General features: G+C 47.3%; 3 protein-coding genes across 6 annotated transcripts; 2 read left to right on the top strand and 1 right to left on the bottom strand.

Moving 5' to 3' along the window:
- The first annotated feature begins 5,727 nt into the window (after positions 1 to 5,727).
- On the top strand, positions 5,728 to 22,559 carry LOC117004321 (DEP domain-containing mTOR-interacting protein-like). Of its 3 annotated transcripts, XM_033075040.1 has the most exons (9): positions 5,728 to 6,141; positions 12,110 to 12,288; positions 16,375 to 16,498; positions 17,677 to 17,855; positions 18,439 to 18,624; positions 18,978 to 19,118; positions 19,398 to 19,468; positions 21,095 to 21,199; positions 22,283 to 22,559. In XM_033075040.1, the coding sequence occupies exons 1-9, from the start codon at positions 6,056 to 6,058 to the stop codon at positions 22,406 to 22,408; spliced, it is 1,197 nt and encodes a 398-aa protein (XP_032930931.1). In that variant the 5' UTR covers positions 5,728 to 6,055; the 3' UTR covers positions 22,409 to 22,559. The 3 variants fall into 3 exon arrangements, 2 of the variants coding, with proteins under 2 accessions (XP_032930931.1, XP_032930930.1); XR_004419610.2 differs by lacking the exon at positions 22,283 to 22,559 and having other exon boundaries at positions 5,958 to 6,141; positions 18,467 to 18,624; positions 18,978 to 19,468; positions 21,095 to 21,122; XM_033075039.2 differs by lacking the exons at positions 21,095 to 21,199; positions 22,283 to 22,559 and having other exon boundaries at positions 5,958 to 6,141; positions 18,467 to 18,624; positions 18,978 to 19,487.
- A 2,917-nt stretch (positions 22,560 to 25,476) lies between these two features.
- On the top strand, positions 25,477 to 77,602 carry COL20A1 (collagen type XX alpha 1 chain). Its single transcript, XM_033074955.1, has 40 exons — positions 25,477 to 25,555; positions 29,890 to 29,974; positions 32,258 to 32,368; positions 33,884 to 34,027; positions 34,262 to 34,411; positions 35,286 to 35,474; positions 36,667 to 36,822; positions 37,782 to 37,901; positions 38,053 to 38,217; positions 39,435 to 39,599; positions 40,538 to 40,710; positions 41,316 to 41,445; positions 41,964 to 42,109; positions 43,778 to 43,901; positions 44,351 to 44,490; positions 45,014 to 45,143; positions 45,654 to 45,796; positions 46,841 to 46,973; positions 51,792 to 51,934; positions 52,501 to 52,630; positions 53,755 to 53,811; positions 56,704 to 56,742; positions 58,500 to 58,638; positions 61,022 to 61,164; positions 61,492 to 61,601; positions 62,276 to 62,434; positions 64,923 to 65,000; positions 65,616 to 65,702; positions 67,826 to 67,879; positions 68,683 to 68,778; positions 69,294 to 69,347; positions 69,667 to 69,720; positions 70,030 to 70,083; positions 71,384 to 71,455; positions 72,120 to 72,155; positions 73,413 to 73,479; positions 74,303 to 74,491; positions 75,756 to 75,833; positions 76,666 to 76,821; positions 77,269 to 77,602. The coding sequence occupies exons 1-40, from the start codon at positions 25,526 to 25,528 to the stop codon at positions 77,280 to 77,282; spliced, it is 4,443 nt and encodes a 1,480-aa protein (XP_032930846.1). The 5' UTR covers positions 25,477 to 25,525; the 3' UTR covers positions 77,283 to 77,602.
- Positions 77,603 to 83,563: 5,961 nt separating this feature from the next.
- Positions 83,564 to 104,529, bottom strand: CHRNA4 (cholinergic receptor nicotinic alpha 4 subunit). 2 transcript variants are annotated; one of them, XM_033075175.2, is made up of 6 exons: positions 103,942 to 104,527; positions 102,661 to 102,812; positions 99,164 to 99,208; positions 98,962 to 99,071; positions 89,220 to 90,600; positions 83,564 to 84,155 (listed from the first exon to the last, which is right to left on the bottom strand). In XM_033075175.2, the coding sequence occupies exons 1-6, from the start codon at positions 104,000 to 104,002 to the stop codon at positions 84,030 to 84,032; spliced, it is 1,875 nt and encodes a 624-aa protein (XP_032931066.1). In that variant the 5' UTR covers positions 104,003 to 104,527; the 3' UTR covers positions 83,564 to 84,029. The 2 variants fall into 2 exon arrangements, with proteins under 2 accessions (XP_032931066.1, XP_042635741.1); XM_042779807.1 differs by lacking the exon at positions 83,564 to 84,155 and adding an exon at positions 87,382 to 87,686 and having other exon boundaries at positions 103,942 to 104,529.
- Positions 104,530 to 140,991: the final 36,462 nt, after the last annotated feature.

Here is a 140,991-nt window from a genome sequence, read left to right on the forward strand (position 1 = left end):
CTATTAAATGTTATTGTAAAAACCCCTGAGGTTGTGACATTCAGAGTATTGAGCTGATGGAGAACAGTTCTTCCAGGCCTGGATCCTTGCTCTGTGGGGACCAGTAGCAGAAATCAGGGGAAAAGGAGAAGCAATTGTGAGTGAACTCTCCACTAATGTATTCTTGCAGATTCCATCACTGAAAACAGGAGGAATCATCTGGATTTCCATGTTCAGTACCAAGAACTGTCCTGCATTAATCTACCTAATTCCTTTTAAAAATTACAGTAATTTCACGATTATAAGCTGCACCATTTGGACTAAAATTTTGGTCCAAACCCAAAGTGCGGCTTATAATCAGGTGCGGCTTATATATGGACAAAGAAGGAAAAGTTGCTGTTTTAGTTTGGAGGACAGGTGTCTGCTGAGAAAGGCAGGAACTTCTCTTTGAAATGGAGAATGTAAACCCCCTCCCTCCAAATTATTATAATTAACTCCTCTTCCCCTTTTGCTTCACACAGATCTCCTCCCTGTGGAGGCTGAGAAACATCACCCCAGCAGGGCAGGGGAAGCATGAAATCACTCCCACATCTCTCTTCTCTTTCTTTCACAGATTTTTGGGGGGGGTCTCACCCAGCTTTTGGGGTCTCACGGGGTTTTTTGGGGCCTCACTGAATTTTGGGGCCCCTTCAGGGGTCTCATTGAGTTTTTTGGGGCCCCCTTGGGGGGGTCTCCCCCTGCCCAGCTGTCGGTCAAGAACCGCTTCATCCGCGGCTCCGTGGTTCGCTATGTGCAGCTCCTGGCTGACCCCTCCCGAAATTCCAGGAGCCCCCTCCCCAAATTGGGATTTCCCCTCCCCCCTGAAGCCCCTCCCCACCCTGAGGGCCCGCTGGGCACCGTGGCTGCAGCCGTGGGCGATGGTCTGGGGGTCAGCCATGCTCAGGAAGCCCTTGAGGTGCCCCCTGCCCCCCACGGGCACCGTGGACACCGTGAAGTTCTGGGGAGGGGGTGTGTGGGGGGGTCAGGACCCCCAGAAACCCTCCTGGAACTGCTGCAGACACCCAAGAAACCCCTCCCCAAAAAAACCCCAAAAAACCAAAAAAAGACTCCCTTACAAAGCCTCCCCAAAATTTTCCCCAAAGCCCCCCCAGATTTCCCCAACCCCCCCCCAGGGCTCTGAACCCCAAAATTTCTTTGGGGTCTGAACCACCCAGAGCTCTTTCAAAGGCCCCTAAAACCCTCCAAATTCCCCAAGATTTCCCCACAAAGCCCCTCAAATTCCCTCAAGATCCCCCCAGATTTCCCCCAAACCCCCCAGAGCTTTGAACCCCAAAATTTCTGGGGGGTTTGAACCACCCAGAGCCCCCCAAATTGCCCCTAAATTCCCCCCAAAATTCTCCAAAGCCCCCTGAATTTCCCCCAAGATCCCCCCAAACCCTCTGCAGGTCTGAACCCCCAAATTCCCTCCGAAATTCCCACCAAACCCCACCCAGAGCCCCCAACCCCCCCAGGGGATCTGAGCCCCCCCAAATCCCCTGGGGGTCTCACCCTGAAGGCGTCAGCCACGGCCTCAGCCCCTCGCAGGTTAATCCAGGGCGAGATTTCCACAAAGAATTCCTGGCCTGGGGAGGGCAGGGGGCGGTTGGGACCCCCTGGAGGGTCAGGGGGGTTCCCGGGGGTCCCAGACCCACCGGTGAACAGAACACCGGTGTCCAGCGCTGGTCCAGCGCAGCCTCCTCGTCCGTCACCGACAGCGCCCAAGCTGGAGCTGCTCCAGCACCTCCCGGAGCCCCCCGAGCTCGGGGGGGGCAGGGGGTGACGGGGGGGGGTCAGGGTGGGACATGGGGGGGTCACGGGGGGGGGGGACAGCGGGCACGACCCCCCAGAACCCACAGGGACCCCTGAACACACAGATCCTCCAGAGCCCCCCGAGCTGGGGGGGGATGGGGAGGTCACGGAGGGAGGACACCAGGTTAGAGCCCCACCAAACCCACAGAGCCCTCCCCGGATCCACAGAGACGCCCCAGAGCCCCCCAAAAGGACCCTCCCCCAAGTCCAACCCCACCTGGTGTTTCCCCGGTAATCCCATCCCCCCAAACCCCCTCCCCTCGCCCCCCTGGTGATCCCCCCATCTCCCCGATAATGCCACCGCCCAAACGCCCCCCAAGCCCCCTCCCCATTTTGCCCAGTACCTCCTCGCCGCGGGGGGGTCTCCCGGCAAGGTCAGCAGTGCCGTCCCCCCGCTGATCCCACCCCCCAAGCCCCCTCCCGATTCGCCCCGGTGGGGGGGCAGCGCCCGCACCAGGGCGTGCGTAAAGTGCCCGGGGGGCTCGGACAAGGCCGGGACCCCTCCCCAAAAATGGGGACTTCTCCCAAAAAACGGGACCTTCCAAGAACGGGACCCCTCCCCACACGAGGACCCCCTGGGCCGGGCGGGCAGTTTTGGGGAAAAACGCTGCGGTTTTGGGGCTGCCCTAGGAGAGTCTCACTGGGAGAGGAGAAGGAGGAGGAGCGGGAGGGGAGGGGGGGGAAGAAGAAGAAAGGGCAGAGCCTTCGACCTCAGCGCCGTGGGGGGAGGACCGGGGGGCGGGACAGCGTCGCTGATTAACGTGGGCTCATTAGCGATAATTATTGGCGTGGGGTAACCCTTCGAAACCTCCCCCGTGCACAAAACTGCACAAAATTTGGGTGGGGACGCCCCCAGAGCACCCCCGAAAATTCACCCTCCCAGAAAACCACGGTCCCAATCCCATAATGCATTGCAGCCCCGCCTACCCATAATGCATTGCGGCAGCCCCTACCCATAATGCATTGCGGCCCCCGCCTACCCATAATGCATTGCGGCGGCCCACTACCCATAATGCATTGCGGCCCCCGCCTACCCATAATGCATTGTGGCGGCCCCCTACCCATAATGCATTGCGGCCCTGCCTACCCATAATGCATTGCGGCGGCCCCCTACCCATAATGCATTGTGGGCCCCGCCTACCCATAATGCATTGCAGCCCCCGCCTACCCATAATGCATTGCGGCAGCCCCCTACCCATAATGCATTATATATAACCATTATTATAATTTTGAAGTCAAGGGATGTTCAGGCAAAAATATGGGAATTAGGAATAACAGTTCTTTACTAGGGAAATTAAAATAGAAATACAGCACTACAAAGAAGCAAACCCCAAACCCTGACACAGTCAGAGTACAACCTGACACCCGTCAGGCAGGGTGTTGGCAGCAGTCCCATTCCATGGTGGCTGCATCCTCCTGCAGTGACAGATGTGGCTCAGTTGGAGCAGTGCTCCTGTACAAGGTGCAGTTTCCCTCCGGAGCTCCAGTGGTGATGTGGAGAAATCCGGTTTTCCTCTGGAGTCCAGTGGAGAAAGGGGCTCCCTTAGTGTCCCAAAACCTCTGTTTTTATCTTGGTAAGAAATGTTGGGCTCTTCCCCCTGGCTGGAGCAACTCCCAATGGGATGCAGTAATTTTATCAGTGCCACAGTGGGACTCAATGGCCATGAGCAGAAAATGACTGGCTGGAGGAAGGATGGGCTGTGAAAAGATAAAGAACACTGCCCTGCCTGGTTTCAATGGATGGCCCATTAGCAGAATATCTGCCGTGGAGATAAGGATCACTGCCCCCACCCTCAACAGGTGGTGATAGAACAGATACCTTTTATCACACTCTATATTGTAACGTGAGGCTTATAATCAGGTGTGGCTTATGTATGGACAAAGAATGAAAAGTTGCTGGCACCTGGAAGTGTGGCTTATACTCAGTGCGGCTTATAATTGTGAAATTACTCTTTAGATTTTGAGGCTCAACATCCAGTATTGATAATTTGCCCAATTTAATTTTATGCAGCTGAAGAGGAAAAATCTTCCTCTCAAAGAGTTTTTCTCAAGGCTGCTGATTCATTTCATGAGCTTGGCCCTGGTCCTTGCTGGGAAAACAGCCACTCCAGTCACCTCCTCTGTGACAGCTGCAGGTTTACAGTGGTGCTCTGTCCTCTCAGGAGAAGTTTTATTCCATCTCCCAGCCCATCATCTTCACAGGCAGCTTTCCAAGCATAGCTCCATCTTCAGCAGCCCCGGATATCCCTGGCTGCTGTGCCCTCACTCTGCTCCTTGACTGTTTCCCAGGCTTGAGATGGGGAGATAATATATTTTTAGTAGCTTCTCTTCCTTTTTTGTGCGTCTTAAGTAGAAACATTAATGTCTAACGTAAAGGGCACATTTTACAAGGTTATTTATGGGAGAAAGAAGCTTTTTTTCCTCCTGTGTTTTTCATGGAAGAAGCTGGCAAGAGCTGAAATCCTTTACCTTGTTACTGGAGAGCACTCTCAGGATTGGAACTGAGTACTTTAAATTTTTTTAAATTATTTTTTTAATTTTTAGATTTTTTTAAGGACGGTAGTTTTTATCCCATGGTTGAAGTGAGCCATTATGCAATGATGGAAGCAGCAGCAGTTTCTCCACAGCTGAAGCAGCACAGTGAGCAGGGGGATGTGCAGATGTGGGGAGCTCTCCCTGCTGTGTCCATGGCAGGAATGAAGGATGCTGCAGCAGGGCAGGAACAAGCCCAGCCTGCCCTGGGAGCACCTCAGAGGCTCTTGGGGCTTTAGCTGAGCCTGGCACGGACACGCTGAGGGCTGCAGGAGCTGTGCCGAGCCGGGCACAAGGGGAGCCTGTTCTGTTTTCTGGGCTGGCCCGGACTGAGAGCCAGGGGGCAGAGCTGCTCCGGGACAGAGGGACAGAGCAGCCTTGTTGGCACAGCCCATCCCGCTGCTCCCGCCTGTTTGCCTTGGACAAACAGCCAGGTCTGTCCAGCCCTCCTTGTTACCTCTGCTGCTCCTGCACCAGCACAGAGCCAGGAGCAAAACCGAGCTGCCTCCAGCTGCAGGGCTGCCTTTCCCTGTGCCTCCTGCTCCTTCTGGCCCTGCCACCCCGTGCTGCTCCTCCCGAATCCCCAGCACAAGTGCTTGGAATTAGCAGCATCTGTGGGATGGGGGAATGTAAACCTGGAGGTCTGTGCTGATGGAGACAACAGCAAACTCGCTGCCTGCTGCTGAGTTACTGCTACAGAGGAGCTAATTAAAGACAGTATTTAGGTTATTGATCCTTTATTGGACCTTACATTGAAGCAGAACCTCTTAAGCTGGTAAAATTTCCTTCCATGCCCTCACATCCATTTCCACACTCTCTTTTGGGAGGTTTCTTTTGTGTTTCTGAGATTTGGTCCCCTGTGCCAGGCAGTATTTTTCACTGCTGGTTTAAGTGTTGGAAGTGTGATTGCACGGCAATCTGACAGCAGTGATGGATGTCACTCACTCTCCCCACATCCCAGTTCCTCTGCCTTTTACTTTGCTGGTCACCACCCCTTTTGGGTCAGCTCCTGCAGAAAGTTCCTCAAGTAATGGGGCTGATGAGTGGTAGCTGAGGCAGGTGCCAGCTCCTGGAGGCAGATTTTAGAGGTGGTATCAGTATCAGCTTGGCACCAGCAGGGCTCCAGACTCACCAGTGCCAGATCTTGCTATTCCCAGCCTGTGTTTCTCCATCCAGCCTCTCCGGTGGCTCCTGCACGGAGGGAGGGCTCGGCTCTGATCCCCTTTCAGCAGGAGCTGCCCATGGTGTTGGATGCATCCCAACCTGTGGAAAGGCAGAGTCCAGAGGGAGGAAGATGTGAACACAGCTCGCTGTGGGGAACGGCACATCTTGAACCCCTGCAGCAAAATGACAGCGTGAGGAAGGAACTGCTTTGTCCATCCCGCAGCCCGTGTGTGCCCGGAGCCTGCCAGGGTCATCCCCGGCAGAGGGGACACTGTCCCAGCCTGCCGGGAGCATCCCGGCCCCTTCCCGGCTCCGGGAGCCGCCGGCTGGGCTCGCACAGGCTCCTCCTCCGGAGCGTGCGGGGCAGGAGAGGCGTGAGCCGGCTCAGAGCTCCGGGCAGCCCCACCTGCACCGTGCCCTCGGCAGGACCGGCACGGGCCAGCACGGGCCAGCACGGGACCAGCACGGGACCAGCATCCTCCCAACCGCATCCTCCCAAACCGCATCCCATGGGCAGCACCGCCAGCCCGGCATGGAGAGCCTGAGTACCAGCCTGAAGAAGAAAGCCACGGAGCACCACTACAGGGCTGAGGTGATGATTGCTGGAGAGCAGCTGAGGTACGAGGTGCAGGGCTGTACCCGGGGCTCGGGGTGTATCCCGTTAGCAGCAGGTCAAAGCGTTATCCTTGAGCAATTTCCAGTAGCTGCTGATCTTCCCTTCGCCCACCAAAGAGTGCTGAACCCTGTTTTACATTGCCTGCTGCAATCCCCCACCCTTCACCCCCAGGTGCCAGGGGACTGATGGGTGGCTTTAGATGGCAGCAGGATTCTTTGTCCCTTTCCACCTTCCCTGAAGCACGGGGAGTGATGTGGTGGCACTGAGCAGCGCCCATCCCTGACCCTGCTGGATGAGGACAGCAGCATATCTGGGGATGCTCACACTTTTGGGGTGACTTGGAAGGGCAATCCATGGGTGCCACGTGCCTGAACTGCATCTTCCCTTTCCTGAAAGTCTCTTTTGGGAACTTCTGCTGCTTTGTAGTCACAGTTCTTCAGCAGCTTCTCTTTCCTTCTTATGAAGGCAGAAATCCATCCTCCTATGCAGTGTGCAGCTGAGAAAACGTGTTCCTTGTGTGCCTGGGGTCAGAACCCCCTCCTTGCTTCCAAGCATCTGACTGTGGGCTTTCCTCACTCTAGAGCAGGGTTTGCTTGTTTGTATCTGGAGCCATTCTGGTTTGTTTTGCTATGTGGGTGGAAAATAGGAAATACATCCTTGAGAGTGTAAATAGTCCAGGGCCTGAGTGTGCTGTCATCAGATCCCTAAAATTAGCTTGCTGAGGTATGTTGTCCATTCTCAGTGAGCACTGTTAGCTTTAGCTTTATTATTTGTACTGTATCAAGGATTGATAACTTCCAGCTAAGGACTGGGGCCCCATCTTGAAAATACAGCCAAGGGACAGAGAAGATTTATTTCTATCTCTGTTTCCAGTATTTTCCTCATCTGGAATGACTGAGGTTAAAGTTGAGCCCCCAGGCCAAAGGAAGGAGTCAGGTATTCAGAGAGAAAATGAAATAATCAAGGTGTGTATTAAAAGCATGCTCTTATGGGGGGTGATGTGACTCCCCCACACCTGTTGCAGGACAGGAGCAGATCAGACCCTGGACCATTTGGTGATTGTGACTGTAAGCAGAAGAAGGAATACAGTAAATTTGTTTGTGAACAGAACTCTTCCAGTGCACTGCACCCTGGGCTAGAGTTAAATAGAAACCCCAAAGTTTATGTAGTTTTGGGAACATCCATCTTTTTTTCTCTTCTTTTTTTTTTCCCTCATAGCTGCAATGCCTTGAAGTTTCCTGATTTAGGGAGCTCCCAGAATCTGAGAGCTCACAGCGAGGGAGAGGAGGGTCCTTTTGCTGGCACACAGCAGTTGCATCCTTCTGCTTGGGTTTGGGCAGGAGCCTGTTCCCTGTGCAGAAGGATGGGAAGGAGCTGTTGGTGTAAAACCTGGGGAGGAGGATGGGGAGATGGACCCAGCCTGGAGCTGGGCTGCTCCTTCCACTGAACCTCTGGCTGGAAGGGGAATTGAGTGAGGCAGAACACACAGAGTTTGAATTTCTCTCTTGTGTTCTGGGGATCTCACAGCCTGGCAGGTGAGGAGTTAGTGACGTGAATCTCCCTGGGAGCTGGTGGAGAGCAGTGGGGAAACTGAGGCAGAGAGGCTGGGTGATGTGTCAGACCACAGCAGATGGACAGGGCTAAATGTCCACCTTGTCCTGCCCTGCTTTCCTCCAGATGTGGAATCCAGAGGCAAAAGGAAAGGGAAAGGAGCCGTGCTGCTGCCCTGACTCAGTGAACCTCCATCAGCAAATAACGCTGCTGTATCCACATGAAACATCAAACATTTGTTTTTCCCTGCTCCCCGCTTCCTGCCCTGCCTCCCCATTAAATCAAACAAACCTTTGCTCCATCTTTACAGTTCTTTGGCTTCCCAGTAAGTTTGCAAAATCCCTCAGAGTTTGGTTTGGCCAGAGGGGTGAGTCTGTTCAGTGTCAGGATGTGTTTCCCAGCCAGCAGTAGCTGCACAAGTGAGGGCTGGAGGAATGCTCTGCGTGGATGGCTGGGAATGAAGGGATCCTGCAGGAATCACTGGGGGATTGGCCACTGTGGTTTGGGTTTGCCAGGCTCCCTCTGCTTCAACAGCTGCCCAGACCAGGGAGGGGGAAAAAATTTTATACTTTGAGTCACTCTCCACTAGAAAGACAAAAATACAATTTTCTCTGATTTTTTGGCCTGGAGTCTGACAGAGCTGCTGGCTCAGGCTAGTTCCTCATGTCTGCTGTCATTCCTCTTGTGTCAGACATATAAACTTGCATGAAAATCACACCAGCTTTACTGGGCGTTGTGTATTCCTGGGTGGCATTCTGTAAGAGAGGCCCAATTAGTCACTTCTAATTGCAACAAATGCTTATCTGCACAGAGAGGTTCTGGAGCAGCTTCCTTGCTTTGCATTCACACCCTGCTGTAATGGGAGTTCCTCAAGTATGGACAAGCCCTGGTGCACTCTTGTCTGGGTATTCCCATGGTCATGAGAAGCAGCTGTGCTCTAATAGCTCTGTTAAGCTGCATTAATCACCCCTACATTAAAAAAATATATGCAGTAAATTTATATCTTGCACAGAAAAACATGAGAGGAGAAGGCAGCTTTTTTTTTCCTCCAAAGAATAAAATTGCAATTTCTGCCACTGTCCAAAACTTTTAGAGCAGTGTTTTATTTGGATACTCAGACTGCAGTGCTGTTAAATAAAGTGCTCATACTTTGCTGCTCTGGAAATTGGGTTTCACTAAAGCTGTGTGCCTGAACATGCCAAAATTTGTATTCTTGCCCAAAAGTCATTTGTCTGTAGGAGGTTTGGTGCTTCTCTGTTGGACTTGGATCTCTTGTGGTGAGATTCCTTGAGGAATCATGGGGCACTGGTTGATGTAACAGTGAACCTTATTCAAAGATGAGACTTCATGGGCAGAATGACCTGAAAAAGCTAATTATTAAATTTCTAACACTGGTGAAAGGGAGGACTGGGAATTATACTTGTGCTTGCTGGGATTTCTTTTTGAGATTGAAGTCTTCCTATACTTACATTTAAATACAAGGAAAATAAAACATCTCAGTACCACTGAGGGCTGTCACAGGCGTGCAAAGCCCTCCCTTGTGCCCAGGTGCTGTTTCAGACTGGGGTGGTGCAAACTGAGCTTTGCTGAGCCTTTGGCCTGAAAGTGCCTCTCCAGCAGCAGCAGCTTTGCAGAAATGCTCCTGTGTCTGCTGCACTTGGTTGTTTGTTGTTTTGGTGAGGGAGTTTATTTGTCTTTTTTGTTTGTTTGTTCCTGTGAGGATAGGACAGAAAAGATCTTTTGGATGCTGCATCTTTCCAGGGCCACTCATTAGTGCTTGGCTGCTGTGGGAATGTGAACTGGAATTAATATCCTTGAGAGATCCACCTTGTCATTTGAGATGCTCAAGGTCTGTTTACATGGGAGGTGAGGGAGAGGTTATTCCTCTCCTGTTTGGATGTCCCTTTCAACAAGGTTACCCAGGATGAATAATGATGGCTTTGTAGTGACCTTGACAAAGAAACAATTTGCTTACCCAACACAACCTACCCAAAGCAAACGCACGAGGAGGCTCTGCCTGCCAAGCCAGGGCTGTTTCATAAGAGCCCATTCTCATGTTCCAGCAAGTGTTCTATGCTGACCTTATTATGCCTTTTTTTTTTTTTATCCTTTTGAAGAAGTAGTATGTCCACAGGGTGGATTTTGCCATCTAGAAAACTTGTAATATTGCATATTATTATATATTTCCCCAATCCTTTTTATCTGGAATAAAACCTGCTCATGGTTTCACCAGCTTTGTTTTTGTAACATCACACAAGAGCTGTTACATCCTGTGGCTGAAGGACAAAGTTTGTCTCTTCAGGGTTGACAGAAAGCAGTAAACAAGAGGAAAGTGAAAAGTCCACAAGGACACTCCAGTCGAGCCTCTTCCGCTGCCCTGGGTCTGCAGGACAGAGGGAAACTTGTGACAGGCTGAAAGCAGCATTAAAATTCCAAAAGCTGCTCCAGATGTGCTGAAACACCACTTAATCCTGTTCTGGAAATTGCTCCCAATCAAATATTTTTAGAATAAGTGTATTTTTATTTTTTAAATCTTAGACCTTAGCAGCATTGCTTGCTAAAAATAATTTTTATTTTATTTTTCACCTTCAAAATCTGAGCTTTTTTTTTTTTTTCTGTATTCTGAAACATGATTTTGAAAAGGGAATAAAATAGGGGAAATAGTGTTCTCCCAACCAGTTGTGTGATGATGGTCTATGTGTTATTGTATGTACAGGGGGTGTGTGTGAGTGTAAATATAAATATATATATGTATAATTTATAGAGTCCTGCAGACTCTTGATGGCAGTAGAGCACTCTTGGAACATTTCAAATCTTTACCAAATATTCCTCTAAAGTGCCTTCCCACTTGCTGATTGTGAAGGAGAGAGAAAATAAAAATTGGCTGTGTCTGCCCCCATAGGTGGGCAGTCTCTGTTTGCTGTCACTGCTGTGACAGTGGACCATGAAATAAAGGAAAAAGACAAAAACTCTAAAAAACACCAAGGCAGCTGTCTGTGGACTGTTCTTTCCAGGTAAAACCCATCTGCAGAACAAGTGCTGGTCACATGTGGGAATCAGCTTCCAGGTAAAGAGTGAAATGCTGGATATGGACCTCAGGATTTGAGGGGATCTGTGCAAGGCAAGGCCAGGAGCTGCTTCTGCATCAATCTTTAGTTTAGTATTTTAATTAGCAGGAAGGTCTGAAAACTTTTGTTGCCTTCTCAGCATTAATTGCAACAATCAATGACTAATTATTCCTCTAACAAAATGTTTTAGGGTAAAACTTTTAGGAACTTAGTATTTATAAATCCTACAATATGGGATAATCCGTGATTTGCTGATAATTTTTTAGGGTATTTAAACTTCTTGTGAGGTACCTAAAAGTGTTGTCCAACAGGCGTAACTTTCCCAAAAAGAACAAAAGAACTTGAGGCATGAAATAACAAAAGGCTGCAGTGTTCAGTTCCTTAGTAAAACTCACTGGCCTGAGGCAAAACTGGAATTACAGTGAATAATTTGAAACTAAAACCATCCTGGAGTTACAGAGATGTTTAATTAATATCTCCCCTGTGTGCCTGCTGCACACACTGGGCATTTTCCAGCACTAGTGTTTTGGGAACGGTCGTGGCTACAGGGCAAAAGTTTGGCCCCTGGACAGATCTCCTGCCAAACTGGGCTGGCTTTGGCTGGAGCACAGAGGAACTCTGTGCCCTGTGGCTCGTTGAGTTCTTAAGGTCCTTTAAAAGTCAAAGCTGTGCTCACCTGAGTAACCTTCCCCCATATATCTTTCCATCAGAGCTGCAGAGCAGCCAGAACATCAGGAGGATTGTTGTTTGGGTAAACCCTGTCCCAGCCAATCCCAGCTGGAGGCAGAAAATGTCAGGACTGTTGTCCTCTGTGGGTTAGTGGGTGCATGGATTAGGTAGTGCTGGGATCCACCTGGCACTCTCTGCTCGGACAGAAGAAAGGAGGGCTCCTGTTTCTGCTCCCACCTGGAGTTAGGAGCAAGGCTCTGTCCTGGGGGCAGCTTTATTCCTGATTTCATGGTCATGGGAAGGAGAACTAGACACAGAACCGTGCCAAGATAATAAATACATGTGCTACTATATTTTTCCTGAGTTTTGTCCCCTCTTCACCCACTTTGGTTGGCTGCTGTGGGTTTTAGAGGCTTGTTTAGAATGAAAAGACACGTATGGGTCACACTAGGTGTGCTCAGGCACCCTGAGTGGTGGCAGCAGGAGAGAAGGGGATGTGGAGAGGCTCCCTGCGATTGCCTGATGCAGTCTGGCACTGCCAAGGGCTTTGGCTGTGTGTTTGGTTGTGTGGTTGCAGCACTCCCAGCACATCCAGGCTGCTCTCTCCAGGCTGGACAGATCTGAGCCAGCACACCAACCTGCCCTGAGAGCCCGGCCGTGCTCAGCGCTGCCTTTCCCCCAGGCTCCGTCTGCACGACGGGAAGCTGGTGAAGGACAGGCGGTACCACCTGCGCACCTACCCCAACTGCTTCGTGGCCAAGGAGCTCACGGACTGGCTGGTGGAGCACAAGGAGGCGCCCGACCGCGAGACCGCCATCCGCCTGCTGCAGAAACTGATGGACCACTACATCATCCACCACGGTGCGTGCCGCCCTGCCACCCCTCACAGCCCACAGCAGGCACGGGGAGCTCCTGTTAGTTGTGATAGTGGAGTCTCTGTAGCCTTGAGACAACCACCTGTTTTATCTTTAAAGTCTTTGCTTTCCAGCTCGAGCACCGGAGAAAGAGTCAGAAGCCGTTTTCTGAGGTTTCTGAGGCTGTTTGTTTCTCTCTTTTCTAAGGAATTCTTTTCTCGACCTGCTGAGATCCTTTCTGCAGGTCAGTTTGAGGCACTCTGCCTGCCCTCTGGCAGGTCTTGTCTTTTATACTATAAATTATGTAAATGAGGTTTACAATTACAGTAATTTCATGAGTATAAGCCACACAGGATTATAAGCCGCACTTTCATTCACAGTGAGGATCCGCGCACAACAAAATAACGAATCAGTAACAGAATTGCAGGATTGTGGGGTTTACTGGCTCGGCTTGGGGCCGGGCGCGCTCAGCTCGGCTCGGGGCTGCTATGGGCTCACACTTCCAGGTTGACAAATTTCTGAACTTTGTCATATATTGGCTGCTCTGGAGTATAAGCTGCACTTCTGGGTTTGGACCAGAATTTTAGTGAAGAGGGTGTGGCTTATACTCCTGAAATTACTGTACTTTCCAATACATGACACCTACATTGCACTGTCCAGCTTTCTCCCAGACCAATCCAAAATTGCCATCCTAACCAAAAAGATGGATGCCATGAAGAAGAAAGACATACCACACCCAAATTCCTCCATTTTGTCTCCAGACCCTTATTATAAACGATTTTAAAAATTCACTTCTCTACCTTCTAACAATCTAATTTATGCTCTACTTATTTTTTGTGACTTGTAATTCTTCATATAAGGATAGTAATTTTTCCCAGGGACTGAAATCAAACCCACAGGGGTCTTGGGCTCTGTGCCAAGGCTTCTGAGCCCCCTGCCCGGGTCTCAAAGCCAGGGGAATGTCCTGGATTCCCACACGGTTTATTGTATCCAAATGATGCAGCAATTCACAGCTCCTGGGTGACAAGAGCCCAGCCCACAGCCTGTCAGCCACAGCTGTGAGTTCACCTGAAAGCTTCCTCTAGTTCTGGTTCCAATGCATGGTACATTTTTCATTGTAGATCATCTTAATACATGATAACTAATCAACACTTTTACTATTCCCTATAGCCTATCACAACTACTGACATGGCCATACTCATGTTACTGTTTTCCAGTCACACAAAGTCAGTGTGTTACAGTTTAAGCTAGAAGTTGTTTTTCAATTTTCTTGCAGTGGAAAATTCTGAGATCTTTACTTGCAACATGGCATTTTTGTTTGACTGTGAAAATCTTTTTGCTTGGTAAAAACATCTTTTGTTTGAGGTGGGAAACACCTGACCTGCACTCCTGTACCCAGCCAGGTGGATGTTTGGGCATCAGCTGCTCTGCCCAAGTCTGTGTCACACAGAGATGGAGGCTGAATTACAGCATGTGCTTCATATCTGCAGAAAAATTCATTCTCTTACCATAAGACCTTAGTTTCCCCATGATGGGACAAATAGGGCTGTGGAGTTCACATCATTCCAAGGAAAATTTAATCTGGCACTTGTGAACCTGGAGCTGAAGGAATTCTGCTTCCCTTGGGATTTATGTGTGTGCTGCCATTACAAAGGCTTTTCTGTGGAACCTAATTAAAAAAAAAATTAAAAAGGAATGAATAATTTAAAAAAAGGAAGCATCGAGAAAAAGAAGTTAGATGCTCAAGCCCAGCTCTCAGCAGTATTCAGGTATTTTCTGTTTTAAATTTCTTGGAACTTTGAGGAGTTTTGGATTAACTCAGGTCACACAGTGAGCTCTGTGCTGCAGAGCAAGGTCCAGCCCTTGGTCCCAACATAACAACAGGAAACAAGCTGTGCTTCAGATGGGCAAAAAGCAATTCCTGTCCATGAGGTTTTCAGGCCCAGCCAGGAAGAAAACCCCCAGACTGTCAGACAGCCCTGGAACACCTTTGCCATCAGTGGGAAGGCTCTGGCTGAGCTCTCTGCTCCCAGGGCTGTGGGACAGGAGCTGGGGCAGCCTGGAGCTGGGGCTGCCTTGTCACAAGGATGCAGCTGAGGAGACACAAGCAGATGATGACCACACCAAAGCCTCTCCTCCCCCTGCTTCTCTGGGCTCCAAAAATAGCTGCCTTTGACCACTGCAATGCAAACTCTCCCTGTTGCCATCTGCTACTTGCTGAGAGTAATGCCCTTTACATTAAACTGCCTTGGACAAAAATAAACTGCTGCTGGGCTTTATCACAAAAAGCTGAAGCAGGGAGTTCTCAGTTAACCATTAACACTTACACCTGATTGTTTTTCCATCTCTCCAACTGACAATTTCAAATAAATCCATTAGTTAATTAAACCAGTGCAGGGCTGGGTACCAGCACTGTTTTGATTGCATATTAAGACATGTCCCTCCTGCTCCTGTGACAATTCCTGGCAGGGCACAGAAGTTGACTTTCCAACTTGCCTTGTGTCCATTAATTTTGTTAGTCCTGTGGAAGGAGGGCTGCCAGCTAATGAAGCACAGTGCTGGGTGCTTGGCAATTGTCTGGCTGAACTGTTTTCCCTCTTCTCCCCTGACATCCAGATAATTATCTCATGAAGATCATCGTGCTGCCTCTTAATTGTCTGGTGTGCTTTGGGCTTTGGTTCTATTACACACTGGAAACACATCAAAATTGGTCTTTAAATAGGAAAACTGCTTTGGTTTTCTATGGGCACGGTCCTGTAGGGGTTTTTTTGTTCTATTCCTGGTTGCAATGGCTTTGGAATAGTTGCTCCTTGGAATTATGAGGCTGCAAACTTTCACTGTTAAAACAACTTTCTCATCCTGCCTCGTGCTCAGTGAGTCACAGGCTGTAGAGCCCTGATTGCATCTGAGACAGCTGCTCTGCAGGAATGGTGATCCTGAGATAATCTGACAAGTTTTGGCATTTTGCTGCTCACCTGAAGGGGAATGTGGTTTTGCCAGTCTGCTCAGAAGGATGAAAAGTGTTGAAATTTTCACAGGAAGTATCTTGAATCTTTTGAATTTCACTCTAGTGGATGAAGTTACTTTTCAGTGAGGAAACATTTGTGGTTTTGCTTCTTCCCTTCAACTAATTTTCTTTGTTTTCCAGGCATATTCTTTATTCTGTTTTTTTGTTGTTTTTTTGTTGCTTGTGTTTGTTTTTCTTACCACTTAAATTTCTTCTTCTTGTTTCACATGGGTGGAGCTGAAGGCAGCTGACTTTTAAGAGCTGAACTGTGATTTTTGGGCTAGGTTTTTTTGTCCTTGTTTTAGTTTTTTTTTTTTTTTTTGTACTTGTAGTCTAGGAGTCTGCTTCAGGCAGGTTTATCTCACGAGTTTATTTAAATATTTGGCATCTCAAATATTTACCTGATAAAGGTTACATGAACTATAAAGCCATTTACGCACTATGCCCATCCCCAAGATGAATCCCAGGCTTTTAATACAGATTTAATTATTCCAGTTGCATTGCACCTGGCTTTGAAGGAAATTTTCTCTTGAGTTTGCCGTGCAAATGAATTGGGCAGGGTTGACACAAAATGATGTGGAAAAGTTTGTGCCATTTTTTAATTCTTTTCTTATGAGCATTTTTGACAGAGGTGATTTTATAGGGATTTGAGTGGAATGTGATTTTTTTTCCTCTGTACACTAAGTCTACTCACATGTGGCTGTAGCTTTTTAAAAAACGTTGACTCTGGTGATTCTGTTCATCCTCTTTTAGTCTAAATCTAAACATTAACACTTAAATTAAAATTTAAAAAAAAAAGCCCTGTTTTTTAATGAATATTTTACTGTCTAGAGCAAAATGTCTGGAGCAAAATAGATCCCAGCTCCAGCTTTGCCAGGGACTGTACATTGGGGTTGATCTCTCCCACCAGCATGAGCTTTGGGTACTCCTGGGCAGATAATTTTTGGGGACTGAGGGTTTGGTGGAGGGATGAGGAGCACAGGGAAGGACATGAAGCTTTCACAGCTGTTAGCCTGGAGACAGCACCCTGCTGAGCATGAGCCCTGTGTGTCCATCAGGGACTGAAGCCCTGCCCTGTTTCTGCAGTCTGTGACGAGCACTCGGATTACAAGGATGCCAAGCTGCTGTACCGCTTCCGCAAGGACGACGGCACCTTCCCCCTGAGCAAGGACGTGAAGGTGTTCCTGCGGGGCCAGAGCCTCTATGAGAAGTGCGTGAGTCCTGCCCTGCACTGGGGCACGGGGCTGAGCCCTGCTGGCTGCTGGGGGCCACAGCTCTGCTTTTCCTTCTCTGCACTCCCTGCTGTCCCACTGGGAAATGTTTCCTGAGTCCTGGCCCAGCTGCAGGACAGCCAGAGTCCCTGGGGATGGGATGGAGCTGTGCTATGAGCCTGTGCATCCATGAGTTACATGGTACATGGACACACATGAACTCAGGGGCTCCAGCCCTGGTGCAGCATTGGGGTCTGGTGCAGGGAAGTGCAGTCTGGTGCTCCTGCCATGGGCACATCCAGTGGCCATTCCCAGTGCTCTTCCAGCCTCCTCCCACCAGCTGTATGAGGATTTATGTCCCACCAAAGGTATGGGACTTTCAGGACCCTTGTTGGCCTGGGTCCCTGCCCCTTGCTTAGCCTGTGTGCAAAATTCGTAATGGAAAAGGGTATTGCCTTTTCCAGAGAGTGGAGAAACGTCCTTCCAAAACACCTCCAAGTGTTTTGTTTTCTTTTTGTTGATTGTTTCTGGTTCTAAATCCAAGCCATTTCCCCAGAGTTAACCCCAGCCCACTCGCTGGACCTGTTTCCTTTAAAGCCTCTTCACAGCTTCACACGCTCCCACTGTGGCAGTGACATCCCCAAGGGGCCCTGAAGGACTCCTCCATGGGGGCGGGAGGTGATTTTGGCTGTGTCCCTGCCCCCGTGCCAGATGTGCATCCCTTGTGCTTTGCTCTTGCTCCGCAGCAGTGCCGGGGGATGGAGAGCATCCAGGCAGTCCGATGGCTGAGCCGGCTGCACCCTCTCGTGGAGACGCTGGATTCAGCTCTCAGTGCTGCCAGTGGAGCACCTGCTGACTGAAACCCACCTCAGCCTTGCCTTTGGACTGTCTGCCTTGTGTTACACTCAGCCCTTGCTTGGCTTTCGCTGCGATCTTTAGCTGAGCTCTCAGCCCGGCTGGTTTTGCTGGAGCTGCTGCCCGGCTGTGATGAAGATTTACAGAGGTGCCCGAGCGCAGATCCGTGTTCCTCCCTCCCTTCCCGCTGCTCCCCGGCTGGAATGTTCTGGCTGCGATGCTTTGCCTGCTTCTCTGGGCTCTGCTTCACCCGGCTGCAGCTCCCGTGGGGACTGGCAGGGATGTTTGGCATCACGGGAGCCTTGTCCCACCTCTGTGCCAGGCTGGTGAGCGTGGAAGAGTCAATCCTGAAGGTGAGGGAGGAGAACTCGGTGAAGTACCAGAGGGCTTTCCTGGGCTCGGAGATGATCGACTGGCTCGTTCAGGAGGGAGAAGTGGAGAACAGGCAGGAGGCAGTGGAGCTGGGACGGGCACTGCTGGAGCACGGGATCATTCAGCATGGTGAGCCAGGGGCTGGCTGGAGCTGGGCTGGGAAGTGAGGGATGAGTGTGGAACAAATCCCCATTCATGCCATGCAACAAGTGCTGGTCAAGTGCCCACTTGGAGATGGCAATGGAGCCTTTTAGTTCTATGTTTGGAGCTGGTGACCTTTGAAACTGGAGCAATCTTTACCATCCACAAAGGCTTTGAGATGAAATCTGAGCTCTTGCTCTTCGGTTCTTCAAAGCCACCGGCCACAGGGCTGGGCTGCACCCCTGGGTTTGGAGGGCTGGGGCATGAGGATGTAATGTTTAGCTCCTCTTGGCTGGAGATCATATCCATCTGCTATAATTAAATTTCCAGTTTGGAAGGCAGGGAGTCTTCTGAGTGCCTTGGGACAGGGGCAGATGGAGGGCTGTGACACTGAGGGCACCCAGGGGGATGGCACCTCTTGTGGGATGGCCCTGCAGGCAGCACTCCCAAACAGGCAGAAACCTGCAGCAGAGCACAGGGGCATTAACAGCAATTCATGAGGCTCCCTCAGGATATTTGTTATGTACTTTTCCACCCCTCAGCCTCTCCCTCCTCCCCTGTTCTCTCCTAGTCTCCAATCGGCATCACTTCTTTGACAGTGACATCCTCTACCACTTCTGGATCAACTTTCGGCGGCGGCGGCGCCTCACCGAGCTGCTCAATGAGAATTCCTCCCGTGCCCTGTCCGAGAGCCCTGACAGCCCCTTCTGCCTTCGCAAGCTCAACCCAGAGCCAGGCAACACCAGCTTCCTCTCTGGTAACCTGGGTGTGAAAGCAAGGGTTCCGTTAGCAGAGTACCCCAGGGATGAGAGTGTTGTCCCAGCAGGGTTTGAGAGGTTGCTTTGGGCATCCCATGAAGTGAACACCATCCCACGGGTTTGTGGTGGATGTCAATGCACTGACAGTCTCCAGCACAGCCCCCTGTCCCAGGAAAATAACTTAGCATCAGACCAGCTCTTGATCCTTCTTTGGAGCTGGTTTTATTAAGTTCAAATGCCCTCTTCAGTGCACACATACCTTTCAAGTGCAGGCCAGGCTTGGGGGGAAGTTTGTTATTTTCAACTATTCTGTTTTTTTCATAGAAAAAAATATTTTATATGCCTCTTTCAGTCCAGACCAACAAGGAGATCAAAGTTGTCTCAGCAGTTCGAAGGAGCAGCATCACTTCCCTCTCTGGAAACTCCAACGCCTACTTCACTGCTCCTCCTACCTTGGTATTCCCTCCTGTGCCTGAGTGCAACCCCAAATCAGGTCTGGGCTTCTGCATTCCCTGTTGTAATATGGGAGACATCTATTCCTTCAGGGCATGGGCTCAAGGCCCATCTAGAGGAGAGGGTCAGCCTCACCTCTGCATTTGATTTGAAAAGTTGTGCATGTGTCAGGAAAACCACTGAGATCAACACAAAGGTTTCTGTGTGCAGGAACCGTGGTTCTAACATCTGTTTTGCAGGGCAATCCCCAGGCTGCCTTGTTATGCACTTTACTGTACAAACCCTTGATTCTGATAGAATCTGTCACCTTCTGCTCTAGTGTTAAAGAGACCTGTCACCAATGAAGAGCTGCTGTCCCCTGGGGCCCCTTATGTCAAGAAAACGCTGACTGTGAGTGACCATTGGGAATGGCTTTGCTAATCCAGCAGTGCCCAGCTCCCTGCCTGCTCTTTGGTGGTTTTCTGCTGGCTGCTCTGACCTCTCTATGCTAAAGCTTTGACTGTGTGTCACATCATCGTGGCTTTTTGTTGGTGACTCCCTAGGGGCCAATGTCTTCACATATTCTTGTGGGTGGAAATGTGCTCAGCCCATCTGAGAGTTTAATGCATATCAATCAGGTAGATCAGGAAAGAAAATGAAAGAAAACTCCCATTTTGGAGGTTTTGTTGCTGTTGGTGAGGCCCTGGCACAGAGTAGTTTGGCACAGTTTTTTTGCCCAGAGAAGCTGTGGCTGCCCCATCCCTAAAAGTGTCTAAGACCAAGTTGGACAGGGTTTGGAGCAACCTGGGACAGTGGAAGGTGTCCCTGCCATGGCAGGAGGTGGAATGAGGTGATCTTCAAGGTCCTTTCCAATCCAGCCCATTCTAATATTCTGTCATTTCTGTTCCATCCAGCTCCATGCAAACTGTAGAATCAGTAAGTCCTGTGGCACTTGGGACTGTGGCACTCACCCTCTCTCACACGGCTTTAGGCACAGCTCTGTGCATCTTCCAGGTCCCTCTGCAGATCAGGGGTATTGGATCAAGGGTATTGATTTGATCCCTCAGCATCTGCTGGAGCTGCACTGAATGGGGAACATCCAAGGGCCATTCTTGCCTTCCTTATGTGGAGCTTTTTACATGGACAAATCCCCAGGATGCTGCAGACAGCTCAAATTTGGGGCTTTTACTTTTTAAATTACTTGTAAAGCTGTAGGACTGGTCAAGGCAGGGCTGGTGGGTGCTGGGGGGAGATGTTACAAGACAGCTCCTGCCCTGTGGATCCTATTGCACTTGGTTGTTTTTGTGTCCCATCCCTTCACTGCCCACCTCTGACAGGGTCAGTCCCACAGAGAGCAGTGCAGGAAGTGTGAGAGCTGCCTGGCCATGCTGCTTTGGCTCCAGGAGCTGTGGATCAGGTTCCCAAATGCAGTGTGCTGTACAAAGTGCTGGGAAGGAGCAAGAAAAATCAAGCTGGTGATTAGCCTGGCACGTCTGAGGACGTGCTGTTCATTCTCCTACATTGCTCTTGCCCTGCCCTTCAACTCTGCCAGCCTGGGCCTTTCATGGCTCATTTCCTCCTGCTTAGCTCTGCAGTTGCTGTTATTTATTTATATGTGTGATGTGCAAAGTCCCTTGGGAATTCCTTTTCTCTTTTGGGCACTTCAGAGGGCCGCAGTGTCCCAGCAAACTGCTCTGGCAGGCTGACATTGGTGTGGGGCATGGCAAGAGCAGCCCCTTCCCCAGGAAATGCTCTGCTGTGCCAAGGAAAAGGCTCTGTGTGTGTGCTCTGGGAATGCTCTCAAGCATGCTCTGCACTTCAGCTTGATGCTGCCTGTGAGTATTTCCTGCACAGGGAATCAATCAGAAAGCAGCTTTGCAGGGAGCAGTTAATCAATTCTGCACCTCTCCTGGTGCATGGCCCTTTCTCTCCAGCCCATAACATTGGATTACGAGCTCTGTCTCTCTCTAGGAACTGTTGCATCTCCTCTCTCCAGCCCATTAGTTGATTTTTGAAGCCCTGTTGTTTTCCTTGCAGATTGTGGGGGATGCAGTGGGCTGGGGGTTTGTGGTTCGAGGGGGAAGACCTTGCCACATCCAGGCAGTGGACCCAGGAGGACCTGCTGCTGCTGCAGGGATGAAGGTACTTCTCACTCATGGAGAACGAACAGGAGACAGGATCTGTGTCCTGTTGGAGCTTTTTGGGCTGAGCACATCCTCCATGATATTCCCACCCCCTGCCTGGGGGTGATGGAATGGGCACATGGAGCTCTGGGAGAGGTGAATGCTCTCTGCAGGCAGAGCCCTGTGCCTGGTGGCAGAGTGGAAAAACCATTCCTCTGACAGAGCTTGGAACTTTCAAAACTGTTTGAGCTACTAAAAAAAAAAGCAGAGAATTCCCAGCTCAGTTCCAGTGACTTTATATAACCCCAAGGAGGTGTAGGAAGAGCAGAGCTTTGTCCTGAATCATCTCCTCTCACAGTTCCTAAAATGCTCAGCTCCTGAACATTTTGTTTCCCTGCTATTAGCAATGGACTTCTGCATGGAGCTGTTTTCCATGTACACAAAACTGTAGTAATATTAAATTGATGCCTTGATTTGATTCATCAGGTAACTTCCAGTATTTCCAGCTCAGGAGAAATGAACTTAGAGCTTGAAACTCACTTTAGGCCCAGCCATGTGAGTTTGGTGTGAAGTCTTAGGCATGAATGAAAGAAGTGTTGAGTTTCCCAGTTCCCTACAGAAACCTCAGAAGCGAGGGACTAATTTCTAAAAGCTGCTATAAGTCTAAAGTCACATGAATATTTGAAATAAGGGGATTCTTCAGAGGCAGAGTGTGACTCCTTGTTCGCTTCAGGCAGGATTGGAAGGGGATGGATGAATTTGTTTAATTTACTCAAGAGCCCAGTTAATTTCTCCTTACCTAATCTCATTTGCCACCAAATTGCTGGATGTTAATATTGTGCTTCATTTCCATCTGTGAAATGAGCCACTGCTCCTAAATGAGTCTTTTTTCCCTCTGTTAGCTCCCAGCCTAAATCCCCTTGGTCCCATTTTTATGACACAGTGATCGCAGCACTGATTATTGGTGTAGCTACAGGGTGGTGATGCTTGAGGCTTTCCAGGATTTTCACACAAGTTATTTGCACCACAGCCCCTGGTTCCAGTTAATCCTGGGCAGGAGGTGCTGTGGGACTGGAGGAAACCTGTCCCTCCTCCCCTGCAGGTGTGCCAGTTTGTTTTCTCAGTGAACGGGGCGTACGTTCTGCATCTGGACTATCAGACCATCAGCAGCCTCATCATGACAGGACCACGGACTCTGGTGATGGAAGTCATGGAAGCCATTGAATGAGCCATAGAATTTCATCCCACTGCTGTTTGGGAAGGCAGGACTCTCCACTTGGCAGGGATGGACTGTGGGGAGGGACCAAGCTCGACCATTCACTGTGATGTTACCCAGGCATTTTGATGTATTTTCAAATAAATACATTCTAATGGACAAATCTTGGCATTTTCTGCTCTTGAAATATTTGTCTCTACCTGCTCTTAGAATGTCTAAGCTCTTGCAGGTCCTTATTGTGAGAATTCAGTACTTGGAGCAAGCCCTTCACCAGCCAGGCTGTGAGGCAGGTGGCAAAGCTGGGAAGCAGCAAGAAGTTTCTACCAAGTGAGTCTGTCTGAGCTGCCCTGAGCTCTCTGTGCACTCTTCTGAGAACACAATGTGCTCTCCAGATGGCCCCATAAGCTGTGCCACTGGCTCTGTCAAGGAAATAAGGAAATTAATACAGGAATGTGCTCCTTGTAAAGTCTAAGGCTCCTGCTACTTTCCTGGCTTAGCCACAGGCAGGGCTGGTCGCTGTTCCCAGCTGTTTCTTGAAAAGGTGACACTTCATGATTGTGCTTTTTGTGCCCCCTTAATAATGCTTAATTTCATTAATCAGCTTCACCCCAGCAAGGAGGCAGCAGAGATCCCCAGTACCATAGGCTGCTACCAACCTGTGGGGGCAGTGGGTAAAGGAGGGGCCAAAACCAAAGTGCCCAAAAGGAAATGTGTCCTGGTCTGAGTCTGGCTCTGGGAAGGAGCAAAAATGGGTGAGAGCCACCAAAACCCAGCCCCTGTCCCCTGCTGCTTGCAGGATGGCTGTATTTGCAGCAAAATATTCCTTGCAGACTACCTTGAAAGTGAGCTAAATATAGAGAAACAGGTAATAACAAGAAATTAGGGAGTTTTCCTTCTTTCCAGTTCACAGAGCATCCTGTTTGTGATTAGCCTGCCGTGCTGTGCACAGACAGGAAGATTGCCAGCACTCCTGCTTAGGGCAGGGTCCTCAGTGCAGCTCCTTTGGCCACAAACCAAGCCTTAAAAAAACCCCAAAAAGGCCAAATATAGTAATTTTGATTTGTGTTAAAATGGGGTTGACTTTCTTGGAGAATCTGGTGTCAGCTGTGTATCAAGTATTGCTGTACTGCTGGCTGCCTCTTTTTCCCCTTGGTATGAAGGGATTTCTGCTCCCCCAGTGCTGGTGCTGAGGTAATGGGATGACTTGGAGCACAGAATTGCTGGAACAGGGTCCAGGCAAGATGTTTGCATTGATAATTGGGGTCCTTCCAGCCCCTAAGTGGAACCAGACCATCTCCTCAGCCCTTTGTCAATAAACTCACAGTTGTTATTTGTAGCATTCAGTGCACGAGTTCAGCAACCTCCATCTGCCCTTTTTGCTTTTTAAATTCTCTTTAGGGAGAGTTTGGGTGTCTGTGATGTCCCAAAGGTTTAACCCAGGGTGCTTGGTTCACACTAAGGGCAAATCTAGAAGATTTAAGCATGGTGTGGGCACCTTGGGAAAGGCAGGTCAGGAAATAGCACCCTGAACACAAGCACTGAAAACAGCTCCAGATTTTATTGTGTCAAAGCAGGAATTTTTAATTCTGGATCTGAGTTCCTTGAAAGCACAGGAGACAAATGCTCATTTCTTTCTCTCCTTCTACTTTTAAAGAAAACTGTAGCTGAGCAACATCAGAGAAACCCAGGAGGAATTACAGAAGAGTTAATTTGTGGTATTTACACACAGGGCAGTGACAACCATTGCTTCCTGGGGTACAAAATACTCTGTGCTTTGTTTTATTAAGATTTCTTGCTTTTTTTCCCCAGGAAAGCTGTGGCTGCCCCATCCCTGGAGGTGTTCAAAGCTGGGTTGGATGGGGCTTGGAGCTTGGAAGGAGTTCCTGTCCATGCAGAGGTTGGAATGACATGCTCTGTTATGTCCCTTCCAACCCAAATTCTTCTGTAATTCTATTATTTAAGTGCTTCCTTGTGGTGTTATCCCTTGGTCTGTATATTGTGATGCTATTAAGTACCCACAAGATTATAAAACAAAACTGCAAAGAGCTAAGAAATATTTGTTTAATGTGCAAAATATTTTGAAAACTGTGGTTTATTTCCTATTTAACTTGACACTTCCAAAGGTATCTGTGTTTCCTGCTGAATGGCAATGCAAGTGTCTGAAACCCCAGATGTGATGGGAGGCTGATGCTGACAGCCCCTGCAGATGCAGCTGAAAATCTGGCCTCTGTAAGGAGAAATTCACTGTCAGTCATTCCCTCCTGGCAATGAGGACAAAGTGTGTGCAGAAGTTTTGGCAGGGAGCAGGGAGTGTGTCCCAGGTGCTCCTGTGCTGGGGATCTCTCCTGCAGGAGCTGGGGGCTGCATCCCACAGCACCGGGTCATGATTCAGCCTCTGGCCCTGCAAAACCTGCAGATGTGCTTCATTTCCTTCTGCAAACCAAACACAGCTCCCTTCAGAGCACAGGCTGCAGGGCACAGGCAGGGCTCACAGCTCTTCGGTGGGATGAGAGTGGGATGTGATTTAATCCCGGCTATCCCAGGGTGGGATGTGAGTGGGGCTGGACTGATCCCGGGTATCCCAGGGTGGGATATGAGTGGGGCTGGACTGATTTCATCCAGGGTGGGATGTGAGTGGGGCTGGACTGATTTCATCCCGGACAGTCCCAGGGTGGGATGTGAGTGGGGCTGGACTGATTTCATCCAGGGTGGGATGTGAGTGGGGCTGGACTGATTTAATCCCAGGGTGGGATGTGAGTGGGGCTGGACTGATTTCATCCCGGACAGTCCCAGGGTGGGCGGGAGCCAGCACTTGTTGCTGCCTTCTAGGAAATCAGCGTGCAGCCTCCCAGACGGAAATTTTCTTTTCTTTCATTCGCAAAGCCCCTAAGAGCTGCTCGCTCTGCCCATAGGAGCAACCTCTCGCTTTTCACGCTTTATTTGGCCGCGGGAAGGGGCCAAGCCGTGCCTGTGGAGAGGGAGGTGGGGGAATCCCATCCCTCTCCCTCCCCATCCCTCTCCCTCCCCTCCCTTCTCCTCCTGACGTCTGGAATTGAACTCTCAATCCCGCCGGGAGCAGACGAGGCGCAGGGCAGCGTGTCCCACAATTTCAGAATGTAGCTGGAGCCGATGTGGATCCAGGAAAAGCCGCTCCGAGAGGTCTGTGCCCCGTTCCCCTTCGGGCTGGGATTGCAGGGATGCCGAGGAGGGGCTGGGCATGGCTGGGTATCCCAGCAGGGAATTTCTGCAGGTTTGGGAAGCTCGGGGCTGCTGCAGTGCTTGGGGCAGGGCAGGGTGACAGCTCCCATCCTTCACGCTGAAGTGGCTGCAGGAAACATTCCCTGACAGCCTAAACACTGCCTTGCAACTCCTCAGGGGCTGTGGCTGTGAGAAACGCACTTTTGGCTTGTTGGTTTGATTTGTTTTGTCCTTCTGTTTTGTGGTTGACAGTACAAAACTGCAGGATGCTGCTGCAGGGAGTGCTTGGATGGGTTTGTTGTTACCTGTGTGGGTTTTTCCCACCTGGAGGGGTGGGTGGGTTCAGCCTGATGGGCTGGGGGAGCTGCAAAAGCTCAGCCTGGAAGTGGAACTTTCTCCTGACTTTTTTTTAGTCTGGCGCTGCAATGCTTGAGACTTTTTGTTCAATAGTGGAACTGAAATAGAGGAATTTTCCAGGAGAAAACAGAAAGGATTTGATGAATTCGTGGTTTTAGCCTGTTTTAGGTCCTTTAACCAGCAAAGCACTGAGGGAATTGGGACAGATTTATTCCCTGCAGCTGGCTGCCTTGGGCAGGTCCCTGTCTCTTGTGCAGGGCTGTCCCTGAGCTGCTCCTGTGTCCAGCAGTGAGAGGGACACAAGGTGACATTGCTTCTGCCAGCACCTCTGTGCAGAGTCAGTGATGACCTCTGGCATGAGGAAATGTCCCCAAACTGTGACTGTGGAAGATGGAAATAATTCACAGTGCCTCCAAATCCTCACCTTTAGTCCTGCTGATTTAAAATTGTGGCAAGCTTTTTTTTTTTTCTTTAACTAAAGCGACTACTTGTAAAATTTCCTGTACTAAAAAGGGGATCTCTGTCTGCCTTAACCCCCAAATCTCCTCTGAGCACAAGGCTGAAGCAAGTGGAAACTGCTGTGTTCCCAACAGACCCCTGTTTTCCAGGCTCTGGAAATAATCACCACTTGCTCCATGAGCTGCTGTCTCCACATTCCTTCCCTGGGGTGAGTAACAGGAGAGAGGCATCAGCGTGCTGGGGGCTCCCTGCCTGCCAGCAGGCTGCTGTCACTGTGCTCCCCTCAGCCCCTGGCTGGCTGGTGGCACCACTGGTGGCAGGAATGGATGGGGAGGGACCACAGAGTCCTGGAACTGGGGCTTGGGATGTGGCAGGTGAGTCAGAGAGAGGGAGCTTCTCCAGATGTGTGTCTTCCACCTCTTCAGGCAGGTGCATTTGTTATTCCTGATTTACAGGTAGGAAAATGAATGTTGGAGAAGAGGCAGAATGGTGATGGGTTTGCCTCTGAGATGGCAGAGGAGATGAAGTCCCTGGTTCTTGTTTTAAAGTTACAGAGAAGATTCACACCCTGGGGTCTAACTGTGCCCAGTCTGGCTTAAAACCAGGATTACTGTGAGGGTGCTGAGCCCTGGCACAGGTGCCCAGAGAAGCTGTGGCTGCCCCATCCCTGGAAGTGTCCAAGGTTGGAGGGGGTTTGGAGCAGCCTGGGACAGTGGAAGGTGTCCCTGCCATGGAATGAGATGAGATTTAAGGTCCCTTCCAAACCAAACCAGTCTGTGATTCTATGACAATACTGAACTCATCCTTACTGACAGCACAGGGTGGAAGCTCCTGTCTGAATCAGAGCCTGCAGTAAGCCCAGATCAGTGCAGGCTGGAGGAGTTTATTCTTCTGGACTTTGAATCTTATATAATCCTGGTTAACATGAAAAGATCACACACAATCCAGAGCTTTTGCCAGAGTTTGGCATCCTGTTTGTCAGCAGAGTTGCACAGAAGTTTCAAGGAAATCTAGAGCAGTTTGGTGACATTGCAAAATGAAATTTTAGTTTGAGGAATCTGAAAAATGCCGACTTTTTGCTGCTGTTTGGCACACACACCTCTGCAGCCAGGGCAGGCTCTGCTTTCCTGAGGTAACAGTCAGTCCTGAAACCCACCTATAAAATGTTTGCTGTTTTTTATAAACAATGACCTCATTTTATTAGCTGGAAAAATAAAGCAAGTGTTTCCCATGGCTAAAGGCTTCAGTTACACTGCAGTTGTTCCATTCATCTTCAATCAAAAAAAAAAAAAAAATCACAGACAGAGAAGGGTGGTTAACAACTCCCTGTTACAACTTGCATGTTTTTCCATTCATTCTTCCAGCAATTTAGATGTACAGTAATTTCATGATTATAAGCCACACTTCCAGGTGCCAGCAACTTTTCATTCTTTGTCCATACATAAGCCGCACCTGATTATAAGCTGCACATTACAATACAGAGTGTGATAAAAGGTATCTGTTCTATCACCATCTCTTGAGGGTGGGGGCAGTGATCCTTATCTCCACGGCAGATATTCTGCTAATGGGCCATCCATTGAAACCAGGCGGGGCATTGTTCTTTATCTTTTCACAACCCATGCTTCCTCCAGCCAGTCATTTTCTGCTCATGGCCATTGAGTCCCACTGTGGGACTGATAAAATTACTGCATCCCATTGGGAGTTGCTCCAGCCAGGGGGAAGAGCCCAACATTTCTTACCAAGATAAAAACAGAGGTTTTGGGACACTAAAGTAGCCCCTTTCTCCACTGGACTCCAGAGGAAAACCGGATTTCTCCACATCCCCACTGGAGCTCCGGAGGGAAACTGCACCTTGTACAGGAGCACTGCTCCAACTGAGCCACATCTGTCACTGCAGGAGGATGCAGCCACCATGGGATGGGACTGCTGCCAACACCCTGCCTGACGGGTGTCAGGTTGTACTCTGACTGTGTCAGGGTTTGGGGTTTGTTTCTTTGTAGTGCTGTATTTCTATTTTAATTTCCCTAGCAAAGAACTGTTATTCCTTATTCCCATATTTTTGCCTGAAAACCCCTTGATTTCAAAACTATAATAATTTGGAGGGAGGGAGTTTACATTCTCCATTTCAAAGAGAAGCTCCTGCCTTTTTTAGCAGACACCTGTCCTCCAAACTAAAACAGCAACTTTTCATTCTTTGTCCATATATAAGCCACACCTGGTTATAAGCCACACTTTGGGGTCAGACCAAAATTTTAGTCAAAATGGTGCGGCTTATAATCATGAAATTACAGTAATCTAAACAGATCATGCCTGGGTCACTCATGTGCATATTTATTTATTTTTCCTTGAAATCACTACAAAACTGCTGTGTTTGAAGGGAAACAGGCATTTGCCAGGAGCCCCTACGTACCTGTCCATCCAGGTGAGCAGAAGGGAAATGTCACTGCAGGAGGCAGTGGGTGCAGGCGCTGGCTCTGCCAGCAGCAGTGAGGCTGAAATGTGGAGCACAGAGATGACAAAAGGCCAACACTGTGTTCCTAAAACCTGGTTTGCTGAGACCCAGATGAGAGGGTGGCACTGCTCCCATCAGGGTGGTTTTCTGAAATTGCTGACCCAAACTGGATAGCACTGAAATCCAGGCTGGCAGAGCCACCTGTGGGTGCTGGAGCTCCATGGGCTGAGCTGGCACTCAGCTTTGGCCATGCTGCAGAGGTTATGTCTGAGCCACACTTGTCCTCTGCCTGTCCTGTCTGCTTTCAGTCTGTTCAGGTGAAATTAAAGCAAAACTATCCCAACAAGTCCTGGATATAACTTCTTGGGAATGAAATAAGAAATAAACCCCTTCTTTGTAAGCTGTTCACATACAAACTCCACTGGGTCCATGGATCCCTCCTGCTGCAAAATTGCTTTATCACAGCAATGACAGATGTCATTAACTTGTGGTTTGAGGAGCCTGGCTGCCACAGAGTGCTCCTCTCTGTGCTTTTCCCCTTGGGATTGGTGTGTGCACGTGAGAAATGTGCTGTCTGTGTACCTGTAATGATTGTGGCCATGATAATCAGAACAAATCACTTCTGAACAGCCTAAACCAGAAGTGATTCCCAATCTATCTGTCCAATCATTTGCCAGTGTTGTTGGTTTCCATCACCAGAGCAGAACCCATCACTGTGAGTTCCCTGCTGGGATTGTCCTGCCCAGAGAGCAGTGCCCAGGCCCAAGCAGGAGGAGAGGAGTGTTCCCCACCAGCTTTATAAACACAATTTAGTCCAAGGCACTGAACAGCTGTATTGGAGAGACCAGAAAGATGAAATAATGTGCAGGCATTGCATGAAAATCTGTGTTCTTCTCCACCCACCCTTTCAGTGCCATCAGTGATGTCTGGAGCTTGTGGTGCCTTAAATGAGGACAGAAGAAACCTGGATTTTGATGTGGTGAAACACAACTTTTACTTCTCCTTCCTGACATTTGCCTTTTCGTAGGTCCTGGTCACAATGCTGATTCACACTTGGCTCTTTCTTGCCTGGCTGCCTGTGGTGAGCCATGTCTGGGGACGAGTGGGCCAAGGTAAGGACACCCTGCCCCTGTGGGGCTGCTCCCTGTGGTTTGTCTGTCCCCTGGGATGGCCCAGCCCTTCCCTTTGGCAGTGGCACCACTGCCAGGGGCATTCCCAAAGCCAGGCAGGATTGCAGGGGGCTGCTGCTGGAGCTCCAAACAGCCTTTCCCAAGCATGAAGAGCAATGAGGGGTCAGGGGGCCCATCTGGGGAGAGCCCCTCGATCCCTCCCCACCCTGCCAGGGCTGTCCTCATCTCTGGCAGCAGCTCAGCCACTCCCTTGCATCAGGGATGCATTTCAGCTTATGTGACCTGTGGGAGCCTGAGAAACAGGAGTAAAAAGGGTGTTGCTTCTTTAGTCACTGCACTTTGCTGCTTTGGGGCTTTGTGGGGAGATGTGGTGCAACATCTGGGTCAGAAAGCAGGAGGTGATTGCTCCTGTATCACCCTGCTCCCCAGAGTGACCAGAAAATGCCTTCAACACCTCAGCACAGCCTTTCTGATGTGGAAGAACCACCTTAACATTGCATTTGAACACTCTGTGGAAGAGCACAAAGGTTTCTAGAGAGGTGCTGGCACTGCAGGGCTGGGACAGATGTTTCTCCCTGCTGTGTATCTTCCAGACTTCTGCAGTTAAGCCTGGGCTTAACTCCCTGTGAGCTGGAGAGCAAGGTTACAGCATCAAACAGTGCACATCTAACACAGGGCAAGGAAACAGTGGAGCTTTCATGGCACTGGGGATCATTTGCATCCAGCACATAATGGTGCTTTAGAGGATGATGTCCTTTCTGGTCTGTCTGGGGACATTCTTGTCTTTTTAGCTTCTGGGCTCCTAGAGTGATGCCCAAGGAGCTGGACCACACTTGGCCAAAAGAAGACAGCTCCATGTTTAATCTAACTGAATTCCCCTCATTGTTCCATGATCTTTTACCATTCCTCTTAGGCGTGATTTTGGGATTTGCTTTTTGCCCTTCACCCCTCTTTCCCCTGTTTTCTTTCTTCCTCTTCAGATTTGCCCGGGGTGAGATGTGAATCTGAGCTTTGTTCCCCCAAAATAGTTATCTGCTTGTTGGGCAGCCTGCAGGAAGTCTCTGCAAGGAAAGGTTAAGGCACAGATGTTGGGCTGAGACAAGCAGGAACCTCACTGCCAGCTCTCTCTGCTTTCCTGGGGGTGACAGCACAGCAGGGATGTCAGGAGGTGTCTGGGCATCATGCAAGACCAGATTAGGGAGCTGAGGAGCCCTGGGTGACAGTTTGAGCAGAAACTCCAGGTCACTTTAGGAATTATTTTTTTGTGAGTAATTGTAAAGGGAAAGAGATTGGTAACAGCTTCAAATGAGGGGGAGCACTTGGGTGCAGATGTTTATGGTGTGCTCACTCACTGCAAATTAGGGCATCCTGCTGGAAAGGCAGCTCTGGGCACAGTGTCAGAAGGAGGGGAGGGAAATCTGCTGAGTTGCCATCCTGCATCCAGCCAAGTGAAAAAGTTTCATATGGTGACATTTGTGTGACAGGAATCATTGATTCAAGGAGTGACACATGAGCTCAGACATCTAGCTGGGCTTAACAGATAGCTGTGAAATCTGGAGATGATATAGGAATGTGCTCTTTCTTCTCTTCACATCCTTGTCTGATACTATTTTTTTCCTCAGGAATTGTCATTTAGTTTGCAGCTCCCTGCAGCAAACTGATGCAAGCTGGTGCCCATGAGTTATGGTCCTGCCAGGACCTGTTATTTACACTTTATCAGCTTTTCTTTCTTTTTTGCTTTTTTTTTTTTTTTCCTTTCCTTCATTCTAAACCCAGCTGGTCCTTGGAGCTGCCTCTGAAGTGATCATTCTGCAGAAGTGTGGGATCCTTCACCTGGGGGATTTCTGTTTTTCTCAGCAGCCCAAGCCTGTTGAAGAGCTTTGCTGAGCACATTTATCTGTTTGCTGCCCTCCCATTTCACATGTTGGCACCGAACACACTCACTGTCAAAAAACATTCAGCATGACAGCTCCTTCAAGACATGAAGGGTTCAGAGAAAGCCCAGCTCTGGGGAGGCTGCTTTACCTTTCTGCAGGGGTATAAAATGAACACGTGAGAAACTCCTCTCTGCACAGGAGGCTCCAGGCCTGCAGAGGTGCAAGGGGACTGCAGGATGCAGCTCCAGGAGATGCTGAGGACCTGCCTGGGCTGGGGAAGGGTCCCTCTGTACTACAGCTGCTCCCATGTCCTTAGAGGGGTCAGCACAGAGGGTTTGGGGGGAGGAACTGCACCCATAACAGCACGGACACGTCTCCTCCTCCCCAGGGTCAGGCCGGCTCAAACTCACTGTCCTTGCAGAAGACAGGCTCCAGATGAAGTGGAAAGGGACTGAAGGGAGCATCAGTGGCTACAAAGTTCGGGTGAAGCCCATGGCAGGTACGTGCTGACACCCTGGGCGTGAGTCCCAGCAGAGATTCGTGTGTGCAGAGGGACTGAGCTCCAGCTTTTATCTGGAACAGGACCCAAATAGGAGCATTATTTAGGGAATAGAGACAAGGAGAGGGAATTCTCCACAGCCTGTTCTGGTTCCAAGGGTTGGTTTCACTGGGCTGTACATGCAGCATTGAAAAGGGTTTTTTCTGGAGCAGCCTCTAGTGCCACCCAACACAGGCACAGTCCCTTTATCACTCATTCACTGGAAAGAGATGAAACTCAGCTCTCTTCATCCTAGGGAAAGGTTTAGCCAGAAACACTGTTCTTTGGGACTCTGTGAGACAGAAGTGGAACAGGTTCATTGCCTGGCTCTCCTGTGGGAGCTCCCAGCTCTGCCAGCACCTGCAGGGACATGGAGTGGGAAGGGTTTGACCCTACTGGTGTGGGTAGGCTCATCCCTCTGCCTCCCTGCCCTACTCCCTGATTTCGGATGTTGGACCTGGTGGTGCTGGAAGGACACCATGTCCCTCGAGGGGGAGGAGGGCTGGAGGCATCCCCAGTCGTGGCTGGCATTCAGCTCCCAGTGAGCCGGAAAAGGGGCAGGAGCGCGGCGGCAGCTCCTGTGATCACCCACCCGATTTTAGCTCAGCCCCCACCTGTTTCCCAGGCTGGATGGAGCAGGAGGTTTCTCATTCCTTCCCTCCCCAGAGCCGCAGCTCAGCAGAGGCTGATGAGCATCCCGGGAATGCAGGGAATTCCCAGCGGGCTCCCAGCACATGCCTGAGGCTTTCCCTCTTCGCTTGGGGAGTTTCCAGCCCTGGGGATGGATGGCTGGGTCAGAAACACTTCCATCTCCAGCAGTTCAACCTTGCAGAGCTTTCCTGCTCTGAGCGGTTTAGGGAGCTGCTGTGGCTGTTTTGGGGCAGCAGTCACTGCCTTGCTCCCTCTGCTCACTGCCCTGCCAGCACAGAAACCATCCCAGCCCCAGGACAGGGTCCAACAGCTTGGGTGTGGAGGCAGTGCCAGTCCCAAAATGAGCTGTGCCCTGCAGGCAGCACTGCCCTTGGAGACAGATGGGGCAGAGACAGCACAGCTGGGAGAAGTGAGATGAGTCCAAGTGCCATTGGTGACCTCCAGAGACACGGAGTCACTTCCTCATTCTGTCACAAATGACCTCAGCCAGTTGGGTGTTCTCATAAGCACTCAGCAGTCTTTACACTCTGAACACCAGCTTTTCACTCAGCAACTCCTTGGGAAGCTGGTGAGGGTTGCACTGATACTGGGTGGGAAGTAATTTTCTCATTTGGGCATGTACCAGGGATTTTAAGAACTCATCTCAATCTTCCCAACTCTACATTGAGAAAAAGAGCAAAAATCAGAGCTCCTCAAAATTTAAAGCATAAATAGGAGCTGACTGCGGTCCCTAGGCAGACATTCCCTGCATTTCAGTGCTGCTTTTGCTATTGTCAGCTTAAATTTAAGCTCTGACATGCTCTGAACTGCTTCATCCCACCTCAGGGGACTCGGAGCAAGAAGTCATGCTGAAAACCAAGACTCCCAAAGCCACAGTGGGAGGGCTGAGCCCCACCAAGGAATACACCCTGCAGGTCTACGTGCTCAATGGCTCCCAGGAAGCTCTGTTTGCCAAGAGGAAATTTGTGAGTAAGTGGAGAGGGCTGAATTTGACCATCAGAGCTCCTGAGGCTCTTGGGGATGTGGCTGCTCAGAGCCATCCCCTGGCACACACCCTGCAGATTTTGGGCAATCACAGAGCCTGGTACTGTTTTGGTTGGGAGGTCAGAAAGGGAGATGGGGAAGACTCAGGGAATGGGGGAGAGACTGTGGCTCCTAAGCCTCTCTAGATGGGCAATTTCTCTGTTTTTGGTCTTCCTACAGTAGAGGAACTCAAAAATGCATCCCAGACTAGAAATAACCGAAGGAACGCAGGAGCTCGGAATGTCACCTCCTCGGGGAGCTCGGCAGCTGAGCACAGTGGGGTGGCAGAGGCCACCCCCCCAGCCCTGGACACTGCCCTGTCACACACAGGTGGGTGCTCTCACCATCCTGGACTCACACAGCATTGATTTGGAGCCACCACAGCCTGTGCCAGCTGAACATTCAGCTGTCCCTAAAACCATTCCCATTTTCTCCCTGAAATCTCCCTTCATCAGAGATATTCTTTCAGAGAGTCCTTCTGGCCTGGTCTCATCCTTTGCATACAATTCTTAGCTGCAGAAACACAGTAAACCACCTAAAAATATTTGCCCCTCATTCCAGCCAAGCTGAAAATGCACATCCAGGTATCCAAATTCAACAGATGCAAACTTCAAATGAACGTGGATCCTTTGAGAACAAGCACTGGGGCTGAGGGTGCTTTTTTCCCTAAGCTCTGTGTCTCAGGGCTGCAGGTGCTCTACAAGAAGGATTTCCTCAACCTCCCTGGCTCAGGACAGTGTGTAACTACAGTCTCATGTTTCCATGAGCTCAACAGGGAATTACACCTGTTGATGGAAGAAGGATCCATCAGGGCCATTAACCAGAAAGTCTTGCACTAGCTCAGGGTGTTTGCAAGTCACAGATTGCTGAGCTCTGCAGAGCAACTGGGTATGAGGTGCCATGAGATGTTTTCCCTGATTTGTATTTTATAAACATTCATTGTTTTTCATCGTGGAAGATAATGGGAAGGAGAAACTTGCTGATGTGATCAATTTTTATCCTTAGCTCCCGAGCACACATGCAGCCCTCTCAGAGAGGTATGAAGGTGGTGTCAGTTTATCCACCTATTTCCATAAAATTGTTGCAATTTTACCCTCTCTGAGCCCCCTACCCCTGTGCCAAATGTGGCTTAGATCAGCTGAGGAGTAGGGTTGCATGGGGACACCACAGTTAGGACAATGGGATTTTTCTCTTTGGAGCACAGCAAAGGACAGAGCTGAAAAGAAAAGGCAGAAGGGGATACAGCCAAAGAGCTCAGGTGAAACGACAAGAAACCAGCCCAGTGTGGAGACCAGCGTGACAGAAACAACAACAACAACCCCAAAACCATCCCCACATGCGGAGCGAGAGTCCCCAGGAAAAGAAAAACCCACAAAGGACTCACTGAGGCGAGGTGAGAGGGGGGTCAAACATGTCTTGCTCCTTCTTCCCTGCTGTTTTCCCTAACACTCATTGAATTCAAGCTTTCAGCCCACCCTCTCCCCCCCAGAGCACACTGCTGCTGGTTGTGCTTCCAACCACTAGGTCATGCTTTGGGAGCTGTCAGAGCTCACTGGAGGAATCTGGAGCTCTGTAGAGCAACGTGAATTCTCAGGAAAGCTGGAGTTAGGCCAAAAATTCCTTCCAGATGATTTAATTTATTGATTTTAATTGATTTGGCACCATTCTCTCTTCATGTTGTCATCTCCCTCTGCTCCTGGCAGATTCATGTAAGCATTTGTGTTCTCCAGCAGAGCACCCCCAGCCATGGACCTTTCCAAGGTGTTTCCTTTCCAAACACCAGGGATGATTGTTACCCAGCCTGCTCCTCCTTCTGGGCTTGTTCTTTGTGTTTCTCAGATAACTGATCCGTGAGAATCCTTCAGATTCAGCTGAGATTGTGGTGGCTCCCAGCTCTGCTGAAGTGGTGGGAATGGGATGGGCCACTAGAAATCCATGTCTGTGAGAGGAGACATTCCTCCTTGGAGCTGATCAATCTTAATGGGATCATCTGTTTCCCCTCCACCAAAGATGGAAAATTCCCCATCTGAGAAATACTCAAGGAAGATGCATTCAATTAGCAACAAGCCTTATCTTATCCTCTGCTGAGCACAAGGCCTGGGGTGGGGAGGGAGGCAGAGCTGGAGTGTCCATGGTGCCAGCAGGTTTGTACAGAGAGATTGGATTTAATATTAAGCCATTAAATAATTGTAGCCCACAGGGGATCTCGTGATGGAATGGAATTAAGCAATCACCTGCAATTCCTGGAGACTTAGGCTAGATAAAAGGAAGCACTGGGGCTGGGGCAGAGATGGAATGGAGCTGACAGCTTGCAGAGAGCAGTGCTTGGGTTAGCACACGCTTCCTGACAGCTTTAACCCCTTCCTGGCAGGGGTGCAGCTGCACACCACTCCGTTTCGAGGCGCTGGGATGGGTTATCCTTGGCTCCTGGTTTTCACAGGATGCTGGCATGTGCCAGCCTGGCAGATGGTCCAATCCACCATCCAGACAAGGCCTTGCACAGCACATTTGCTTTTTATCTTTCAACTGAAGCAGGTTTTCCTCCTTACAATTGCTTCTTTCAGTACCAACCCTTTTCCCTCCAGGCTCCCAGTTTCAGTGTGACACACCTGCAATGATTGATATTGTCCTGCTCGTGGATGGGTCCTGGAGCATCGGGCGCAACAATTTCAAGCTCATTAAGGAGTTCCTGAGCAATTTGATTTCCCCATTCAGCATTGCAGAAGACAAGATAAGAGTAGGTAGGACATGCTCCCGTTTCCTGACCTTGGGATGTTGATGTTTGAAGGGGCTGTGGTTGTCCCTGTGGTTATGTGCTCCTCTTGGGAGCTGTTATTTCTTTAGGATGGTGTCCTAGAGCTGCTCTTGGAAGTTTTTCCCATCTGGCAGCAAGCTCTGGCCTCTAGTGGCTGTGAAAAATATCTGCACAATGAACAGAAGTGCTGTCTCTGGGCAGCCCTAGGTCGGGTGGTGATGCTGAGATACTTTTGGGATTTGCTGCCAGCTCTGACAGGGTGCTCAGCCACCAGTGCACTGGGGGCAGTGGCAATGCCCCACTGGAGCTGCTGTGAGCTCAGCAGGGAATGGGGCTGCTGCCAGCTCTGTGATGCTCACAGCCAGGCTGTACATGAAATAGGGTGGTGTAAATCCTTCTCAGCCCTTGCAGCTGATTGTTTGACCCAGATTAACCTTATCAAATACTCTGATCATCATGGCAGGGGTACCCTGTGCCCTGTGGGGTCTGAGGCATCGCTTTGCTGCCAGCACGGCAGGACTGTGGAATCACAGAATTGTGGAATATCCTGATTTGGGAGGGACACACAAGGATCATTGGGTCCAAATCCTGGCCCTGCACAGAACACCCTGAGGATCCCACCCTGTGCCTGAGATCATTGTCCAAATATTCTTTGAGTTGTGTGAGGCTTGGGGCTGTGACCACAGCCCTGGGGAAGGTGTTCTGTGCCCCACTACCCTCAAGGGGAAGAACCTTTTCCCTATATCCAGCCTAAACCTCCCCAGACTCAACTCCATGCTACTTAGAACCCTGCAGAGGAGTGGAGTTGGAAGCCCCATCTGCTCACCCCCAGCCCCCATCATTATTTTTGTGATCCTCCCTGCCAGTCCTCACACCAGTCCCCAGAGTGGGGCTCCTGCAGCTCCCCTGGGCTGGCTCAATGCCCACAGCTCCTGTCTTCCCCAGGGCTGTCCCAGTACAGCAGTGACCCTCACACAGAGTGGGATCTGAGCGCTTTCTCCACGAGGGAACAGGTGCTGGAGGCCGTGAGGAATCTGCGGTACAAAGGCGGCAACACCTTCACAGGTAACTCCGCCCTGCAGGGCTCTAAGCACCCACGGGGGGGAAGCTGTTCCCATGGATGATGTGCTCTCTGGGGAGCAGAGAAAACAGAAAAAGGCATGGGGTTTTTTTTTTGGAAGGCTGTGGCACCAGCTCCATCTCTGCCCCTCCCCAGGTCTAGCACTCACCCACGTCCTGGAGCAGAATCTGAAACCAGATGCTGGCGCCCGGCTGGAGGCTGAGAAGTTGGTAATCCTCCTGACTGATGGGAAATCCCAGGATGATGCCAACCTGGCTGCTCAGACCTTGAAAAACCTGGGCATAGAGATATTTGCCATTGGTAAGATCACAACCATTGATAAGCTGCAGGACAAAGCCAACCTATTTTTGGTCATCTTCAAATTGAAGGTTATGTTCCCTCAACTTTGACAGAAGCATCCTGAGGCTGTAGAACTGAGGTGGTGGGTGAGACCTCATTACATTGTGGCTCAGATGAAAATGAACTCATTTATTAAGCCCAGGCAGTGTCTTAAAAGAATTTTTTCTTTTTGGAGAAAGTATTCACATAAGAGATTTCACACCTCCCATCTAAAGACCTTTGGGGGCCTCAGGGTCTGGTGCAATGAAAACAATGTTCTCATTTGTGGAATTAGGCAAGAGAACATTGTATTGGGGATGGCAGGAGAACTCCTGTGTAATTGCTGCCTCTCACAACTTCCCATTTCTCTGAATAAAAACATTATCTGCTTTTCACTGTCTGGCAGCAGCACTGAGACACAGAATGGCCTGGAGCAGTTCTGGCCTTGAGGACCACATGAGGTTGGCAGGAGACTGAAAAATGAGCAATAAAGTTACATAAAAACTGCCCTAAAATTGCAATCTCCAAAAGTTAAAGTGCTAGTTTATGTTGGGAACATGCAAGTGAGAGTTTCTTGCATAGGGTTATGAAGGTAAGAGGCTTTTATGGAGGGAGGAGAGCTGCTGAACCTCCTTGGACAGTGTTAGGGAACCTTGAACCTAACTCTGGGAAGCAAAATGAGTTGTAGAGCTTGGTCAGCAGAGAGTTAATGAGGATGGGGAGCTGAAGGGTGGGGATGGAGGATGCTGTGTGATGAAGTTCTGTTATATAAACGGGCTGCTTTTTGCTCATCCCAGCAATGCAGTGTGATGTTCAGACGAACAACAGGCTCTCTGTGGGGAGCGCTGGCACCTCATAAATATAAAATGCTTGTTTGTTCATTCAGTCCCTCATCTGTTTATGCCAACTGCCTCTCTGCTTGAAAAATACCTACCTTTCTGCTTGAAAAATATCTACCTTTCTGCTAGCAAAGGCTGCAGGTGGTGGGGAGCAGGGGAACAGAAGGGAGATCAGCCTGGTGGATCCAGCCCACTGAAGGTCTGGAAGATCTCCCTGGCTGGGCTGGGGTGGTGGCTGCAGGAAAGCCCAGGTCCCCTGGGGCAGCAGAGGAGGGCAGGGACAGCAGGGTGGTGCTGAGCCCATGGCTGGGAGCGGCTCAGTGGTGCTGGGGTGGTTTGTGAGCCCGGCTCTGTGCGCAGGGGTGAAGAACGCGGACGAGGCGGAGCTGCGGCAGGTGGCCTCGGAGCCGCTGGAGCTCACCGTGTACAACGTGCTGGACTTCCCCCTGCTCGGCTCCCTGGTGGGCAAACTCACACGGGTCCTGTGTGCCAGGATCAAGGAGAGGAGCCACAAGGAAACCACAGGTGATGTGGGACATCCTGGGTGAGGGCTGAGCTTCCTGCTGCCCACCATTCCCTTATCACCGAATGGCAGCGATTGCCATCGTAGGGAACAGGGGATTCCCTTCCCTCCTCCTTTGTCCTGTGGTGTGATAAATGTGTGGTGACCATCTCCTTGTCTGGGTTTCTCTCAACCTAAAAGAGGCAGAAAAAGCAGGAGAACTAATATGAAAATATACTAGGGAAAAATGTGGGGTAAATGTGGAGGTAGGATGAGGAGATGATAACACATCTAAACACATTTCTTTTTTCTCCACTAAACCTTGAATGCTGGATCTCCAGCATTTTCCAGTTCAAATCAAGCAGCCACTTCTTTCCTTTGCTGGGGAACAGCTTGCATGATGAAGAGCATGAAGAACCCCTCCAGATGTTAGCTTAGATCCTCAGGAGAAATATTGTGTACATATTTCTGTGTCTTTTTGCTCTAAGATTGACCTAAGCAGGATGGGAATGTCTAATTTTCAAACATAATTTTATTTTAATGCTTTGCACATTTATATAAATGAATTAATTTATTCTTATTGATTTGTATTTGACATAATTAGACATTTTACAAAGGTGAAGGCTAGGCTGAAGAAAAATGAGCTTCTCCAAAAAGAAACCAAAGTAATTTTGCTTGTTAATTTTGGCAAATTTTTGTGATTGAGGAACGCAGACTTGTGTTGAAGAATTACTTGTAGCACCCAGCAAAATACACAGCCTGCTCTTTAGGGAATATTTATGTTCTCTGTACACCCAGTTTTAAAATATTTATTTCAGAACAGTCTGGAACAGTTTCTATACTCTATAGGGAATGAGATTGCAACTTGATTTGAAAAATGTCACTCATATTTATGAGCTGGAAAGTACATTTGGCATGAGGAGTGTGAATATAAGAAAATAACTGTGTTTTTAATTCCTAGGCAGCGCTGTGAAAGACACCCCTGTGAACACAGGTCCCCAGCTCAGCCCAACTGACCTGAAAATATCTGCTGTGACCTCCAAGAGCATGCACTTGGCCTGGAGCCCTCCTGTGAGACCACCAAAGAAATACAGGGTTGTGTATTACCCATCCAAGGGGGGGACCCCCAAGGAGGTGAGAGACCTTCCCCTGCACACCTGAGACTGCCACAGCTTCCAGATGGAGGCTGGGAATTTAAATAGGCTTAGGTGGACAAAAAGAGGGTGGTACTGGGATTTAAGTAGGCTTGGGTGGACAAAAAGAGGGTGGTAGTGGGACATCAGTTAAGCCAGAGGTGAAATTAAATGCACAATGAATGTAAATGTGCTGAGGGAATAGGGTGACAAGACAGAAGATGTTGATTTTTCTCTTAGCCAGTGTTATCCCCTTCCTAAATCATGTTTTGACTCGAAGAGGACACTCAGGTACAGAGAGCTGTCCAAGGATACTCATCTGTGATGGATATGATTTAAAAAAGCAAATCCAAATTATGGATGAGTTTCCATTGATTTCAGTGAGAGCATGACTAGAGTCTTGAGCTCAGTGTTTGCACAAATCCCAGGCTTAGAGGACAGGAACCCTTTTTGCCACTTACCTCTCTTTTGGAGAGATTTTAGCTAGCACAAAGCACAGAGAACTTCACATTTCTGGGCACAGACCTGCCATGGAGAAGCCACAGTGGCCAGGGACGACCAGTCCAGCTGTTCCATTGGCTTGACAGCCGTGCCTTGTGCTTGCAGGTGGTGTTGGAGGGAGCAGAGTGCTCCCTGCAGCTGTCCAACCTGACCTCCCACACCGAGTACCTGGTGTCCGTGATCCCCGTGTACGACAGCGCCCTGGGGGACGGGCTCAGAGGCGTCACCTCCACACGTAGGTCGTGAGTACAGGGAATTGTGCTGATGGTGGTGGAAGGGGAGCACAGCTCACTCTCTGACCACCTCACACTGCAGCCTGCCTCTTGTATTCCCCAGCTCAGGTTCAGCCTGCCTACAGCTCTCTTTGTCTGTGCAGATGCTCAGAACTCAACCATACAACACTGAGTGACCTGTTCTTTGAGCAGCAGCACCTCCAGGGGTCCTTTCCACCTTCCTTCTGCAAAGCAGAGTGTGGCAGTAACACATTCTGCTAGAAATATATTTCTGCTAGAAATATATTGCAACTCTTTGCTGGGTGGTTTTTTTTTTTTTTTTTTTTTTTTTTTTTTTTTTTTTTTTTTAAATCCATGGCCTCCAAGTGAATTAACCTCTGTAACACAGAGACTGTGTTAGCTGAGGGGTGAGTGCCCCACCTTGCAGTATCTGCTGTAAAGTCAGGTGTCCCTTGGGTTTTTTGAGTTGTTTCAGGCCTCACACACTGAAGGAACCTTTTTGCCTTATTCTTCTCTTTAGTGCCTTTGTCTTCCCCTCGCTCCCTGCGTGTGTCTGAGCTGAGCCACAACAGCATGAGGCTGAGCTGGAAAGCAGCCCAGGGAGCCACACACTACCTGGTGCTCTGCTCTGCAGCCCCTGATGGAGCAGAGGACTACACAACAGAGGTACAGCTTGTGACAATTGGGATAATATTGCTTTTTCTCTGTCTGGGCTGAGTTTAGTGCTTGCTCTAAGCTTTGGCAATTGGAATCATGTGGTCAAAGAGAAAAATGTATCAGAATTATTGCCAGAAATAGGTTTCATAAAAGATTCTTTTAAATGTTTTTTTCTCAAAACTATTTATAACTGCGAGGGTTTCATGTGGGAAATTGAGGCATGGGAGAGATCTGGCTGCCTCCTGGGGCCCTGGAAACCAAGGCACTGAACTCACATCCCTGCAGCCCCAAGTGTGATCACTGTATCCTTGAGCTGTACATAAACATCTTGACTGTGTGTATCTTTAAATGTTAATTGAAAATGTGTTAGGGTGGATTTTGCTGACATCTGAAAACAGACCTGCGACACTGCAGACGAATAAAACAATGCTTGATGAATGGAAAGTCCTTAAAAACATCCAAGAACCCTTTGTTGTGCATTTTAATGCCTTATCTGGAGTACCTGTAGGCTGAGGATATTAATTTTAAAAAAAAAGTGAGTGGGGAGGAATTTACTGCCTCTTTCAATAAGATTCCCCCTTTGAATGCACAACAATAGGGGCAATTGCAGGATGCTTTTTAAAAACATAACAATTAATAATCTGCTTTCAGGGCATAATCATGGGATTTTTATAAGATTCATAACACTTGAAGCAACACCAACATTCAAATTTCTATTTCAGCATGCTAAAACCTTTCCACAATTACCTGACCTACTCCCTGCAAGGGTGCAATGCTCCAGACTTTTGGGATGTCTGCAAAACCAGCATTAAAATGTCCCCATCTTCTTATAAACCGTGCTCCAGTGGGTGCAGACTCCTCCGTGTCCCCTTTCTGCAGGAGCAGAGCTGTGCCCGTGCTGTGCTGGCAGCAGATGGCAGCAGCCTGGCTGCTCCTGCCACAGCTTCCCAAGGCTCTGAGAAAAGCAGGATCACAGCTCCTGATGCCCCTGATCCTACCCAGAGCAGCAGCATTTGGGTGTGACAGAGCCAGGGCTCTGCAGAGCAGGGTCAGGAGGGTTTGGGGTCCCAGGGCAAGAGAGAGAACTGCAGAGCACCTGCCCAGGTGGGGAAGGGACTGGAGAAGAGGGGAATGAGGGGAGACACCATCGAGGTCTGCAGTTTCCTGGAGAGGCGGCTCCCATCTCTGTGTGAGCAGTGGCAGGACCCAGGGAACAGCTGGAGCTGTGTCAGGGCAGGTGTAGTGGGATATCAGGAAAGGGTGGCTAGGCACTGAACAGGCTCCCCAGGAATGGTCACAGGGTGATAGAGGTCACAGGGAATTTGTGCAACACTCTCAGGCACGTGGTGAGATTCTCAGGGTTTTCCTGGTGGGATTCTCAGGGTTTTCCTGGTGGGATTCTCGGGGTTTTCGCGGTGGGATTCTTGGGGTTTTCCTGGTGGAATTCTCAGGGTTTTCCTGTTCAGGAGCAGGATTTGGATTCTGATGATCCTTGTCAGCCCCTTGCAGCTGGGGATACTCTGTCATACCATGATTCTAAAAGCATTCTAGAGTGGAGATGTCCCCTTAGTGTAACCAAAGGGTCCTTGGCCATGTCTCTGTAAGGTCCTGCTCTCTGAAATGCACTGGGAGGTGCCCTGGAGCAGCAGGGTACCCCAAACCCCTCTCTGTTGGCAGGTGAAGGTGACCCAGCCCGAGGTGCTGCTGGAGGGGCTGTCCCCCAGCACTGGGTACTCTGTGGCAGTGTATGCCATGTATGGGGAAGATGCCAGTGATCCAGCCAGCATCCAGGAAACCACCTGTAAGTGCTGCTGCTGAGTTGTTATTAAACACTCAGGGCAGGAGAGAGGTGTTAAATGAGGTGTTTCCCATAGTGTGCATGCAACTTGTACACACCCTGCCTCCTTTCTGCTGGACCTGAAGCCAATATTGGTCCCCAAGGGGGTCTCTAATTGCATGGTGAGCTGTGAGAAAGGAGTCACCACTAAAAGAGGTGTTCCTTGAAGTCTTTGTTGTCTGGGGGTGGGAAAGGCAATCATCTGGCTGTTCCCTCACCTAAATCTGTGACAACCCTTCCTAACCTCCCAGATGTGCCTGTGCTATTGAATTAAGGGAATATTGTCGTGCATAATGAAGGAGCCTCTCAGCTGAAGGTGGGATCACCCAAGAGCAGCAGGAGGCAGGGGCTGGGAGGCATTTCCTTGGAGCAGGCTGTCAGGGCTGTGAGTGCTGTCACTCCCTGTGTTGCAGTGGCCCTGAGCCCCCCCAGGTACCTGAGCTTCTCGGAGCTCAGCCACGCGTCCGTGCGGGTCAGCTGGGAGGCTGCAGCCCCGGCAGTGCGCGCTCACCACCTCACCTACGTCTCTAGCAGAGGGGGCAACGCTGCCCAGGTGAGTGCCCAGGGGCTGGGGGAGTTGGGTGATGCCCTGTTCAGCTGTATGGGTAGGGAGGGCCTGTGTGCTGGAAGAGTTTTAGCTCTGAAATGGGCCTTTCTGCTGTGGTTATCACCACGTGCTGAGCTCTCTGCAGCTGCACCCTCTAGAATCACAGGGTGGTTTGGGTTGGGAGGGACATCACAACCATCTAGTCCAACTCCCCTGCAGTGAGCTGGGACATCTTCAGCTTGATGCTCAGATTCCCATCCAATCTGGCCTTGAATGTTTCCAGGGATGGGGCATCCACCACCTCTCTGGGTAACCTGTGCCAGTGTTTTACCACCTTTGTTGTAAAAGTCTTCCTTATATCTCATCTGAATCTACCACTTTTAGTTAAAAGCCCTTGTCCTACAGCAACAGGCCTTGCTAAAAATGTCTGTTCCCATCTTTCTGAAAGGCTGCAGTAAAGTGTCTCTTTTTCTTCAGGCTGAACAAGCCCAAGTGTCTCTTACAATGCTCACACCCTGCCCCACTGCAGGTGGAAGTTCCTGGCACTGCAACATCCACTGTCCTGAGACCTCTGTCCTCCCTCACACAATACTTCATCAGTGTCACATCTACATACAATGAAGGGGACTCCTTTCCCATCACTGGCAATGTCACCACCTGTAAGTAAGGAGCAGAAATACTTCTGGTCTCAGTATGAGGTGGCAGAGTTGGTTTGTGTGCCTCTGAACTCGGGTGTTTTGAAGACTGGCCCCAGCAGCTTGTGGCCCTGCACAGAGCCCAGATGGCTGCTGTTCTTTGTGTGTGGAATATGTCCAACTGTGTTATGCTCAAAATGAGGTGGAAGGATAAAGAAAAGAAGCAAATGAAGAAAAGCATGATGCATCACCAACCTCTGCACCCTTGAGAGCCCTCCTAGCCTTCTTCCCTTACAAAACTGATGTGATGTCTGTGCCCTCCATAACGAGATAACCTGTCTTAATTAGGGCTTTGAAAATAATTTCCCCCTGTCTGTCCTGATGACTGTTGTCATACGGGTCTGAAGAAGCGACAGACAGGCTGGTCTCAGACATCTGCCTGGTTGATGTTTTGCTCCCCAGCCATCTGCTCCCCACCTTGGCTCTGACAGGGTGCTGGCAGAGCCTCACTTCGCTGTTCCCTGTGCTCCCCAGTGAAGGTGCCCCCTCCCCGTGCTCTGAAGGTCACCGAGCTCTCTGGGAACAGCCTCCGCCTGCAGTGGGAAGCCGTGGCTGCCTCGGATGTGGTTCTCTATCAGATCAAGTGGAGCACAGCCAGTGGAGAGAAGCCTCAAGAGGTATGAGCCCATAAACAACACAGCTCTGGGGAGGCTGGGCTGGCTCTGAACTCACCTGCCCCAGTGGCACAGAGTGTGTCAAACTATTCAGGGAAATGCACTCCAGTTCAGCAGGATCCCCCTGTGATCCTCCTTGATCCTCCTTGAGGGCTGGAGGCAGGAGGGACAGCAGGGCAGAGTCCTACAGGCTCTGGGAAGATTGCAGAAGTGCTCTGGGAAACCTCAAGGATGAAATTTAATAGGGACAAGCAGAAAGTATTAAGCTTAGGCAGGAATAATTAACCACAGGTATACAGGATGTAGAGCAAATAGCTAAGAAGCAATTCAGTAGAAAAAGATCTGGGGTTGCAGAGGATCACCAGCCCCCAATGTCAAGATGTTGTGGATAAGATAAAGACAATACTCAAGTATTTATAGCTGGAGGTATTGCTTTTAAGAAGGTGAAGCATTTTCTTTTCTCCTCAGTGCTAGGAAGCACTGATACTTTTGGGATACTGCTCTTTGGGAAGGATGAGGTCCAAGTGGGGAGCACAGAGAGGAGAATGACCAGAACAGAGCTGGGGCAGGAGGGGCAGGGATGGACCAGGTGCCCTTATCCATCTGAAGCCCCTGTTTTCAGCAGGAGGTCAGACTGCAGTTTAAATGGAGCCCTAATACCCAAATCTCTCCTGCAATGAGTGAGACCAAATGTGTTCAATTTGGGCTGGAACTGGGGGGTTCTGGGGCTTCAGTCCCCAGCTCCCCTCAAAGCTGGAAACTCAGCAAAGGGATCCTGTGCTCTGAGCATGCCCTGCCTGGTGTCAGAGCTCTGTGCTGTGGTGCTGAAGGAGCTGCTGGTTATAACTGTGCTGCCATGCACAGGCATCTGCTCTGCACTACTCAGGGCTGGAATTTTGCCCCTGCTTACACGTGTGCAGCCCCAAAGCCCAGTGCTCACTCATTTGTGCCCACGGACAATCTGTGAGCCAGGCACTGGGGTGGGTGGCATGAGCCAGCCTGGGGATGCCTGGGGGTGGCACTGACTCATTCCCTGCCCTGCTGCAGCTCTCCCTGGCTGGAAATGTGGCCACAGCCGTCCTGCCCGGCCTGCAGAAGAACACTGACTACAAAATATCCATCTGGGCTTACTACAAAGATGGGGCTCGAAGTGACACCGTGTCTGTTCACCACAGGACCAGTAAGTGGCCAGCACTGGGACCCAGAGCCAGGGGTGACACACAGGGCATGGGGTGCTTCACAACTCAGCACACACCTTCAGCTCAGACTGGAAACCCAACCCCAAATGTCTGAAAAAAGCTAGAGGTATTTAGGCTTCTGTGTGAAAATGTTCTCAGTCTGTCCTGAGAGTAAGAGGCTGGGCAGTCACATCAGGCTGTATTTTAGAGGCAGCTGGCAATCCTTGCACCTATTCCATGTGGAATGCATTTCATCCCTCCCCTGCCTCAGTGTAGTGCATGGATGGAAATGAATTCTGAGGGTGTTCAGCTGAACATGTCACTGTGCTGCCTAAGGGATGGTTCTGGTTAATAAAATATTGCCTGGAAGGAGGGTGAGGATTTCCTGAGCTGTGTCACTGCTGAGCTGTGCCCCACTGAGGGCATTCACAAATATGGGAGGGAATCCTGCAGGCACACTCTGCCCTGGAAGCATTATCTGGATCTGCCTTTGTACAGGTTAAAATGAGGTTAAAAAGTGGCACTCCCAGAGGTCTTGGTAATTAATATTGCCTGTAAAATGGCTTTGTTGGAAGTGAATGGACAGAATCCTTTTAACACCTTCCTCCTCTCTCAGATCTCATCCTCCTCTGCAGAATAAACTCATTTGGGCTGATCTGGAGCTGATGAAGCTCGAAGTAAATGGTAATCTTGGACTAAGAAGCTCAGGTTTTATTAATAATAAATAATAAAAACCATTTTTTGTAGGAAGCTACCTCAGACAAGTACCTTGGAGCTGCAAGCTGACAAAAGAAAAAAAAAAAGCAAGCATCCTACTGATATATGTTGACAAGAGGACAATTAGTGCTGTTTGGAGGGTGTAGGAAAATTAATTACTGTGTTTTAAGCTATGAATTATGAAATGTCAGAGGAGCTTTCTCAGCCCAACAAAACGACACTGACAGTGCCCTTTTAGGCACATTTGCACAAGCCAGTCCTTGCTGCTGCTGGCACCCAGTGGGACAGGGAAAACAATCTGATTTCTGCTTGTCATCTGCTGTCCTTGAGCAGGAGCTTTGGGAATTGTCAGCCTCTGCCTTCTGTGTGAAGAAAATAAAATTCTCCAGGAATCCAGGTGTGCAGCCAGCACAGGGTTCAGTGCCTGGGTGCTGCTGGTCCCTTTGCAGGAGCAGCCAGGACACTGCCACACCTCTCCCAGCCAATATTTGCAGGTGAAATCAATGGTTTTGAAGCTGATTCTTTTCTAGTATTTAAAGTAAGAAGTGCCCACAAAGGAGAAGTGGCACAGAAAGGGTGGCTGGTGATTCCCAGTGCTGCTCTGGGCAGGTCAGGGCGAACTTGGGGGGTGCCAGAAAATTGCTGAAGGCTTGTGCAATGAATGCATGGGGTGATGTGGCACTGGGCAGGACTCTGGGGAATCCTGGGATATGTTTATTTTCAAATTTTCAGGTTTCAAGCAAAAACTGCCCCCTTGTGCTGTGCCTGGCTGGTGGATAGTAACTCATTCAGACACAGCATGGAAATCTCTGCTGTTGAAAACCCAGATCTCTTGGTCTGATTTTTGATCCCTCTCCCCCTTAATTTTCATTAATAAATGGAATTCTGAGGGCTGGCACAGTGCTGAAAGCTCTCTGGCTCTCCTCAGGATGGCAGAGTTAGGGTGCAGTGAGGTGAGCAGCACTGATCAGGCTGTGCTGAACAACACCAGAGGTGTGCTAGAGGAGGCTGTGGGAGGCAGGAAATTCTTCCTTTTGCTTTCATCATCGCTTTTCCCCTTTTCTCTCTTGGCAACATCCCTTCATGTAAGGATAGGTCAAGTCATGAAGTTTTTCTTTAAAATGTCTTGGTAGAATTTCTAAGAAATGCTGAAGTTTAAGGGCAATGACTGAAGTGAAACTCAGCAGGAACTGGTAACACAAGATTCTCTCCCTGTCCTTCAGCCTCCCTGGAATACTTTCTTCTTTGAAGGTCAAGGGAAAAAAATTGCCAGGTCAGGGCAATGCTCTTTGCCTCTGGTTTTGTGAAATGGAGCTGAGTTCCTTCCATGGGGGGAGGTAAAAACACCAAGTTAATTTTATTCAGGGCCAATAATGCCTCTTGTCTCACCTGAAACACCCATTTTGAGACCAAATGTGTTATGTTCATGGGACCCTGCAGACATCAATCCCTCACAAAATACATCCTCTTCTAAAAACCAACATCACTCATCACTCTGATGTGTCATTTGGAAGGACAGGGATGAGGTCACTCATCTTTCTGGTAGGAAAAAAGAGTTGTTTCAAAGTTATGGTTTGAGATTTGTCATTTTATGAATTCAAAAGCAGTGAGTAGCTTTAGCTGGAAAAGAATATTGGGAGACAGTGATATGGTGCAGGTCCATTCTTGTCTTGGAGAAACTGGATTTTGATAAATTTTTTGTTTTGACTAGAGGAAAGGAAAAAGTTTGGGATTATTTTTCAGTAACCCAGTTAGCAAACTTTTCCCTGCAGACTTCACAAGAGGCAGGAACAAAAGCATGCTGATGTATTTCCTACAGACAACAAAATTGTCAAAGTGTGCTGCTTAACCATGGTTCTGATGTTTCTTTTTTCCTCTCTGTTTTGTTTATACTGAATTCTCGCTTGAGTTGAGCTCTCCTTTCAGTCTGTTTTATAAATTGTCAAGTGTAGCAAAGTCCTTATCCCTGACCAAAGGCTTTCCCAGTGATCATTGTCGTACTAATGAACAACCTCAGTGGCACTTCAAAGCCACACAAACCTCCCAGGCAAGCCCAGGGGAGTGCAGGTGATGCTTTCCTGAGAGGGATCTGCTGGGATGGGGAGGTGATGAATGGTGATCCTTGGAAAATGCTGGAAGGGGTGGCTGTGGTCCTGCTGAGAACCAGACAGGGACCTTCTTTTGTACTGAGGGAGAGTTCTTTCATCCAGGCTGGGGAAAAAGAACTTGAGCAAAAGAAGAGAAGGACAGGAAGGGGGTAGTTTGGATGGGAGCTGCTGCTGAAACTGGGCTGAGCCACCCCAAGTGTTTGTGTGCCCTGCTCCTGCAGCTAAGCTCTGGGGAAATCTCTTTATCCAGCTCCTCAGTGAACTCTTCCAGCAGAGTGTGCATGGCAAATAAAAGAGATGGAAATGTGGGAATGAAGCTTCAACCCACGGCAGAAAAAACATGGCTTGTAGTTAATATAAAATAATAATTGCTGGTGAGCATTCTGATGGAGTAGAGCCCAGGGTTTTATTTTTATTTGAGTGTTGGTGTGCCTGTGATGCTGGTTAGGCCTGAGAGCATGCAGGGATTGCTCCTGTGGAGGAGCAGAGGTTGAAGAGGTAAATAAAGCACAGATGGTGGCAGAGATGCTTCTATCCTCCAGGGCAGCTTCAGGAGGTGGCCTGTCCCCTGTCTGTCACATCCATGCCATCAAATTCTGCCAGGCCTGAGGGCTTTCCAGAATAAACCTGGCTCTAAACATTCCCCTAACTCTCCCTTTAAAGTTCACTTAAGCAGTGTCCCCTTACCTCAGGTGAAAGAAACAGCCAGTGCAGGCAGCAGGGATACATCAGTGACTAATAAAAGTGCTGCTGAAGTGACTTTATTCCCACTCTTGTTTTCCTCTCTGCTTTACCTCGTGGTGGTGCACAGCAGCAGCCTCCAGCCTGATTCAGCTGCTGCAATTTTGGTTCAGCCTCAGTAAATTAAGCTCATTTTATAAACAAAAGGAAGGAGGATCAATGAAGGTGCAAATGATCTTCACCCAACCTGTCCTTCAAGGTCACCCCAGGCTGTGCTGGGTGGGCAGAACATCCTTACAGGAAAACTGCAGAATAAAAACCTCATCACCTGGGTGTGTTCCTTTGACTGCCTTTGGGGCTCACCTGTCATTTTTTGTGTCTTTTGAATAAATTATTTTTTTTTCTCTGCCCAGAACTTCCGTGTCTTCACACCAGGATGGTTTAAGGACAGACACATGCTTTAATGCTTGGAAACAAGCCTCAGGAGCAGATGACCCCATGTTCTCGAGCCTCTTTTTGAACTGATTTATCCCCCTCTGCCTTTCCCTTCCTCCCTCCCAACCTCTGCTCAGAGAAATCCCTCCAGCACAAGAGCCTCTGTCGTCAGATCCAGTTTGCTGCACAGCAGGACCCCAGGGAAAGAAACGCATTTATGTAATTAAAAATTCGGCTTTGGTCTCTGGCAAAGTCTTTTCTGGTTGTCTGGCTCAGCCCATCACCTGTTTGGAATCCTTCCATGAATCCAGGACAGGGCCAGAGAGGAGGGGGCAGCTCAGGCACCGTGTGTGACCCACTCCAGGGCTGTGGGTGTTGGTGTGAGAAGCTCTACACAGAACTCTGCTGTGCTGGGTGCTCTGGGGTTTTTTTAAAGAGTAATTTTAAAACAGAAAAAGCTGAAAAATAGTAGAAATGATGACAGATTAACTCTGATGTGTGGCCCAGGTTTAATTGCCAGTAAAGCTGTTTATGCAGCTTGATGAAATTCAATTCCAGTTCGAGCCCCCTTGATGTTTGTCTATGATGTGTACAAAGGGGCTCTTTGCTGGTGCTTGCAGGACACTTTCACCTTTCCAGGAATTTTTCCCATGTCCTAGGCTTGGAATTGCTGAATGCTTGAGTTGTGGTGTGCTGTACTTGGGTAGCCCTCATGGCTCCAAAATCCATTTCCCCTCTTGCCTGGGGTGCCTGTGTGTGCTCTGAGTGTTGGTTACCTGCACAGAGGTGCTCAGAGATGGACCTGGAAGCAAACCCTGCTGGCTCCATTCAGAGATTTCTCCCTGCTGTTTGTGCTGCTCACCTTCCATCCTTCCACAGATTCCCGGAGCCCACCCACCAACCTCTTCATCGACTCTGAGACCCCCAGCAGCCTCCAGGTGCACTGGACCCCTCCTGATGGCCGTGTTCAGCACTACAAAATCACCTACAGCCCTGTTTCTGATGCTGCTGCCCAGCAAACTGTGAGTGCCCAGCTCCCCTGTAGGGGACAGACACTGAGCCACAATGTGACCAGAAGAACTCTGCTCACTCCAGTCAGGTTTGCCTTTAGGATATCAGGGCTCAAAACCAAATCCTTTCTTGCTGATGTGTTGCTGTGTAAACAGAACTCCAAGACTCTTTTGTAATTAAGGTATTTTTCTCCATCAAAGGCGCTGATAAAGCAGCTCCCTGAATTGGGGAGGGAATTCTTGGGGGCAGAGGGGTGGGGGATAAATCTACTGCCTCTCTGGTTTAGGAAGGTTAAATATAATCCTTTTAAGACACAGATTTCCTACTTAATATGGTTATCCTGTTATAAGGCACTTCTGCTGCATTTCCATGGGGAATACTGGGGCCTTTATAAGGCAAAATGCTTTATCCCTGACCATTGCTAATCCAACAGCAACACACAGCCCAGTTTCCAGGGCTGAGCAGAGCAGGAATGCTGCTCTGAGCCTCACACCCCAGCAGCCAGCCCCACCTAACTCAGGGCTCTGAGAGCTGGAATGAGAACCCCAAACACTGAGATCTTTTCCCCCTTTTGTAGATCATGGCTCCTGGCAGAAGCAGCAGTGTGACCCTGCAGTCCCTGCTGCCGGACCGAGCCTACAGGGTGAGCATTTCTGCCATCCACTACACGGGAGAGAGCGAGAGCACGGCCACGACAGGACGGACAGGTACAGCCAGCAATGTCCCAGGGGGCACATTCTCATGTCCCACATCTGCCAGCCTCTTGTGCCAGGATCTGCTCAGCCTGGGCGGGAGTCGTGATGGTTCGTTTGACCTCAGGGTGCAAAAACAAACATCAAGGGACTCAAGTTTTATTCAGCACCAAGCAGCAATGCACTTTATTGAGTGCCAACAACTCAGTTTTTTGATAGAGGGGAGAGAGATAAAGGAAACAAAGCAAAAGGGGAGAGGGAGAGAGAGAAAAAGGATGGGGAGTAGCTCCCAACAGATGGGACGACATCCTTGTGGTCTTCAGCCAATAGACATGTCTTCTGTCCATGGGGAGAGAGAGATCTAGAAAATCTCTTCAGAAAGTCATCATTTTATAGTCCTTTTCCAAGGGGATTGGCCTCTGGCCAAAAGCTGGGGAGATTTATGGACCATTGTGTGTGAGGACCATTCATGGACCATTGTGTGTGGGGCCCATTGCTGTAGGAGCAGGGACAGAAAGCCTGGCTCTCCCAGCCTGTACCTGCTGGAAGGCAGGGTCTGTGACAGTCCAGCACACACCTGTGCACAGTCCTTGGCAAGGATGCACCTGGGCTGGGCCAGAAACTCCTGTCCAGGGGTCTCAGTCTGTGATGATGGGTGAGGCAGATCAGGGAAACCTCAGACTGACCCTTACATCCAGGCAACCTCTGCTGGGACAGTGGTGGCCTCACTTGCACTGGGCTCTGCCTGAGGCAGGATTTTTCTCAGCAATAGAATACTAGCCTTGAAAAGTGAAAATCCTGCCCCAATTTCTGTACTCCTACAAGTTATTGGCAGTTCTGGGATGAGTGCAAAGGGCTGGCAGCCCACTGAGTTTCAAGCATCACAGCCTTGAATACAGAGCTCAGGCATGGCCTCAGGTTGGGCCAGGAGAGGTTCAGGTCAGATATTAGGAAATGTTTCTTCACTGAAAGAGTGGTTAGGCATTGGAAGATGCTCCTCAGGGAGGTGTTAAAAACCAAGCAGATATGGCACTTCCTGATATGGTTGAGTGGATGTGGTGGAATTTGGTCAAAGGTTCACTTGATGCTCTTTAAGGTCTTTTCCAACTTTATGATTCTATGATTGCTTTCTCTTCCAGCTCCGGTGCTGTCTAAATTCCCTTCCATCCGAGGATTCATCCCCCCTAAAACAGAAGGTAAATCATCTCTGAAGTCCTGCTTTGTTGTTGGTTTGTAGTTCAGCAGCAAACAGCCCAGTGTGGGCTCTGGAACAGCAGGAGGGCTCCATCAGCTCCTGGCAGATGCCCTTGGGGACAATCCAAGGGCAACCAGAAACCACAGAACTTCTCAACATCAGGCTCAGTAAAGAGACCCACGCTATTTTAGAGGATTTCTGCACAACTTGACCAAAATGTAGTGCAGGGAAGTGTGACATGTTTTAAATTAAAATTCCCTGTAAAGTCTCTTATTAAATTTAATGAGCAGATGCTCTCATAGCTGATAGAAAGCAAACTATGAAATGGATTAGTGAGAAATTTTGAATTAATGGGGTTATAAAATTTTTTTCATAAGCAAATATTAGAATGCAGATATTGTGGCAGTGCAGGCTGTTCCTGAGTATTTCAAGCAAACAATTCCAAGCAAAATTCCAGTTTTAAAATTTATTGAGTGAAGTCAAGATTGAAGAATGAGGCAGCTTAGATGAAAAAAATTTAGTTTATAGCCAACAAAGGACATACCAGATTAAGTTTTCAAGTGGTTTATTGAGGTGCTCAGATCACAGTGAAAAAGTCCTGTGAACTTTCATGCAGAAAACAATCCTCTCAAAAGGCTGATGAGTCACCTTGTAGAATTTAATATAGGTGTTTGGCTATGGTAACTGAAAAGACAATGGAAGAAACACAAAATTCTTTATGTTTTATGAAGTACTTTTTTTTTTTGAAGGAGAGACAATATGTAACAATGCTGGGAAAGCAGTTGGATGAGCAATAAAAGACTGCAATATTGATATATAACCAAATTATTGAGAGAAATGGTCTGACATTGCAGGAGGGAATGTTCACTGAACAGTGAATAACTGCAGTGGGCTGGGATTTGGGGAGAAAAACAAAAACCAAAGAAAAGAACAAGACAGCAGGAATCACAGGCTGGAAAGTCTAGGGAAAAATCTTCAAAGCAGAAGTGAAACTGCCAGTGTCAGGGATGCTTGTCCTGACTCTGAGAGGCTTCCCCCAAGCTGAGCATTGCCTGATCGAGGGTCTGTGAGCAAACCCAGTGCCACCAGCTGGGAAGGAGGGGAGAATTGCCAGGGATGTAAGCAAGGGGGACTCTGGGGCATAGGCAAGGGTCAGAACGAGCTCACTGACTCCAAACAAAAAAGTCAGACACCTGGAAAATGGACAAGGTTACAGCCTGCTTTGGATCATCTCTTTTTCATTTTTCATTCACCATGCCTCAATTCTGAGAGAGCTGGAGAGAGACTTTTCACAAGGGTGTGGAATGATAGAACAAGGTGGGATGGCTTCAGACTGACAAAGAGCAGGTTTGGATTCGATTTTAGGGAGAAATTCTTCCCTGTGAGGGATGTGAGGCTTTGGCACAGAGAAGCTGTGGCTGTCCCATCCCTGGAAGTGTCCAAGGCCAGGCTGGATGGAGCTTGGAGCAATCTGGGACAGTGGAAGATGCAGGAGATGGAATGAGATGAGCTTTAAGGTCCCTTCCATCCCAAACCATTCTCTAAGATTTAGAAAAGTTGGTTTCTGGAAGGGGAAGGGAAAGAGCAATGTATAGGTTGAAGATCCTGCATGCAAGGGCTGGTCAAGGTCAGCATTGCAAGGCTCAAATTTCAGAAACTTTTAATGGATTTCCAGAGATCCCTTCAATACTTTTACACCCAGTTCTACAGGAATTATGGTATATAAAAAATAAGACATCAGTTGGAACAATGGAGGCCACAGCACCTTGTAAGTCTTTGTGTTTAAATCCTGGCTTTAGAGGTCCTGTGGCCATCAGTCACAGGTTTGGGTGCTCTTCCTTCACCATGAGGAATGGCATTGAAACTCTTACAGGCTTAGGAATCTCAGGTCTTTTGGGGTAAGTCACCTCCTATAAATGTTTCACATCTTACAAAAGTTAGGCTGCAGCTGAGGTAGGAAATGGCATTGATGTAAGAATGGCAAGGCTGTGCTGAAGCCTCAGTACAATAATTTGAGATTCTATTATCCAGATGACCTAGAAAAGCCCTTGAGAGCCCATCCTGTCAAGTATCCTTGATTTCCAGGGACATTTCTCATTTTGTGCCAATCATTCCCTTTGTCCCAGCTCCATCTGGCACCCATGGCCTGGGATTTTCATGGCAGCAGATGATTGAAAGTAGCATTCCTGTTTTCTAAAACACTCCTTTACCTGAGCCTTTAAACAGAGTGCTCATAGCCCTGGTGCCTCTTGTTCCAGCTGCACATCTCTGTCTCTTCTCTGGTCTTGCTTTTTGTTCTGTGACATCTCAGAGGATTCATCAGGAGGATTTCTGAAGGACAAACAAACTGCAAAACTTTTCAAAACTCTCTGTGTTCTCTGAAAAAAAAATCAAAAGCCAGACTCTCAAGTTGAGATACGTTTTCTGCTGTGTGTATTTTTAATTGCAGGCACAAAATTTGAAACTGCGTATATCTTTATTTTACCACACTACTAAGACAGTGCTAAAAGAAAAAAAAATGTTTTGATGTCTGTTTTTAGAAAAAAATAGCCAAAAAATGATGCTCTCTTGTATTTCATATCATCAGGTGGCAGGCGAGTTAGTGAAAGAGAGTGATCATGGAGATGTTTGATGATGAAAGACACTATTTTTATTTTGGTGATAGGCAAGCCAGGAAATAACTTTTATGTTTGCATAAACATCAATTCTCTCTTTCTCCAGATATATATATAAACAAGGTTAAAGTCCAAGTTCTGAATGAAGCTGCGGGATAGTCTAAGTTTTGCTGTTTTTCCTTTGCTCTGTCTAAAGGAACTGTGTTAATTTTGCTTTCATAATACCCTGCTGGTTTTTCTTCCTCTAATAGTTTTCCCCTTTTATTCTGTTCTCACAGCCTGCCCCAGCTTCACCTCCATGGAAGGTTCCATAAGAGGTACAGTAGCAGATCCAAGCCCTGGTGCTGCTGGGCTGGGACTGAAAACACTGCCTGGTCTTGATTTGGAGACATGTGCAAGAGCTGAGTGTGGGGAAAATGTCCCAAGGAGAGGGGGAGAACCAAAATTGCAACAAATCTTTTATCAGGTAGAAGAATATTTTGCAGTGCCTGAATTTTTATGCTGTGCTGCTCCAGCAGCTCATGCTCTTGGCTATTAGTGCTGAACACCAGGATTTTCACCAGCCTTAAGGAGCTTCAAACAGCCCTTGAATTTCAGGAGGATTTGAATTCCTAGCTCACAGGGGCTCCTCAGGCTGTCACACTCCCAGGCTGTCCCCAGGGTCACCTCCAGAGGAGGTCTCTCTGCCCAAGGAGCTCTCTGCACTCAGGCTGCACAGATTTTGCTGGGGCAGGATTTCCCCTTTCCCCCTTTGTCCTGTGTGTGCCATGAGAGCTGTTCATGCTGCTGGGTTTGCTGCAAGTGTTTCTTCCTGAGGAAGCAGGGAGCTCTGCTCAGGAATGGGCATCACCTCCTTCCCAGAGGTTCTGAGTTACAGGTGAGCCTGCAGTTCTCAGCTCCATGGTTGAGTCACTTCACCTTTGCCAAGGCCAGTTTGGGTGTGGCCCTGAGCAAACCGATCTCACAGGTAACATCCCTGCCCATGGAAATAGATGTTCTTGAAGGTCCCTCTCAACTCAAGCTGTTCCATGATTCCTCTCTGTGATAGTAACTGGATTGTATTTCAATACGTTTTTAATTGTGACTCAAGCCTTCTCTTCCTGTGCATTTTAAAGAAAGTCTCAGTGTCAGAGCTCCATACCAGAGATAAATGGCCCTCAAGTAGGTCATTTATTTAGGCAAACTCTCTTGTACTGCTGGGATATGAAATAAAGAATAAAATAAAAGCATAAAAGCACCCTGGGCCAACCATCTGGGCCAACTCCCAGATGAAATAAAAACTCAAACCAAGAAACTGCAGCAGATTGTGAATGGTGAAGTGGTGAGGGAATCCAGACTGAAAGCATCACACTGAAATGGAGCCCTTCCATTTGCTCAAGAAAGAACCATCTCCTTCAGCCCAGGCTGCTACAAACTCAGATAAACTCAAACAGAATCCAAACAGTGAGATCCTGTCTTACTGAACAGAAAACTGAAATGAAAATCACTTGGAGCTTTAATGATGAGCTGGGGGAGAGAGATGAAGCTGCATGAGCCAGAGGAGATGTCAGAGGTGTCAGAGGAGAATCTTTGTAGCCCACACAAGGCAGGTCAGCCCAGGGTGTCTCCAGAAAATAGAGAGAAATGGAAAAGTTCGTATTTTAAAGTTTTTCTCCTATTTTTTTCCTGGCTCTTACACAGAAGGCATTTCAGAGTAGAAATCATTTTCTCTCCCTGCTAGCAATTACTGGACTGATTCCATGCCTTTTGAAGATAATACTTTGAGTGTAGTTGAAACGAAGACATTGTTGGAGTAATGTCTTTCTCATTCGGGTTTTTTTCATTCTGAAGATTTGAAAACATGATTGTGAAAATCTCCATCTTTTGTCCACTCTCCTCCAAGAGGAAGAAATTACAAAAAATGTGCACACAGTCTTATTTTCCTTGGCTGCCATTTGAGGGGTACACTCGAGCTGATGCTGTGTCATTAAGGGAATTTTTCTCTTGTTGCCTTCTTTGTGCTTATTCAACCTGCTCTTCAAACACACTTGCACTCCTGCTTAGCCACTGATTTCTCTGTTTTCCTTTGTTCCAGGATTTGATATGATGGAAGCTTTTGGCTTGGTAGAGAAGGAATATTCCTCCATCAAAGGCGTAGCCATGGAGCCCTTTGTATTCAGTGGTTCCCGCACCTTCACCCTGTTCAGGGACATTCAGCTCACCCAGAGGACCAGGTGGGAGCAGAGCTCTGGATGTTGCCATCCTCATCCTCAGTCTCATGCCATGTGCATGGCAAAGGAAGGTCATTTTGGGGAGGAATTCTGGCAACTTCCAAAAGAAATGATAAATATGATGAGCTAAATCAAACCATTGGGAGATTGAAAAAATAGCCAGAGGGTTTTTACTTAATGTATTAATTAAAAAACACGAATACATTATTTATTATTAAATAAATTATTTATTTAATAATAAATAAATATTCCTCAAGATGGGTTGTCATTTAGAAATTAAGGGGCTGCAATAATATTTATTATACATTTGTACAGCCAAACACTTTCACAATACCGTTTTTGGTTTCTACAAAATCATTTTTTTCCCAGCTTTTTAGTTGCTGTGATGGACATGAGGATCATGTCATGTATGGGTATGCACCAGTCTTCAGGCATTCTGTCCACAGCCACCTACACTTCAGGGATGGCAGTTTGAGGTCACATTTTCATCTTCTATCCTTTCTCCCAAATATCCCTGGTTTGGAGAGAGATCTTTCCTTTAGAAAATACCACTTGTAGCTGCTCTCTGCAGCCTGGGCTGCACTGATGAGAGGGAACAGCCACTGGCTCTGGGTTTGACCCCATTCCATCGCATATGAAACTTCTCCACAGGGTCCCAAGCAAGCCAGGCAGCTCCCGTGACCTCATTCCTTTTTTATGATTATGAATCAGGAGTGATCTGACTCCTGACATTCATTGCTACTTTGTTTAAAGCCTAATTACTGAGCCACTGGCTCTGCTTAATCTTCGTTAAAGAAGCAAAGCTTCTTAGAGTAAACAGAGTGGGGGTGATTCAGAGAACCCTTTTGTCTAAATACTCAGGAAATGATGGGCAAATCCTTTTGTTCAGCTCTTATAGATGCCTTTCCAAGGACACCACCCCTTCAGAAACTGAGAGAGAAAGAAAAAAACTTGTATTATTTGTGAATCAGTCCTGAAAAGATGCCTGATGGGTTGTGTTTGTGCTGTGCCAATGTGTCCTGTTTCAGATTACAGGCGAGCTTCAGGCAAAACCAATTTGACCTTCTCTTATTGCCTTGTATCCTCTCACAGCTGCTGAGCCTAAATCCTGCAGCTGGGATGTGGGGACCCAGAGGGGGCTTTTCTGTGGGCTCAGTGCTTATCCCTGAAGGGCATTTACGCTGATTTAGGATAATAAAATTATTTAGGTTGGAAGAATCACCGAGTCCCGCCATTACCCCAATGCTGCCAGGTCTGCCACTAAACCACGGCCTTAGGCCAAGAGTTCTGTGCCAAGGTTTAAAGTTCACCCCATGATATATGGCAGCCATTCCCTTCCTGAAGAGGAGACCTGGGGAGTGCTTTGGAACCTTGCAGGATGTTCTGTAAGCCTGCACTGAGCTCTCATCTCAAAGCATTGCGGCTGCACTCGCTGTGGCTTGGCATTCCCTGAGCAGCTCTGGCAGTGATGGATTGACACAAACTGCTCCACCTGAGCATCCCCCAGGCACGAGGAGAGAGCCCACGAGTGCTCATCACTCACCACAACCTTCAGCAGGCCCAGGCTCTTTCTGACTGTCCTGGGGGAGCCTCCTTTTGAAATGGAGAATGTAAACCCCCTCCCTCCAAATCATTTAAATTTTGAAATTAAGGGGCTCTCAGGCAAAGATATGGGAAATAGGAATAACAGTTCTTTACTAGGAAAATTTAAATAGAAATACAGTATTGCAAAAAACAAACCCAAAACACTGACAGAGTCAGAATACAAACTGATACCCCCTTGGTCAGGGTGTTGGCAGCAGTCCCATTCCATGGTGGCTGCATCCTCCTGCAGTGACAGATGTGGCTCAGTTGGAGCAGTGCTCCTGTACAAGGTGCAGTTTTCCTCTGAAGGTCCAGTAAGGATATGGAAAGGTCCAGTTTTCCTCTGGAATCCAGTGGAAAAAGGCTGCTTTGGAGTTCCAAATCTCAGATTTTATCTTGGTAGGAAAGGCTTGGCTCTTCCCCCTGGCTCGAGCATCTCCCAATGGGATGATGGAATTTTATCAGTCCTGCAGTGGGACTCAATGGCCATGAACAGGAGAGATCTCCCTGGAGGAAGGATGGCTTGTGAAAAGATAAAGAACATTGCCCCACCTGGTTCTAACAGATGGCCCATTAACAGAGAGTATCTCCCATGGAGATAAGGATCACTGCCCCATCTGGTTTCATACTTTTGGTCACATCCTGTATTGCAACCCAAGACACTGACACATCACTGTCAATTCCTGGGAGCAAAGCTTTTCCAGCCCCCCTTGCACAGCAAACCGTGGGATGAGGCTGCAGGATGTCACCTGCTGCTTTAAATCCCTGATGTTTTTAAATCCCTTGCTTTGTGTCATTCCAGTGACGTCCACCTGTTCTCCATCCCACCTGAGCACACCATCCTCATCCTCCTGCGCCTGCTGCCCGACACGCCCAAGGAGCCCTTTGCTGTGTGGCAGGTCACAGATGAGGACTTCCAGCCCCTCCTGGGTGTTAACCTTGACCGTAAGATTTCTTGCTAAATACATCAAACTCAGGTGTTTCCATGCATCTTGCAGCAGCAGAACTCTCTTGGAATGTTTTTATGGTTTCTCGGGAAGCTTTGTCGTGGCTGCCAACCTCACATTTAAAACACTGCCCAGGACAATTGAAAAAACATGTTTTCATTTTTATTCTCCTTGTAGCATTTTCTTTATTTTACATATTTTTTCTATTGTTTAGAAGTACTTCTTGATAACATAGGAAATCTTCCACATTAAGCCTAATTATTTACTATTGTATATATGTGTGAAATCAATTTCTAAGCTGTTATTTGTCCTATTTTCCCTGCAGCCAGTAAGAAATCCTTGACCTATTTCAATCATGACTACAAGGCTGATTTACAGGAAGTCTCCTTTGACCAGCAGGAAGTGAAGAAGATATTCTATGGGAGCTTTCATAAGGTTCTTATCCAGAGAGGGAGAAATGCAGCTCATGATCTCACTCTATTCAGGGAGTATTGTTCAAACTGAGGAGTGGTCATCCAAATGCTTTGCATCCTGATTGCCAGGGAAGTGGCCAACCTCATTCATATGCTGAAATTCATAATTGTAAAGAGTTTAGGTAGATCTCATGATCAAAATATGATCACCACATATTGATTTTTCCATTTCCCCCCACAGTCCAAAAACTGAGGTGTTTTTTAGGTCTTTATAATCAGGAAAAATTGAAAAATAATTTTAGAAAGAATTTAGAGTTTTGGTAACCATTTAGTCCTGGATGAAAGGAAAAGAGAATCCAGCCTTGTGAAAAAGACACTTTATCACACATAACAGGGTGGGGGTTTTGGCTATCTAGGTCCTCATAGCAAAGGGATTGCACCCAAATGAGCACTGAGCTCGTTCCATGGGTATCTGTGAGCAGATTCATTACTCAGCTCCAGAAAAGCTTCTCCCAAGGACAGGTGAGGGGATCAAAAACTAAAACTTTCTCCTGAGCCCCCTCCATCCATTCACTCATTACAAACACCCCACCCGTGCCAGCAGCAGGCTGGGGATGGGACAGATGGATTGCTGTCAGCAGAAACCCCCTCATCCCACCACAGAGCTCCAACACGGCTTTTCTCACCTGCTGCCAGGTGCACGTGGCCGTGAGCCACTTCAAGGTCAAGCTCTATGTGGATTGTAAGAAAATAGCAGAGAAACCCATCAACACCCTCGGCAGCATCTCCACTGCTGGCTTCATCATGCTGGGAAAAGTGACCCGGACCAGGGGCCCCCGGAGCGGCTCCATGCCGGTGAGTCTGGGATGGGAGCTGGGCTGGGCTGGGGACACGGGCAGCAGTGCCACATCACCCTCTGAACACCTCCCAGCACTGCTGGAGCTGGCTGGGGACACGGGCAGCAGTGTCACATCACCCTCTGAACACCTCCCAGCACTGCTGGGCTGGGGACACGGGCAGCAGTGTCACATCACCCTCTGAACACCTCCCAGCACTGCTGGAGCTGGGCTGGGCTGGGGACACGGGCAGCAGTGTCACATCACCCTGGTCTGAATGTTTCCTAGCACTGCTGGGCTGGGGACATGGGCAGCAGTGTCACATCACCCTCTGAACACCTCCCAGCACTGCTGGGCTGGGGACACGGGCAGCAGTGCCACATCACCCTCTGAACACCTCCCAGCACTGCTAGAGCTTGCTGGGGACACGGGCAACAGTGTCACATCACCCTCTGAACACCTCCCAGCACTGCTAGAGCTTGCTGGGGACACGGGCAACAGTGTCACATCACCCTCTGAACACCTCCCAGCACTGCTGGGCTGGGGACACGGGCAGCAGTGTCACATCACCCTCTGAACACTCCCAGCACTGCTGGAGCTGGCTGGGGACACGGGCAGCAGTGTCACATCATCCTTATCTGAACACTCCCAGCACTGCTGTGATGCACAGCATCCTGATCCCACTGATCCCTGTGGGTTTAATAAGCTTTCCCAGCACTGGGAGAGCGTTTTTGTCCCTCCTGCCTTGGTGTGGGGACTGTGATGGGGGTGGCAGCAGGAGTGTGTCCCAGAGGAGCCTTCTGCTGGCTGCATCCTCGGGCTGGGGAAGCACAGCTCCGGCACTGAGATGCTGAAGCAAACAGGAGGGTTTGGGAATTGCTGCTGCAAGGAAACTTGGGCACATCAGCCCACATGGAGCAATGCAGGGAAGTGTTGGTGGCTGCAGGCAGCAGAGCTGAGTGTGCCTCAGTCTCCAGTGTGTTTGGATTTGTCTGTCTGAATGCAAATGAGGAGAAAATAATCTCCAGTAGAGAGGCTCTTTATCAGCTGCTACTTGGGGAAAAAAAACCCCAACCCAACAGTGAGTGCTGGCCTGTTTTCACTGCTTCACACAGCTCTGCAGGGAGCTGCTCCCTGCAAGGGGATAGGAAAAGGGACGTGTGGACTCAGTGTCCTGGCCTGTGCACAGTCCTCAGGGCAAAACCACCCTTCTGTCTGTCTGTTCCTTCTTACTCCCCAAAGCAGGAGTGGTAATTATGTGCAGAATCAGTGGCAAGTTCATCACTCACAAGGTTCCAGTGGGGCTGTAGGTAATAATTCACCATTGATACGAAGATCTTGCTCCTTGGCTCTGCTTCTAAATCCAGAAGTCCAGGAGAAAATGGCTCATCAGGTGATTTATAACTCCCCTTGCCTCAAAGCAGTGCTGTATAAACACTCTGTCCTATGTGCATCCCCAACTGCAAATTGAGAGGCAGAGGTTTGGGATACACCAGGAAAAAAAGTGGAATTGCCTGTAAGAAATGGGGTCTGCTGTGTAATAAATCAGGAGACAGTGTGTTCAGTCAGTACTCACTTGATTCCTAAATAAATTCTCTGGCAATCTGATCACAAGCCTGTGGCCATCAAGGCAGGAATCTGTGCTTTCCTTGTCCCTCTCAAATTCTCTCTGCTAGCAGCTTAGCTAGACAGGTCTGGTCAAATAATAAACAGCCTTGTGCCATCCCTACTCCCATTGCCTTTCAAGCACATCTTCAACAGCTCTGCTGTCCTTGAGAAGACAGAGTGCCTCATTATTGGTTATCATGGAACCTTATTTAATTTAAGAAATCTTTAAATGCCACTTGATCTGCAGGGCTCATCTGTATCTGTATGCTGCCTGTCACCCTCCCTGGGCTGTACAGCTCGCTCCTTGTTAAATGCATGGAGTGAAAGAAAAAAAAAAAAAGAAAATATGAGAAATGGTGTCAAGGAAACAAAAATTAATCTCTGCCTCATTATTTTGTTTGGCTTTGTGCAGTGTGTGCTTTTTTGTTAATCAGAATGGGAAGATGTGGCTGTTGGGAGGGAGGCAGTGAGAGACTGGTTGGGGTTTCTGGGGAGGGGATCCCATCTGCCCTGGGAAGTGCTGCTGCCACATTTACCTTCTCCCCATGTCCCCAAGGGCAGCAAATCAAAGTTTGCTTTCACATCTTGGTGGTGCTGAAGCCCAATTAGTTGAGACCCTGCTGCTGTTGCAGGGCTGTGAGTAACCTGGAGGTGTGATGTGAAGCTGCTGTGTTGACTTGCTTAGCAAGACAGAGAGCTGAGGGCTTGTGGAACACTCAGTCTGGGGCCAGTTCTCATGTCGTGGCTTTTTTGGGGCACAGTTATAATTGGGATCACACAGCAGAGTCCTGTCAAATCATCCCTGATGATTATTTTCATCACTTGAACTTCATAAGATTTGGTGATGAGTGTGGGAGCCAATGCTACTTTCTTATCAAACTCTCCTTTTTCTCCCCCAGTTCCAGCTGCAGTCTCTGCAGATCCTGTGCAGCAGTGTGGGGGCAGAGCAGGACAGATGCTGTGATCTCCCTGCACTGGTGAGACTAGGGGCATTGCTCTGCTCATTGACAGGAGCCTGGGGAGGATGGGACAAGAGCATGGCACTGGAGTGACACTACAAATCATTTTGATAGACTTAAGAGGGAAAGCATTTTTTTTTTCTCTTGGGAATAACATCAATGTGTTTCTTGGTGAAGTAAACAAAACTATGTTTGCTTCAAGAAGAATGAAAACTTCCATTCCTGGTGCAGGGCATATTTTTCTTGTCACGACCTCATCCAGGAGCCCTGGCAGAGCTGGGCTTTGCTGCCATCTCAGCCCCAAGGCAGAACATCCCCCACATTTCCTCTCACTTCTCCACACAGAGAACTGCTATGTGGGGTGGATAAACATGTAGAAAGGAGAAAATTATCTTCCAATATGTGTTTTTCACATTGCAGGCAGGGCTGGTTCATAGGGTTTTTTTTTTGGTCTAAATTTGTTATTCAACAGAAAAAATAAAACACTCGATTGCTCACAAAAATCTCTCAGTGGAGTAGAAAAAAAATTCTGCTTTTCTTCAAGTAAAATTGTGAAACACTGAGTGTTGTACTTGTGATCCTGCTCTTGCTGTGCAGCTGCTCATGACTGGTTTTGGCTTGATTTCATTTCAGAGGGATGAGGACACCTGCCCTACCTTGGCTCCTGCCTGTTCTTGCACTTCTGGGCGCCCAGGCTTGCCAGGACCCCCAGGGCCCCCTGTAAGTTCTCCCTCCCACCTGGTGGATTGCTGTGCTGCTGCTGGCTCATTTGTCCTGGCATGTTGGGCCTTGGGTAACACCCTGGGGCTCTGTGAGGTTTCAGAATCACAGAATCATTCAGGTTGGAAAAGATCCTGAAGGTCTTTGAGTCCACCTGTTAGTCAGGGCTGCCAAGCCCAGCTCTAAGCCATGTCCCCAAGAGCCACCTTTTAAATCCCTGCAGAAATGGTGACACCACCCTGAGCAGCCTGTGCCAGGGCTTGACAACCCTTTTGGTGAAAAGTTTTATCCTCCTGTCTAATCTAAACCTCTCCTGGTACAACTTGAGGCCATTTCCTCTCATCCCAACTCAAGGAGCTTTTCCAGGGCAAGGCTGAGAGTTTGGATTTTAGATTTTGGATGAAATGGGAGATGGAGAGTTGGCAGGGCAACAGCTGCAGCTGGGAACAGGCTGAGCAGCTCCTGGTTCCACATTAATCCTCTTAGGAGAGGAGGACAGGTCACCCTCAGTGTCTGCAGAGAGTTCATGGATTGGAGGCTCTGAAACTCTCTGTAAATTTAAAGAAAAAAACAACTCACAAAAAAAAAAAAAATCTTCCTATCTGGATCCTGTGTTAAATTGGAGCCTTGTAAGTGTCTGTGTGGGTGGACAGTGTAAAAGGGAAAGGGGAGACTTTGCTATCCTGTCTGTCCCCAAAGCTCTCTTTCTGTTTGGTGAATGTCACTTGCAAGAAAACCCTGAAGAAATGAGGGGGAAGAGAAAACAGCCATTACATATTCAATATGCTCAGGAAAAAGGGCATAAATTCTGCTCTATCCATTATGGATGCAGGAAAGCTATCATGGGTTTAACTCCCAGGAGAAAATATTCCTGTTAAACACTAGGAAGCAGTTCCTAAAAATTTGCTTTTGGAAAATCTGGGGAAGAATATTTGATTTGCACAAGGCAACTGAAACCTGACAGACAGCCTGTCCAGAGCACCTCAGTTCAACCACTCCAGGTGCTTTTCTCCTGGAAAATAACTATAATGAAAACGTTTGCCTCCTTTTTCAAGTGAAAAGGTCTCAGATCACCTCCTGCCCTGACCTGTGGTTCAGCTGTGAGCTCAGTTCCGTGCAAGGAGAGTGCCTCATTGCAGAGTAATTACTTGCTCATTCCGGTGGAAGTTTAATTAACAGCACACTCCACTGTCACAGCTTGCTCCAATATCCTAAGTGCATAATTACCAGCTTGCATTGCCCTGTGGTTTAAGCATCTCCACAGACAACTCCTTAAAGAGCAAGACTCTTTAAAGCATTAGAGGAAATCAGGTTTTGACACATAACCTTCTCCTCACACCACTGAACCCTTGGTAATTTGCTGCAGTTACAACAGCCCTCACTGCTATTTTTAAAACTCCAGTTAGCAAGACATGTCCCACCTTGTATTTATCACTGTCCTTAATGAGTGTGTCTGACCAGTTCCAGCTGCTTTCTCAAATGAATTTCTGGGCACTTCTGAAAGCACCTATCCCAAAGTTCCCTGCCTGTGCTTCTCAGTTCAAATCCACAGGTTTCTTTTGGATGCAAGAATAGCAGTGTTCAGATTAAGATGTCAAAAATTCACACAAAATGAGTTAGTGCCAGAAGATTGGTTTCTTTTCCCCACCCAGTTAGGCAGAGGCAGAGCTAAGCCAGGTCTCCCAGAGCCAGGTCTGTCCCTGATCTCAGCACATGTCACTTCTCTGGGGTGGAGAGTGTAAAGCCCAGCTGAGTTCCTAAGGGGTGTAGATGTGAGCACCCCTTTTCTTCCTTTTCAAGTGTGCCCCCATGTCCATGTGAGACATTGTCTCAGCATGGATCCACTCAGAGGGAGTTGGAGGGAGGTTAAAAAGTTGAAACTTAATCTCTCTCTGCTGGGAATTAGTGCTGTTCTCCTAAAAGTGGTCATGGAGGGGCTGGGCTGTTACTTTCTTCTTCCCTTTCCTCTATTTTCTGGACAACTCAATTAATTTTCTTCTTGTATCTATTTGTTCCAAGCTCGGTGGGGCAGAGCATCTTTCATTGTGGGGCAGTGAAGTGCAGATTCTGTCCCCCAGGCTCCTGGCTATAAATGTGATGATGTTCTTTGTGTCCACTGGCAGGGCAGCCCTGGGAGGAGAGGACCTCAGGGGGAGCAGGGGGAGCCAGGACCCAAGGTGAGTCCTTAAACTGGAGATTATCTCACTGCACCAAGCTGAGCCCAAACAGAGCCTTAACAACACATGGAGGAGGATGGGATCACTTATCATTAATTAAATGCTCAGTTGGCTTTTGGAAATGGAGATGATGAGGCTGATTGTGCTGAATTAGTGCACAGCACACGGTCAGCAGTGTCCTCTGAGAGCAGCTGTGCTGGACAGCTCAGGATTTGTGCTGCCAAAGCTCCTGATCAGACACACTGCTACTGCCCTGGGGCAGAGTGTGGGGAGGGAGGCAGAGAGGGAACCACAGCCCTGAGGTGAGCAGGAGGGATGGCTGGGTCTGGATCCCCCAGCCCTGGGGCTGTAGCAAGCCCTGGTTCACAGCTCCATGGATCAACACAGGGCAGAGCCAGAGCAGAGCACTTCCCATTTTTTGGGATGACATCTGGGAAAGCAGCACAGCTGCAGGGGAAAGGTTTGGGGGAAGGAATGAGTGGACACAGATCTCAGAAATGATCTGAGGAACATTTCCCTTTGCTCCCTGACCACCTTGAATAACAAGAATAACTGCTCAGGAAGGTGAGCTGTGCTCTGCAAAGCACCCTCTGCAGCTTTGCTGTCTGCTCTCATGAAAGATGGACCAAAACCTTGCACCTAAAATACCAAGGCAGCTGAGGTTACTGGAGATGCCCTCAGTGCCCCAATTTAATCTTGAATCCTGTAGATGGTTCATGCTGACCCAGGCTTTGCAGTGCAGCCCATGAGGAGAGCAGGCACCAACACCTCCCCTATGATTGTTTCTTTGTCTTTGGTTTCAGGGTGAGCCAGGCCCACCTGGACAAGTAGGACCAGCAGGTCCCAGTGGCCAGCAAGGCTCTCCAGGCTCCCAAGGAATCACAGTTCAGGGCCCTGTGGTATGTGACCTCTTCCATTGCCTTTTCCTTGTCACCTGCTCTTGGCTGTTCACAGTTAGAGCCTGTCCCAGAAATGGGTCAGAGCTGTGATTTATGTATTTACATCACCCTGACCAACAGCTCCACAGCTGCACTGGGAGAGATGACAAGCACTGGGTTTTATGCTGATGAGGCCCTGCACTTCATCATTCTGGCCAAAGCCTGCTTTTGTCCAGACTCTCCTTAATGGGCTTTTATTGAAAGCAGCCCAGTGGGGTCCCTTCCAGCTCAGGATATTCTATGAATATTCAGGCATTTCTCTTTCCAGTGATCATCATTGCTTGGCAGGGAGCAGTGGCAAGGGCTGCCACTTGTCTGGGATGGCAGGATCCCTGTGCACATGCTGTGGCTGTAAATTACCCTGGAGCACTGCAGGGAGCAGGAACAACCTGGGACATGGATGTGGAGCAGCAGGATGCTCTTTGCTTTAAAGGGTTTTGCCACACACCCACTGTGTGCTTCTGTTTTAATCCAAGGGGCCACCAGGAATTAAAGGAGAGAAAGGAGACACTGGAATCCCTGGCATGCAGGTAATGGTAAACACCACTTCTTCTGCTTGTACCAAAGATTTGCCCTTTTTTTTTTTTTTTTTTTTTTTTTTTTTCTGAGTAACTACTTTAGCAAGTCTGAAAAGTTGTTGCCCTTGTCTGCTTGGAAAGTATCTGTCATTTTGGAATGCCATCACTCTCCCAAGGGAAACTGAGTCACTTGGTGTAAGACAGATAGACCTGTCTGCAAGCTGGATATGGTGGAATTAAAGCTGGGATAACACTCTTTGCTCTGTGTAATGAATAACTCTTCTGCAATGATGATCAGATGCTGACTTTACCCAGCATTTCTGATTTACAGGGCATTCCTGGTGTGCAGGGAGCTCCAGGCAGGGATGGACTTCAAGGTGCAAAGGTAAAACACCTCACTGCTGAGGTTTTATGTATGGATGCCTAAAAACCTGCTAGGAGTGTCCCAGCAGAGACCCAAAACATCCCAATGCACTCAGTGCAGAAGTGAATAGAAAGACTGGGGGGAAAAAATGGGATAATTCCAGGTTTGGCCATATTTGAGCAGATAATGCCCTTCTTGCTGCTCAAAGATGCTTTTTCTTACCCATCTTTAACAAGTCCCTGTTAAAAGCAGCACATGGGAAAACATCTCACTGCTGATGAAGTCTCTTAGAATCCTCTTGTTAGTAAATGACTGGATTTGGCTTTGCAGGGGGTGAGGGGACTAGAAGGCACAGCTGGGCCTCCAGGACCTCCTGGACCAAGGGTGAGTACTCCCTGTGAGGAATCTGCTCCTCAGCAGAGTTTTGTGCTTTCACCTGCAAGTGTCAGGGCAAACCCCTGGCCAGGGCACCGTGGGGAACACCTGGCACACGGTGCTGGTGCCCCCCTTCCCTGCCACTCAGGAGAAAATCCTTGGCTTCCTCTGGCAAGTCCTGAGGAAACCTCATCCCAGCAAGGAGATTCTTATTTTGCTGTTTTCACTTTCCTGACACTACTGTTCTGCAGCTGTTGGTTGAGTTGGAGGTGGTTTGGCTTGTTAGACTGGAGGAACTGGAGGATGCAGGCAGTGTGAAAGGTTTCCCCCCACATCACTGGATTTACATGGGTGTAGCTACACTCAGTTGTGCCCAGGGTAGCAGAACTTTAAGAGCTGTTGATTTACAACTCCTAATTGGAAGGCACCACAGGAACCCTTCATTTTACTTGGAAATTGAACCAAATTTGGGTTTAGTTGATGGCTGGTGGACCTGATAAGTTACTGATTCTCACAGCTGAGAATTATTGAATTATAAGGAATTTGGCAGTGGTTTTGCTAAGTTATTTATAGGAGCCAAGGTTGAATTAGGCTCATAACTTTGACTTGTTCATCCTGGGAATATGTGAAGCTGGCAGGATTGAGCCTCAGCTTTTTAAATATGAGAAAAGCACTGTCACCTTCAGAGCAGGCTCTGAAAGCTGTTCTGGGGCTGCCTTGAAAACTTTCCTCAGTTTCACTGTTCAGAAAAGTTACTAGCATCTACTGAGTTCAAATGTAATAGCTGGGAAATCCTAAAACAAACTATTCATGCTAGTTGTTTTTGGCTGATTTTTTTCTTCCCTTTTTAGCTCAGATAGTTCACAAAGAGGAGGTGACCGTAGAAGGCACTTCCCACTCTCCCTGCTGCTGTTGTTGTAAAATATTAGAGGCCAGCACAGGTCTTAAAGGAAAAAGAAAACAACCATGTGGAATTGGGAGGCTGAAGAAGAAGGGTTGTGCTCTAGGCTACGTCTAAATCTGAATATATAATAAAAGATCAAAAGCCTGTAGGGTATAAACTACACTACAGTTTGTTGGCAAAACTCAGCTTTGCTGGCTTGGCCATAATTGAGATGGTGATGGGAAATGATGTGAGCATGACTCACACACAATGTGCTTTGAACAGTGGGCTCGTGGCTGGACAGGGAACTCAAGGCTACTGTTCCCTTGTTTGAGTCCTCTAACCTCCCACCATGGGTGCCCTGGAGCCCTTGAACAGAAAAAAAAGTGAGGAAATAACTGGATTTTTCATCTGTAATGTCTGCAGGGTTTCCAAGGAGCCACAGGCAGCCGAGGCAGCAGTGGTGAGAAGGGACCTCCAGGTGATGTTGGACCAACAGTAAGTTTCTGCTTTTGGGTCTCGAAGAAGGCCAAGAGCTGGAATAATAGAATGGAAATGAGCTGTTCCCACAGCAGCTCTGTCTCAGAGTCTGAAGAATGGTTTAAATTCACACTCATCCTCCTTAAGGGAAGGTCCTGTTAATAAAGCACTCAACAAATCCCATCTCCCTTTGCCCAGATTCACCTGCTACACAAAATCTAAAAATTTCTAGTGCAAGATTCTAGAATAAAGCAAGAAAGTAATTCCTGAGCTGGAGCAGCCAGCACTGGGCTTGTAGGTGAAACCACAGATGTAAATGTCACAGGTATTTCTTCTCCTCAGATGTTAAAAACCACCTGTCCTGTTGGGAAATCTGTTCTAAGAGTGCATCTGAGAAATTTCTGCATCTCTGTTGATGCTGCTTATCCCACTACTCCAGTAACTGATTTGTTATTGTGCTTTTTTTTAAAAAACAAAGTTGTTTGAGTTCATACTTTTAAGAATGGACCTAAAGCTCTTACAATCACTGCCATGAGGTCAAGCAAACAATGAGAGTGTGAGAAACAAACTTTGTGCTCCATGTCCCACTAATGTAACCCACACCCCCACTGAATTTATTTGTTTGTTTTCTGTTCTTCCTTTCCTTAGACTTCCTTATTTTGAATTTTTTTTTTCCCTATAGGGGCTGCCAGGTCCCAAAGGAGAAAGAGGAGAGAAAGTGAGTTTTTCTGGTGTTGGGTGACCCTGTCAGATACCCTCAAAAGAGTGGATGTGGTAACCTGAACCTTTGATTGCAATTATGAGCCAAACCTCTCCAGTGTTGCTTGTACCCATTTCTCGTTGTCTTTCCTTTCACCTGCCCAGGCTGGGCTGGTGGGAGATCAAAAATTCCACAGCAGCTCCTTGGGATCACTGGTGGTAATGAAGCAGAAATGTCAAATGCAAATCCATTCTTTGCTGAGAAGGGAAAAACCAAACCTGCTTGGCTGCACTTTGTTCTGGTTTAATGTGCTGCAGAAGGGACTCATTTGTAATAATCACTGTCCCTGCCCCAGCACAGAACCTTGGCAGTCAGGACATCCACACGGCCTTGGAAGGTTGTTTTGTTGGGAAGTTTTTCAAATTTTTCTCATCCTGACTTCTGGTTAAATCAAAATACTTTCTAGGAGTTATTTCCAAGACTGACATATTCAAATTTGTCTTCAGACAGGGATGAGGTGCTTTTGTTTCAAGTGAATGCCTCAGAATTTAATTTTTAAAAGCATTCTCCTTCCAATCCCACCAGGTTTTCCTTTTTTAGACTTTTTTTTTTTTTTTTTTTTACACTGGAACTTTCCATTTCCCCCTCTTTTGGGTGTTGAACAGAGCATTTTTTAAGCCTGGATTACCTGCACTGTGATCCAGACAGAGATGTGTGTTCTATAAACAGTTCTGGAAGCAGGTGCATTAGGTATGAATTTTCACAGTCTGTGTTTATTTCTAAGCAGTTTTTTGCATTTTTATTGCTTTTCTCTACTTTACTAAAACTTCCTGAAGGGCCTATTGTGTATGATTTATTCAAAACACAGTAAGAATAAATATTTATAGAAGATGGAGTCAAAGATAGGACATTGTAATATCTGATCATGCTAAATGTTTTACATATCACAGAACACTGAGTTATAGACTTAGCATCTTTCCTGATAAAATGTGAGGGTGAAATTTGCTCTCCCTTTTTTAGTAATTATTTAGATTCGGTTTGGGCCTTTTGATGTGCAGGAGACAAGCAATTATTGATGTTTCCAATTTCAATTTTCTGGTTTCAGAGCTTCATGATAAATAAATAGAGCTGCATTTCACAGTAATTAATATCCCTGCAACTCAAGCTGAGAAAATCAATGGGCTGAAAGCTGTCATGCATTATGAGATCGATCCTTTCTAAAAGATATTAATACTTCCTTTTTTTCTTAATTTTTTAAAAAATGCTTCATTTTAGGGGGAACCACAGTCTTTGGCCACAATTTACCAGCTCGTTAGCCAGGCTTGTGAGAGGATGATTCAGAGTGAGTACAACTGACCCAGCTCCCGAGCCTGTTCATGGGGTGATGGGACAGGGGGAATGGCATTCAGATGAAGGATTTGATTTATATTAGATATAAAATTGTTCCCTGTGAGGGTGCTGAGGCCCTGGCACAGAGCAGCTGCCCCATCCCTGGAAGTGTCCAAGGCCAGGCTGGACAGGGCTTGGAGCCCCTCTGGTAGGGGGAGGTGTCCCTGCCCATGGCAAGGCATGGAACAGGAGGAGCTTTAAGGTCCCTTCCAACCCAAACCAGTGTGTGATCTATGATCCTATGACTCTCCAGAAGTGGAAAATCAGAGGAGAGCCAGCCTAAAGCTGCAGTGATCCCAGCAGCTCCAGCACTCTGTGCCCTGCTGAGCACCACAAACAGCAAATGTCTCATCCCAGGCTCTAGGCTCTACTTTGGCCTTATCAGGTGCCATTAGCACAGAAAAGACCTGCAAAATATTTATTTGCAAAACCCTTTGGTGTTCTGCAATGCCTCCTTTATTTCTTAAATGGAAAAGCTTTGAAACTAATTTGAGAGAAATTGTTCTTCCAGCGATCTGTGCTGGTTCCTCCGAGACGAGGCGGTTTTGTAAAGCTCCTGTGCTGTGAAGCGCAAAGAGAAGCAGTGCCTTGTCCAAGGTCAGGCAGCAAAGTCATCACTCAGCTGCCCATCTTCATCTTCTGCCTTTCTCACTTTGGACTGACAGCTTTTTAGCACTAGCTGGTCATTCTAAGTACCTTTTTAGACAAAATCCTTTTTATCTCCCTTATGAATTTCTCAGCCAAGGAGACGTTTATTTTCTGTCTTGCCTTCTCAGCTCACGTGTTGAAATTTGATTCATTCATACATGAACATGCAAGGAAGCCAGTTCCCATTTGGGAGGAAAGGTTAAAACCAGGAGAACCAGGACCACCAGGTCCTCCAGGCCCACCTGGGAGCAGTGGAGAAAGAGGAGAAAATGGCACCCCTGGGCAGCCAGGCAAAGATGGGTATCCAGGAGAGAGAGGTATGGACAGAAGTGTTCATAAATATTTTTCACTGCATCTTTGGTACTTTAACCAAAATCTCAGTGTCTCAAGCAGTACTATATAGATAATCCATGATATTGTCTCTTTTAATTGCTGTTCTCCCTTTGGACTTATCCATTCTAAGAAGAGACACCCAAATTATAAATCTCAACAAGCAGGAAGAAGCCAGATGCAGCCCACTCTATTTTCAAGCTTTGCATGGAAGGAAAGGCCAGTTTAGTACCTTTTGTAGGCTTGTGGGGACAGAGAGTTTAAAGAAGAGCAGTCATTTGGGTGAACACATGGTGGTGGAACAGATCAGCTTTGGGCAGAAATGTTGAGTGTTGGAAAACACTGATGGAAAGCATGAGGCAACTGAAGCAATCTTTAAAGGGGAACTAAGTTTCTGGAGCAGAAGTTTCAGCAATGAAAGACTCAGACATGAGTAAAGAATTAGATTATTGTAATCTCAGAAGTGGCCTCAGTTACTGCACACAAAGATGAAAGGTGGGAAGATGCTTTGCTTCGATTTGCAGTCAGGGTTTGTGGCTCGAGTAATTGTCTGTCAAAATAAAAAGAAAAACATTGGTTTCAGCAGGGTCCTAACACCTCTGAGTAACTGGAAATGTTCTGTTTAACTCCTTCCTCCTGCACTAGTCAGTCTTAGCTGGTATCTGCAGAACTTATGAAAATGTCACTTCAGACAGAAGGGAGTAACAACCTGCAGATTTTTCCAACCTGTCAAGCAGGAGAGGGCAGAAGATGGATCTCAATGAAAAACCACCTGAAGGACATGGCTGATCAAAATATTTTCATCTTAAAAAAAATGAAAAATCATATTTTGTCAAAATGTACCTGTTCTCTCTGAGAGGTACTGGTTTCACGAGTAATTTAACAGGAAAATATCAATCCTGGCTAACCAGCACCTGGTCAAAGAGACAGTTCAGCTTTGTGATTTGTTTGAGCCACATGAAGAGCACAGAGCCTGACCCTCAGGCTGGTGCACTAACAATATTGCTCTGAATTTCTCTGTGAAAAATGTACATTCCCACCCCTATTGGGCTGCAAATCTGTGCTGCCTGGATCAAAGGAATCAGTGTCCTGTTGGTCACAGCAGGAGTGGGTGCCCAGAATGAATGAAAGCAAAGGGATGTTTCTCAGGGTTGCCAAGGGCTGACTCCACTTTGGAGAGGCTGCAGGAGCCTCAATGCAACCTGAAATTCGACAACAGTGAAGCAACACTTATCTCTTATCTGTGAATAGGTGCCCCAGGGCCCAAAGGAGAGAAAGGGATGTCTGGAGCCAGTGAGGAAGGGAGCCAAGGACCCAGAGGAAGAACAGGTAGAGTGACCACAACCTCTGCTTGTTGATCCAGCCCATGTGATGGCCACCAGCTCTCAGATTCAAACATCAGCAGCTGAAGGACCTCTGTGGTGGGGTAGGACTGACCTTCCCACCACAGCCCTGCTGGCAGCATCCTCAGTGGTTCCTCTCTGCTGAACTGCAAAAGATTCCTCCAGGCAGCTTCTTCCCTCTGGTGCCCATTCCCAGGGGATGATGTATTTTGAGGAGCTGAGACATGTCCAGGGAGTTTTAGTTTTGCTGCCTTTTTGCATGGAAGACCAGATGCTCGGGGGATAGAAGCTCTGAAAATTCAGCTTGTGGAACAGAAGGGCTTGTGAGTAATCTGTGAGGATTTGGAGTACTCCTCCACCCTGATCCCTGCTACTTGGGATCTGTGGGAAGTTTACCACTGGCATAACAAACCAGGAACTGTCAAAAGAGTGTGATCAAACACATTCTTCTTCATTTAATTTTCTGTAGTTGAGATGTAAAGACACAAAACTCCAGGATGGATCCTGGAGTTAGGGTGATTCTCTGCATTAACATGTAGGGGTTCTCATAACCAGGGGCTATGATATTTATGGTATTTGGGATTCTCATAACCAGGCTCCATTTTTAGCCAAGCTGGGAACTCTTAAGGTCAAGAAAAATGGGATTCAGGTACTGGGATTCAGAACAGGTTTTCCAACAGGCAGGTCCTATTTATCCACCAAAAAGAGGAATCCATGTTCAGAAAATTACCTGCCATGTAGGATGGAGGAAAATACAGAAGAGGAATTACGCTGCTAAAGCAGATGTGCTCCAGCTTGCTGTGCTTCTCCTTCTGCAGGCCCTCCAGGAGAAGTTGTGCAGGGGAAACCAGGTCCCAAGGGTCACCCTGGGAGTGCTGGTCCTCCAGGTTTCCCTGGTGTCAGAGGGCAGCCTGGGCAGCCTGGACATCCGGGGGGCTGTGATGTCTCTGGATGTTATGAGGCTGATAGAAGAGGTAAGTCCTGACTATGTCAGTACAAAAGTTATGATTTTGTGGTTGGTCTCTGGTCGCTTCTCTTGAGCCAGCAGAGACCTCTGTTCATCCTTCAGTCCTGCAAAGCCTCCTCTGCAAAGCAGTCAGGGTGATTCCTGTCCAGTCCCATGGGCTGTTCCTCAGCCATCCTTCATGGATTAACACATAACTGCAGAGTAGTCAAGCAGGTGGGGAGTGATCATGGGGGATCAGTTTTCCAGGTTTCCATGGGGGATGGAGGGAGGGACAGTTCCTCAATTCCTACATTTGCATTTCATGGAGGCTCAGTGAGACAAAGACCAGGGTGATGAAGAAATTCACTGGAATAAAAGGTTTACAAGGGAAAGGGATTAATTCTGTGCCATTCCTCCTCAGACCCTGACACTGATTTATTCATTTGCTCAGTGGTCTCATCCTTTCCACACACAGATTTCGTCCCCTGATGGCTGGGGCGGAGGCAGCTGGAGACATCGCCTTTCCCTGGAAATCTCTGGAAGAAAACTCCACAACTCCAAAAGAAGCAGCAACCCAAATAGCAGATTTGCTATGTTTTTTTAATGCCTCGTCATTTCTGTATGGACAAGTCAATCAAAGTCCCCAGCCTGTGTCTGGCTGAGCTCTCTGTCTGCACAACTGCAGCGCTCAAACTCACATCGCACATCCCACAGCAAGACAAAGGCACAGCTGGACACCCAGGCTGACAGACTTGTAAGGAAAAGAAATATTGTATTGAAACTCTCAGAAATAACAGATAATCTCTGCCTGTTTGTCTGCTTGTGGTTTCTTTTTATCAGTTGTTGTTCTGTGTCTCCAGCACAGAGAAAAGCAGCACCTGGTAACCAAAGAAGCAAATCCACTGGAGCAAAGCTGCATTTTCTGGTGGCTGCCAAGGTAACAAAGTCTAGCACCATCTTGGCTGCTTCTGCTTTTGGCAGAATGCTGATGGTTTCCTTGCAGGGGTGTTTTGTACACAAACATTGCAGCCAGAGATCACCTCACTGATGTGACAAACCACTGTTAACTCCTCTGGGGCTTGGTAACTCAGGCAAAGCCTTACATGAGTCACAACCCTGTGCTGAGAGGAGCTGGATTACCCTACTGCCTTTTCCACATCTCCCTCCTGCAGGCTGAGTAGCTACTTTACATTTTATCAAGTGGAATATTGAACAGCTCCGAGTCTGGCTTTTATGCATATGACACGGAGGTAATTGTGTTAACACCCCTTTCCTTGCCATCAGCTGTGTCTGCAACAAACCATGCAGATACTGATAAAAATGTTCCAAATGTTCCTCCTCCTTTGCAATCGCTGCTTCAGGCTCTGCTGGATCACTGCCTGTAACCTGTCCCTGCTTCAGAAACAAACCTTCCTGAACTCTGATTTAAACCAAAGAGGTACAAAAAGCATCAGTACAGATTTTTCAAAGCTGTTAAGAGGTAAAAAATGGAGCATCACACACATTCCTCCGCGTTTATTCTGGATGTGTAATTTCTGCAGTTACAGGCTGGCAGCCTGGCTGTTCATACAGCCAACCTTTGAAAACTTAGCAGCAAATACATCACACTTAGAAAGCAGATTGTCACATCAATACCGAAGAGAAAGGTTTACCTGAAGAGAACTGACTTTTTAAATAAGGAGTCAAAATATTATTTCTTCTTGTCATTATGGGAAAATCCTACAGAGTTAAGAAATTCTGCTAAAGGAACATTGGAACATGTCAGACTTGTGTGGGAACCAACCCACAACAAAAGTCAGATAAAATGTGGTTAGTGCATTCTGTAAGTATTGAAAGTAGCCCTTGGCTTTAAGTGTGTTCATTCTCTAGAAACTCCCAAGAATGAATATTTTCAGTATGACATACATTCCCTTTGGAAAATGTAGGGAAATGCATAGAGATTCCACTCTGACAGAAGCCACATTTCTGTTCCCTATGCAGCTCTCCAGAGTTGCCTTGACACATAAAATGGAAACCTTTCAGCTCAGATGAAGTGCTGCTGCAGACAAAGCTCCAGCCAGAAGAAAAAGGGGAGGTCAGAGGAGCTGGAGCTGTTTGGAAGTGACACATTCACAGGAACACTCTGCACAGTGTTGGGAGTTGCAGGTCAAAGAGCACTGGAGCTGAGCTTTCCAACCTGCATTGAGTTGGTTCAGAATGGTTCTGAATTTAGCACTGAGTATAGACTCCAAAGCTGTGATAACTGGCAGGTGAAGCAGTGGGCAGCAAAGGCAAGGAGGCAAAAGGGGTGCACAGCACAACAGGAAATCCTTCCCATGAAATGCTCACAAAGTGGGGAGGGTGGCCAGTGCAATGAGGAACACTTGCAGGTTATTCTGCCTCCTTTCTGCCTTAAACCAGCACAGCCAAATTCCCAGTTCTGGACTCGCTGTTCTGCCTGCTCAAATTAGAAACCACAGGTGATTTGGGACACAGCTTCTTTATGTTTCTTTATCAACTGTTTTTGAAAATTGCTCACATCCCCTGAAATCCCAAGACTGTCTGACTTGGGATTTGATCTATTTTGATGGAATTTCAAGTGACATTTGCTTTTGTCTGGTTATTTCAGATCCAACAGGAATGGTCAGACTTAAACAAAATTGGGTCCCAGCAGGGCTATTGATTATGACACAGACAACCTGCACGAACAACTTGTCCATTTGTCCTTCTAAACTTTGTCCCATGAGTGGATTTATTTATTAGAAATCAAGGATATTTAGTCCATGTAATGTCACAGAGCCTGTGCCAGTGCTTTGTAACCCAATTCCTTAGGCCAAGGAACTTTTCTGCTGTGAGATTTTAGGCACTGAGAGTTTGACTACTTGGTCTAGGTGGATTCTGGCAGAGGCTGAGACCTTTCAGTGACAGATATTTTTGCAACAAGCATGTTTTTGGGGTGGGATCTCTGTCTCAGGAGTAAGATACAGCCACAGGAGTAACCAGCAATGCTGCTAACAGGCAGCAGAATTTGTAATGCCCTTTCTCCATGACTCAACAGCTTGGCTGGACCAGAATTAGAGGGCTGGAAACACAAATATATCCTAGGAGTGGCTAAAGGGTCATTAATGGACATCACTGCAGTGGGGGAGGGCCAGGCAGGACCATGGATCCAGGTGGGGCTGTTTTGGGGGTGTTTTTCCTAGGACTGTTCATCCATCTTCCACCTCACATCTGCATCTCTGCCTGTCTGCCTCCACACCAGTGAACTTCCTTGAGTCAAATTTCTTGATAAATGTCTAGAGAAACTCCTCCAAAAGGGAGGTGTTATAAGCTATGTGGATTAGCTCATTGGGGAATGAGATGGAAATCAGCCCTGGAAATGCTGGGGAAATTGGGATTACATAGATCATCCTGCCAGCCAGCTGCAGATAAAACACCCTGCATCCTCTGTGGCTGGACAAAGTGAGCATTAGGGAAGCAGGAGAAAGAAGATGGAGAGAAAAGCAGAGCAATGGAGGTAACTGAGGTTGTTACAGGCAGTTTTGTTCCAGTCATGCCCAAAGGAGCTGTACTGGAGGGAAAGCATCAAACACCATGGTAAGGATTCAATCTCTCCTGCACAAGTAAAGCAGAAAAGATCAACATCCCTATCTGCTGTCTCTGATGCCTTTGGGGTCTCTGAGCTTAGTTTTGCACTCTTGGAACCTGGAAACCATTTACATAGCTCTGGATCTCTTCCAAACACTTTTAGAGCTCTTGTTGTGTCCCACTCTTGCTTCCTCTCTCTTTTTCTGTTGTCAGCTTGTTCACTCACGTCCTGGGAATCATTTCTGAGCTGGGAGCATTACAAATACCAGCAGTCTGGCTGCATGCATTTTCCTGGAGTCTTTCATATGCTAAAAACTTCTCTTTGTGTTCCATGGGTTGGAAATAGCACAATTATCCATTATTCTACAGTTATAGTCTGGTTCATATCCCATTTTTATTCCAGTTTCTGATCACTGAATCCTATAGAGGCATAGCACCCTCCTAAACAACCTCTAAGATGTAATAACCTGCCTAAGAAAGAGCAGTAGATGTTGTTTCCTAATTTCTCCCCTTAGACTTTAAAAGGAGGCACGTCAGGGGCAAAGACAAGAATTTATTTGAACTTTAACCTGGAAAACCACTTATGCAACCTGTGAAGAAATGTAGTTAGCAGTGAATGAAAGAAAACTGCTATGACATTACCAGAGCAGAGGATGCCAAGGTCCTGCCCTGCCCCAGCTTCTCCCAGACACCAGTGACACCTTTCTAACTGGTTTCAGCTGTCACTTCTCATCTTGTCCCACCAAACCCTGTGATCCTGCAGTGGCACTGACACTTCAGAGACACAGCCACATCCTTAGCGCTCCTACTCACACCCAACACCTCTGATGTGCTAATGGAGCTCTTTCCTCCTCCCCCTCCTGCATGCCAGGGCCATTCTGAATTTCACATTTCATGTCCTGCTCTGTGCCTGTGGAAGTGCCATGCTCCCCTTGAGACACTGCCCTTCACACAGAGTGCACTGGCCTTAACTTCGAGCAGAAAAGGTGAAAATTGCAGATGAGCCCTTTGCTGTGAGCAAAGGACAGCCTGTCCCTACTGAACTTCCAAATATGTCCCCTTATCCTGTCTTTAAAAGAAATTCTTATTCCTATTCCTATTCCTATTCCTATTCCTATTCCTATTCCTATTCCTATTCCTATCCTATTCCTATTCCTATTCCTATTCCTATTCCTATTCCTATTCCTATTCCTATTCCTATTCCTATTCCTATTCTCTTATTCTTATTCTTATTCTTATTCTTATTCTTATTCTTATTCTTATTCTTATTCTTATTCTTATTCTTATTCTTATTCATCCCCTAATTCTTATTCTGTCTCTCTGGCTCTTGCTCTGTCCTTAAACCCTTTTCAGTTCTCCTGGTGCCTCCAAGCCACCCCCTGTGCCCCCAGGGCCCAGCACAGCTCTTGCTGCCCAGCCACCCTGCCTTGGCTTTGGCTCCTGGCTTTGCTGGGGGTTTCAGCACAGACTCGAGCCCTGCTCACTCCATCCCTGTTGGAAACTGCTGGTTTTTCTGCTAAAAATGTGCCTGCACAGCCAAGCCTCCCACCTGCTCTGCTGCTCGTGGTCCCCATGTGCTCAGGGGGAGGAGGAGGAGGAGGGGGAGCTCTGAGCAGCTGCTCTGGGCATTGCTGTGCTACCACCACCCAGGGTGGGAAATCCAGGTCATGATCCTTTTGTCAGTGCACTCAAAAGGTGGGAAGGTGCCGGGGAGGGCTCACCTGTGACAGCAGAGCCAGCCCCGGTGTCACAGCCCTGCACACACCGCAGCTGAGCCCTGCACTGATGCGCTAGACCTTGAAGATGTTCGACTGTTTGTTTTCCTTTCATTGCCATCAGCAAACTCACTGACTGTGAAAAGGGATAAATTAGCATCTCCAAAGGCTGAGTCTCTGTTCATTCTGAAAACAAGCAACGAGGAGCAGCAGCTCGGCTCCCCCATCCTCCCTCCCACCCCGTGCTGTGCCAGCACAGCTCTTTGTACAACTGGCCCAAACCACGGCTGCTCCGGTTTCTTTGTGAGCCAAACACATTTTAAGCACTTGGCAGAGCCTCTGAACACGGAGGTCAGTTGTAGTTTCTTAGATGATGCCTCACAGGCTGATGGCAGCGTTGATGTTTAACCTGTGCTGCTCGGGCTGAGTGCAGTAACTTGTATTTCAAAGAAGTCTCAAACCCCATTGTTGCTGTTCCAGCCTTGCTGTCACAAGGCTGAGCAGCTCTGTGCTGCTCACCGAGCTGTGTGGCAGCAATGAGCCTCATGTGCCAGGCCAGCACACAGGGGTGACACACACATCCCACCTGGCTCTCACCTGGCTCTGGCTCCTACCAGGACCTTCTGTGCTGGTCCCCAGGCAGCTGCCGGCCTCTCCTGGTGTGTATTCCCCTAAATCCATGGCAGGGTGAACTTCCCAGTTCCCAGACAGCCTCACTGCTGATCCCAGCTGTGGAGAGTGGAGCAAATCCCCAATCCCACAGCTGCTAGTCTGGGCTTTGAGCTGTGCTGTCACAGCAGGTCCTGGGGCAGATGGAGTTTTAGACCTTGTCTGCCTCTGCCTGCGCACACTGGTAAAAGTTCATAAGCCCTTCTGCCTGTGAGAGCTCTGAAGGAAGCAGGGAGACACTGAGTTGTGAGCTGTTCCTAGGATGGGAACGCTGAGCCAGACCTAACTGAGCTGGACAGACTGAAACACAAAAAGTTTCATCTCAAACATGAGGAAAAACTGCTTTATACTGAGGGTGGCAGAGCACTGAGGCTGCCCCAGCAGGTCATGGAGTCTCTCTCTCTCTCTGGGACCTAAATAACCTGCTGTAGGTGACCCTGGCACATTTCTTTATTATCCTGACATCATCCTGGATTTCTGGCTTCCCCACAGCTTGGTACCTGCCCCACCTACACCAAGGGTTTTACAGCTCAGGGTGACCCTCTGCAGTTTTGCAGAAGCCATAACTTTGGTCCAGGAGATTCTGAAAGTACCCTAAAGTGTTGCCAATGTGGTCCCAATCCTAACCCCAAATCCTCTCTCCATTCAGCTCATTCAGCCCCAGTCTCCACAGTTTCTGGAGGGCACTGGCCAAAGTAAAATCTGTACAAAATCTACATCTGCTGTGCTAATGACCACTGCTGGTCCCAAGCAGTCATTTAAGCCTTTCCAGACTCTCTGCCTTTACCAGCTGAACACAGACCACATCCTGCACAGGTATCCCAAATCCGGAACTTTATTTATAAAATGACTCATACAGGGACACACAGTCCTGAAAGACTTCAGCCTGACAGGGCAAAATCACTGGGCAGGGCACAGTGAGAGTGCTGAGGGTGCCTGGAGCTATTGCCAGGGGCTGGTTTGTGATGCTGAGCCCCTTCCTGTGCTGCTTGAGGGACAAGCTCGTGTTCTTACACTGCTGAGTATATGCCAATGAATGCCACCATGCTATGTACAGACTTGGATAAGAACTTTTCCCCTAAATTAGATGGAGGAGATGAAAATGGCTTGGCCAAACAATGCAACTTCAGAAAAGATTCCCCGAGAGCTTGGGAGCAGCTCAAGTGTGGACACGCAGTGAATTATTCAAAGGGCTGCCCCCATTTCTCTGTTCTCTTCTTCCAGGTGAACTAAAATCCACAGAGGGGGATAGTGGGACAATAATCTCTTCCCTTTGGTGCTATACTTAGATCATTCCTGCCAGCCACGGCGGGAGGAAGAGCCCAACAGTTCCCAGCAAGCACACAATGATGAACATCCAGAGGAAGATCCTGTCAATGACCATTGCAACGTACTTCCAGTCTTCCTTCACCTGCAACACAGAGGGGAGAGGCCAGTTATTAACTGTTACTGGAGACTAAAATGTATTTAAATAAATAAAATTCTTAGAGCTTTACTCCAAAGTAGAATATTTTCATATAATTCCAGAGATAGGAGGGAGAAGTCCCACTCACACTTAGTGCTCCTATAAAATGGTAAAGGTTTATTCCATCAATCACCCAGACTGCAGGGGTGTGCATGTGAAGTCACAAATCCCCATGGATAACACACCCCTGAGGATAATTAGGGTCATCTGCACACTCACTCTCCCACTTTCCAGCAGCAGCAGCTGTGACTGGGTGTGTAAATGGGTCTGTGATTCAAGCTGGGGGGTAAGAAATGACTCGTTTCCCCATGCTCATAAAAAGATTTGTTTACAGGTTAACAAAGCCAAACTCTTTTTGTGAAGGGATTTACAGCTTTGGGTGAATAAGCAATGAAAATGAACCAGCAAATGAAAGTACCCTCACCCTCCTTTTCCCCCATTTTTGCCTTGCTGTGGGTGGATTTTCCAACAATTCCCTGGAGAGGTCTGGTACCATGAGGCAGAAATGGTAAATGACTCTTTCATTAAGAAACCATATATATATATGAAAACCTCTTGTATTACATTACTGCTATTAATTCCTTGCCCAGGAAGAGGCCTGAGCAGATGGTACAGTTCTATTTGATATGACTGTACCCATCATGATTTCCTACAATTTCCCACTTGGTGATTAATAGACCTGAGGGCTGAAATTCAGCATGCTGCCTTCTTCTTTGGGGAAAACAACTCAGCAGGAGCCCACTCAAACCTCCCCAGAGGCTGTGAGTGAAAGGAGAAAGGGACAGCAAAGCTGCCCAAAATGCATTTTGGTAAAGGAAGCGAGGCAGGTATCAGTGAAATGCCATTTGCAGCAGAGATGTTTCCACAGGTACAGTGTGCTGCTGGGCTCCTTGGCTCAGTGAGCAGCTTTGTGAGCTGGGAAATGAGGCACACACTAGAGACCATATTATATTTTCTCTGAACAAAGCATTTTCAATTTCAAGAACGCCTGAACGTTGTCAAAAGCATGAGAATGGGTTCAATGTTTTCATTCAGTGGATAGATTTATTCCTTTTAAAACTAGCATTGAGTTAAGCCAGCCTTCAGTACTGAATAGGCAGAGAAAAACAACCAGTCTCATCCTGCATCTTGTCACCTTCTTGGGAAAAATCATGTTATCTTATGATTGTAGAGCCCTTTGCACAACCATAAAAAAATTACCCTGGAAACCAAAAACAATTCTCTTATCCAAGCTTCTATAATTTCCTTGGGTTGTGAACTGTAATTTATTCAAATTTTTAAGACCATGTAGTGACAGGACAAGGGGAAATGGTTTTAAACTGAAATAGAGTATTTTAGATTAGAAATTAGGAAGAAATCCTTTACTGTGGGGGTGCTCAGGCCCTGGCACACGCCAGCTGTGGCTGTCCCAGCCCTGGGAAGTTCAAGGACAGGTTGGATGGAGCTTTGCTTGTGGCAGGTGGAATGACATGAGCCTTCCAACCCAATTCTGTGATAAGAGCTCAGTGGATAACTCCCTTTTGCTGCATCTATTTTCTGATCTGTTCATCACTTGCTGAGAATTGGAGTCTGATGCTTAAAATTCCTCATGAGAAAGGCATCTAAGCAAGCCCTGGATGATTGTTTTTATGGGATTAATGTCTTATGATGTAACCAATGTATAAAGCAAATCTGAAATTTCCCTCCTGATGTTCAGCAGGAAAGCTGGATTGAGTAAATAATGCCTATTCTGGTAAAATAGCTTTCTTTGAATATTTATGCTAGTAAGTGCTAGATCACACAAAGAAAAGAAACTTGATGAGTTTCTCTCTGAGAAAAGAGGAAAATAGGGGAAGAACAACTTGGACAGGAATTTGCTTCCTAATGTAATGGTGTATGAAGAAATACTGAGCCCATCTTGAAAATGATGGCTGGGAGAGCATCAGATGTTTGTAAAATCAATATCCAGCTTCAGACTGAGAGCACAGAGGGTGAAATTGGAAATTATGGGGGGATAATGAAAAAAAAAAGAATAAAAGAGGATGAGGGAAAGAAAACGATCTGGATTATTTTTTGGTTTTGTGTTCTGCCACAATTGCAGCATTTCCTGGTGGTCCAGCAGCCCACGTGGAGTCTGATCCACAGACATCTCCCTGACATCCAGGCAGCTGCCAACATCTGCCAGCACAACTCCTGACCTCTGCTTTGATCAGTTTTAAGAAGATCACTCAAAATTATTTTTGGGAAACAATCAGGGGAAGAAGCAGCTGCCTCCCCCTCTCTCCAAGTGCTGAAAAGTGGGAATGTGCAGCTCCTCCCTGCCCCAGCTCCCTGTGGGTCTGAGCCTCAGGGTTTGAGAGGAGGATTGAGGTGCCTTGGTGACATCTGATCCCCAGGACCCAGAGTGTGCAGCACAGCTTAGAGCAGTCCCAGGTGGTTTTACTGTACTTTGTTAAAAATAACCCAGTGAGATTATCCTGTTCCTCCCCCTCAGATTTAGTCCTTCCCATTTTATTTTTAAATGCCTTCATATCAGAGTATTCCACAGATGCACACAGCCATGGACAGAACGACTTCCCAGATGGTGCTGGTGGTGTCTGGTTATTTTGGCTGATGTGTCACATGGAACTTGTTTTGCCTTTCAGTCTGTAATTAATTTCTAATGGCGTTTCCATCATATGCTGGGACAATTCCGCCCTGCGTTTTCCCCAGCGCCCCATTGTGCCTGAATTGTTTGCAGATATCTTTCTGTAACAAACAACTGCCTCTTGCATTTCCCATTTTCTCTTCGCTGGAGCACTTAATTAAATGAGCTATTTACTTTTAATTTAGAAGCACTGCCCCTGTGGCAATGGAGCTTTAGAAAAAAAAGAAAAAAAAAAGACAGGAAGTTAAAAGAAGCTCTGTTCTCCTTCTGGGAAGGTGAATGTCTCTGGAAAAATTGCCCACAAGACAGCGAGATGTGTCTCAGCAGCTGCACAAGAGGTGCCTGCTGATAGATTTATTGAAGACTTCCATGAAGAAATGCCACAATTTGATTTTAGGATGAAAGCAAATTTCTGAGTACTGATTTTTTCCTCCAATAAATTCTCAGTTTATTAGATCAGTTCTGCTCCTCACAGCATATTTCAGTTCCAGAAGATCATTTTCCTTCTTCTTTTTCATTTGCACTGGGAGAAAAAAAAAATTGTGCTTTCCTAATTTATGTTACTTGGGTCCAGAGAGATAAAATAGTGCAGCCCCACAATGGAGTCAGCATTATCCACTCTGAAAACTCAAGCTCTGCCTTCTGTGCCAAGCACAGCTGCTGTGGAACAGTGGAGAAAGTCACCTCAAGTCACCAGGGGAGCCCAGAACCTGCCCACAGCTCATTGCTGGATGTTTTATGTTTTCCTGGTGCCTTTCCTCTCAGCCTGGGCTGGCAGGAGGTTGGGGCAGAGACCAAGGGCTCAAAGTTGCTCCTTTTGTTCTGCTTTTGATGTTTAGTACTGAAAATAGCTTTCTCCTCAGGATGATCACTTAATTTCAAGAGGGAAGAGCAGCAGAAGGTATCAAAAGAAAATTTGTGGCTTCTGAAGACTGCTTCATTAAAAAAAAATGTAGAGGAAGGAACCCAAAATATTGAGTCCATTCTTGTTAACACCAACCAGCTCAGCAGGGAGAATCATTTGAAATGGGAAGTATTATTGGTGTAATATTTTTTCATTTGCACCATGGGGAAAAAATTAAGCTAAACTCAACTGACATCCAAGGGTTTACTTGTGATTATTGCCAGAGGGAGAGAGCAGGGTTTAATTCCTGCACTCCTAATGTGCTTCTGAAGTGCTTTACCCTGGCAAGGAGTTTTGGACTGGCAACTAATGAAGATGAGGATTCACAGCCCATCTCTGCCACAGATTTGTTCTGTGACCTTGAATAGGAAGTTTGTGTTTTGGCTGTAACTCCTCAACATAAGGAATTAACAGTTCCTTCCTCAAAGGGATGCTGTGAAGCAAAATCCATTGAAAAATAGTCCCTTAATTATGATACCAAAAAGTACAGAAATGGGCAGTAGTTTTTAAGCTTTTCTTGCTGCTGCTCAGTGCTGTGGAAAATGCAAATAAACAACACTCTGCATGTTCAGGAAATCTTGTATAAACACACTCTGCTTGCACTGATTCTAAATCTTAAGAAATTTAAATTGTAGACAAAGCTAAAAAACACCTTTTGAATATGGATCTGCCCAGGAAAAGGTAGATAAGACTTTTCTTTAATAAGATTGCTAACTTCAGGTTATCCCTTCATTATGGCCATCATTGCTAGCACACAGCATTCATAGTCCTGCAAGGAAGAGCTACAAGAGCTGTGAAAGGATGTGGCATTTGTTATGTGCATCACTATCTCCATGAAAAAAAATCCTTTCAACCTCTACTCCCTTTATCTGTAACCGTATTTCCCCCCACAGAATAAGCAGGAAATTTGTTCCCCCACCTCCCTGCACAGAGCCAAGTGCTCCAGTGGAAGTCCACTGATGAGGAATCACATCAGGATAGTGAGCTGAGCTGAACAGACCCTGCAGAATCCCCACACCTCCACAGCTTCCCACACCCACAGCCTACTTGGGCAATTTGCTTTCCTGGACTCCACAGTCAGTGATTAATAAAAAGCAGAGAGTGTGAATTCCCCATTTGTCAGAGGCTTAAATAAGGAATAAATCTCTGTTCCTGTGAGATGGCTGTGGATTTTTTGGGTCTCTCACAAGCCCTACTGCTTCTTTGCTGCCTAACAACAACTTTACTCCTATTTTCTGCTGGAGAATCCATTGTTCTAGAGCAGCCCTGAGCACGACCTGGTTGTGCTGTCCCTTTAGCCCTCATTCCAAAACCCCAAGGACATCTCCAGCTGTGCCTACAGTGGCCCAAACCCACAAGTGAGGTATGGCTGAGCCTGCCTCAACATGCACACACTCTGCACAGTCAAGGCTTGCTGTGCCCCCCTTAGCAGCTCATTTTTGACTTTCTGAAGGAGAGCAGGCTCAGTTGGAATACTCACTGAGAAATCAGCATCCTCTGCCCGCAGGTGGTCTGCGATGTAGTGAACCCCTTCCACCGCCAGCTTCAGGGCTGGCGACATCAGCACGAGGTGCTGCTCTTTGCTGCCGTGGCTCTTGCTGCCCTGGGCTGCTGTGCCAGCTGCCTCACCCTTTTTGCACCTGCACTTGCACTGAGGGGGCTTGTGCCGGGGCTGCTCCCCGTTGAGGTGGCACCGCTGGGACGCTGGCGAGCCGCTGGAGTGGCCGTTGGTCTGGGATGAGTCCTCCTGCAGGTAGCAGTACTGGATGCTCCGGGACCTGCAGCGCATCGTGCCCTCCTCGGCCTTGCTGGGGCTGTACATCTGCTGGACGCTCAGTGACCTGCCCTTCAAGACAGAGGTGGGCTGGCTGTCGCTCAGGGGGTGGCAGGGGGGCTGTGGAGAGGAGCAGGTCACCTGCACGGGCTCTGGGTGCAGCACTGAGTACTGCCCAGAGGGGGATTTGCAGATGGGCTGGGGCTTGGCCGGCTCCTCGAGGTGGGCACAGAAGGAGGAGGTGGGGGATGGCTCGTTGCTCTGGGGGCTGGGCGAGGATGAGGTAGTGAAGTTGGGCTCCACGTCCATGTCGGACCAGAGCCTCGGCGCGTTGGTTATCTTGTGCATGGACTCGATGAGCTTCTTGCAGTTGTCCTTCACTGTGGAGGGACGTTTCATGAAAAGGATCCGAGGCACCACATCCAGGAAAACCCTCCTGACCCAGTCTGGCATGGTGTGGGTGCGGGGGGAGCGGTGGTGCACGTTGAGCACGAAGACAGTGATGATGATGGACAAGGTAACGAAAATCATGGTGAACAGGAGGTACTCCCCAATCAGAGGGATGACCAAGGAGGTGGATGGGATGATCTCTGTGATGAGCAGCAGGAACACAGTGAGGGACAGCAGCACGGAGATGCACAGGGTTATCTTCTCTCCACACTCAGAGGGCAGGTAGAAGACCAGGACGGTCAGGCAGGAGATGAGCAGGCAGGGGATGATCAGGTTGATGGTGTAGAACAGCGGCAGCCTCCGGATGATGAAGGAATAAGTTATATCAGGGTAGATCTCTGTGCAGCACTCGTATTTCTTGCTGTTGTAATTGCCCACAGCGTTGATGATGACCCACTCCCCGCTCTCCCAGTAGTCCAGCTGGTCCACGTGGCTGTGCATGCTCACCAAGTCGATCTTGGCTTTGTCATAGGTCCAGGAGCCAAACTTCATCGTGCAGTTCTGCTGGTCAAAGGGGAAGAAGGTGACATCGATGCTGCAGGAGCTTTTATAGATAGCAGGGGGCATCCATTTAATTCTCCCATCATAGAAGAGGTGAGCCTTGGTCAGGTGGGTGACTGCAAAGTCACCATCAGCACTGGGGACAGATGGAAGATAAAAACAGGCTCAGACTTCTCTAGGACATGTCAACTCTGTTAAGGAAATAGAATATTTAGTGCCTGGCTTCCAAAAGACCTGAGAGATGCAAGGGGCACATCATGTCCAAACACCAGATCCATCTACTCTGTCCAGTGGATTTTGAGCTCTTGGCTTACACAAGCCCTGGAATTCATGCACATGTCAGCCTTTCCCTGGCATAGGTCAGTTCCTTGATGTGATTTTTTTCCCTAAAGGTGTCCCAGATGTGCTCTGGAATGGGTTGAGTTTCTTTTAGAGGTGGGAGGAAGTGTTATCACATAGTGTAGCTGTCAGCTCGGCAGAATTATTTGTGACAGCTGCTAAAAATGAAATTGTTGGGTAATCACCCAGCCTTTTACATGAAAAACAGCAAGAACATCCTATTAAAAGGAATAGTGGACATTAATCTTCTGGTTTCCCCTTCAGGAAGAGAATTGGCTTTTGTGGTGTCTTCTCACAGGAACTCTCAACTAGATAACAGCTCAGGAGTTTGTATTGGGATTGCATGAATAAATTCTATTTTCCAGACTTTCTTGGAGGAAGAACCTGAGTTACAAACAGCAGCACTGCCAGACAAAGGACAGGCTGTGCAGGGGAAGAGAGCTTCTGCTAAAACATTGAGATGAATTATTCAGGCTGATATAGATAGAAAGCTCTCTGCTCCTGCCCAGAGCTTCCTGCTGGAGCCAGCCCAGCCTGCAGCCACATTCCCAAAATCCCTGGGCCCTGCTCTGCTGCTTCATTCCCCAGATGTGCCCTGACAGCAGCCAGGCAGTGACAGGGGCACACCTCTCCTCCTCCCCACCAGCAGCAAGAGCATCAACACACGGGGGATCCAGCAGGGCTCCTAAAGCTGCTGGAGGCACAGGCACTTTCTAAATTCATTCTTTAGGAGACCATCATTTATAAGCAAAATTAAAAAAAAAATTAAAAAGACATTTTGATAGTTTCATAGAATCATGGAAGGGTTTGGGTTGGAAAGGACCTTAAAGACCATCTGATTTCAACTCCCTGCCATGGAAGTTTCTTTTTTTCCTCTTCCAGTAGGATTAGCTGCACCAATCCCCATCCAATCTGGCCATGAACAATTCCAGGGATGAGACAGCCACAGCTTCTCTGTGCAGCCTTGCCAGGGTCTCACAACTCACACCACATATTTCCACTTGCCCTGTGAAACATCCTAAAAATGAGACTGGTGTGGTGTTGGGAAATAGTGGCAGCATCTGGCACTGGCTGAGCTGCCTTGGCTAACACAGTTTCTGAGCACAGATGGAAACATCCCCAGTCCTCAGGATCACAGCTCAGATTGTCCTTGAGACAATTTTCTAGGTTGCTTGAATTAATGGAAAAATAAACTTGAATCAGGTTTTACTAAACTCTTCTTTGTTCTTTGTGTTCTTCGGGGCAGATTTTGGAAAAGCCAAAAGAACACAAAGGACATAGTACCACCTCCAAACTGGATTTTTTTCTAAAGATTTAAAACACTTAAAAAAAAAGAAAAGTGGAAACTCCATACAAGACTCTCACAAAGGGATTAAGACAAAATCAGCACTGTGATCTACTCTGAAGCAAACAAACCTGAGCCACTGTACAATCCATCCAGCCCCTGTCTCACCTCTTCTTTCTTAAATCTAATTTACACTCCAGAACATGTGATTTGGATGAAAACCACCTTTTTTTTTTTTTTTCTCCTGAGTTTTGCCAGGAGCGCAGTAAAACCAGATTGAGACATGAAACATTGAAACGTGCACAGCCACTGACAGTCCAGTGCTTGCTGTTCTTGATGGTTTTCTTTTTAAATCTCAGTAGGAATATGGAATCTGATTCTGCATTTAATGATATCTCCGAGGCATGATTACATCGCTCATTAATGGAGCAATATTTTTAATTGGATCTGATTAGAGAAAAGGGGTTATGAGCATCCACTGTGAGTGTTTCCCTTCTTAGGTAGAGCAGTGTGTAGGTGCCTGGATAAGCAATACAGGTGTGCATTTTTCTTTTGAAATCTCTTGGAAAAAAACCCACCAAACTCTTGCTAAAATGGCATCCAGGAATGATAATAATTCATGTAACCGTGTTTCATTCCCAGAAACGCCTTCCCTGGCAGTTTTGCAGTTTCTGTGTGATCACCACACTCCTCTTCTGTGAGATGGAACCATTGTGATGCTGCAGATCTTGTGTGTCATTGGTTTCTGTAAATTATCTGCTTTTTAATGAGGAATATATTTTTTAATTGCTCACATAATAAACCTAGCTTCATCCTGGGTCCTCTTTGGCTCACATGTTTTTACAAATAACACTGGCACTGCCTTCCAGGCTGGGTTTTGCCTGTTTGCCATGGCAGGAGTGAAACCAGCTGCAGAACATCTCTTTGGATTTAGTCAGTGATTGACCCTGAGGAGCCATAAAACACCCTGGATGCTCCTGCCTCAGCAGCCTACCAGGACTGTGCAGGAAATCCTGATTTTACTCAGTGTGTTTGGACTTCTCCTGCAGTTCAATGCAGAGGAATTTGTAATCAGGGTAAATCAGCTACGCTGTGTACATAGAATATCTCCCAGCCAGCCACACCATGCAAAGGCAGTGCTCCCATTCGTCTCACCCTTCATACATCCAGATATTTTTGCCTCCTTCCCCAAGATTTCCACCCACACTGGACCTTCAAGCATGTTGTTTGCTGAACTGGAAGCTGTGCCTGCTGGCACCCTGCCCATGCAGGGGAGCCTGGAGAGATTCTCTCCCCCTCCTGAGTGAGACTTTGGTTCTGCTCCTCTCCACTTGGGAGAGGGAGCAACCAAGGTCACCTGGCTGCTGAGTGCCTGCCAAAGTCTTTCCCCAGTCTCCTCCTAGGGATGAGACAACCAACAGCAAACACAGTTGGGGCTTGGGGAAAGCCTGTGTTCTCTGGGACAGCTTGGCAGTGGGAAAACCCATTCCTGTGCCTACAGCCCTGACTGCAGCACGAGAATCCTGCCTCAGACAGGAGAGCTGATGTGGGGGGACAGAGGAAATCTGCAGACATTCCTTTGGAGCAGCAGCACGTTCTCATCTCACTCAGTGGAGACCACTCTGTTGTGACAGTTGTCACGAAAATCCATTTGGAAGAAGGCGTGAGTGCAAGGCAAACATCACAAGAACTGCAGAATTCAGATACTCAGCCTCTCCTGGTTACTCTGACCTGACAGCTTTAAAAATATGTCAGTAATAAAGCACTGGAGCTCTTATATTTTTATGTCAAACACAGCAGTGCACACCAAGAAAGAGAGAAGACAATTACATATTTTGCTCCCAAGGAAAAGGCTGCTGTGTGCTGTAGCCTTTGATTTCTCATTTTGAGAATAAACTCTGCTCTTTTAAATCTCCTAAATTTATAAGGGTTTAAGGATGGCATTGTTTTATTGACATCTACCAGCCATGCTCCACTAAAAAGCTCTGCTGACAGAGGATTTTTATTTTCTTTTGCCACTTTCTATTTGTTCTCAGAATGCATGTAAATGAGGCACACATTTATTTTAATTTCTGATGATGCAATTTAAATCCAAACACACCTTTAAAAGCCTGAAAATTATCTATACACATATATGGATATAGTAGAATATCCTCATTTAAAGACTTTTTCATCAAAGAGCAGGAACAAAGAAAAACTGCAATATTAGGAGCCTGCACCCTTTTGGTACACATTACAGAGATGCTTTTGGAATATTCAGATTCAAATCCTCTTCAAAGGAAACTAGAAATTATTTTGTTTAACTGTTGTTTTGTGCTACCAAATGATAACTCAAATGCAGTGCTTGGAAGGCACCTCTGGAAATGCCTCCTGCCCAGAACTCCCTGCCCAAAGCAGGTCAGCTACAAGAGGACCTTACCTACTTGGGGTTTAACTATCTCCAGGGTCTTGGCAGCTTGGGTACAAAACCCCTTGGGTGCCCAGGGGGAGATTTGTGTGCACTGATGGAATTTCTTTCAGCTTTTGCTTGGTTTAGGTGTTTACAAAGCAGCAGTAACCAGGGATACTGTGATTTCTGCTCAGCAAAACAGGCACCACTCTCAGCAAAGGCTGGGATGGGCACAGGAGGCTCTGCCTGGGCTGGATTGGGACATTTTGCTCCAATCCTCCCCTTTGCCAAGGATGCTCACCAGACAAGGCAAAGCTCTTGCTCTGTCCTTGGCACAGTGGTCAGAGAAACCCTTGGGTGTGATCAGAGCAGCAGCCCAGGAGGGGGATCCCTCCTTCAGATTTCCTTCTATCAGCTCCTGTGTGGTTGGGTACAGCTTGGCAGCAAACCTCAAAGCATCTGAAGATATCCCTCTCCAGAAAAAAAAAAAACCAAAACCACAGAACCTTCCAGAAGAATCAGGAGAGCTGGAGGGCGAATTGGTGATTTTTTTGTGGCCTATTATAAATACAGCTGGTGCACAATGATGAGGTCTGTGCCAATGCACACAAAGAAAAATGTCAAGTGTGTTTCCAATTTTAAAGGTTACACTGGGGCATCTTTTGGTATTTCTCTTCCAAAGAGCTTTGGGATGAGTCATGAAACCAGTGTTACTCCATAAATCTAACTGGTTGCAAACATCACAGTGCAGTTCACTAGAACAAGCTGTTTCAGTACTTTTCAAAAGAACTCTTTGCTTTTCCATGATTTTCAAAAGCTGCCTGACAGATGATCTTCTCACCCAGCCCAGTAATCCCTTAGTGTCCATTTTATCTCTGTATGAATTCCTCAATATATTTCCTACCCCTAATTACAGAAATTTGTGTTTGATTTTCCTTCACATCTGATCTTTTATTTTTTTTTTTTGTAACTGTGGAGTCTAAGGCAGGGATTACTTTCTGGAACAGCTAACCCCAGAAAATTCCGAGAAAAGAGAAACTTCAGAATTCTCAATATTCCCAGTAGCTTCTTCCCAGGTTTTACAATCACCAGACTGGAGAAGACAAATGCTGGGAGAATACCATGATTATCCAGCTGAAAACCAGCATTAGGCTCAAGGACATGGGCTTGGACTGCCCTGGGCAGCCTTTGGCAGCTGGAGCAGCTGGATTTAAACCTGTGCTTTCAGGGGTTTCTCCTCTGGAGCTCCTTGTTCAATAAGTAACTCAACAACAAGTTGTGGAGCAGCAAAAAAAAACTACCAAAAAAAAAACCCCACCACAAACATAAAATGCAATCCCCAAGAGCTTATTCCCTTGTTAGAGAAAAAAAGTACAACTAGCTTTTTAAACTTCAAATAAACAAAGAAAAACTAAAATGTGCTTCAAGCCATTCATGAATGGGAAAACAAATCAATGCAGAGGATTAGATAATTCATTTAGAGATGATTTGGTGGTGCCTGAAGAGCCTTTACAACCTCAGATAAGGAACAGCCTGGTTTCTGGCAAACAGGAGGCTTTGTCACTTCACTATGAACTCATATTCCTCTGCTGTACATATGTTATGTCACATCCAGTAGAAACTATTTGCAGAGTCTTGGAACTTATCTCATCAAGCCTGAAAATTCAACAGCATATTAATTTCCCTGTAGGATATTAATTTGGTTTCAGATTCCTTATGAATGTTGACAACTACATTCAGTCTCTAGGCCAAACCAGCTGAATTTACTGATTTAATTTGGGTCTCTAGAGTGGGTAAATGCAATGTTTTTTACAATAATGAGCCAAGATATGAGAGTAACCTCACAACAGAGGGTTAGGTTTCCTTAAACACGTAAATCTGAAATCAATTGAAATTTTACCATTTCTGCATATAGCCCAAGATGAAATCAGGAGTATTTGTATAATCTTTCCTAAAGGAGTCCATCCCAAACAGAAATACCATATTTCTGCCAGAGCATGTAATAAACAATAATTAACTCACACTAAACACCCTTAAGAGAGCAAAAGGTCAGTGTGGCCTCTCTTCACCAAGGTTTCTTTGCACATTCTCTTGCTCTCAGAGACCCAGAACCATGCGCAGCTGTGTTAACCTCCCTCTAAACTATATATATTTGTGTATAAAATACGAGATGGAGTCCTTGTTAGCATCACCATGGCTCATGACTATCACTGCCAGCTGAGATGCCCACCAGGAGAAGCCCTAGCTGGGAATGCAGCTGGTGAGATGCCCTCAGAAGATGTGGTGTCCCCTCACTCTGGAGGTTTTGCCTTGCACTTGCCCTGCAATCCCTAAAAAATGTGCAACCTGATGATGATGCTGACTGCAGCTCCAGGTGTGTTTGGTAGGAAGTTAGGTAGAAGAGAGAAGAACATCTCAGGGCAGAAAATATTTTGCATAAGAACAAAGGGAAATACAGCAGTGAAAACATATGGAAGCAATGGAAACCCAAAAATGCCTGGTGCCTAGCTTACATCCATGTTTAATTCATGGATAAAGTAACCAGTTAAAAATGCATGATAGACTCATGACAATCAACAGATGAATGCATGATTATTAATGCTAGGTATGGATCAAGGGAGGGAAGTAGCTGGATTTGGGAGCTGGGCCATGAGATGTCCCTGTGGCAGCAGGTCCCAGCACAGTCAGATTTACCACTGCAAGTCAGAGCAATAAGGTGGGCAGGACTGAAAGGCTCTCAGTGCCCATGAGAGGTTGAGAAGGATTCTGGAGTAGCTGCTGTGGACAGACCAGAGCCCTGGAGTCCCTGTAGAGACTCAAGTGACAGCAACAGTGAATTACAACAGGAGGGCAGAGGGGCAGAGCATGGGAGGGGCAGGGCCAAAGGGTGCCCAGCTCAAGGTCTGGGTGTCCTGGACATCTGGGGGATGTCTTCAGCACAAAACCCCAAAATGTCCAGAGACCTAAAGGTCCCCTGGAGTCTTCCTCATTCCTGGAAGTGTTCAAGGCAAGGCTGTGCAGGGCTTTGAGCACCCTGGTGTAGTGGAAAGTGTCCCTGCCCATGGCAGGGGTGGGATGAGATCATGTTTAAGATATTTTTCATCCCAAACCATTCTGTTATTCTGTGATTCCTTATTTCCAGACTCCTCCTTGCATGGACCATCCTCATCAACCATGCTGAGCTGAGGCAGAGGAAGCAGAGGTGACACATCAGGTTCTTCTGTGCCAGCATCTCCAGCAAAAGGATGGTTTGATGAACAAAGATTGGGTGGGGATTTGTGCCACGTCATTTCCTTTGGCACCACGGTCCACCACAACCACCAGAAGCCCCCAAAATAATAATCCTTGCCATTGTCATTAATGAAACAATGAGAATAACAAGGACATTATTTTTTCCTTGGCTGCCAAGTGAGGCACTTGAGATGCAATACCCCTGCTTAGAGTGTGTCCCTGGAGGGCAGGAAGGCCCAAGCGCCTCTGAATGAGTCATTTCCATTGGGCTAATCTCCAAAAGGTGCTCAGTGAGGATGCAGTGATTTCCAAGAGGTTTGCAATCACTAAACACCACTGAGGATCAGGAATGAGCTAATGGGAAAGATAACAGCCCCTGTGGCCTCCAAAGCTCACAATCCCCTGGGCAGATTCCAGCTTCAGCCATTTATTCTGGGTTTTAAACAGGAGCAAAATCATATCAAGCTAGAACCAGGCAACTGTTTATTAAAGCCTGGCTGCTGCTGTGAGAGTTTTCTCTGGGAGTCAGCCACTTGCAAAGATGCTTTTCTTTGATGGCTGCAGCAAGTGTTTTCTCTGGGGCCTGTGCTGGGGTGGGGGACTGGGATATCTGACATCCTGGGAGACTGGAGAGCTGGGATGGGGGCTCCAGGGACAAAACAGCCTTGGCACTTGGGCAACATTTCTGAGTATCAACAGGCTCCAAAGAAAAAAAGAAAACCACAAGCTGCTCCCTAGGAAGTGTCCATACAAGGGACAGATTCCAAGCATCTCCAATGAGGAACAAATACCAATTTAGAAATCATTCCAGAATGGTATTTAGCTGACCTGAAACCCCTGTTTATAGGCACACAAGCCTGATATGTTTCAGCATATTTTCCTCATTTAAGCCCATCCTCAGTAATTGGCTTTTCCAGTTGATGGTGATGAATTAGGGGAGAGCTCCTGGGTGAAATGAAATTGAAGAGGACTGAAAGCTCAAATCCAGCTTAATTGTGCATCTGACATGTGAAGAGAAAACAATACCTGGCATCCCCCAACAAAACTGGCTGCCCAGAGGAGGGATCATTAGCAGAGCAAAGCCCTTGTGATGAATGTCAGTCATGTCATTTAAGGCATGTTATAGAACCTACATGAACTCTGACCACAGAGACCAAGATAAAGTGGAATAATTGCAGGAAACATTTTAACCTCATGAGGAGAGAAAATTTGCAAGGGTGAGTTCACGCTCTGGTCACAGAGCTCACACTCACTTGTTGTACAGGACAATGTCTGGCCTCCAGATGAGCTCCGAGGGGATTCGGATGGATGTGACATTTTCATATTCCTGGGGATCCCAGCGCAGCTTGTAGTCGTGCCACTCCTGCCAAAAAGGAGGTGGTTACAAAGCTGGGAGAGTTCAGCAGAAAAAAAACAAAAAGAAACAAGGAAAAACACATATTTGGGGGCACCCACCTGCTTCACCCAGACATTTGTGGTCATCATTTGATTTTTCTCATCCTGAAATGCAAGATCAGATATTGGTTACAGGAGCAGATTAAGAGCCCAAAGAACCCTCTTGATTTCCCTTTCATTTATGTAATTACAAATCACCTCTGCAATAAATGTAAGTTCTGTCTGGGAAATAAAAAGCAGATGTTTCTGTCATTTGACATGGGACAGGGCACAGCTGTCTGATACCACTGAACAGCTGAGCCTGCACCTAAGCAATCCTGTGAGCAGATGGACTGGAATTTATTGGGATTTTACTCAGTGCTGATGGAGTCAGCCTGGGATGATGATTCCAGGTAGAGGAAAAAGCTCCCCAGCCTGCCTTTGGCCTGAGCACTGAAGGAAGGGAGTGATGGATAAATAAACCCTTACTCACACACGTGTGCTGGATTCCAGTGCTCAGCTTCATCTGCAAGGGTGTTCTGTGAAACATTATCCATGGACACAGTTCTGGAAACAAGGAGCTTGGCAGCTTTTTTCCTTCTACCAAATACATGAACTTGTGGCACTGTTGATTGGGTTTTCTGAATAAACCTCAGCTGTTCTGCTGAGATGGAATTCTTGGGTTGTTTGGTGTATTTCCATCAATGGGCAGACTTTTCCCAACTCTATGCACAAATAGTATGGGAAGGTAGGACTGTACATACTTAAATAATGTCAGGCATTTATAACGCTGGCAGCGCTGCAGTGGAGTTAATTACTGTTTGCTGCTTGTCTTTTGTGCCCTCTGCAAGTAACTCAGATGAATTACGTGGGACAGAGCCTAGTGCTGGTCTGACTGCTGTCCCACCAGAGTTCAGGGTTTATTTGTGTAGGTTTTTTTTTTATCTCTTGCCTTGGTTACCATCAAACCCAGCTGAGTTGGCAGGGCTCAGCTGACAGCAAACTGCTCATCATTAACCTTGCTCTTGAGGCAGTTCAGGATTGATTGTGAGCATTAAAACCCAGGGAAGCTCTGCCTCCTCCTGCTCCCTGAGCCCCCTCATTCCTGTTGTGGCACCAGATATCAAACCTGAGCAGAGATTCTCTCCTTGGGTTAGGAACCAGAAGCTCGTGGACGAAGGAGGAATACAAAAACACTCCACTGAGAAACAAAGGGAGGGAGCATATCCAGCTGCTTCTTTGGGTGCCAATGGGAGATGAAGAATGCCATGGAATGCCATGCCTGGGCCAGCCCTTGAGAACCTGCTTCTATTACCACTTTGCAATTCAAGCACAGAGGGTCTCCACCACAGCCCCTGCACTGGGCATCCTGGTGTGGCAGGTGCTCCTTTTCCTGGAATTCTCCCCCTGGAACCACCCTTGGTGGAACCTGCATCACCACACCACCCTCCTGACCTGACTGAGGCACAACTCCAGTCCCATGGGATTATCTGAGAGGGGTTTGCAATGTGCTAATGCCCAAGCTCCTCCTTGGCATGGCTGGATGCTCCTCATGGAGCCAGCCCAGGGGACAGAGGTGACCCCACAGGCACGGGGGTGCTGCACTCCCTGGCCCCTTCTCTCCAGGTGAACACAGCACCTGAGGTCCTGCACAGAGTCCAAGCTGTCTCTCTGTGGCTGCTCCTGGACACGTATTTGATCTCTCCCCCCTTATTTCTGGTCTCAGCCACCCAGGGTGAGGTAAGGACATGCAGGAATGTAGAGTTCCCCATTGATTTCTGTTCCCCTGCCTCCAGCTTTTGTCAGCAGGAGCTGGGCTTTGAATACAGCTCTGATTTCCCTTTCAGACTCCTTGTCGTTGGGAGCTGAGCATTGTGTCTAACAACTGCAGCAGGGTTTGCACCAAAACTGTCAGGGTGGGGAAGGGGAGAGGAGCTGAAGAGCCCCAGTGGTGGCAGCAGTGTCACCAGTCACAGACTGGGGCAGGAGGGGTGAGAGCTCTCCTCCAGCCATGCCCACAGGTCCTGGCACAGCTCTGCCTGCAACTTGCACTCCTAACCACTGACACAGTTTTAAGAAGATTAATTTTTCTTAAGTAAACTGGGGAAGCACTGTGGAGCAGGTGTATCGATCCCCTCTTCCACGATTCAGCAGCTGCATAATGGAAAGTCTCTCTCATGCCTCCACAGTCACTAATGTCTCATCTTTAGTCTTATCAATTATTCAGATGAGAGCCATGCAACTTCAACATTAGCAACTGCAAACAGCCCTGGATCCCTCAGGCTGACGTAAGAGCCAGGAGGGGAATGGGAGAGCATCGCTGTGCTGCAAAGCTGGGAGTCTTGGCTTCTGCAGGAGGAGATGAGACCCTCCAGCAACTGGTGGCTTTGACTCCTCACCTCCTGAACCATCTCAGCTGCTCCTTTTTCATCTCAAAAAGCTGATTTCAAAATATAAAACTGTGGGGATAGCCATCTGCTACGATTGTCCCACACCAGTCATGTCTTCAGGTTGCATTATTCTTTCCATTATCAGAGAAATCACAGAATGGCTTTTATTGGGAGAGGCTTTAAAGCTCATCCAGTTCCAACCCTCTCCAACACCTTCCACTAGACCAGGCTGATCAGAGCTCATCCAGCCTGGCCTTGAACATTTCCAGGACTGGGGTATCATCACCCCTTTCATTCTGCCACACAACTACAGTAAAAAGTGACAGAGGAGCCCCCTCTTCTGAAAAATAAAGGGGTTGGACAAGATGGCCTTTAAAGGTCCCTTGCAACCCAAACTATTCTATGAAAGCCAGTCCAATACCTGCTCAAGGAGTGTGCAGCTGCACAGACACTGTCCTGGGAAGTGCCATGTGCAAATACGGACAGGAAGGAGGAAAATGCAGGAGCAGGATCTGCACAAGCTCTAAAGCCTGTGAGTGTGTCTGGCATCTGCAGCCCTGCAGGGACCTCCTTTGTCCAACACTTGACCCCAACACTGTGCCAGAATAATCCCATAAATACTGTTTCAGTGCACATCAGTCTGCATGCACACCAGTTTAGTACAGTTTGCACATGTGTGACTTCTATCTTAGCAAACACTCAGAAAGAATTTTCTTGTTAGTATCTGCCAGATTAACTAAAAACCCTCAAAACTTTCATTTGCAGAAACCTCTTCAGGCAATCTCTCTTCCCAAGGTGTGCAGAGCACTGTCCCTATTAGCTTGTGTAAATTAGTGTGTTAATGACCATGGCTCAAATTCCAAATTAGGTATTTGATTTATTCTTTTGCCAGAATTCTCTGGAATTTATGCCAGCAGCTCCACCACCCCGCTGTGATCACTCCCATGAGTTTTGATGGGAAATTTGGGATTTTGCCTGTAGTAAATGAAGAGTAAAGAATCCACTTTGATGATCAGCTGCTCACATGAGTAACCAGCTCTGTCTGCATGACCACTCTTCTCTGCTGAGGGCAGAGCCTTCCCAACCCACCCCTGGATCAGCCAGTCGAGCCCACAGGCAGCAGGAGCCTCTCCCTGTGTCTCAGCCTGGCTGATGCTGGCCTTGGTGGCACAGGGAGGTTGCACTCACCACATCGATGAGCTGGGCGATGGACAGCCCGAAGCGCACCAGCACCACGTCCGAGATGTTGGCCACGGGACGGGACCACTTGTTGTAGCCCGAGAAGAGTTTCTTCAGGAGCCGCTCCTCGGCGTGGGCTCGGGTCTCCACGTGCCCAAAGGCTGTGGGGAAGGAATGGAACACCTGCAGGGGCAAGGGCTGGCACGGCTGGAGCCTTCTCCAGAGGGAACTCCAGCCAGCCACAGCGATGGGGACACACAGGAGGCTGATTTGTCTCCCCTCTGTCCCTGACACTGCCAGGTGTTCTCACTCTGTTCACCTACTATCACAGAGCAGGATCAGTGGGGGCACCAGTAATTCTATTTAGAAAACACTACACGAGCCATTCTTCCCTGAATCTCTCTAATTTTTACTTTGTGGCAAGTTTCTAGCACTGGAGTCGGCAAGCAGGGAAGAGGGATGCTGAAGGGCAAGCCAAAAAGGAAAAAGTAGCCTCTTGCTGGGAGATAGGGATTTTGAGTCAGATTTATGGATAAAAAATTTATTTTACCTGTATCAGGGGGAAAAAAAGGCAGACTGAAATTCAGCTCTATAACCTGCTTAGTGGATATTTTACAAAAACAATGGGAGAGGGAAGAGGATGGTGGAGAGCACAAGTTGGATGACAAGATCCCAGTTTTGCTCAGGCATAACTTTAAAAGTTGGAGGCTGCGAGGATCAGCCCTGACCCCACACGTAGGCTCCAGGAGCTGTCAGAGGTGCCTGCTGGTTTTTAAAATTAAAGCCACGTTTCACTCAGGGGCTGTCGGAGGAGCTGCACTCCCGACAGAGGGGAGAGGCAGCCGGGGGCTGTCCCCACGTCCCCTGGAATATGGCTTCTACTTATGGAGCTGCCCTGGATTATACAAAGGGAAGCATTAGCCGAGCGCTGGCTGTGCTCTGCCCAGCCGGAGCTGTAGCCCCGAGACACATTAACACGCTTTAGCCAGGGAGGAAAAGCCCAGGGAGGATGCAGGATGCTGAACCCCTGCTCAGCATCCTCCCCCCGTCCCCTTCCCACCGTGCCTTTAGCCCTTTCTCCATCATTTCAGACAAGGAGCAGAAAATAAAGGCAAAGCGCTGCTCGGCAGGGCTGGTGCTCAGGGGACCAGAAATGATGGGGCAGAAGGATGGAGGAGTCAGGGAAATTCCCTGTTGGCAGGGGCTGGTCTCTGCAAGGTGTCTCTGAGAGGGGTAAGGGAGGGAAGAGCTGAGGAGCAGAGCAGGGGAGAGGAGCTTTCTCAAACTTACCGGGGAAAATGCTGGCACACAGCAGGAGGAAGAGGTTTCCCTTAGGCACCAGAAATCCCATGGTGGAGCAGAGCTTTAGTGTGCAGAGCCTCCCGTCAGGGCAACTTTTCTGCTCTGACTCTTTGGATCCTCCAGGTTCATTCCCTTAAACTCCCTTCACTCTCTCTCCCTCTGGGAAGGGACAGCAGCTGGTGCTTTGTTGTTTTGTATTTTTTCTCTTCTCTCTTCCAGCTCTCCCTCCCCGAAGGATGCTGTTTGCTGGGACGCTGCTGCTCCTTGGCTCACAAGAGATGTGCAGGGTCTGCAGAGAGCTCCTGTGGGTGCCCAGCCTCCCTCTGCTGCTCCTCTCCCCTTTCCTGCCTGCTGCTTTATTCGCTGCTGCTGCTTTCAGCCTTCCCCCAGCCCTTGGGGCAGCCTTCGCTCGGGTTTTGCTGCTGCCGGGCCCCCGATGATGCTGGCAGTGAGCACAGCGTGTTTGTATATTTAATGCAGGCAGACCTGCCCACTCCTGCCTAGGAGGAGCAGCGGGAGCAGAGAATCCCTGCGCTCCAGCAAACAGGCTGCAGGCAGGAAAACTTTTGCAGGAGGAATAGAGGGGGAGATGCAGAGCCCAGCTGCAGCCAGAGGTGGATGTGGGGCCAGCTGGGATCTCTAGAGCACCGGAAGCCCAAACAGTTCTTAATTAACGAAAGCTGTCTCTTTAATCTCGTCCAACTGCTTTTCAAAATCACTCCAGTGTAATTAGACTGAGATATTTCTGGCTTGGGCACGTATCTTTGCTATCAATAATTACTGGGGTGATGAACCTGCCCATGAGAACAGGGTCTGCTGTGCTTGCTGCTGTACAAACACAGAGTACAAACACAAATATCAGTGTCTGCCACAGGAAATATTGCAAACCAGGGGTGAGACCGAGACAAAGTCACCTGAATTTATCTATATGTCTGACTGTACCTTAAATGCATCACAAAAAACTCTGCTGAAGTCTTGAAAATTTGGTGGAGGAAAGGAAAACTCCCTGTGCTAGCAAGGAATTACCACTCCAGCCCTTCATCTCACATCCCTGATTCCTTGCATGGGAGACAAGGAGTGGAGCTCTCCCTGTTTCATTCCAAACTAGCTTTGATATTAACACAATTACTTCTACACGGATAGCAAATGGATTTAATTTTCAGGCAGGGGTAATGTTGCCAGCTGCAAAATTAATCAGAGTCTGTTCTAATAATATTAGCTACATATTTTATGTATAATAATTTCCCTACTCCCAAAGCATCTCAGATATCTTCCAATATAATAGATTGCTCACTGCAAATGGGGAGGATTAGAGTCACAAGAGAAATTAGGTCTGTAGTGAGATTATAAATAACATCAGCGTAGTACCAAACTCCACTTGTCTTGTTTTTCTTATCTCATCTCTTCCTCAACTATTGTCAGCCCTTCCAGTGACAAATCCCACTTTTTGGGCTCCTGTACAGTTGCCTGCTTTGCTTTCAGAGTCCTGACCCTCAGTTCAGCACCTGAGTACCTGTGATATGCTATAAAAATCTGTAGTGCTCATTCCAGGGAACCATCCAGCATTAATTTAATAAGCAGCAGATGTGAGATCAAATTAACTCGGATCTGAAGCGTGGGAAACATCCTGAGAGCCAGGTCCTGTGCAGCTCTGAGCTCCTCCAGGGGAGCAGAGGAGCACTCACTCCTCACCAGGGTCAAACAGCATCACTGTCACCTGCTGCAGCCACACATTCCCAAAGAGCTACCAAACACCTCCCAGCATTTCCTTAAACGCCTTTTCTCTGTGGCATCCGAACTCTGCAGGTCCTTGTACTCCTTGTTATGTCCAGCCCTGCTCAGTTCTGACCCAGCAGAATTAAAGGAGAGAATCCTGGGTTTCTGCTCACCTACACCCAGCCACGAGCACCAAACACAACAAACAAATAGGAATAGGAATAGGATTAGGATTAGGAATAGGATTTCTGAGGCTGGTGCTCTGCACAGGTCACACACTGAGCAGCCAGACCCAAGGGATGCAAGATCAACTATTCCCTTTTGAAACCTTGGCCATAAATAATACAAGTATCCTTGACTACAGGCCCTCCTGTGCAGAACTGATTCAAATCCCATGGACAAACCCCATCCATCTTCACCTTGCCTGGCTTTTTGTGCTGGAGAGCAAACACTGCCTTTAGATTAACCCTATAAATTATTGTGATTAAAAAAGGATTTCCTTCTTTTGGAAATTAATCGTAAATCACTATTTCCTGTGAGTGAAACGTTTATCCCTCACCTCGCTGGCCATGTGGGGAATGAGCATATTTTACAGTGGTTTCTGTGCCTTGAAGTGACCTTGTTAAATCTCACTGCCAGTTTCTTTCTGCATCATTGGGCCATAACAAAATTTCCATCAGCTCCTGTGTGTATTTGGAAGGTGATGACTTCCACTGGTACATGTGCAAGGGACTCTGACTGGAACAAAAGATGCAATTTAAAGGCTTTAATGATTTTTTTTATAGTGATAGAAAGCTGCAACTGCAGCCTGATTTCCAGGGACCCAGCTCTGAGTCTCCTCATTTTTATTATCCTCCTTTGTCCGAAAAAGACGTGGATAATTTGGGTGATCCAGATGTTCACAAAAGCTGATTCAAACATCCCAGCTATTGAAGATTCTAGACTGAACAAAACCAAAACAAGGCAGTGTGTCCCCAAGGTTTCCAGTGAAATCTCAGACTTGTCCTTGGAAAAAGGGCAAGCCAGTAACAAGCTCAGCTTTGAGCCATTTAGTGGAATTCCATGATTTTGCAAGGATCTGGTAAGTCTTGACTGTGCTTTCTTGCATTCTGCACTCCTGAAAATCTCTTGTGTACTTTAACCCTTTCTCAAATGATTTTTATTCTATAAAAGGCACTGGCAGAAGCAGATTGAAGGTCCCTGAGAGGTGGATGCCTGCACATAAACTGTGCCTAAGCCCCCTCTCCTGCCATCACTCATTCAATATTGAAAAACTCGCTGCTCAAGGAGGCAGAAGCAGCTGCACTGCCAGGGAATCCGAGGATTGCACATTTCCTTTGAATTTGCTCTCTCTCCATGATCTTGTCTTGGATGTCACAGCCAGCCCTCCAGGGCAAGCCCTTGGCCTCTGTTTGTTTTGTAAAATGTCATTTGGATGTTTAAATCTACAAGAGGGAGACATAATAATGATAATATCTCCTTACCCATTGCCCATTTGGGCTTGGCACGGGGGACAGCACAGGTTAATGGAATGCTTGAGAAACACCACCCTGCATCCAAAAGGGATTTTTTATCTTGTCTCTCCATTCCTGTGACAAAGATTTCCCTCTCCTGTTCCTCTCTGCTTTGTCATCAACAGAGGCTTCAGGTGGAGCAAAAGCAGAAGGAAGAAAACCAAGAGTGAAAGGGGAGAGATTTCTCAGTGAAATGTGCACTGAGACGAGCAGAGCAGAGGGAAGTGCAGGGCTGTTTCTGAGCAGAGTAGAGGGAAGTGCAGGGCTGTTTCTGAGCAGAGTAGAGGGAAGTGCAGGGCTGTTTCTGAGCAGAGTAGAGGGAAGTGCAGGGCTGTTTCTGAGCAGAGCAGAGGGAAGTGCAGGGCTGTTTCTGAGCAGAACAGAGAGAAGTGCAGGGCTGTTTCTGAGCAGAGGGAAGTGCAGGGCTGTTTCTGAGCAGAGCAGAGAGAAGTGCAGGGCTGTTTCTGAGCAGAGCAGAGGGAAGTGGAGGGAAGTGCAGGGCTGTTTCTGAGCAGAGCAGAGGGAAGTGCAGGGCTGTTTCTGAGCAGAGCAGAGGGAAGTGCAGGGCTGTTTCTGAGCAGAGCAGAGGGAAGTGCAGGGCTGTTCCTGAGCAGAGCAGAGGGAAGTGCAGGGCTGTTTCTGAGCAGAGCAGAGGGAAGTGCAGGGCTGTTTCTGAGCAAAGCAGGCTCCATCTGCCTCTGGGGAAACCTGCGAGGTACTGCTGGCCTCTCAAGAGTGATTCTGATCTATTCATATTCATTTCAGTTTGTTTCTGAAGTGGCAGAAGGTTTTGAAACGCATTTTTAACTGAATCAATGATTTTCTACTGTGTAAAAGACTTCTGGCCATGCAGGGGAGCTGAGACACCTGCATGGGAGTAAGAACAAGAGTAAAACAACAGTGTAGGAAATTAAAGGGATTCAAATCCTAATGAGCACACAGAGAGCAGGGAGAGATGCTGCCTGTAAATGTAGGAATGATTATTTCCAAAGCAGTAGATATAATTATGGAGCCCAGGCTTTTCCAAGGCTTCTCATCTTCTTGGAAGCTGGCATGGAGTGGATGTGTCCCAGCCACAGAATTCTACCATCTCCTGTTATTATTTCCTGGAGCACCCTCATGGCACTGACCAGGCCCTGCAGAGCAGGGCAGTGCCATGGCTTTGCTGAACCTCGCTCCAGTGAGAGCCCAGCTGTGCCAACACCTCTGAGATGCTCCAGAGCTGCATCCCCCAGGTGATTCCCCTCCAGAGCAGGGTTCCTCTCTAGGTGCACACAGGAGCACACACCTGGCAGCCCTGCCCTGGGCACACATTGTCCACTCAGGATGATGCCTTAGGATTTTAGCTTTTCTAATGCCTTAGGATTTTAACTTTTCTATTTTTCAGATCCTGTACTCCTGTGCTGTGTAACTCCAAAGCTCCACAGCCTGTTGTTACTGCCTTCCTATTTTATTCTGACAGAACAATTCCTGTCTGAAACTCAAGGACACCCTACTGTCTCAGGCCCTGAAAAGTGTCAACAAAAAGTAAGCTGGGTGTGGAGCAAACTGGGGGTACATGACTTCATTACCTGAAGCTGTAATTGAAGGATTAACCCCTGACAAGCAAATGAACCAAACTTACAATTATGTGAAAAACCCATGACTGCCCATCTTGAGTGTAGCCCCTCTTAGAGGCTTCTGACTGCCCAAGGTGTACCTATTGAAGGCCTTTAATAAAAACCTGCTTTCACTCTCTTAATCTAGTCTAGCCTCTGTTCTAGGCTCAGTCCAAGGCATCGAGGCCCCCAGTGCTGAGCCAGGGCAGCCCCAGGGCTCTGTCCTTGAGGAGATGCTCAGTGGGGCTTGGAGCAGAGATAAGCACACTCCACAGCAGGGCTAATGCAGCATCCCCCCTCCTCTCTGTGTGCCCACCAGCGTGTGAATCCCAGCATAGGAGCCCTGGTGCATTAACCTTTTGTGCTGCCTTGGAATTCCCAGGCATTGTCGGGCTGGGAGCTGAGGGAGCTCAGAGCCTGGCAGGATTAACTCCATAACGAATCTCTGGGGAGAATCCAGTTGTATTTACCTCTAAACAGCCTGTGCTGATGGAGAGCAGGGGAAATTCTCTCATTCCTTCTGTCTCCAGACTTGTTCCCACCTCTGTCCTCCACAGCCATACATTGATTCTCTTTTTCTCTGACCAGTGACTCATCATGCCAACAAAACACAATAATCCACACATTTCTTCCTCTCTGGATTTCTCTTCTTCCTGTTGCTCACTCAGGCTTATCCTGGGAATTTTTGAATAAGGCACTTTATTAATGAAGCAACAGGAGGATTTGTGGTTCTGGCTGTGCTTGAACAAAGCAACAAACAAAGTGAGCCAAGCATTGAAAGAGGAAATGAAGCAAAGCAGAAAGTCGTGGCCTCATTAAGACTTCCAGCTCTACAACTATTAAAGGGCTCATGTTACAGATCAGATGAACCTCTACATCTTATTTGTAAATGCCAGACTCCATTGTAAAGAGCCCATAAAGAGCAAGGAGCCAGCCTTCACTTCTCTTAAGATCCATGAAGATGGATTTTTAATTTAGAGAACTGAAGCATGTTTCTCCAGACAAGTTTGTTCTCCAAGGATAGCTTTGGTTTCACTGCTCAGCTTTGTGGATCTAAATTAGGCTCTTGTCCTTCCTCACCAGAGGGCAAACACTGCCCAATTTACTCACTAAAGAAATCTGGAGTTGAGTGACTGACAAATCCTTTCCTCTCCCCAATCAGCTCCAGTCACAGATCACAACTTCCCAGCAGTGCAAACCTGTCTGGGGTGCTGCAGGTTACAGACACAGCCAGGGCTCATGAGAACAGGCTGCAATCAGCTGGGTGAGGTGGCTGAGTAAGGTACAGCCTCCCCTGAGCTCCTGCCTGATGATGGAAATGTCCTGAACCTGCTGAACACCCTGGGCAGGACCTGCCCCTCCACCTGGAGAGCAGGAGCTGGGAGCTCCTGTTTGCATCACTGCAGCTCAGGGGTCCCTGATTTGGAGCTCTTGATGCCACTGCAGACAGGACCCTGAACAACTCCCATGCCAGGCTTCAGCTCCCTGAACAGAGGATGGAGAGAAGAGTGATGTGAGCCTGAAACACCTCTGCTGTGAAGACAGAGGTGAGCTTTCCCAGACACAGACCCTACTCCAGGCTCTGTCCTGATGATTTCAGCCTTCATTTTCATGCCCACATCAGTGTGAATGTGATCTGTGTCCTCTGTGCAAAAATCAGCATTTAAAAACTGCAGCCAGTGAAAAACTTGGTCATAAATATTGTGCTTGGCACAAAGCTTTGGCCATAAATATTTCCTTGGTTAACCAATAGGAAATGATAGCTCTTAAATTTCAATTATAGTTGAATAGTAACTGGCTCTCAGTCATTGGCACCAGGGTCCTGCCTTGCTTGTGTGGCAAATGAGGGCAGCTTTCCCACAGCTTTGGAAGCAACCCTGAGACTCTGATTTCCAGAGTTCAACAGCATTTGTTTTCTCTCTTAATTTAGAAAGAGCTGGGATGAAAAAACCCTCATGTTTAGACTTCCTTAAGCACTGTCCAAAAGCTTCCTGCAGTCGATGTTGTAGTGGAAGTTCTTTTCCAGCTTTTTATTTTTTCATCCATTTACTGGATTCATTCATACATAGCTCACAGACAGTCTTAGGATGTGAATCCTCAGAAGTGCTGCACAAACAGGAAAGGGAAGGGAAGGGAAGGGAAGGGAAGGGAAGGGAAGGGAAGGGAAGGGAAGGGAAGGGAAGGGAAGGGAAGGGAAGGGAAGGGAAGGGAAGGGAAGGGAAGGGAAGGGAAGGGAAGGGAAGGGAAGGGAAGGGAAGGGAAGGGAAGGGAAGGGAAGGGAAGGGAAGGGAAGGGAAGGGAAGGGAAGGGAAGGGAAGGGAAGGGAAGGGAAGGAAAGGAAAGGAAAGGAAAGGAAAGGAAAGGAAAGGAAAGGAAAGGAAAGGAAAGGAAAGGAAAGGAAAGGAAAGGAAAGGAAAGGAAAGATGGTGTTTTGTAGTGAATTTTTGGAATTAGAAGTTGCTGAGATGCTGCCATCCTGTCTGGCAGTTTAGCTATGATCAAGCCAGTTGAGATACCTTTCATACCTACTATAAAGTCTGTGTTCAAAGTTAAAAAAAAATAAAATTAAGAGGATTCAGGGCATCATCTTTTATGGCTGCAGGCAAGCCATGGCCACACTCACCAAACTGGTATATGCTGGGGGTGCTGCCTCTCCCCAGTGTGCACCTGGGGAGGTGGAGGGGGACCATCCATGAGAGCCAAAAAAGGTGCCCTAAGTCTGGATTGGGGCCTAAGATCCTTTTTCCCTTCACACCTCTCTTTGTGCAACAGATGAGAAAGCCTTTGGATATCCAGGAAGGCAGAGCCTGGTTTGTCTGCACCCTCCTCCCACGTTTCTGGTACCTTCAGGCTCCCATCTTCTCTGCTCATTAAGACACAGGCTCCTACTATTTTCCTGCTGACTGGCCCACACAAAAAGAAACATCAGCCATCTGTTACTCCCACAGTTTTCTGGATCACAAGAGTGTTGTTGATTAAGGAGGAAGTTTTTTTCCAAAAGGCACCCATTTCCCACTGATTCCCCCAAAAATATTGTGTTTTCATCTAAAATTACAGCTTCTTGTCCTGCACGTTAGCAACATGCTGGTCTTTGCCTCAGATCCGTGTACAACACTTGTATTTGCACAGCAGTTATTTATTTACAGCACTACTCACTGCTCAGTCAGAGTGGAGGAACACAAACACTTGATCTCAAGTGCCTGGATATCTTGGGAAATCTGGACCATGCCCACCCAAGTACTGTCAGAAAACCACAGCAGTCTCCTGCTATTCAGGAACTCAGTTATTTTTTGCATTTTTCTACAAAAACAATTTATCATTATATCTTTAGGCCTCATCCTGCCGCTCAAAACATCCAAAAGTTCAGGGATATTTATACCTGGACTGCTCCTAATTTTGCCAAGCAAGATGATTGGGCTGGCTTGGTTACAGCAGCTCCCATCATGATGACTGCAGAGCTTGGAATTAGCATGACGATACTTTGACATATTTTATTCCTGATTCTATTCTTCTATTTTGGCACAGACTGGTGTCCCATATGGCCCATTGTTGGACCCTGCACCAGCTGAAGGAAAAGCATCTTTGATTGACACTTGAAAATACCAAGTTGTGCCTTTGGGCTGGCTCAGGCTGGAAATGCTTTTGGCAAATGGAAACAGGCGTGTCGCTTTTATTTCACTGTTCAACAGGAAGAAGACATTTTCTACACTGAGCAATACACATACAAGTTTATTCTGAGGAGATGAAATATTCCTCTTTTGATCTCCTGTAGCATGTTTCCAACTGGAAACTGGTTTCAGATCACACATTCAGCTCTGCCTGGAACTTGGAGGAATAAAAACCCATTCCCAGCTCTGGCCTCTGGGTTTAGAAATCAAATGACTCCTCTCCTGTTCCACAGGTTTGAAACTCTTGTGTGGGATTACCCACACCCAAGGTACACCCAAAGAACAAGATCAACCACCTCCTTTCATCTGTGAAAATGCACAGAATGACCTGGGGATAGAAGTTTGGAGACATGGACACTGGGAAATTTCATTTGTAACCCATCTCCAAACCACAACTTATCTCAACTTACTTTCCTTGAAGTCCTCTGGATTATCCACACCATCAAGAGTAAAAGCTATTTGTCCTTTCAAATTTTCCATTATGGAATAGGAAAGAAATTAAAAGGACTCCCCAGACTATTTCACACAAAAACAGGTGTGGATAAATGAGAAGCAAATAACAAAACCCTCTGTTAGTAGCAAGGCTGGTGGTGACATTATTTTTCCTGTAAACCTGATGAAAGCATTTTACTGCAGAGAGGAGCTGACTAATTTGTGGGTTGCAGCAAGAAGTTAAATTTGTGTAAAGGAAGAAAAGATGGGAATAGAAAAATTATTTTTGCTGCCTGTCCAGAAAGTGCTTATAATAGAATATTTGCAATTCTCAAATATTTTTAGTCAGGATCCTGTTACTGGCAGGGGAATCAAGCCAGGTTCTTGGAACAGGACAACACTGAAATCACCAGCTCTGTCCATTTTGTGGGATGAAAATTTTGGTGGATAAAGAGCTGTTCCCATGTGGCAGCAGTTGAGTTTGAGCCTATGGTTTAAGATATATAACATATAACATGTGTCCTGCAACCCATAAATTCCTTGAGCGATGGAGATTGCAAATGGAAATCAGACAGACAGCTCCACACAGCAGAGAGTGAAAAATCAATCAACTATAATAGCAAATACAAAGGCTGTGCTGCAGGGCTGAAGAGCCATTTTGCTCCATGTATTCAAACACCTGCAGCAGAAGAGGCTCCTGTGGGGCATCTCTTTTCTGATGGAGAGAGATTTCTCATCTCAGTCCTTAATGAACACTCGAATCATTGAGCTGAGCCTTGCTTTGTGTGAGGAAGAAAGTGCTGACCACTTAACATAAAAATGCGCCCACAACCATGAGTCATAGTCCAAAGAGCAGGAGTTTTTCTTTAAAATCACAGGATGAAATGTGTGTTTGAGGTTCTTTACAACCTTTACTACCCCCATCCCACAGAGCCCATACACTTCACTTCCTGACTAAGATTTTTTATGGCTATAAGAAGGGAAAAAACAGAGGTTGTTAGATATTTATTTCCCTTCAGTGTCTGTCAGATGTTGGTGAGACATCACAAGCCCTGTGGTGTAACCCCAAGACCTGGCAGATTGAACCTCAGCCCTTCCCCTGGCATCAGTTCAGCCTCTACCAGACACTGCTGCAGAATTCCATGGAAAAACAAGCTGAGGAAGCCAAACCCCTGGCCCCATCTCACCATGGCCTGTTCTCCTCTGGAATATGCTGTTTGCTGGAAATGTGCAAAGCTTTCTACATTTGAGAACCCACACCACAGTAACACTTCTTTATTCCTGGGGTTTGTTATTTTGAGAACCCACACAACAGTAATATTTCTTTGTTCCTGGCGTTTGTTATTTTTTTTCTCCTGTGAGTGAGGAATTTGGAATTTGGTTTGGAATTCACGGAAGTGTTTCATTGAGGGATATTTGCTTCAATGCACTGCCATTGTTTGGTCCTCTAGTTACAGGAGGAAAACACAAATGTGTGAATTATGCAGGCAGGAATCAGTGAGGCTCTTGGGGGGAATTCACTGTCAGTGGATTGGAGAGCAGTGAGTGGCTCCTCTGTGTTGTGGCTGGTGACTGTAAGCTCCGATCACACCACAGTTTATTAAAAATCCAGTCAGGTCCCACACAGAACTGATGTTATTTTAATACCCCGACCATTTCAGCAAGGTGCAAATTGCTGTGTTTCAAAGAATGATGTTGCCTGAGGCGAGTTACCAGCTCTTGGAGCAGGGCAGGAGATCAGATGTGAAAGACATGGCACACGAGAAGGCAGGGGGCTGACAGTCAGAATTTTCCCATCAGGATCCCAAATGCAGCAGCCAAAACTTCACTCACAGACAATCATTGCTAGGATACAGGGAAATGTGTCCAGAGTCACAGCAACAACTGATTACAAACGTGTGAGGGGATGGTTCACTCCAGTCAGCACTTCAATTTCTTGGTGATTATCCAAGATGTAAACATCTTTACCCAAATAATCCAGCTGTCAGCCATAAAAATCGATTCGATGGGAAAGTGGATGGCTGCAGAATGGGCCCTGCAAAGATGTCTGTGCAGGTGGAATCTGAGGGGCAGCAGTGCTGCTCCCAAAGTGGGAGCTCAGAGCCATGCATGAGCTTTTCCTTTATCCACATCACCCTGCCCAACCCTGCCAAGGCTGCCTTGCCCCACATTTAGAGAAAAAAGAGCACCAAAATTTTAAATTTAAATTTACACCCCATCTCCCATGAAATGCAGAGTGTTTAAGGCAGCCAAGGCTGGAGATGGCCCTTGACTGGCTATGAGCATCCCTGGCAGGGTGGATGAGGGTTGGACCCTTGGGAAAGTTGGGCTGACAGCTCCTCCAGGGGAGCTGGGCTGGTGCTGCCACCAAATCACCCCCACACATCAAACATTGGCCACCAGCACTCCTGGGACACTTAATTCCTGGGAAAACACGATCTTGTCCCATCCAGGGTGATGATTTCCATAAGGATCCAAGTTTTTAGGCACCCAGAAAGTGCCAGCCATGCTCTCCCCACTGCTGGGAAGGTAAAATCTGGATTTCCCTGCATTTCCCAGGTTTGGCAGTGGCCCCACACCTCCTTCCTCAGAGTCTCCTGTTTTAATTCCCCACCTCCTTCCCCTGGATCTCTCCTCCTGGCTGTGTGTGACAATGCCAGGTGTGAGCAGAGCCCAGAGCTGCCCTTCAGGGGACGAAAGAACAACCAGAAAAGTCTGAACTAGTTTAGTGTGCACAAGGGAGGCTTTGAGAGCCTAATGAGAGCTAATTAGAAGCCCTCCAAAGCCATCCACCAAAGCCATGATGAATATTTATTGCCCTATTATGGACTGCTCCCAGGTATTCTCCAAGAGCACTGGTAGTTTTTTGGAGAAGGCAGTGATATATGTACTTTTAAAGCAATTATTTTCCACAATTGCAGTGGTTTTAGTAACTTACATGACTTTTACATACTTTATAAAATATTGCAGGAGAGCACAATGACTTTTCTCAGGATATGTATGAGAGGTGACCTGACCTTAATAGAAATCTGTTGTTGCTACACAATTTGGAGCTACATTGATTAATTGAGATATTATTTGCACCTTGGGCTGTGTGAGCCTTTGACAATGGAGCCACTGGTCACACCAGGCTCTCAAAAGGAGGGGAAGTTTCTGGGTCCAGAGAGTAAAAGTCCAGCAGTGACACAGTCACAGCAGCTGCAGATGTGATGATGTTCAGGTTCTTGGGATGTGAGCCCTGAAACCATCCAAAGAGAGAAGGTAAGGCTGAGCTGCTGGGTTAAGCCTGGGCTACCAAGGCAGGATTTTGGAGGATTTTAGTGATATCTGCCTGAAAACATTTTACACATGAACAAAAGCCACTAAACCCAACCCCCACAAAGCTGGCTTGTGAATGCCTTTCCTTTAAAACCACAAATTGTGGAGCCGTGAAACATCCTATATTTTATATTATTTCAAATGTGGATCTGTAAATCTTATATTTACAGCTGAAGTAAGAAAGGAAATTAGCAATTCACAAACAAATCAAACATGAAAACAAATCATCTTTAAAACCTCATGATTTTAAGGTTTTTCTTGAGATTTTCATGGATTTTCATTGGTTTGGAGAAAAGGTACCATGCACAAATTTATTCCTCTTCCACCCATCTGCACTGAAAACCAGCAACCACAAACCCATGTGAGAAAGAACAGAGGAGAGGGAGAGAAGGAGAGAAGGGGAGAAGGGGAGAAGGACAGAAGGGGAGAAGGAGAAAAGGAGAAAAGGAGAGAAGGAGAGAAGGAGAGAAGAAGTTTAACAACCCAAGAAATCCAGTCAAGAAGGAAAGTTGCTGCAAGGCATGTGTTGTGCAGAGGGCTGAGGTGGGATTTCAGTGAATTTTGTACTTTATTTTAAGTACAGTGGATGTGCTTTGGAAGCAAAGACCATTTATCAAAGTGGGACTTTGTGCTCCTGATCCAAACACCAGCAGGTGATACACAAGGGAATTAACCATTGATCCTGTAGCAGCCCACACCCAGCATTCCAGGGAGATGAACTGAAGAGCTCATGTGCACTTGTGGTTACACAACTCACAAATCAACCCCCCTCTCAACACACATCTCTGCAAGACACACAAGATAAATATAGAGAAGGCAGTATCTCAGCTAATTAAGCTCTCACAAAGGTGAACTGCTGCAAGTTTAATTAGCTTCCTCCTGCAAGGGTGTTTAAATCAAAGTCAGCTTCATCTGGATCTAATTTGTGGTGCACAGTGATGTGGAGGGGTGAGCAGACTTTCACCTTTTGCTGGAAGCAGCTCCTCATCTCAGGCACAGGGGAAATGAGGTAAATGACATCACCAGGCTCCTCTGGGCAATGTGTTACATCTTTCTGTTGAAATTATTCATCTGTTATTTGCTCCTCTTTCTACTGAAGATGCTCGGCTCGAAAATCCAATTGCACAATTCACCACAGTAATCCTGAATCCAGTGGTTTAATGGGAAAACGCTGCTGGGAGGGCTGTGAGGGGCACAGGGCCTTGGGTGACCCTCTCCCAGTGAATCCCAGCACAGGGATCCAGCTGGAGGTCACCAGAGCTCCTGGTTTGCTACAGGGACTGAGCTCCTCTTCGTGGCATTTAAACAGAAGATAAATCAGTGTTTTTTGAGAAAGGTAGAAATATGAAGCAGGGGAGAGGGGCTGTAAATAATCACTCCTGAGTGTCCATTTCACCCTGTAGCCAGAACCAGAGCTGCTGATCCAAGGCAGGGCTCTTCCCAAAGCTGGAGCAGCACCATTTCCCCATCAGCAGCAGTTTGGTGCTCCCTGTGCAGTGGGGGGCAATTCATAAATCATTAGAAGTGCTACTTTTAATTAAATCTTGAAACCATTTCTAAGCTAAACTGAAAATATTACCCATTAGCTGAAAACTCTCCAGAGCTGGAGAGAAGTGATCAAAAGCAGATGGAGAAGAAATAAACACATGGCAACTATTGCTATTTTCAAATTGGGTTCTTTACCAGCTGCGTCCAAAACTTTCTTCTCTCAGAAGTGTAAATCTTCCTTTGAGAGCGCAGTATAAACTGGCACCAAAATTTCTGGCAGCTTCCAAACTCTGCCCTCCACCCCTCAAAGGGAGGAGTCCACCCCAGGCCACCGCCAGCCTGGCTTTCCTTGTCCGTGGTCACTGCAGTGGGGTACCCCTGCTGGAGAAGCATTGCCTGCACCTGAGATTCCTCCACACAGTTCCAAGGCAGTGAAAGCATGGAGAGGCTCAGAGAGGTTTCCAACCTTCCCCTGAATTTGGCCTCTCTGCCTCTCCAGCAGAACCCCCTGTGCTTCCCTCTGGCACCTTTTCCTCTGTCACTGCTCGTCCCACGAGGCTCTGAGCCCAACAATGGGAAATTCATCCAGGGAGAAGGGGAGGTCAAACATCACCACCACACTTCTTGAGCCAAAAACTGCTAAACAGGAGCTCCTCTGGTTCAAAATTAACAATGGTTTTCCATGTGCAGAAAACCAGCATTTTCCTACTTATTCTTATACAAAGAGACTGGACAGACAGTGGATTTAAATGGATGTAAATGGATCAATTTAAATATACAGCAGTGAAACCATCTCTTCCCTCCCCTCTTTATTAGATTTTAAATCAAAAGGGAATCTTAATTCTGTCTGAACACATCAGCTGTTCTGGTCTGCCCATGTGCCATCTCTTATCCCAGAGTGGGTGAGAGCTGACTGGAAATGGTTTGCCACGGGTCATTTAAAATATTTTTTCCAAAAGCAAATCTTGCGAGTCTGAAGCTGTCCTGAGAAATTGTAATAATGTTTTTCTCCTCTAATTTAGAATAATCCACAGACCTTTGATTCCACATCTTCCCAGCAGTATCAACAAACAATTAGTACTTTTGCTGAAACTTGTTTATGCTTTCCTTACTTTCAAGTGAACAGAAGGCATGGCTTCCTAAAATAAAATTTTTAACACAGAATATGTCAGTAGGAAGGAATTACACAGTGCCTGGAAGAGAACAATTAATAGCCTCTGAGAAGTTGAGTAAGATACAAAAATCATTTGTATCCTAACAGGATTTTCTTTTGTAAAGGAAAACATGAAATATAAATCAGCGATTGACATTTCTCCTTGGGGAAAAAGAGAGAAAAAGTGACGGATGACAGATGGCAGAGAAGTGACAGTGCACTCTGCAGAGATGCTCAAATCATTGGCTGACAAGGAGAGTTTAAAAGCTTGAACGAAATGGGATAATTCTGCTCACACATTTAGTCAGATAGTGCTGAACTGGTTTTGTGATCAAGGCAAAAAATGCTATTTAAAGTTTCTGAAGATCTGAAAAAAAAACCAGCTCAGCAATGATCATTTTCTTTAAAGTCCAAGTTGTGAAAATATGATAAAGCATTGGCAAAACATTTTCTTCAGGATAAGACTTGAAAGCCAGTATAGGAAATAGGTTAAATAAACATAACTTTACTGTCACAAGAAATTACCATTTTGCATTTTCCCTAAACATCTTTTTATTTTTAGGCAGGCAGTAGGAACTCTTTAAAGCCTTACTTAAAACACCCATATATTTATATGTATATATATATATAAATATTTATGTATACACACAAAATAAATTTTTATATACAAATATATAGATAAATACATAGGTAAATAAATATAAACTCCCCCCATGTATAATTTTATATTTTTACATATTGCTTTTTCATTGTCAGTCGCTGATCAATGAGGAACAATGAGAGGAAACTTCAAAAAGTACCAAATGGGATCAGGGACAAACAAAGTGGAACCAAACTTCAAAGTCACGTCTGATTCTTCCAGAGGTTTCTGAGGAGCTCAAGAAGCCAGTACAATCCCTTGATTTGTTTGTGTGCAGCAGCTCTGCAAAGCCCAGTCTGTCAATAACAGATTTGGACCATCCCAGAGCAGAAGAAATCAATGCCATGTGTTAAATTTGGTTCTTGTGCATCAGATGAATGGTTCCTGTTTGGGTTGGTTACACGTTCCTGGCAAATGATGGATGGAAACTGGTTCATCTGCTCCCTTCTTCATGACATTTAAAATTGCAAATGGTCAGGACAAGACTCCAAGAAGAGCACTTTTCAGCTTTCAACAGAGACCATCAGCTCTCTCCACACAGTAGAGCAAAAAAACTTTTATCTATGTACTTTAAAATCCGATGTGCTGGGAGCCAGAAGTGCTCAGGGACGGTGGGGTGTGCACAGGGACCCAGCCATGGGGGGTTTCTCACTCCACAGCCCTATGAACAACCCACCTGAATTTTGCAGCATGATACAAATTCCAAACCTAACACTCAAAAAATAATGGAAACAATTAGCAGAGCTACTTGTCAGCCTCTGCCTGGGTAAACCCACATCCACACTTAGTGTGGAGTGGATTTAAAGTCTTGAGAAATGTGGGACCTTCCTCACAAGGGGATCATCTGTGCTGCAGGACAGTCTGAGGGTGACTCTCCAAGTCTAAAAAGAGGAAACAGGAGACAAGAAAGGTTTAACAAACAGGAATTCACCGATTCTATGCAAACTGCAAGGTCTTTAATAGGGTTAACAAAGCTTTGTTAGCACAGAGAGATGCACATGGAGAGGAATTTTTTAGGGTTATTAACTCTCATACCTTGTTGGTTGGGACTGTCATGCAGCAGAGAAATGTGATTTCTGTACATTGCATTGTTTGCAAAGCCTGGGGTGTTTCAGAGAGAGGAGCACCCCCAGATCTGAGCTGTTTGCTCAGGCTGAGCACAAGAGGATTCCTGATGCTCCTGCTCAGTGGAGCAGTTGGTGTCTCCAGCAGAGGAACTGGCTGAGGGTCGAGCAGCAGGGAGATAACCTTGCCCTGCAGGGATGGGCTATTTTATGTATTCATCAGCCATTCCCTGGCATGCAACAACAGCATAGCAATGAGCTGCTCCCACCCTTTCCTCGCCTCTCAACATGTTAGGAGTCAGGCAGAAGATCAAGCTAAGCTTCCTGATATACCTAGGTCTATTCTCTTTCTCTTCACTTCTCAGTTGAAAGACAAAGCAAAAAAAATAAAAAAAATTAAAAAAAAAAAGAGAGAGAAAGGAAAAGAAGGAAAAGACTAGAGAATGGAAATTTCATGGGGAGCAACAGCTTTAGTGTCATCAAGTGAAGACAGGAAAAAGCTGCAAAGACACAGCCTAACACTGGATCTTCAAAACATGTTCCAAGTTCTTCATTGATAGCACCTAGTCAGAGGCTTCTCTCTTTTCTTTTCTGCAAACTTTATTCCCCCTCTGAAAACTGTCTTTCCAAATGTTTTTTGTTTGCTTCGAGTGAAACAAGAGGAAGCTGATTCACAGGGATGCAGGTGCCTCTGTTCTGGTGGGTCAGTACAACCTGAAGCCTCCCAGGACAGACAGGAGAAAGCACTCAGGTTTCCAGGAATGCATGAAAAAGAGATAGGTGAACCAAGATGATAAATAATTATCCTTTTGGAGCATACTTCAAAGAAACAGGTGAATTCCATTCTTTATGTGGCAAGAGCAGTCTGGACCCCTGTTTTTGTGGCTCAGCAGGAAGTGAGTATTGGGGGTTTGTTAACACAGATGGAAAATTTCCATCCCTTTCCCTGCAGCTCATGGAGGTGCCAAACATCAGCTTCAGCAGCACCAGCAAAGGAATAAAGCTGGGAGCAGCCTGCTGCACTCCGTGCATGTGTTTACTGCAGGGAGATGAGTCCTTGTCAGGACTAATTCTGTAATGGGAGTGACAACCATTTAGGGGCTGAGTGCTGTCATTAGATGTGGCTGGCCTGCTCTCCAGCTACTTCTGCTGGCAATTTGTGCCGTGTTGTCTTTCAAGATGTGCGGGAGGGGATGAGGGGAGGAGGGAGTGCAAAGGGTTATTTATTTCCAAACCTTTCCAACAGCAAATAGCAGCATCCTGCAGGGTGAGGGGCTCACTTGGGTGAGGCATGGAGAAGAGTATGGGGAATGGGGAAACAGCCCCAAATCTGCTTTTTATCACAATGTGTGGATCCCTGATGGTCCCCACGTTCCCCTGAGTATTTGCAGATGTCAATGAACAGGCAACAGCTCCCTGTGGGAAGAGAGCCCTTTTCCTGCACAGCAACACTTAGGATTTCCCACACACCCAGAGAACTCCTGGATCCTTATTTTCATATCACTCTCGTGTCATTTTTGTAGACATAACAGTGCACATTCACCCAGGGTTTCCCTCCTGGAATTGCAGAGGAAGGAAGTGTTAAGCCCATTACAAATATGCTTTTTTTGAGTGACAGCTTGAAAAAACTTCAGATTGCAAAGCAAGTTGTCACTTGGTCAAATATTAATTACCATTATTCACAATGGAAAATAAAAGCTGTGGTAGCTGTCAGACACTCATGTCAGCTCTTAAAGATTGCTTGACTTTGATCAAGGGCAAACAAAATAGTGAAGGAGAGCAAGGTTCTGTTTGAACTGGAAATGCAGTTGAGATTTTCAGTTTTTGGGATCTCACCCTGAAGCCACAAACCAGCCCAGGCTTTGCTGGAACAGCACTCTTCTCATGGCACCTGGACAGGCAAAACTTTGCACTTCTCATTAGTCATGGGATAACACATTTCACTTTTCCTTTGGACAGAGAGAAACCAATATATGAGAGATGTGGAGAGGGTAAAACGACCAGAACCCGAAAGAGCCTGGACAGGACCCCTTGGCTTTGTTCCACCTGCTCAGCACAGGCTGGCACTGCCTTCCCAAACCCTCCAGGAGCAGCTGAGCCCCCTTGGAGCCAGCAGCTGGAGCCAAGGCTGTGTCCCTGTGCAGGTGCAGGAGCAGTGCCCAGCTGAGCCCTGGCTGTGCCTGGGGCAGCTGATCTCTTCTGACAGCAGATGAAGATGTTTTCCTTCTTTCCCCGTGGATAGCCATTCCTTAAAACAATTTGGTTTTTTCAACACTCACACTGAAGGAGGCAGAGATGCACTGAAATGATTGAATTGACTCGGGGAAGATGGTTAATCACATTTAGTTGTGTGACACGTTGGAGCCTCGCTGCACTGATACAGTTTTATGAATCACGTTCCCACGGGGCACAAAGGAGTTGCACAGTTTTATACAACAACATTGGGGTGATAAATCCCCCATGTACTTCACCTGGATGGCTCCACAGATCCCCACTAACACTACTTGCTGATTTTTATATATTTGGGGGGGGATTTTTGGATCCATTTGCACCTACGATTAGCAGGGTTGACAGCAGCTATTCTTAGCAGAGGGCAGGCAGGCTGGGATTTAAAACAAATACAGATGTTAGGCAGAATTAATGTTGATAAAATATTTCAACTCTAATCTTGGTATAAACCAAAAGGCAGTGCTGAGTTATTATTTTTTCCAGTTGTCAGGTGAAAGTTAGATTTACACAGTGCTGAAGGAAGAGGGGGGAAGAGAGAGCTGCTGGGCTCTCAGCAGCCCCAAGCTCTCACTTGGAAATAATAATTTATGGAGCTGACATTCTGTGGACAGAAACCTGAGGGCAAGTCAGCCCTGTGAGGGAAAGGACACAACTGAGGGATGTGAAGTGTGAGGTCCACATTGCTGTGAGTGCTGGCATGTGTGATGGATGGGCAAGAAGTTCAAGCAAGTGCAATAATGGATTATGAAAGCTGTCCTCACTCTGGGAAGAATTGCCCAGGTGCTGAAAGAAGCAGCAGCAATGGTGCCACAGGGGAGGAAAGCCTTTATTTCTGTCACTGCAGCCATGCCAGAAGGATCTGCACATCAGAGAGGTTCTGCATTGTCCAGTTTCCTTTCTGTCTCCTGGATGGTGATTGATTTACTGACCTTGAGTCCAACACCTCGCCCTGTGAGCAGCACACAGCCTGTCCCTGCCCTTTGAGTTATCTCTCCATGCATAATCCAGGCATCTGGTTTGAATTCAGTACAAAATAACAGTTTTGGGCTACTGCATAATGTAACATGGGCTGAGCCTATTGCAGGGACTGAGAACATGCAGGTGAGAGAGAAGCACCTCTATTATTTACTCATGCCTCAGAAGCTGAAAGACAGGGATCTGCTGTGCTAGGGAGTGTGGAAACAGTGGGGAAAGGTTTTCTCTGTAAAATGAGCCTCTGACACTTCTGGGGGAGAGGAGGCTCAGCCACCCCAAGGGTTTCCTTCCAGCCCCCTGTGTCCCTGGGGAGGGAGCGTGTCCTGCTGTGCCCCAGCTTTGTTAGAAGGTGGGATCTGAGCTCTGGCCTCTGCATCCCACTGCAGAGCCCTGACACAGCCCCTCACTAAAATAAACTAAAATAAACCCAGCCCATCCCTAAACCCTGGGCTGAGCCTGCAGGAGCTCGGACCTGTCCTGCTGGGCTGGGTGGGCTCTCCCTGCTGAAACTCCGGGTCCTGCCCCCTTTTCCTGCTTGTCTTAATCACTTTGTAATCGCTGTTTCTCTCACCTTCCTTCCCTTTTCTTTTATTTCTCCCTTTCCCCACATTCACCCTCCTCCATCCATCTCCCCTTCCCTCTCCCCACCTCGTTGTCCTTCCTTTCACTCCCCATCACTCTCAATCCTTTCTGAGCCTGAGCTTTTGTTCTGCTCCCTCCTCACCCTCTCTGTGTACAGCATGTGTGTACAAACCCTGTGTGTGACAGGGCACGGAGAAGTGCCCCTCTGAGACCCTTCTCCTCTTGCAGAACAGACCGTCCTTTGTGCCAAAATAATGACTCAGCACTGTGGCTCCCAAGGAAAGAGGGATGCAGATGAGCTGCCCAGCTTTGGGCTGGATCTCTGCCTCGAAGATGAAGCCTCCAAGTGAAAACAGCGAGATGAGAAGGAGGAGAAACTATCCAACAACACAAAATCAACTTCTAGCTCTGTTTCCCTCTGCCTGGAAGGACCAGAGGCCAGACAAAAAGCATCTCCTCTCTCCTCTTACCTATCAAGATTTCCCAGGGGTTCACCCACTCCCTTTATAATCATGTTATAAACAGAAATTGCAGCATTTTGTCAGCTTTCAGCCAAGTGTTTTTGAATGGTCACTTGTCAGTTTGACTCCAGCATCTTTTATCAGTCACTTCATGCCATGGCATTTCAGCTTGAAGACAACCAGCTGCATCTTTCAACATTGCCCACTCGATCTGGCTGCCAGGTTCTCTCTGACTCACAGCATTTTATTTTAAGCAAAAGGAGTCATGAAATATTTATCCTTTTTCTTGGGAAACTTGAAACTGGAGGCAAAATGTAACATTTTTGCTTTTTCTCTTCCACCTCCTTGTCTCTGAACTGCTCCATTCACTCTCTCTGGGATGAGAGCGCTCAGCAGTGACCACCAGCCTCACTTTACACATATTGGGATTTCTTTGTGGGACAAGGGTGTGAGAGCCTCAGTAACACAAAAACCCTTTCACCTTCTGCCCATCCCCACAAATTCACCCTGTGCAGCTCTGTGTCCAAACCTGCCTTCCTGGTTCTGCTGGGGGTCTTCCAGCATCACTTCTGGAGACAGGAAATTCCACACTTTATGGATTTCTTCTTTTATCCTAAAGGAAGTAGCAGTAGCACTGTTATCAGAAATTTGAAAATCACAAAACAATCTACTGATTATCTCTCTATTTTGGTGCTCTTGGCATCCTTTAGGGATGGCTTGCCCTCATCTATCACCACTGGGAGAAGGGGAAAGGCCCTGCTGGAGCTCCTTGGTTGCCTCTGTAGGGATACAATGGGACCAAGCTGATTTTACCCCCACGAGATAATAATAAACCCGTGGGAGGAGGCGATTAGTGCAACAGATTCCACAGGCACCCTTCTGCCTCTAATCTGGCTGTTGTCATCCTGCTGCTGCTCTTAGGTCCAAACAGCCAGCCAGGGACATAGCCACGCATTTCCATGGGGTTTATGTCAATCTTCTGACTTTTCATCTCACTGGGGTGGATTTTTTTATTTATGGAAGGTATGGCGTTGGGCCTGGCTTGGGTTGTGGATAATCTCCGCTTAGAGCTTTTTGATCCATTTTCCAAAAAGATTATTTTAATCTCTTCCTCCCTTCCCCCAGCACATCTTGCCACACCAAGGGATAATTATTTATCCTCTTGGCTCACCTCACTCCCACTGGCCACTGTGCAATGCTGGCCAGATGCCTGGAGCAGAGGGGACAGGGTGAGTTTTGTGCAGGAGATGTGACACGGTGTCAGTGATTTGAGAGGCAGCACAAAAGGACTAAATCCACACTCAAGTGAACCATCACAAACAATAATTTTGTTGCTTGCCTGTGCCCTGAGCCAGGCTGAGCCTGGTTTGAGCAGTCCCAGGGATGCTCTGCTTTGCTGTGGAGTTGTTCTGCTAAGCAAGAAGAGAGCAAAGAGGAAAACCCTTCAGGCAGAGCCAGGCAGGTCCCAGCACCCAACACTGGCTCTGTTTTACCAGCAAAGGCAGCAGCTGAGACTTCTGCCTGTTCAGCTGCTCAGTGTAAACAGCACTGAGTTTTCTCTGGAATAAATTATCATCTGCATGTTCAGAACCCCTAAACTCTCCCAAAAGGAGTCTGTGATGTCCTTCAAAGGCTGCTCTAAAGCCCACTCTGGATTTGGTCTTCATGATGGTAATTTGGGAGAATGTCACCAATCTCAGGCCACACAGAGCTGATAAAGGGAGTTGGAAATTCACTCAGAAATATTATTCAGAACATATATTTTCCTCTTTGTCTTCCTCCTGCTTTTGTCTTTAGCAAACCCCTCTTCCTGCTCACCCAGTCCTGGAGGGTAATTTGTCTCTTCATGGCTTGTGGAGCCTACTTGAAAAGGTTCAATTAGTGAAGAAAGGTTCTGGCTCTGTATTTGCAGCACTTCCATCCCCTGGTTTTGCTGAACCTCTGTCTTCATGGAGATTACACACTCATCTTAATTAGGAAGTGGAAGAGGAAAAGAGAGGCTTTTTAGCCTGCATTATTCAACTTTGATCTGACTCATTCCCTTTCATTCTGGAAGAAAACCATTTCAAAGACTTCCAGGAGCCTCAGTCTAATGGCATTGACCAGAGGCACTGTCAGTCTTGCTGGAGAAGAGAAGAATGCACTGATATCACAGTTTCTCACAGAGTGTAATAATGCCCTTCTTAGAAACCAGCTTTCATTAGACAAATTTCTAAAGTTAAGGTCATATTCTTTTCCTTGGGTGATTCTCATTTGAGTCTATAATGCATTCACATCTTATATTTTGGTTAGCTTTACTCAGGGAGAGAAATTATTCTTTGTCTCCTACTTTAGGTTTCACAGGCAGTTATTAAACACACTTAAATACAATTAATATTTTAAAGGAACTTTACGGGCTTTACCCTCAAAAAGGAGTCAGGACTCTAAATTCAACTTTCCTCCCTCCTGGTGTAGCACTTAGACATTGAGAGAAATTATTTACAAACTGGGCTGAGCTAGATTGTGACATCCTGCTCACTAATATTTGTTTAACAGATATCACAAACACAACCAGCTTCTGAGAGATTTTTGGATAAGTGTTGGGTTTTCTTGCCATTTTTTCATGTGATGTTTGCTTTAAAATTTTAAATGTAGTGATGAGGTTGGCAGTGTGTTGCTGGGTACCCCCAGAGATGCCACATTCTGTGAGGGGAATGCACATAATAGAAGAGGTGATTGCACCTACACTAAATTGTACCCCAGACCTTCACAGCCTCTCTCATTATTGTGGTTTGGGGAGCAAATGGCACGATGGAAATGTCCTGGGAGATGTCTCTGCTTCTGGAGCTCACACTTGTGCCTCACTGCTTTAGTGTCACCCTGCTGTCCTCCTCCCAGGCTGTGCAGAGCCTTCAGCAATAATGCATTATTAACATCCTCTTTCTGGGCACCAGAAATCAAACATTAATAGACTCATACAAAGTGCTCCAGCTCACATTACTCCTTTCCTCCTCCTTTCTTTGCTAACAGGAGATGTCAATACAAAGCACACTCGGAGCTGGGGGCTGGCTCAGGGTGGAATTTCACCACAAAGTTACTGTCAGAAAAAGGGGAGGTTTGGTGAAGTTTTGTCTCACTCAGCCACAACTAAATACCTGCTGCAAGATGGGAAATCCAGCTTTGGCTGATATGTGAAACATGGAGCTTCCTCTGAGGTTTAATAATTAAAGAAAACAAGCCACCACTCCCTCCAGAGCACACCCACCCTTCTCAAGTCCTTCTTCTAGAGCAGCCCAGCCAGATTCTCACTGGGATCTCCCACTACCTTTATTTAAAATAATAATAAAAATAATTTTTATGAAGTGTATGTGATTATCACAATCAGGCAGTCCCTTCCCCCAAAAGCTCCCATTCAGTGCTAACAATTCCTCTTGATTCAGCAAAGGAAGTCCCAGGGACATTCTAAGCCTGTGTGCAAGTCTTCAAGTTGTCTGCAGCAAGGAAAAACAATGAGACAAATTTCCCAGTCTCTCAGCTGCCTTCTACCTTTCACAGGACACAGACTTCTCCTTTCAAATGCCAAAAGGCTCTTTTTTTGGGGTAAATAACCCAAGGCATAGTGGGTTGTGATTGGGTTAACAAGATTTGTCAGACTGTTCTTTGGAAGGACCACAGGAAACTGGGCAGTGGAATGAAACTCACTTTGCAACCTTGCTGCCCTTTGAAAAATACAAATAGTAGAGCATTAAAAATATAATCATATCTTAAAAAACAGTTTAGAATGAGGAAACCTGCTTCCCAGGCTGTCCAAAATGTGGAAGATCTCATCACTCCAACCCTAAATTTTCTCTCCTGGAAAAGCTGACCCAGCACTGTCCTTCAGGGACAGGGCATCACCAGTTCCTGACCTAGAGCTGTTCTGTCAGACACAGAGGCTGGGAAAGAGGCCAGGATCTGCCATCTAAGGGTTAGCCAGGGATTCTATTTATAGATTGTCCTGGTGACAAAAGAAACGTGAACCTGAGGGCAGAGCCTGCCCAGCAGGGGCTGAGCAAAAGTCTGAGAGCCCCAAACTGAGCTGTGCCACCTCCCACCCTCTGAGCTCTGCTGTGTTATCAGTTCTGCCTCAGCACAGCCAGGTATGAATAAAATATCACATGAATCCATTCATCCCACCTGGAGAGCTTGTCTGACACACTGAGAATCCAGCCAGCTCTGTTTAATAAAGAGCTTCAAAGGACATGGTTACACCAATCTATTGTATCTTTCAAATGCAGCTTAAATTGGACTTACATTCTTTTCTTTTTATTATTTATTTATTTATCTTAACAAGATCCAGCAAATGGACACATAGGGAAAATCCTCTGCTGGTGCCAAATTTTAGATTAGTTCCTATAATTAATTTCAAGCTATAGCAAGAGGGATTTTTTTATTTAGAAAAAGGCAGCAAGGGGTGATTCCAAATGCAGCCTGGCTGAAGATGGACAATTGGGCAATAAATAGATTTCCAAGTTGTAATGAGGAGGAAGTAATTGGTGAGGGGAAGTGTTTATCCCTGCAGTGTTGCCCCCAGAAAGACCTTGCTTGTTCCCACACACAGCAGTGCCATGCTGGAGCAATCAGTGGAGTGGCAGAGTCTGGGAAAAGTCCACAGCACCTGAGGACACATTTGGTGACCTCTGGAACATGAACTCTTCCAAAATACCAGTGCGGTGGAGAAGAAAAGACAGACCAATGAGGAAAAAAAGAGGATTTTTTTTTTCCATTTCATTTCCCAAGATGAATATAGCACAGAGCTCACTCTGAATTTAATTTCAATGGCACAATTAGGGAAGAGCTCCTGCTCATCACAAAGGTGTCAGACATTGTGTGCCCAGTGGTACTCCAAGCATTTTGCAAGTTTCTGTATTTTATTTTAATGCACTGGGTTTTCCCCTGCTGGATGAATCACACCCAAAGCAGGTTTATATTTGGCTCTGTCATTCAGCTCCTTCCTTCGTGGCCTTTCAGGATGGAATGCTCTCCCTCTTCTCTGCCTCCCTAAATGTGTCATTAGCTTCTCATTTTATTTTGGTGTCTTACCTGGTTTCCAGCTTTCTCAAGGTATTATTTTGATCACCTCAACTGTCCCAGCCCCTTTCTGTGTCATGCCTGGCATAGGTAGGGCCAGATCATCAGAGGGGATACAAATCTGCACAATTCCAGTGAAAATCAGGGAGTTCAGCTGCTTTCCTGGACCTCTGGATGTGGCTGACAGATCTTGCAGGAGCCAAGTGAGGTTTTGATACACCCTGGATTGTGTCAGAGTGACTCAGAGCCTGTGGAGGTGGGAATAGTGCCTGAGCACAAACAACATTTTGTGCTTTTTTTGTTGTTTCTGTTGTTTTCTCTGCTTAAGGTAAGAGAATGAGCTCAATTAATCTTCACTATAATTCCCCTTCACATTCTAACTCTCCTTCCCATAACAGTTTTTCCTCCAAGGTGTCAATAGGAGCATCCTTCTCTACAAAATACCAATCAAGAGGATTCCAGTTAATTGCTTCCTCAAACCCTTTTAAGCTAAACAAGCCAATCCAGCGTTCTTTAATTCCCTTTTGCTTTCTGTTGTTATGGGCTGGCCAGTGCTTGGGGATGCTGCTGATAAGCTAATAGCCGATTAGGACTCTAATCACGTGCCATCTGGAATGAAAAGATGACTCCAGGGAGAAGCAGAGCTCAGATTATTTCTGAAGGAGAGAGCTGCTGCTTGTGTGTGCTGTGGAGTGGCCAAGGGGGGATGGCAGGGATGGCCAGGCAGTCCTGGGGACAGGGATGGGGACAGTCCCTTTGCTGCTTTTGGTAGAAGCAAATCTCCTGTCCCCTCCCCTGGCTGATGCACAGGAAAGGCACAGCTGGGTTTGCTGCCTGGAACTGCTGCCACTCCTCTTTGAAGTGCTCAGGGAATATAATCTCGTTTTTCCAGACTCTCATCTACATCATATAAACTAAAGGTTGGCAAACATTTCAGTCTTGCTTGGGAAGGTGTGAAAAGAAGATTTATATATCTGTCCTTCACCCCGAAGATGGGTTCTGCCTCACTTTTCCCAGACATCTGGGTCTTGGTGCTACAAAGCACTTCTCACCTCAGTGAGTGCCTGTAACCTGTGAATATCTGAAAGTCTGACTCCACCAGCTCAGGACAGGCTTCCTTTGGGCCAGCTTGAGTGGTCAGGACCTGAGTGCCATGACTGGAACGCAAGGAGCACACCCTGAGATGGTAACAGGCCCTGGGATGTGCAGCCCAAATCCACAAAGGAGCTCAGTAACACAGCCAGGCTCTGCTGCCCAGATCCTGGGGGTAACAGAAACCCTCTGATATGGCATTAACCTCAGTTAGAAGGAGAGCAGGCAAAGAAAACAAAAGGTATTGTCTGGACAGAGTCCTCTGAGCTCCTTTCCGAGAGCACAGACCAAATGACAGCTCAGTTATCCTGGAGAAAAGCTGGATCCTGCCCTGAGCTGTGCCCAGCTAAACACGGGGAGCAGCAATTCCTGCCCTAAAGGAAAGGAGCTGCTCTGGGTCAGCACAGAGGGCAGCCAGGCTCTCACCCTGCCCTTGGACTTGTAAACAGGGTGATGCTGATCTTCACCTTTTCATGGTCTGCTGTGCTGTAAAAATGGCTGGGAGTTAAAGAAGAGCTTTGTTTTGGTTTTTTTTAAGTGTGTGTTTAAAGAAAACGTTTGAGGTGATGCCAGCACCCAGGTGGGGCACTGTGGGATGGAGAGACACCAACCCCAGGGATAGTGGAGCCTGGTGGTGGGAGCTGTCAGTGAGCAAGGTTTGCTGGGGAGATCAGCATCACTCCTCCAGACAGAGAGGGAAGGCACAGAGCCCTGGGGCCGTGTAGAGCTGCCTGCCTGCACCAGATAAGTGCTCTGCTGGGCTGGGCTGCGTGAGCAGACAAGGCTGAGGGGATAAGCACAGAGGTTTTGTGTTCAGGTAACTCAGGAACACAGCAGGGTCCCCTCAGTCAGGGACTGTCCCCAAGCCTCAGTGCAGCAGGTTTTCTCTTCCTTAAGTGTGCATTTTAATGGCTGAAACAGGGTGTCCGTGCTTTTTAATTTTTTTATTGGTGGGATTTTTTTCACACTCAAATAAACATTTGGTATTTGAACAGTTTATTCAAGCAACTCTGCTGCCTGTTTCCTCCACCCCCTTCTGCCCAGAAGGTCTCAGCATCTCACAGCCTGGAGGGTGGATGGAGGAAACTGCTATTTTCATTTTACAGGGAGCTGAGGGATGGAGAAGCAAAGTGATTGATCAAGATTAATGTGTGGTAAAGCAGAGCCCTCATCCCAAATCCTACCTCGTGTGTTATCCTTGCTCTGTATGCCTTTAATAAGAACAGATTTGGTCCTAGAAATCAGGCTCCATTCATGCTCAATGCAGCGTGAAATCCTCCACTCTTTACTACATCTCTGGGGACCTGGGTTGCTTGTGTGTGAGATCTGGCTTTCAGCTCTGGCTCCTGATTTTAATTTCTGTTGTCTACAGGTGCTTGGCTCGAGAGCCTGCCCTGCTGCTGGTCCTGAATGCTAATTCAGCCACGCTGCATGGAAGAGCTGTTGTAAATGTGATAAGGAAGCTCTGGGAGCTAGTGCCAGAGCCTCAGCTGATTGCAAACTGATACTGCTGCCTTGTTTAAGTGGAAAATTAGATGGAAAAAAATCATTAAAATATGGTAGACATTTTCTTGGGGCTCTTTTGAGGGCTGCAGTTTCTTGATGCATTCCAATAAGATCTCTATTCCCTATGCCCTTGTAATACAGAGCAACTGTCAGAAAGTACATGAATAACTGCTGCCTTTTCTCTGTTCTGTTGTAATTAAGGCACCAGGAATGTTTGTGGGATTTGGGCCCTTGCTTTTAATGAGAGTTGGGCTCATGCCCCCATTTTAATCAAGTATGGGACCAGTTTTTATTAATGTAGGACTTGGGATGCACATGACTGCTGGCAGAGTTAATGAAGATGGATTCCTTTCCCAGAATAGATTACAGGCACAGGTCCTGCAACCTCTGATTGGGAGGTGTTCTTGGGGAGTAAATCATGAGCTGCTGCAAGATGACAGAACTCTGAAGACCAGCAAGAACTGCCCCTCCTGAGGATGTTCTTGCAGTGGGAAATTATTAGGAGGCAAATGGGATTTTCTTGCTTTGGATAAAATTTAAACTGGGGTCTAGAAAATAAAAAAACAGCAAGAAATGGAATGCCCCATCCCTGGAAGTGTTTAAGTCCAGGTTAGATGCAACAACTTGGGATAGTGGAAGGGGCAAGGGGGTGGCAATGACAAGATCCCTTCAATCCCAAGCCATTCTGTGAATCTGTGATTTTGAGCTCTAAAAAGCCAATTTGTTCCAGGCATCAGGTCACTGAGCTCTTGACACTTTGCTGTTCTCACTCCCCATCCATCACACCCTCCAGTGTGTCAGTGTCTGCACCCTGAGACACAAGCCCAGGCCTCCCTTGTCACAATATTCCTTCTTCTGGTGTCCCTTCTGCCCTTCACGTGCCCTGAGGCACATCCGCACCTCCGTGTGTCTCCAACTGCACAATAAAGATTGTTTCTTGCTTAGTTGGACGTTTTCAGGCAAATCACATCCATTTTGTATCTGTGCATCTTTGTGCACAGTGGTGCATGATGGCAGCTGGGGGTTCTTGGAGACAGAATAATAGAAATACTGACTGAGTGACAAAAATAGGGAGAAATAGGACAGTGTGAAGGGCAGGGATAAAATCCACAAGGTCAGGAATTTCCAGCCATGTCTGACCTGATCAAGGGCTGGCATTAGTCCTGCTTCAAGCTGGAGGTTGGATTAGAGGTTTCCAGGAGCAGTGTCCAGCCAGCACTGCTGTGATCTGGAGATTACTCACAGTCAGCACTTCAGCACATTCTAAGTTTCACCAGTTTTACAAGAGAGAAGTTGGGTGAATAAACTTCTGTCCCTTGAGATTCATGCCTGATTTGCATTTGAAGAAACATCCTTGGTGTTTAATCTCCTGCAAGGCAGCTCAGTTGTGCAGAGAAGACAAGGGAAGGACAGAGGGGAGCCCCCAGTTTGTTTCCATAATCCACTCAGCATGGACAGGCCCAGGGTGCAGTGCCAGGTAATATGGCCAACTTCCACTGATTTAATGAGGAATCTTAAGCAAACACATTTCACCATCCAAAGGGATGAAAGCACAGACAAGGGTTTCTTCTCTCTTCTGCTGAGCTGAAACTTGTCATGCCATGACTTGATTCTATTTGATTATGTGCTTACATGATTTGGCAGAGAAACTGCCCAAGTGTAGCACCTGTCTGTGGGTCTGTTGAGTTTAGATAACTGAGTGCTGTCTCTATTTTGATAAGGACTCTATTTTGATAAGAGCAGCCCACCACTGGGTCATCAGCAGAGTCAAAATTGCGTCAACCCTTCTGCTGTTCAGCTTCAGGCTTCCCCTGCAGGTTTCCTGTGGAGGCTGGGATGTGTCCATCCCTGGAAACACTCAGAAATGGATGGCAAAGTGGTCTGAGCAGACTGGTCTGGCTTCAAAGCTGGGTCTGAATTCAAAGCTGGGTCTGAATTCAAAGCTGGGTCTGAATTCAAAGCTGAGTCTAACACCATGGTCCTCCCTGCCTGGGCAGCAGGATGGAGCAGGAGGCACCCAGGGGTTCCTCCAGCCCTTCCTGGTGTCACAGGGGGAAGATGAGCTGAGGTTTCCTCAGGAAAAACACTCAGATCAGCACTTACACAGGCAGGGCCCATATAAATTACAGTGTCAGGAAAAGTTACCAAAGCGTGAAATTCCCCCTTCACCCTGAGTGTATTGGAATTGATTCATTCTCCTGAGAAATGTGCTCATGCTTGGCACTCAATCCCTTCTCTTCTCTTTCAATCTGCACTGAACACCCACATGGAAAACCTGGGGTTGCTCCCAGCATTTTTTTTATGTGAGGTTCTGTGCAGGTTTGAAGATCTGCTGGTGGAATGAGTGATTGCAGTAAACATCCCTTAAAAAGAGAGTGATGAAATACCCTTTTAACTTTCCATCTTCCTAATCCATCATCATATTAGAGCAAGCACAGTAGGCTCTGTGCAATCAAACCCTTCCACATTTAAGCAAAATTCCACTTTCAAGCAATTGGTGTACAGAACTCCAGAGATATGCTGTTCCTTTTGAAAATTTCACAGCCCAGGATATTCCCACACTGAAGTCTGTTTCACTCCATATTTTTCTAGCTAGACTTTAAATAATCTAAACCTCAACTGCCAAAAGCTATGGGAGTTTTCAGCATAAATATATTTTTACTTGGCAGTAGCACCTACCCTCCCTTACCTGACAATAATTTGATTAGAATTTAAAATTTCAAAAACTTGATATGAAGAAGACTCAATGTATCATCTTTCATTTCTTCTTTATATTCAGGGTGTTCTACTTCCAGGCAAAGAAGATTTTAACTGTTTGATCATCCACACTACATCTTATTCTTCCTGTAGGATATAATGAAGCTGATCCATGCTGAATGACCAGCTGCTCTAAAATGCCTTTGAGAAAACAAAATGGTTTGATTACAGCTTCTAAGTCATGAAATCATGAAGAAAAAAAAGAGAGAATTGGAATACAGAATGTGCCAGAACTGGTCCTTTTCCTGCTGCTTTGTGAGGACTGGGATTTGCCTGTTGGGATGACTCTTGGCAGTGCCAAGGGCAGCAGCATCCTCGTGGTGAGGTGTTTCATACCCTGCACATCCTGGGGACACGAGCAAAGGCTCTCAGGGACAGCCTGGTGCCTCAAATGCTCCTGGAAAACTGCAGAGTCTCTGCTGCTGCAGAGGGGGTGGCACCAGAGTTAAGGAAATGCAAACCCATTTCAAATGCAAATACCAAGGCAACAGTTTGCATTAAAAAATAGCAGCTCTGAATGTCAGGGAGTTTTAGAGGCTTCGTCTGCCTCGTATCAGGGAAGTTGTCCAAATGTGGGCAGGCTGCTATTTCCAGAAATCTGGGCTGGAAAGGGAAAAGTTGTCTGGACGGGTTTTCTAATCATTTCCATGGGAGCAGTGACCTGGGAGAGCTCTGACCTCCTGTGAGAGACCTCTGTGGGAGGATTGGGGGGTCCCAAAGTGGGATTGCAACAGCAGAATTGGGGAGAAGATGGTCCAAGCTTCTGGAGACAGCAAGAGGATGATTTGAGAACATGATGCAAACTTGCTGAACAGCAGTAGCAGAACAGGAGATGTCTGGCAATGCCAAAGGCTGGAGTTTGAAAACCAGGAGGAGAAGCACCAGGGATGGGCCAGGATTGACTCTGTTTTGGAAGAGGAAGATTCAAGGGTCTTGTCTCAGCTTGTGACCTGATACTCCTCCCTCATGTGCTGTAAAATCTGTTTTGCTCACAATTTTTTTTTTTTCTTTGCAACAGGATTTCAGGTTAAAAAGAGAATTCCACAGAGCTTTCCAAGGAAGCAGAAGCTGATGTTACCTCAACAGCTTCAGCCACCCCTTGCCAAGTTCTGCTCTGGCACAAACAGGTCTCTTCCATCTGCTGTGTATTTCTAGCTCTCTAAATTGGTGTTCTGTGCATGTGATCCATTCTCTGTAGCAGAAAACTTCATGGGCCATTTCTAGCAGCTCCCTCTGTCTCTCTGTCCCTGGCTCTGCAGACTGTGATGGGTTTTCTGCCAGCACAGCTCCTGGGCTAGGACACCCAAAAATGTCCCTGAGTCACTTTTAAATATAGAACCCAGGTGAAACAGCATCTCCAGCACCTGAGGGAACTGAGATTTGCAAGATGCTTGGTTCCTCCAGGGCACTGTGCTCAGATCTAGAGGATGGGAATTAATCCTTCCAAAAGTACTACCCAGTTTCACTTTCTTTTAATTTTGTGCCCTGGCCTCCATTACAGTTAAGAATAGCAATAACTGCTGTAATTGCAGACTGTTTTACCCACACACTCTTCTTTACAGAAAGGCAAACTTCCAGAGAACTCTTTTTTAAAAAGAAATTTTCTATTGAAAGAAGACCGGAGGCACTGGATAACATTTTCTTTAAATTGTCCAATTAAAACCAAAGTGTCCAAGAGCTAATAATCAAAGCAGATGTTAGCTCAAAATCTAAACCAATTATTTTTAAAATCTGCTCTTGATGGACTTATGCTAATGAACTGTTTTATTATCATGAGAAATTGTAGCTTGTTCTGTGGTTTTAACAGTCTAATTACAGAGATAATGCTTGTTTTGTGTGCCCATGATAAGCACAGACTTTTAATTCACTCAGCAAATAGTGGCATGACAGGAATTGGCCAGGACTCTGCATCTGCAGCTCTACAGAAGGCAAAAACCAGGAGCTCTCAATATCTGAAGAAGCATTCAAAGCTTCTCTGTGTCTTCTCTCCCTGGGGGATTAATGAGTGTTTCCAGCAGAGCATTTCCTTCACTGATTGTCCCTGTGCAGACCCCAAGGAAAGCTGCTTTGGCTGTGCATACAGCTGCTGGCTGGAGGTTTTAGGACTAACAAATATTTAAGATATTTATTTATTTTCTATGCCTGTCTTTACTGCTCCAGAGAGGGAGAGAACACTGGAGATCACATCCCTGAGATGCTGAAGAGCAGAATGTGGTGCTGTTATGTTGGCTTATGATTTCCAAATAGGGAGCTCATTAAATGCTTTTAAAAGTCCTTGAGAAGAGAACAAATCCTCATAACAACCCCCAGGCAAGGGGAAATCTCTGCCCAGGAGGGAGAGGTCAGGGTCAGTTTGGAGCTTTCTTCACAAGCCCTCTGGCTCTCTGCCCACATGTCCATGAAAAGTAAAACTTGTTTTTTCCTTTTATTTTGCCAACATTACTGCAGGTACTTTAGCCAAAGGCAAGAGAACCTCTCTTTTCCTCTGTAGAAGTTGCTCTTTTTTTATTTTCCTCTTTCTTAGCATCAATCATACCTTGCACAAAAATGAGAACTACAGTGCAAGGACCCACAAGAACAAGGATTTCCAGAAATCAGGCACCAATCCCACATCCATGAGATGTCTGGAAATTTCTCTGACCTCATATTAATACAACATCCATAAACAGAAAAGTTTTAAGACTTTTTCCAAAGCCACGTGAGCAAAGCTCTGTGTGTTGCCTTCAGTAGGGTCTGACTTTATCAGATACCTTCAGTGTAGGAATCCAAAACTCTATTTGTGCTCAGTCACTGCCACTAAAGTTCCAGTCCCTGCACTTGTCCTGTGATTCCCTGCATGCCTGGGAGGAATGTATCTGGTTTATTAGTGGGATGTGAGTGGTGCTTGGGAGCATCCCTGTTGCTGTCCCACAAGTCACACATGACACTGGAGCCCAGATGTGGATCCTGGGAAGGATGCTGGGAATCCCAGAGGTGTGGATTAGAGGAGCACACCTGGGTGGGGGTGATGAGGCTCTCACCAGCTCTCTCATAAATTCAAACAGCTCCAGTGGAGCTGCACCCATTGACCAGCAGGGAACAGCGTTCACAAAACCACTTACCTGGACTCTGCCTCAAAAGGGCTGAACTGGACAAAATCCCCACTGCAATAAGTCTTTATTCAGAGTGCAGAGGCAAATTCTGCTGCCTGTGTTTCTCTCCTGCCTACATCAGCTGCCCAGCCCCAGCAAATTGCCAAGCTATAATCAAGATATTTTTCAAGTCACTCTGACTGCTGAATAAATGTGAAGGTCATGGGGCTGTTTTCTCCCTCCTTCTTCTAAAATCCATTTTCATACAGATCAATATCTGTGAAGACTGGAGGAGAAAACAGGCTTTGGGAATCAAACCTTTTCTTTTTGGAAGCAGGGCAAGAACAAGAGGCTCTGCAGCAGTGCTGTATTAAGGAGCAGGATTTATCATTGCAAGCCAAGGTTGGCTTCTCTTTCATTCTTCAGCTGGATCCTTCCTTTCAGTGACTCTCATTTCTTCCTTGTACAGCAAGAGGGTGAATGCTGAATAGAGATCAGCACCTGGCACACCCATTCACTGACAGTTTATAGGAATTGTCTCCTTGCATAGCACAGGACTGAGCTTTCATCCCATTTATTGGTACTGGCGGTTCCTGGGTACTGGAAATCTTGGAAATTAAAGAAATTGAAAAGTTCCTTCCTTGCTTTTTTGTTTTTCCAGATCCTCATTCACCTGGGATGATTGAGGTGCAGCTTTGAGATTCAGTTCCTTTGATCAAAATTCCCATTTTGCAGGCAGTGTGGTGAAAAGCCTGTGTAAGATTTACTCCTGCACAAGCCCATAATGAGGCAGACAATATTCTCAAATGCTGCTGAGCTTTGTGTGGGTGATATTGGGCTTTTTGGTGCCTCCTTGGAGCTAAGCCTCAGGCCCTGGGCACAGCAGGAGCCTCCACCCTGTCCCTGTGTGTCCCAAAGCCACCATGGGAGAGCACAGGCTGCTCTGTCAGACAGTTTGGGATGCTGTGGGGAAATGGATTCCTGAAGAGTTCATATTTCTGCAGAACTGTGGCGTTTATCCCACTCCAGCCCATGAAAGCAGCTTTTTTGTATTTTGTGTAACACCACCTCACCCACTTACAGCTGCAGAAATTTGATTTACAAACAATCTGTTTTTATTCCTCTCTCAGCTCCCCCATTTCTCTATCGAACACCCTCCCTATCAATATCCATCACAGGGCATCTCCTTCAAAGGCCAACTTCAGCCTCCCAACCCTCTCTTCATTAGGGAAGGATGAAGTAAATCAGCTCTTCAGCTGCTCCCAAAGGCTTCCAGGCTGTGGTGGAAGATGAATTGCACCATTGCCTGTGATGAGTAATGCAGAGCAGTCACAGCAGGCCTTTACAAAGGGCCATACATCTTCCAGGAGCTGTGTGTCCATTAGCTAAATAGCTCTGCTCCACACAGGACAGCCTGCAGCCCTGCAAGATGGGAGAAACAGTGCAGTTATCCCTGAACCTGTGTGGGAGCTCCTTCCTTTCTCCCAGGACAAAGCTCTGGGTATGGGTGAGGTGAGCAGAGTCTCTGTAACCTGCAGGACACACTGCAGGTGAAAGAACTCAGGGTCAGCACTGCATTAACAAATATCCCAAATTAAACATGTGAGGAGCCATCCACTCTGGAAATAAAGCTCCTGCACCCTCTGCTGGGGAGAGGCTCGTGACACACCAGCGATGTCCTGCTTGCACGCTGCTTTTTCACAGGACTTTAATCTAAAATTCCCTATTTTACCATGGAAATGCTAACAGGGATGTGGCTGAGATGGAGAAAACAAGACAGGATCTCCACCCACCCCAGCCCTTCCTGCCAGGCTGAACAAAAAGCCTGCAGACCTCAGATGAGAAGGAAGCCTTGAATAATATATTCAGTGCTATCAATAAATCATGTAATAAAACCTAAATAATGTTTCCACTCCTCCCATCCTCAGCTTGAAGGGCAAGAGGCCAGGAAACATTAATATTCCTGTCTCTTTTTTTCCCACACAGTAGCTTTTCCCACTTCACAGAATACCCCATTCCTTGCAAGAAAACATGTTTTTCCCCATTTAGGAGCCCAGTTTTACTGAATGCCTTGATTTTTGCCAACAGAGCTGTTTCCACCCTGCAAAAAGAAGGGTGAGACACCCTAAGGAAGACTTGTTAAATCAAGGAAGACCCCAGATTTGTCTGCTTTCTTCCCTTACTGATGAGAAATGAAATCTGTGAGCTACAGAGGTGGCTTGGGGCACAGCCTGTGTGTGTGTGCTCAGTTCTGGGAGCAATCTCCTGCTTCTCCCCAGAGCAGCAGCTCCAGGATAGCTGGTTGTGATGCTTCCCTGAAGAGCTCACTGTGTTTTTGAGGTTTAGCTGTAATCCCCAGCAGGAATGTGTTTTCCTGCACTCTGCAGGACCAGGAGTTGGGCTGGGAAAGGCAGCAGTGAGGTGATGCTGAGCAGGGTTCCAGCCCAGCAGCAGGTTCGTTCTGCCCTCTAGGGTCCAGCTCCTGCAGGGATGCTCCCTGCCCATGGAGAGCAGCTCCAGCTTCTCTGCAGGGTGGGCTGGAGAGGAAATTTCAGCTTTGAGCCACTCCAAAACCTGCCCTAATGCTGCTCCACTGATGAGCAGCAGATGGGATTATGTGGTGCACCAGTTCTCCCAGTTCATCTCTTGTGCCTTGCTGCTGTTTGGTTTAACACTCACACTCAAATATTCATTGGTTTGTATTCACTGCCTTCTTCATACTCTG

The sequence above is a fragment of the Catharus ustulatus genome, chromosome 17, assembly GCF_009819885.2.
Source record: "Catharus ustulatus isolate bCatUst1 chromosome 17, bCatUst1.pri.v2, whole genome shotgun sequence".
NCBI lineage: Eukaryota > Metazoa > Chordata > Aves > Passeriformes > Turdidae > Catharus > Catharus ustulatus.

Bases quoted from the DNA above. Each gene is read 5' to 3' on its own strand.
- LOC117004321 (XM_033075040.1), top strand. From the start codon at position 6,056: ATGGAGAGCCTGAGTACCAGCCTGAAGAAGAAAGCCACGGAGCACCAC. The intron at 6,142-12,109 runs GTACGAGGTGCA...CCTTTCCCCCAG, and splicing joins ATTGCTGGAGAGCAGCTGAG to GCTCCGTCTGCACGACGGGA. The intron at 17,856-18,438 runs GTGAGCCAGGGG...GTTCTCTCCTAG, and splicing joins GCACGGGATCATTCAGCATG to TCTCCAATCGGCATCACTTC.
- COL20A1 (XM_033074955.1), top strand. From the start codon at position 25,526: ATGTGGATCCAGGAAAAGCCGCTCCGAGAG. The intron at 58,639-61,021 runs GTGGGAGCAGAG...GTGTCATTCCAG, and splicing joins CAGCTCACCCAGAGGACCAG to TGACGTCCACCTGTTCTCCA. The intron at 75,834-76,665 runs GTAGAGTGACCA...CTCCTTCTGCAG, and splicing joins AGGACCCAGAGGAAGAACAG to GCCCTCCAGGAGAAGTTGTG.
- CHRNA4 (XM_033075175.2), bottom strand. From the start codon at position 104,002: ATGGGATTTCTGGTGCCTAAGGGAAACCTCTTCCTCCTGCTGTGTGCC. The intron at 99,072-99,163 runs GTGGGTGCCCCC...CCTTTTTGGCAG, and splicing joins CAAATGTCTGGGTGAAGCAG to GAGTGGCACGACTACAAGCT. The intron at 90,601-98,961 runs GTGAGTGTGAGC...ATCTGTCCCCAG, and splicing joins GACATTGTCCTGTACAACAA to TGCTGATGGTGACTTTGCAG.